Here is a 140,337-nt window from a genome sequence, read left to right on the forward strand (position 1 = left end):
TTTGCAAATCTCCATTCCTCCGGTACCACCCTTCTATCTAACGAAGGCTGGATAACAATGATTTATCTTTCCACCCTGGAGGCTTCCTGCCTCTATTCCTGATGAAGGGCTTTTGCCAGAAATGTTGATTTTCCTGCTCCTCAGATGCTGCCTGACCTGCCGTGCTTTTCCAGCACCACTCTGCTCTAAAAACTCTGGTTTCCAGCATCTACAGTCATCACTTTTGCTAACAACGATCAGAACCTCTGCGCCTTTGATCCTTACTTCTTTTCATACCCTTGAGTGCATTTTGTCCAGCCCTGGTGAAATATCAAATTTTAAGTAGAGCCAGCATATTTAGTAGTCACCTATTTTTAAACCCATCACATTTCTCAATTCCCTCCTTTGTCACTAAGATTAGAGTTTGCTCCTTGGTTAAAGCAGGTATAAAATATTAAGATCACAAGACATAGGCGCCGAAATTAGGCCATTCAGCCCATTGAACGGCAGAGCAGACTCAATCAAGACTGATACGTTTCTCAACCCATTCTCCTACTTTCTTCCTGTAACCCTTGATCCTCTTGAAACCAAGAACCTTTCTCTGTCTTAAATATACTCAAGGACCTGGCCTCCACAGCCTTCTGTGGCAATGAATTCCATAGATTCACTACTTTGGCTGAAGTTCTCTTTATCTCCATTCTAAAAAGGTCTTGCCTTCACACTCAGGCTCTCCTACCAATGGAGACATTTCCTCAATATCTACTCTATCCAGACCATTCAGTATTTTAAGTTTCAATTAGATCCCCACTCATCCTTCTAAACTCAGTTGCAAATGTGTTGCTGGTCAAAGCACAGCAGGCCAGGCAGCATCTCAGGAATAGAGAATTCGACGTTTCGAGCATAAGCCCTTCATCAGGAATGAGAGAGAGAGAGCCAAGCAGGCTAAGATAAAAGGTAGGGAGGAGGGACTAGGGGGAGGGGCGATGGAGGTGGGATAGGTGGAAGGAGGTCAAGGTGAGGGTGATAGGCCGGAGTGGGGTGGGGGCGGAGAGGTCAGGAAGAGGATTGCAGGTTAGGAGGGCGGTGCTGAGTTGAGGGAACCGACTGAGACAAGGTGGGGGGAGGGGAAATTAGGAAACTGGAGAAATCTGAATTCATACCTTGTGGTTGGAGGGTTCCCAGGCGGAAGATGAGGCGCTCCTCCTCCAGCCGTCGTGTTGTTGTGTTCTGCCGGTGGAGGAGTCCAAGGACCTGCATGTCCTCGGTGGAGTGGGAGGGAGAGTTAAAGTGTCCGTGGCATTACTTGTCAAAGACAGTATCACAGCAGTGGAATGGACGATGGAAGAGGACTTGCCATCTGAGGTAGTTTGGGCTGAGGTTAGAAATAGGAAAGGTGAGGTCACCCTGTTAGGTGTTTTCTACAGGCCTCCTAATAGTCCTAGAGAAGTAGAGGATAATATTGCGAGGATGATTCAGGAAAAGAGTGAAGGTAGCAGGGTGGTTGTTATGGGGGACTTTAACTTCCCAGATATTGACTGGGAGAGCTATAGCTCGAGTTCATTAGATGGGTCGGTGTTTGTACAATGTGTGCAGGAGGGTTTCCTGACACAATATGTCGACAGGCCAACAAGAGGGGAGGCTATATTGGATTTGGTTCTAGGTAATGAACCAGGCCAGGTGTTAGACTTGGAGGTAGGTGAGCACTTCGGGGACAGTGACCACAACTCGGTGACTTTTACTTTAGTGATGGAGAGGGATAATCGTGCGCCGCAGGGCAAGAGCTATAGCTGGGGGCAGGGAAATTATGATGCAGTGAGGCATGACTTAGGTTGTGTGGATTGGAAAAACAGGCTTCAAGAGAAGAACACTAATGAGATGTGGGGATTGTTCAAGGAGCAGCTACTGCGTGTCCTCGATAGGTATGTACCAGTCAGGCATGGTGTAAAGGGCCTTGTGAGGCAGCCGTGGTTTAGTAAGGAATTGGAGTCCCTTGTGAAAGGGAAGAAGGCGGCATATGTAAAGATGAGGCGTGAAGGTTCAGTAGGGGCGATTGAGAGTTATAAGGTAGCCAGGAAGGAGCTAAAGAGGGAGCTAAGAAAAGCGAGAAGGGGACATGAAAAGTCTTTAGCTGGTAGGATTAGGGAAAACCCAAAGGCTTTCTATAGGTATGTCAAGAATAAAAGGATGACTAGGGTAGGTATCGGTCCAGTCAAGGATAGTAGTGGGAAGTTGTGTGTGGAGGCGGAGGAGATTGGAGAGACATTAAATCAGTACTTTTCATCAGTATTCACTCAGGAACAGGACACTGTTGCTGATGTGAATATGGAATCACAAATAATTAGAATGGATGCCCTGGAAATATGCAGGGAAGAGGTTTTGGGAATATTGGAAAGGATGAATATAGATAAGTCTCCTGGGCCTGATGGCATTTACCCCAGGATCCTATGGGAAGCTAGGGAGGAGATAGCAGAGCCATTGGCCTGGATTTTTATGTCGTCATTGTCAACGGGAATAGTACCAGAGGACTGGAGGATAGCGAATGTGGTCCCATTGTTCAAGAAAGGGAGTAGGGATAGCCCTAGTAACTATAGGCCAGTGAGTCTGACTTCAGTGGTGGGCAAAGTCTTAGAGAGAATGGTAAGGGATAAGATTTATGAACATCTGGGTAGGAATAACGTGATCAGGGATAGCCAGCATGGTTTTGTGAAGGGCAGGTCGTGCCTCACAAACCTTATTGAGTTCTTTGAGAAGGTGACTAAGGAAGTGGATGAGGGTAAAGCAGTAGATGTTGTGTATATGGATTTTAGTAAGGCGTTCGATAAGGTTCCCCATGGTAGGCTAATGCTAAAACTTCGGAGGTATGGCATTGAGGATACATTAGAGGTTTGGATTAGGAATTGGCTGGCTGGAAGGAGACAGAGGGTAGTAGTTGATGGATTATGTTCATCTTGGAGCGCAGTTACTAGCGGTGTACCACAAGGATCTGTTTTGGGACCATTGCTTTTTGTTATCTTTATAAATGATCTAGAGGAAGGACTTGAAAGCTGGGTAAGCAAGTTTGCGGATGACACGAAAGTCGGTGGAGTTGTGGATAGTGAGGAAGGAAGTGGTAGGTTACAGCGGGATATAGATAAGTTGCAGAGCTGGGCGGAAATGTGGCAAATGGAATTCAATGTAGCTAAGTGCGAAGTCGTTCACTTTGGTAGGAATAACAAGATGATGGATTACTGGGCTAATGGTAGGCTACTTGGTAGTGTAGATGAGCAGAGGGATCTTGGTGTCTATGTACACAGATCTCTGAAAGTTGCCACCCAGGTAAATAGTGCTGTGAGGAAGGCATATGGTGTACTGGGCTTTATTGGCAGAGGAATTGAGTTCCGGAGTCCTGAGGTCATGTTGCAGTTGTATAAGACTCTGGTGAGGCCTCATCTGGAGTATTGTGTGCAGTTTTGGTCGCCATACTATAGGAAGGATGTGGAAGCTTTAGAACGAGTGCAGAGGAGGTTTACCAGGATGTTGCCTGGAATGGTAGGAAGATCGTATGAGGAAAGGCTGAGGCACTTGGGGCTGTTCTCATTGGAGAAGAGAAGGTTTAGGGGAGATCTGATAGAAGTGTATAAGATGATTAGGGGTTTAGATAGGGTCGACACTGAGAACCTTTTACCGCTAATGGAGTCAGGTGTTACTAGGGGACATAGCTTTAAATTAAGGGGTGGTAGGTATAGGACAGATGTTAGGGGTAGATTCTTCACACAGCGGGTTGTGAGTTCATGGAATGCCCTGCCCGTATCTGTGGTGAACTCTCCTTCTTTATGTTCATTTAAGCAGGCATTGGATAGGCATTTGGAAGTTATTGGGCTAGTATAGGTTAGGTAGGACTCGGTCGGCGCAACATCGAGGGCCGAAGGGCCTGTACTGCGCTGTATCCTTCTATGTTCTATGTTCTATGTTCTATGTTGAGCCACGGGGTGATTGGGTTGGTTGGTTCGGGCAGCCCGGAGGTGTTCTCTGAAGCGTTCCGCAAGTAAGCGGCCTGTCTCACCAATATAGAGGAGGCCACATCGGGTGCAGCGGATGCAATAGATGATGTGTGTGGAGGTACAGGTGAACTTGTGGCGGATATGGAAGGATCCCTTGGGGCCTTGGAGGGAAGTGAGTGTGGAGGTGTGGGCGCAAGTTTTACATTTCCTGCGGTTGCAGGGGAAGTTGCCGGGGGTGGAGGTTGGGTTGATGGGGGGTGTGGATCTGACGAGGCTGATAGGGGAGGGGAGGGAAATATATCCTTGGTGGTGGGGTCCGTTTGGAGGTGGCGGAAATGGCGGCGGATGATACGTTGTATGCGGAGGTTGGTGGGGTGGTAGGTGAGAACCAGTGGGGTTCTGTCTTGGTGGCGGTTGGAGGAGCGGGGCTCAAGGGCGGAGGAGCGGGAAGTGGAGGAGATGCGGTGGAGGGCATCGTCGATCACGTCTGGGGGGAATCTGCGGTCCTTGAAGAAGGAGGCCATCTGGGCTGTGCGGTGTTGGAATTGGTCCTCCTGGGAGCAGATGCGGCGGAGACTAAGGAATTGGGAATATGGGATGGAGTTTTTACAGGGGGCAGGGTGGGAGGTGGTGTAGTCCAGGTAGCTGTGGGAGTCAGTCGGTTTATAATAGATGTCTGTGTTGAGTCGGTCGCCCGAGATAGAAATGGAAAGGTCTAGGAAGGGGAGGGAGGAGTCTGAGACAGTCCAGGTGAATTTCAGGTCGGGATGGAAGGTGTTAGTAAAGTTGATGAACTGTTCAACCACCTCGTGGGAGCACGAGGCAGCGCCGATACAGTCATCGATGTAGCGGAGGAAAACGTGGGGGGTGGTGCCAGTGTAGTTGCGGAAGATGGACTGTTCCACATATCCTACGAAGAGGCAGGCATAGCTGGGGCCCATGCGGGTGCCCATGGCAACTCCTTTAGTTTGGAGGAAGTGGGAGGATTGAAAAGAGAAGTTATTCAGGGTGAGGACCAGTTCAGTCAGTCGAAGGAGGGTGTCAGTGGAAGGGTACTGGTTGGTGCGGCGGGAAAGGAAGAAGCGGAGGGCTTTGAGTCCTTCGTGATGGGGGATGGAGGTGTACAGGGACTGGATGTCCATAGTGAAAATAAGGCGTTGGGGACGGGCGGTGCGGGGTTGTGGGACTATGAGGTTGGAGGCGGTGGATGGGAGATCCCCTGAGGTGATGAGGTCCTGGATGGTCTGGGAGATGATGGTTTGGTGGTGGGAGGTGGGGTCGTGGTCAAGGGGGCGATAAGAGGAGGCGTCTGCGAGCTGGCGTTTGGCTTCAGCGGTATACAGGTCAGTGTAGATCCAGACTCCTCAAACGTTTTTCATGTGTTAAAGCTTTTCAAACCTGGGACCATTCTCGTGAACCTCCTCTGAAACGCTTCCTCAGTACATCCTTCCTGAGATATGGAGCCCAAAACTGCACACAACACTCTAAATGTGGTCCGACCAGAGCCTTATAGAGCCTCAGGAAGTACATCCCTGCTTTTATACTGAAGGCCCCTCAAATAAATGCCATCATTGCATTTGCCTTTCCTACACCGACTCAACTTGCAAGTTCACGGTGAGAAAATCTGGGACGAGAACTCCCAAGCCTCTTTTCTCCTCATTTAGAGGATAGTCCATGCCTCCAGCCTTCCTACCACAGTGCATGACCTCACACTTTCCCATGTTGTACTCCAGCTGCCACTTCTTTTCTCACTCTCCTAACCTGTCCAAATCTTTCTGCAGCCTCCCCACCTCAATGCTACCTGTCCCTCCACCTATATTTGTATCATCTGCAAACTTAGCCAGAATGCCCTCACAGTTCCTTCATCTAGATCATAAATGTATAAAGGTGAAAAGTTATGGTCCTAACACAGCCTTGCGGAACACCACTTGTCATCAGCTACCATCTGAAAAAGACCCTTTTATCCCTACTCGCTTCTTCTGTCCATGCTAGCACCTTGCCTCTAATACCATGGGCCCACATCTTACTCAGCAGCCTCCTGTGCGGCACCTTTCAAAGGCTTGTTCGAAGTCCAGGTAGATAACATTCATTAGCTCTCCTTGATCTAACCTTTTCATTACCTCCTCAAATAATTCTAGCAGATTTGTCAGACATGCCCCTTCATTGATGAAACCATGCTGACTTTGCCTTATTTTACCACACACTTCCAAGTATTCAGAAATCTCATCTTTCACAATGGAGTCCAGTATTTTATCCACAACCAAATTAGGCTAAATTGGTCTGTAATTTTCCGTCTTTTGCCTTACTCACTTTTTAAACAGAGATGTCACATTAGTGATTTTCCAGTCCTCAGCAACCTTCCCTGATTCTAACGATTCTTGAGAGATCACCGCTAACGCCTCCACTATTTCTTCAGCCATCTTCCTTAGAACTGTGGGGCGTAGTCCATCTGGTCCAGGTGATTTATCCACCTTCAGGCCACTCAGGTTTTCTTGCACCTTTTCCTTGGTGATGCCCACTATACTCAATCCTGTCCCCGTGCGGTTTTGACTTTTTGGGATATTACTTGTGTCTTCCACCGATGCAATGTAATTATTCAGTTCCTCAGCCATTTCCTTGTTCCCATTACTATCTTTAAAGCATCATTTCCTAGCAGTCCAATGTCCACTTTTGTCTCTCTTTTGCCCTTTATATATCTAAAGAAATTCGGTCTTCCTTTATGTTACTGGCTAGCTTAACCTCATTTAATCTTCTCTCTCCTTATTTCTTTTCTTGTTGCCCTCTGTTGGTCTTTGTAAGCTTCCCAATCCTCTGGTTTCCCACTTCTCTTTACCACATTATATGCTTTCTCTTTTGCTATTATGCTATCTCTGCCTTCCCTAGTCAGCGGTGGTTGCCTCATCCTCCCTGTACCATGCTTTTCTTCTTTGGGATGAATCTCTGCTGTGTCTCCTGAATTACTCCCAGAAACTCCTACCATTGCTGCTCCACTGTCTTTCCTGCTAAGCTCCTCTCCCAGTCAATTCTAGTCAGCTCCGCCCTCATTCTTCGTGGTTGCCTTTATTCAGCTGTAAAAAATGTTACCTCTGATTCTATCTTCTCCCTTTCAAACTGCAGAATAAATCAATGTTATAATCACTGTCTCCTAAGGGCTCCTTCACCTTCAGCTCCCTTATCAAATCTGCTTCATTGCCCAACACTAAATCCAGTATTGCCTGTCTCCTAGTGGGCACAACCACAAGCTGCTCCAAAAAGCCATCTCACAGACACTCCAAATTCCTTTCCTTGCAATCCACTACCAACCTGATTTCCCAGTCCACTGGCATATTGAAACCTCCCCTCACCCCCCCGCCAAAGATCACTGTAACTGTGCCTTTCCTACACATCCTTTCCATATCTTTGCATATTCTGTGCCCCAGCTCCTGACTACTGTTTGGAGGCCTGTACATAACTTCAACTATGGGTTTTTAAAACCTTTTGCGGTTCCTCAATTCTACCCACACAGATGCTACACCATCTGATCATATTTCATTTCTTGCTATTGACTTAACTTTGTTTCTTACTAATGAGGCAACCCCACCCCCTCTGCCAATCTGCCTATCTTTATGATAGGATGTGTACCCTTGAATATTCAGCTCCCAATCCTAATGCCCTGCAGCCACATCTCCATGATGCCCATCATCATAGCTGCCAATTTCAATGTGTGCCACAAGCTCATTTACCTTATTCCTTACATCACGTGCATTCAGATATAACAACTTCAGTCCTGTATTAACACCCCTCTTCTCATTGTCATTTGTTTGCCCAGCATGCTCGAAATTTAATTGCTAACCCTTTCCAATCACTGTCCTATTTGTGTCTGTGCTGGAGATTTTAATAACCTCTCCCGAGTGCTGTACTCTTACCTACTGTTTTAATTTGGGTTTTCTGACTTCCCCTATAATTGCCATTCCTGGGAAGAAAGATTGAAAAGGTTGGGCCTTTATCCATTGGCATTGAAAAGAATGAAAGGCGATATTATTGCTTTGCACATACATGGACAAGGGATGCTGAGATGTTTCCCCTTGTAGAACTAACTAAAACTAGGGGACACAGTTTAACAAGAGGTATCACTCTGAAGATAGGAAACATTTTTTTCCTGTCAGAGGGTTATTAGTCTGTGGAATTCTCTTGCCCATAAAATATTGGAGAGTGGGTCAATGAATTTATTCAAGACTGAGAAAGACTAGAAGTTGGCAAACGTGGTATCACTGTTTAAGAAGGGCTGTAAAGACAAGCCAGGGAACTATAGACCGGTGAGCCTGACCTCAGTAGTGGGCAAGTTGTTGGAGGGAATCCTGAGGGACAGGATGTACATGTATATGGAAAGGCAAGGACTGATTAGGGATAGTCAACATGGCTCTGTGCGTGAGAAATCATTTCTCACAAACTTGATTGAGTTTTTTGAAGAAGTAACAAAGACGATTGATGAGGGCAGAGCAGTAGATGTGATCTACATGGACTTCAGCAAGGCGTTCGACAAAGTTCCCCATGGGAGACTGGTTAGCAAGGTTAGATCTCATGGAATACAGGGAGAACTAGCCATTTGGATACAGAACTGGCTCAAAAGGTAGAAGACACAGGGTGGTGGTGGAGGGTTGCTTTTTAAGACTAGAGGCCTGTGACCAGTGGAGTGCCATAAGGATCGGTGCTGGGCCCTCTACTTTATGTCATTTACATAAATGATTTGTATGTGAGCACAAGTGATATAGTTAGTAAGTTTGCAGATGACACCAAAACTGGAGGTGTAGTGGACAACAAAGAGGATTACCTCAGATTACAACAAGATCTTGACCAGATGGGCCAATGGGCTGAGAAGTGTCAGATGGAGTTTAATTCAGATAAATGCGAGGTGTTGCATTTTGGGAAAGCAAATCTTAGCAGGATTTATACACTTAATGGCAAGGTCCTAAGAAGTGTTGCTGAACAAAGAGACCTTTGAGTGCAGGTTCATAGCTCCTTGAAAGTGGAGTCGCAGGTAGATAGGATGGTTAAGGCGGCGTTTGGTATGCTTTCTTTTATTGGTCAGAGTATTGAGTACAGGAGTTGGGAGGTCATGTTGCGGCTGTACAGGACATTGGTTAGGCCACTGTTGGAATACTGCATGCAATTCTGGTCTCCTTCCTATCAGAAAGATGTTGTGAAATGTGAAAGGGTTCAGAAAAGATTTACAAGGATGTTGCCAGGGTTGGAGGATCTGAGCTGCAGTGAGGGGCTGAACAGGCTGGGACTGTTTTCCCTGAAGCGTCGGAGGCTGAGGGGTGACCTTATAGAGATTTCCAAAATTATGAGGGGCATGGATAGGATTAATAGGCAAAGTCTTTTTCCTGGGGTCAGGGAGTCCCGAACTAGAGGGCATAGGTTTAGGGTGCGAGAGGAAAGATATAAGAGAGACCCAAGGGGCAACCTTTTCACAGAGGGTGGTACGTGTATGGAATGAGCTGCCAGAGGATGTGGTGGAGGCTGGTACAATTGCAACATTTAAGAGGCATTTGGATGGGTATATGAATAGGAAGGGTTTGGAGGGATATGGGCTGGGTGCTGGCAGGTGGGACTAGATTGGGTTGAGATATCTGGTCGGCATGGACAGGTTGGACTGAAGGGTCGGTTTCCATCCTGTACATCTCCATGACTCTGTGTTAGACTGAGTGTTTGATGGACAAATGAGTGAAAAGTTGTCAGAGGCAGACAGAAAACTGTGGTAAAGACCACCTGAAGAGCAATCTCAAAGCCTATCCCTAAGGAATATGTTTCCTGCTTCAATGCATAAAACCTCTTTAGACACCTAATTTGTTTCACTTTTACTACACATTCATATTTGTATGCATCTAACAGTTTGGAATTCGCTTTTACATTTCTTCTCACTCTCTTGTTTCCCACTTCCCACCCCACCATCCCAAATTCTTTTCAATATTCTGAATAGAATTATTCACCTGATATTATTTCCACTTCCTTTGATCCTGGATATTTGGCATCATCCAAGCAGCATTCATTTCTCTCACCTGGTCTTGACTGGACCTGACCTAGCTTCTCCTTAAAGGCAGCCCTTTATTCAATTACAGTTTTGCCTGCTAGCCACTGATTCTGATTTATCTAAGCCAGATCAGTTCACCCCAGTTAGTTATTCCTATGATGTTGTGCTCCTTGTCCTTCGCCATAGCTGACTTAAATATTATGAAACAATGATCATTGTCCTTCTACTGATATTGGATCTACTTGCACCAGCTGATTCTCAAGAAAAAGATTTTGCAATGTCACCACTCTCATTGGATTAGAAATATATTTACAGAGAAGTTCTCCTTAACACAGACAGTAAAGTCTCTGCCCTTTACAATCACTGACTCAGCCATGCCAGGATACTTAAAGCCTCCCATTATGAGTACTCTAATTTTTGCACATCTGTAATTTTGTCACAAATCACAGAATTCCTCCAAAGTGGAAGTAGGCCATTTGGCCCAGCAAATCCATACGGACTCTCTGAACAGCACCCACCAAACTCCTCCCAGACCCTCCCCACCCCATCTCATCTTATCCCTATAACCCTGTATTTCCCATGACTAACCCACCTAGCCTGTGCATCCCTAGACACTATGGGCAATTTAACATGGCCAATCCACCTAACCTGCACATCTTTGGACTGTTGGGGGAAACTCAAGATATAGGGAGAATGTGCAAACTCCACACTGAATCACCCAAGGCTGAAATTGAACCCAAGTTCCTGGAGCTGAGAGACAGCTATGCTATCTACTGAGCCACCTTGATGCACTATGCCAAAATGAGTCTCCTTACATTTTTCCCACTGTTTGAAGGCCTATATATTACATAAATGTAATAAGACCGTTTGATTTTAGATCTAACCCAAATAGTTTCCTTCCTTCACCCCTCTCATAATATCCGCTCTCAACAGCACTGCAATGCTTTCTTAAGCAATATTGCTCCCCCGACTCCTATAGTTTCTGAAAACCTTGCATCTTTGAATACTTAACATATTAAATTTTTATATACATTTACAGATTTCAAGGAATAAGACCTGGCAATATTTGATGTGATCTACCTGCATGCGTTTTCTATCTGCTAAAGAGATAGCACATGCGTGGTATTCTAAATACCATTTTCTAGTGTATTTTGAAAACTGGATAAGTACTGATCAGAATACAGTTCAGGGGAGGTTCATTAGATTGATCCCAGAGCTGAGGGGTTTGTTGCAAGAAGAAAGATTGAAGAGTTTGGGCCTACACTCTCTGGAATCTAAAAGAATGAGGGGAGATGAGTAAATTGAGGTATTCATGCTGATAAAAGATATAAATAAAATAGAAGTGGAGTGGATACTTTCTCTTGTGGGGCATTCTAGGATGTGATGTCATAGTTTTAGGATAAGGGATAGCAAATTTAAAACAGAGTGGAGGAGAAACTACTTCTCCCAAAGGCTGAGAGTCTGTGGAATGCACTACCCCGAAATGGATGCTGGGACAGTGGCTAAATTTGAGGGCGAGTTAGACAGATATTTTAATTGTTAATGGGTTGAATGGTTGTGGGGAGAAGGCAGGAAAATGGGGGTGAGAAGCATATCAGCCATAATCAAACGATGGAGCAGACTTGATGGGCGGAATCCCCTCCTATCTCTTAGGAACTTATGAACTAATTTACTCACTTTATAGACATTATGGGATTGCCTACTTAATCAGCCAGGAGAATGACTCAAGAGCTGAGAGCCATTTGAATTCGGATACATTCACATTTGCACAAATGACCAGTGTAGTGACTATTTTCTTTCCATCCTCACACTTTGTTTTTAAAACGTACTCTTTCATGGAGTTGAACGGCCATGAATTCCCATTTGTAACTGCATTTAACGGAGTGGTTTGCTCAGTCATTTCAGCAAGCAGTTAAGATTTAACAATGTTGCTGTGGGTCTGGAATTACACTTAGTCCAAACTAAGATGAATATTTCCTTCCCTAAAGAGGAATGGAATTAAATGGCATTTAATGGCAAACAATGCTAGTTCATGGTTCACCATTACGGAGATTAACTTAACATTCCAGATTTAATTGATGAACTGACCTCACACCTCTAAGAATGAATCTCTGCATTATTCAACCCTGTGACATTATTTTCAGGGAAGATATATAATGCTGTTAAAACGTGTAGCATGGAAATGTTTACAGTTTTAATAATTCATGTGAGTGCAAGTTTAATTAGAATGGCTAACCATTTGAGTACAGTTTTTACACAATTCAATAAAATGCTTCCCAATTTACTATAAAGTGCCATTTTTATTGACAAATATTGTTGTTTGAGTTAAAAATACGCACCAACAGAACGCTTAAAAGTGCAAGCGTGTCAGCTCATCAAACCTGGGTCATTCCTATTGAAAGCCGTCCACCATCAAACAATACCTGCACTAATCTTCAAAACAAAAAGGAGAAAGTCTCTTTCCTTAGTTCACACACTGTAGACAAAATGGTACATTTGCTAATTCACAGAACAATTGTCAATTCAGTTTTAATAACTTTTTTGCAACAAATGATTAAATTATACATTCAGTCCACATCATTTGCTTTGCAAAATCTTAAGAAAAAAAGCGTAAAAACAACCAGAATAGAACTCGTGCTACTGGTGATTTTTTTTTGTAAGAAGCCAAATCTATTTTACACATCACAAAGTGAGACTTTTTTTTTTGAAAAGAGCTAACCACATCCAGTAGCACAGGATGCCCACAGGCTTCACAAAAAGGGTACAAGTGCATGGACACAACAACATAAACCTGATATAGTGACATACACCAATTTGCACCAGTGCCTTAACAGTAACAGCTTACATGTATTTTATTTAAAGGCATAGGCATGTACAATCCATACACAACTATACAGGAGCACAACACAAAGAACTGATGTCCCAGCACAAAACTCAACTCCATTATTCGAATCACAGTGCTTTTCTTTTACCATCGACACCTCAGTAGATTAAACTTATATTTCTTAAATTAAGTTCATTATTTTCCCCCAGGCACTTTGAAACGGATCCTATTCCCCGAGAAGTGCATTTAGGGTGCAGTTTGCCTCAAAAGCACTTGGCCCGCTGTATAGTTTAGTCAGAAAATCATTAAGTGAGACTGAAATAAAAAAAAACCCTAAATCTACACAAGTAATTTTGAGAGTAGTTCTTCTTTGAAGTACCTGAAAGATTGTAAGAACTTGGCATTTTTTGTTTCACAACTTACTCCATGCAGCCCAAGCTGAAAATGGAATACTAACATGATTCTGAATTATGAAATGCAAAAAAAAAAGTGTTCTGATTAAAAGAATGAAACTAGTGAAGCATCATTCTCAGTGGAAGGTGTACTCCATTAGGCATAATATCCCAAAGCTAATGGGTTTGGGAATCAACATCACTCCCATTGCTCCAAATTTTCAATCTATACAATTCTTGGGCAGTGTTACAAGTTGACCTTTCTTCCTGTAAATGGTGATAAATCGTGTGCATTGCTTTGATTGGCCCCTTGGAGTGCTTAGTGGCTGAAAGGGTCACTACATGGCCAATTACATTGCATCTGCAAAATGGTTAATTAAGCTATTGGGTCAACAGCGATAGTCAAGACTATCCTTGAATCAAACTGAGCACCACAAGTGCACAACTCTAAGCAGCACTAAATTGTGAATCATATACTTCATAAACAAACTAGATTTTGTGTCATTGAGGAAATTTCAGATGAATACAGTACATAAAACTAGAAGAACAATTTACCGTAGTAAGCCTGAAAACCAGCAGAGAGTTTTCTCTACTAGGGACTGAAATAAATGCTGCAAGTCAGGGGAACGTCACAGTATGTTGTACACATTTTACCCGCAATGGTAACAGAATATTTGGAAAGCCAGTGCTTGCAAAGATCAAACCCCTATTCTTCAGAAGTAAACTCCTAGTTTACAAACCACATCGTGCAGTGAAGCAGCAAAATAAAAGCAAATTTTAAAAAGTGAACTAAAGAATAAACTTAAGAACAGAAACATAAGTAAAACTGTTTTTTTGCTTTTTGTACAAAAACTAGGAAGCCATAACAATTTACAACTCAGGAAGAACAGGTTGGATCAAAAGCAAAAACAGTGTCTTCCTTTAGCTGATTTTAAAAACTCAATTTCCCCCACAGACTGCTGTCAAATTGAACATGGTTAATGGTCAGGAGAACCAAGTATCACTTTAAAAAGGAGGACAAAACCAAAATTTACTTGACTGTGTTTCCACGATTGCAAATCCTTTGAAAATCTGTTTTAAACTTATCTAACCATTTTAACACGATCAAATCTACCGCTGCTCTTTGATACAAGTCAGTCAAAAGGGTACGCACCATCTGTTCAATCATTGTGCAAAGTGGGTGAATCTGTTGAGAAATATCAAAATTCCAATTTGAAACTCAGCATTAATCTTTCAGCCACCTCAGAATTATCAGGAGGAAGTGAATTCATAGCCACTTAAAACTAATTCTAAGGTTTGCAAGATTACTGGAATCTTTGAAAAAAGTAGGCAGAAGTGCTGAATAGTACAACAATGAAATATGCAGGATGACCCTGACACTTCCATGTTAGTACAAAATTAAACAAAGTCTGTTTGAAGTCAATTTTGAAACTTGAACTAATGGTGAAAAGGGACTGACACTCCTATTCACTCTCACCAATTACCAACCTATAACCCCAAGGACTGGCACTCCTACCCTTTCAAGTGCATTATTTAGATATCCTTATTATGCCAAGAAATTGTAATTGTATTCACTCTGTCACCTACCTGGAAACACCTATAGATCTCCAGATGTCTTAATGGAGAACGAATGCCCACAGCTGGTCACTGATTAGCATAGCAGGTTGGTTAAGTGTAGAAGGTTTTCTCAAAACACTACAAACGTCTGCAGAATACTCATTCTGGTGAACTGCCACTTAGTTCAAAACTTTAAACTGCCAGAATAATAGCAATGATTCCACTGGGATAAAAACTACAAGGCATCCTTATTAAACATGTAAAAGAGAAACACAGTTAAAGTAATATCTTCTACTGATGCAGCATGCACATTTTTACTGAACAAATTATCCACCCATGGCCAGTCATGCATTTGAGAAATTTGCTCCATCAACAGATATTTCAGTCATTTAAAAAAATATGCAGGAGCCCATTACCACAGCTCCCTTCAACTGTGTCCTTGGAAGTGATGTGAGAAAAACATACAACAGGGCGTTTAATTACTCAATGGCTTGATTACTGGCTGAGTGAATGACTATAGGAACCAATAAGCTGAAAGTGTCAATTTAAAGATATTCCTCAGTTTAAAACTAAATTAATTAAGTATCCACAGGAGTGTCAAGTGTAAGGACAGTTGGAATAAATTTGGCTTATACAGACTTGACCTGGAAAAGCAATCTAGCCATTACTTTGATTTTGAATGTGCCACTTCAACTTCCATCCCTGTGAAAATGGCATCACTCTGGTAAGTATTTTGAACAAAACAAAAACCAATATCCATACTTAAACTGGAAAGCAAGGTTTAACTGTCCCACAGAGCACCTATGGCAGAAACGTGACATAGATCTGTGAAGTTAATCACTGCACTTTGACAACTAGCAGAACTCACTGGCAGCAAAAAATTCTCTCTCAACTGACAGGCTTCCAGCAAGTCATTCTTGTTAATCACCATACCTTTAACATCACTGGCATTGACACTAAAAAGGGAGGAAACTGGCCACCCAAAAGAACTCACCAGCTAAAGAAAGACAATGCTTTTTAAAAAGAATCGGCCAATGCTGCCTTGATGTAAAACTCCTCACTTAGTTTCTGAATGCAGGGAGAGTCCCAATTGATGCCACAGTCACATCAGTAGTGGTTGATAAACATCAGCAAAGAAGGACAGGAGCTGTGCAAAAGGTGGGGATGGAGGAAAAAAAAAGGATGTTGATCGTTCCTCACACAGCGGTGCGTGTTGGAGTGCTGGGCTGGTTCAGCCCCATAATTTTACACAACCAGCCAGCGAAATCCACCTCCTCCTCTTCAGACCGCTTAATGAATGTGTGGCTCTGTAAAAGAGCAAGAAACAAGAGTTAACATTTTGTAGGGATGCAGCTGAATACCCAAGCTGTTCAGCAAGTCCTTCAAATGGTGTAGTTAGGTATCAAACAGAGATAGGAATGAAGAACAACATTTGTACTGACAGTCTTACCCACATTACAGAAATAAGATTACAGGACATAAGAGATGCATTAACTTTCCTTAATGACAGCTTTATTCTTTTGCAAAACCTTGGAAACATATAGTGTTGAATTGTAATTAGTTCAGTTGACCCCTGCTGCAATTTTACAATGAGAATTATAAACTCAGTATGCTACCTGGTGCACTTGATATTCTCAAACCTCAACACAGTCATTAGAGATTAAATAAACTTGGATTAAAAAAGTAATTTACTGTGTATCATCTGTCTAGCAAAAAACACATTCACATTCTGACAAATGCATTTTAAAACTTTTTAGTACACTTCCCTCTGCCAACGTAATTAACCAATAGCCATTGAAATTAAGGTTAACGTTCACTGAAGCCCTCAAATGGGAACAGTTACATTTCCAAACAACAGATACTTTAATTCCCATGGGGGAGTAAAATGTGTAAACAGATTTTCCTAAAATTAAGAAAAAGTGAAAATCAAGCCTTGGCATTTAACAATTTCACCTTCTGCCATGTACTTATGGATCACATAACCAATAAAATTGGGCGACAGCAAGGTAGCAGGATTATTTTTTTAAAAGCATTATGCCATTGTAGGCTAACCCAGATGTCATGCACCGAATGACAACGACCTGAAATATAGTCTGGGATTTCACCAATGCTAGTGCTCAGGGGAATGGAGGCCTAATATTCAAATGTATTTCGATTTGACTTCCATACTAGATGATTTACAAGTAAAAAGGAGGTGGCTTGCACATCTGATTACTTGTCATCGATGCAAGAATAAAACATTCTTTCACTGTTGAGTACCACATATCAAAATTAACAATGACACTTTTATTGACAATAATAAAAAGGATCAAGGATCTGGACAAACGGTTACCTGGCTCATTATGGACAGACAATTATATAAGTGCCCCACTTTTGCTGCAACCTCCTCATTCTTTGAGCAGTAACCCCCATCAATCAAAGAATGAGTCTGGGTCTGCTTGCCCAATGATGAAAATCCCTTGAAAGCCAAATCATTGGGTTCAGGCTACAACCATACATAAAATGAATGTTATATACACCATTAGGAGTACTGCAGATTTATTTTTACCCAGTCAAACAGCATTTTTAAAAATAAATCTCAGACCTTACAAAGAATTCTTGACTGGAACATTACTGAGACATAGCTGAAAGGAAGGTAAGCATCAAAACGATATTCCTGGTTACAGCGTTTTCAGAAGAGATGCTGGTTGGATGGCAGAAAGAAAGGAGGATGGCTGCAATATTGGTTAAAGAAACAGTTATTGGTGGAAAGGGATGCTGTGTCAGAGGATTATCAAATGAGATCAGTTACGCAGAAATGAAGCACAAAAAAGGGACAACCATACTACTAACACAGTACTACAGACCCCCAAACAATTAGATCGAAGAAATGGAGGATAAATCTCTGAGAAGGGCAAGAACAAGAGATGGTAATAGTCTGGGATTTCACCTATGCTAATACTAATTGAGATAGAATTAGTATGTTGTGGTTCTGTTCGCCGAGCTGGAAGTTTTTGCTGCAAACGTTTCGTTCCCTGGCTAGGGAACATCATCAGTGCTATTGGAGCCTCCTGTGAAGCGCTGCTTTGATGTTTCTTCCGGTATTTATAGTGGTTTGTTCTTGCCGCTTCTGGGTGTCAGTTTCAACTGTAGTAGTTTATATGTGGGGTCCAGGTCGATGTGTCTGTTGATGGATGTTCTTGCCGTTTCCGGGTGTCAGTTTCAGCTGTAGTGGTTTGTATACAGTGTCCAGGTCTATGTGTCTATTAATGGAGTTTGTGGATGAATGCCATGCCTCTAGGAATTCCCTGGCTGTTCTCTGTCTGGCTTGTCCTATGATGGTAGTGTTTTCCCAGTCAAATTCATGTTCCTGGTTGTCTGAGTGTATGGCTACTAGGGATAGCTGGTCGTGTCGTTTTGTGGCTAGCTGATGTTCATGGATGCGGATTGTTAGCTGTCTTCCTGTTTGTCCTATATAGTGTTTTGTGCAGTCCTTGCATGGTATTTTATAAACTACATTAGTTTGGCTCGTGCTGGCTATTGGGTCCTTTGTTCTAGTGAGTTGTTGTCTGAGTGTGGAAGTTGGCTTGTGTGCTGTTATGAGTCCTAAGGGTCGCAGTAGTCTGGCTGTCAGTTCTGAGACGCTCCTGACGTATGGTAGTGTGGCTAGTCCTTTTGGTTGTGGCATGTCCTCGTTCCGTGGTCTATCTCTTAGGCATCTGGTGATAAAGTTGCGTGGGTATCCGCTTTTGGCGAATACCTTGTATAGGTGTTCCTCTTCCTCTTTTCGCAGTTCTGGTGTACTGCAGTGTGTTGTGGCTCTTTTGAATAGTGTCCTGATGCAGCTTCGTTTGTGTGTGTTGGGGTGGTTACTTTCATAGTTTAGGACTTGGTCTGTGTGTGTTGGTTTCCTGTGTACCCTTGTACAGAGAAGAGGAAAAGGATAGCCAATTCCCATTCCTAGACGTGTTAGTAGAGAGAACACCCAACGGAGAATTCACCACAAGGGTACACAGGAAACCAACACACATAGACCAAGTCCTAAACTATGAAAGTAACCACCCCAACACACACAAACGAAGCTGCATCAGGACACTATTCAAAAGAGCCACAACACACTGCAGTACACCAGAACTGCGAAAAGAGGAAGAGGAACACCTATACAAGGTATTCGCCAAAAGCGGATACCCACGCAACTTTATCACCAGATGCCTAAGAGATAGACCACGGAACGAGGACATGCCACAACCAAAAGGACTAGCCACACTACCATACGTCAGGAGCGTCTCAGAACTGACAGCCAGACTACTGCGACCCTTAGGACTCATAACAGCACACAAGCCAACTTCCACACTCAGACAACAACTCACTAGAACAAAGGACCCAATAGCCAGCACGAGCCAAACTAATGTAGTTTATAAAATACCATGCAAGGACTGCACAAAACACTATATAGGACAAACAGGAAGACAGCTAACAATCCGCATCCATGAACATCAGCTAGCCACAAAACGACACGACCAGCTATCCCTAGTAGCCATACACTCAGACAACCAGGAACATGAATTTGACTGGGAAAACACTACCATCATAGGACAAGCCAGACAGAGAACAGCCAGGGAATTCCTAGAGGCATGGCATTCATCCACAAACTCCATTAATAGACACATAGACCTGGACACTGTATACAAACCACTACAGCTGAAACTGACACCCGGAAACGGCAAGAACATCCATCAACAGACACATCGACCTGGACCCCACATACAAACTACTACAGCTGAAACTGACACCCGGAAGCGGCAAGAACAAACCACTATAAATACCGGAAGAAACATCAAAGCAGCGCTTCACAGGAGGCTCCAATAGCACTGATGATGTTCCCTAGCCAGGGAACGAAACGTTTGCAGCAAAAACTTCCAGCTCGGCGAACAGAACCACAACAACGGACACCCGAGCTACAAATCTTCAACCAGACTTTATAGCATTAGTATGAAAGCATGGGAGCAGCATTTTAAAAATTCATTCAGGATTACTCTTTTTAAAAGCCAGAATACAGCAGGCTCAAGAAAGGGGACAGGTCTTGATTGAGTTCTTGGCAATTTCACAAAGTAGTTGGGGAAGGCTTTGATGAAAGTGGTCATAATTCAGCTGATTTGGAAGAGTTATGAAAAAGGACAAGGATAGAACAGGGATAAAAGTAGTCAATTAGGTTTTTAATTTTAGGAAGCTGAGTTGATAGAATTAAATTTGAATTAGGAACAAATACTGGAATGGGAATTCCACAATTTTGGAAGTGAGGTAATGCACTTTTGGGAAGACTAAAGGCATGAAATATTTACCAATAGTCTCTAAATACTTCAGAGACTGAAAGAACAAAAGGAACTTGGAAGTCCTACTTCAGGATTCTCTTAAGGTTAGCAAGTAGGTTCAGTTGGCAATATTAGCATTCATGTCAAGAGGGCTAGATACCATAGCAGGGGATGTATTACTGAATAAGGGCTGATGAAGGGCTTATGCTCGAAACGTCGAATTCTCTATTCCTGAGATGTTGCCTGGCCTGCTGTGCTTTGACCAGCAACATATTTGCAGATGTATTACTGAGGCTTTATAAGGCTCTTGTCAGACCGCATTTGAAATATTGTGAGCGGTTTTCGGCCCTGTATCGAAGAAAGGACATGCTGGCTTTTGAGGACATCCAGAAGATGTTCATAAGAAAGATCCTGGGAGGAGCTGGTCATAAGGAGGGGTTGAGGACTCTGGATCTATTCTCAATGGAGTGGAGGAGGATGAGGGGGATCTCATTGAAGCTTACAGCTCTCTCAATTGTGGCACTAGCCCTCAGATGCTAGTAAGGAAGATCTTGTAGGGTCGATGGGGCTGTTTCTGCCGTTCAGATACCTGCTGGTGTCAATGCCAGGTATCTGTCCGGTTTTATTTATTTGAGACTTTGTAGCAGATGGTAGGTCGTTTCAGAGAGTAGTTGAGTCTCATTCACATTGCTGTAGGTCTGGAGTTACATGTAGACCAGATCAGGTGAGGACTGCGAACTTCCTTCCCTGAAGGACATTAGTGAATCAGATGGGTTTTTCTGACACAATCAGCAATAGATTCGTGGTCATCAGTGGATTCTTAATTCCAGGTAATTTATTTTATTGAATTCAAATTGCACTATCTGCTGTGGCAAGATTCAAACCCAGATCCCCAGGAAGGTAGTTAAGCGTTTAGATTAATAGTTTTGCAATTGTAACATTAGACTATCACCTCCCCCTCATAAATATTATACATTGTAATTACATTACATTATCAAACATAAGGTCATGGGACACTAAATAGATTACTAGAGTTTTTGGTAACATGTTTTGAATCAAACTTACCCAAGATAAATGAATAGAACATTGCAGCAAGAAATCGACATAATTTTTCTACTCTGGCTGATCTTTCATAATTTAACAGAGATTCATAACCATTGTTGCAGGTAAGTTACATGTTTATCCTCAGTTTGTCAAATAATTAGGTAAAGATGGATCGATAACCAGTGACATTTTGAAGGTGAAAAACATTTCAAGAAACTCTCTATTCAGCTTTTACCAAAAGGAATGAAAAATAAATTACAGTGATTACTAACTTTGATACATATGATTCTTCAGAATTGAGGAATCAATCAATCAGAGTCAAAATATTAACTTTGCTTCTCGCCAAAGGTGATGCTGCCAGACCTGCTGTGTTTCTCCAGAATTTTCTGTTTTTATTTCAAGTTTCCAGCATTCACAGTATTTTACCTCTAATGCAATTATTTCTCTTTGTACCAAGGTTCCAGGCTAAACTCTGGACGTCAGCCAATAATACTGTATCCCACAGTATTCACTAAACATATGCTTCACTTACTGAAATAAAATGTTGCTTTTAATGCTATCACAATTCTAGTCAAGTGTCAAACAATGGACTAATTGAAGCATGTTTACCTGAGATTACTACGTCATTTACAGTTATAATGAGCTAGACTGGATAGAAGTTGCAACTTTGGTGTTAATTTGACCTTAGTAAATCTGAAAATGTGAGGTTTTCTAAAAAACATACCAACAGCACAGCAAACTCAACGAAGGGACAAGAAAGAACAAATCTCAATCAAAGCTATTACATTCTTTTAGTAGCCATAGGCTTCATTATGTTACAGTGAAACCCAAGAGAATTTCAGTCACATGGTGTATCAACCTCAACACAGAAACTCAAGTTAAACCTGAAAGCACAGAAAAAAAAGCAACCCCCAGTCAAATTATCAGATGCAATTCGATCATAAATTAAAAAGGATGCATTACATTTGAGTAATTTTTAACTGTTAGAACTGCACTTTTCTTAAGAGATTAGATTAGATTTCCTACAGTGTGGAAACAGGCTCTTTGGCCCAACAAGTCCCCACCGACCCTCCGAAGAGCAACCCACCCAGACCCATTCCCCTACATTTACCCCGACTAATGCACCTAACACTACGGGCAATTTAACATGACCAACTGTGGGAGGAAACCCATGCAGACACGGAGAGAACGTGCAAACTCCACACAGACAGTTGCCCGAGGCGGGAATTGAACCTGGGGCCTTGGTGCTGAGAGGCACCAGTGCTAACCACTGAGCCACCATGCTGCCACAAATTTTGAAATTTAAGAATTTAGCACGGTCACTGACTGCTCAGCATTAGAACAGCACCAAATGGATTTTAAAATGTGCTGATTAACTCTCCAAAATAGCCTGAGGCTTGTCAAAACAAAATGACCATCTGTTTGGTGATGTGGAAATCAGAAAAACCCAATAGGGAACCCAGGAGAAATATCTTCAGTCAGTGATTAAACTGTGAACTTTGCTGCCAGAGAATACAAGGTGTATTTAAGGGAAGCCAAAGGGTGGAGAGAATAGGAAAGATATGTTATAATCATTAGATAAAGTAGGGTATGGAGCACAAACACCTGTAAAGGTCATTCAGGCCAAATGACCCAATTCAAGATTGTAAATTCTATGCACTACAAGTCTGATTAATTGTGCAGAAGTGGGGAGCTTAAGTGCCATCTTAAGCAGAATAATTAGGTTGGCAAGAATGCCAGCTATTAAAATACTACAGAATAGATGCAAATCAAATAATTAAAGGCCTGATGGAACAATCTCACTCACCATAAGTAGTTTCAAGTCTGCTCTGTCAGCTGGATTCTTGAATAAGCTGCAGTTAAAAATTTTAATTAGTAAAACATTGCAGTAATTTACATTGATGTTGGTTTGACAACTTTCAGCGAGTTCTTCAGCTACATAGCTACATACATATTCATAGCCAATCGTTATCTTATGATATAACTACTGTATATTATATGTGGAATGCAACTAAAAAAAACAAAATCAATGTTACTTGTGCATAGCCTGGAACATCCTCACGTACACAGACCATTAATATTTCCAACAAGAGCAAATTCAGTGTTTAAAAATTCTACATCGTGACAAATCACACAAACATCATGACAAAAATATTTTCCATGAAGTTTGATTTTGAAAAAGTTTGACTCCCTGCAGACTGCAGGGATCAATAAGAGCCAGCCTTGTATGTATAACTTCCAGTTGAAAATGAAGTCTTAAAACCCAGCTGAAACACAGGCATTTCTGACACTAAAAAAAAGTATGATTAACAATAACTTGCATTTATACAGTGCCTCTGGCATAATAAAATATCCCAACGTATATCCTTTTACAAGAACAATCAACAGGTGGTGATTCATGCTGGAATACAGTTCACGGATGACACTGGTCTTTTAGCATCACCACTTCCTAACCACCCGACGTCTGGAGGACGAATGCTTTATCTTTCGCCTTGGGACCCTCCAACCCCACAGCATCAATGTGTATTTCAACAGTTTCCTCATTTCCCTCCCCCCACCACCTTATCCCAGTTCCGACCTTCTAACTCAGCACTGCCCTCATGAACTGTCCATCTTCCTTCCCACTGATCTGCTCCACCCTCCTCTCTCTGACCTATCACCATTACTCCCACCTCCAACTATCTTCCTCCCAGCCCCACCTCCCATCCATTTATCTCACCGCCCCCCTCAGCTCAGAGCCTCTTTCCTGATGAAGGGCTTTTGCCTGAAATGTTGATTCTCCTGCGCCTCCAATGCTGCCTAATCTACTGTGCTTTTCTAGCACCACACACTCAAGTCTGATCTTCAGCATTTGCAACCTTCACTTTCGCCTAGTCTTTTACCATAACCTTGTGTCTAGAAAACTACTTGCCAGGGCTTGTCCTAATGATACCTTCATTTTGTGAAAGGGTAACTCAAATAGAGATAAAAAAAACATGACCGATGACTGACCCCTATCTCCCTACTCTTGAGCTGGATAACTTTATGAAGCTTCACAAGGAACACTTTGCCACACTCACTGTTTAAAAAAGGAACTTAGGTCAGGTATCCTTGGTGGCAGCGGCATTGAACTCAAGCAAAGACTCCACATCTTCAGGAGAGGGGGATGGAGGTGGGAGGAGTGACATAATTATCAGTTATCTTCAGTATCTTACACAGATGCTAATTACAGGTCACAATGTAAGATACAAAAAAAGATGAAAACCAAGGTCAACTTTGCAAAAATGCCAGTGCACTTGGGATCTGGAATATATTGCTTTTTAATCTTGTATGCAGCTTTATTCACCCAGCACCATTGAGCAAGGATAAAAAGATGACCATGGCATCTAACCTGAACGCATTACAGAAATTAACAAATGCACATATTCAGACTTGGTACATTCATGACATTTCAGCTTGAAAATTTAAAACAGCATTGCAAATTTAAGTGAATGTGGGCTACAATGATCATAGTAAATAGGGGAAGAAAATAGTTAATTCCTTAAAAGTAATGTCCTTGAATTTATTTATTTATTTAGTTATTTTATGAGGAGAGGGAAGAGGAGATCTAGTCACAGCAGAAAACCAGATGGCAGTGGTTTATTCCAGATCAGGGTGATTATTTAACATTAGGAGATTCCTGTTTTGGATGAGGACTACCATCTTCAATTTTACCCCCAATAACGTTTTCTTATGTAGAATTTGGTCTAATAGAACGCTGTACATGTATGCATATAAATGGGTGATCGTCAAATTCTTGTAGAAAAACAAAGAAAATAATTAAATGTGGCCTTTGTTCTGGCTCAGTTTTCACTTTTCATTTCCTTGTGACATTTTTGTTCTCAAATATTTATCTATTCTCTTAAAAAATATCATTATTGACCACTTTTTCAGGGATTCTGAGTCTTAACAACCCCATTGTAAAAGCTTGTCGTTAATATCTCCCTTCAACTGCTGATAAATGTTTTGGTTACTTTAGTTACTGACCCAACCAAAGAAAAGTTATTCCCTGTTCATCTCAACAAAATTGTATAACAATTATGAGCATCAAAATTTGAACACTGAGCACATGGAATATACTGAATTTAATTAAATGGCTAACATTGTTGGAGTGTTGCAGAGAGCTGGGAATCAGCCTGATTAAATACTCCTGCCTGCCAGCAAACCAAACCACAATAATCAGGGTATCGGCCTTATTCATTCTCAAGCAGATTGTGTTTAACCAAACCTGACTCAAAAGACTAGATTTAACTACTACAAGGCATTGACATGTAAATTCAGAATGTAGAAGGTGCAAAATTAAAAACCCAAGAGGAGGATTACAATTAATTATTGAAATATAAACATAAAAGCAATACAATCAAGAGACCAGTGTAAACTACATATCCTCAGCACTGAGTGGCTTACAGATACATGGATGTAATTCAGTGCTATGTAGCATTAACAATGTGGGGACAAAAGGCTTCAGAAACTGTGTTCATGCAGCAGGGTGAATACAAGTACAAATTGCACTATCAGAGGGAGACTGCCTTTATGGCGCTCATTTTTAAAATGGCAGAAAATCTTATAGAAGACAAGATATTGGATCACCAAATGTTCATTGTATCAATTGCTTGCTTAAATAAAGGAGATAGTGAACAGGAAGAGATGTCTAGGTACTGACACCTTAAAATAGATCAAACCGAACTTAGTGAAAGCGCTGAGCACAAACGTGGATCATAAAGGAAGGAAGTGCTTTGTTCTATGAATTAGTCTATTGGATATTAAATAGTTTATGTTAAGATTGAAAGTGATTAGTCACACCGAAGGAAGCCTTCATCAGGTGTAATCTCTTGAAGATGCTGTTCAAGTGAATTGCTGCAATTAAGCTATTATGTAAACCGAAACATCCGGAGCTTCAGATTCGGATAGAAATGTCCTAAATCTTCAGAGATCTTAAATAGTAAAACAAATCCTTTCATACTTGGTTTCCTGATACGTGTTAGAGCTTGCAAAACATTTTGATTTCTACTAACAGCCTCAGCTTTAAGCCATAATGTTCAAAAGTCCTCCTGAAGTAATGTGCACTCAAGATCACTTGACATGTTAACTCACAAATGAAAAATGTAAAAATCGATAACAAGCCACAACTTTTAAAATTTTTTTTCACAAGTGTTTGTATTTCTGGCTAGAGCAGCAATTGTTGTCTTGCCATTGAGAACATCCAGATTCAGATGAATAGGCACTTCAACCCCTTAAGCGTGGTTTGTCATTTCATAATATTGTTTTGGATGTAACTTTGGCCTCTACTTTCCTGTCCACCTTCAATACTCTGACTCCCTTTTCTGTCAAGCAACGATCTATCTAATTTGGCCTTAAAAATATTCATTAACACTACAGCTCCCTATGGAACAGAATTTCACAGATAAAAGACTCACAGAGAAAAAGACAACTGCTCCATCATAGACTTAAACAGAAGGCTTCTTATCACAGAATGATTACAGTGCAGGCTTTGGTCCATTGTGCCTGCACTGGCTTTATTATCTGGAGGGCTGTTCTCTCATTAGAGAGACACTACTAGTGTTAATGCCCTTGTTAATACCGCGATTGAACTTGTCTCCTCCACATTTTAGGCAGTGCATTCCACACCCTAATCATGCACTGAGAGAAAAAGGTTTTTCTCACATCACTTTTCCTTCGTTTGCACATCATTTTAAATCTGTGCCCTCTTCCTGTTCTTTTACCAGTGGAAATAGCTTCACCTTATTTATTCTATCCAGCCCATTAATGATTTTGAAAATCTCAGATTGTCCTCTGTCCCAACTTCTTCAATCTATCCTTATAACCGATGTTTCTCATTCCTGGAACCAATCTAATATATCAATTCTGCACTCTCTGCAAACATTCATATCTTTCCTTATCATGTGGCATCTGCTGTACAACTCCAGCTGAGGTTAACAAGCATTTTGTACAAATTCAACAAACCAAGAACACGGTATAGAACATAGAACAATACAGCGCAGAACAGGCCCTTTGGCCCTCGCTGCAGCACTGACCTGTGAACTAATCTAAGCCCATTCCCCTACACTATCCCATCATCATCCATTATCAGTATACATGATTAATGCTCTCTCCACCTGTACCTTCAATGATCTGTGCACATATACACCCAGGTGGCTCTGCTCCTGCATTCCCTTTAGAATAGTACACCCTATTTTATGTGCTCTTTCTATGTTGTTCTGACCAAAGTTCATCACTTCATATTTCTCTGCATTGAACCTCACTCACCCACTCCAACTTGTCGATGTCCTTTTGCAGCTCCACACTGATCTCTGTTAAGTTTACAATTCTTTGAAGTTTCGTGTCATCTGCAGCGATTTGGCAATTGGTGTCTGCACACCATGACCCAGATCATAAATATGAAGCTGGAAAAGCAGGGGTCCCAAGACCAATCCCTGGAGAACTCCACCATAAACATTTTTCCAGTCCAAAAACCATCTCATAACCATTACTCTCTACTTTTTAATCACTTAACCAATTTTGTATCTACTTTGCCACTGTCCCTTTCATTTAATGACTTAAAAATATTCCTCAAGTCTGCAGTGTGGCATCGTATTGAATGCCTTCTGGAAATCCATGTGTACACAACATAAGCATTATTCTCACCAACCCTTCTGCTCCTGCTTCGATAAATTCAGAATTAAATACAATTTCCCCTTTAGAAATCCATAGTGATTCTTCCTAATCAACCCACTTTTTCCCTATGTGACTAATGCTTTAATCCCAAATAACTTCCCAAAAGTTTCCACAAACCAAAGTTAAACTCGCAGGTCTGTAATTGCCAAGGTTAGCCTTTTTTTGAACAAGTTGTAATGTTTGCAATTCTCCAGTCTTCTGGCACCTCCCAAGAATCCAGAGAAGACTGAAAGATTATGGTCAGTGTCTCCACAATTTCTACCCTCACCTCCTTCAAAATCCTCACATGCGTCACATCTGGTTGTAGTGCCTTGTTAACTACTAAGTGTCACCAATTTAAGATGTCCTCCTCATTGTGATCCTTTCCAGTGACAGGGATTTTTTTCTCTCTGACACCATGGCCTCGGCAGCATCCTTCCCTTCAGGAAAGGTATTTATTTACTATTTCAGCCATGCCCCCTGCTTCTGACTATCAATCTCCTTTTTGGTCTCTGATCCAGCTTGGATTCTTGCTGTCAAAAGTGGACAAGTTTGTATTTTTCCAGATGTACTGCATCTGCAAGCCAGTGGAAAAAATATTTAGTAATCATTGAATCCCTTCATCCTGCATTCCTTCATCCAAGTTACTGACATAGATATTTTAAATTATAGGGTCTCCAACATTCATCCCTATGGTACATCACTAGTTACAACTTTCCAACTAGAAAAGGGCCTGATTATTCCTATTTTCTGCTTCCTAATAATGAACCCCTCTATTCATGCTAATGTTACTTCTACTCTACCAGCTCTTATTACTTGCTGTAACTTTTAACAGGCATCGTTTGGAAATCCAAATACATGACATCAACAAGATTTCCACTAAAGTGTTTCTTGTCACTTTTTCAAAATAATCTAATAAATTAGTCAAATATGATCTCCCTCTCACAAAGCCAGGTTGAATCTGCCCAACTGCATTGAGATTTTCTAAGCACCCTGTTGGAACTTGCTCAATAAGCTAACATTTTTCCAGCCAGAAGTTGGGCTAACTGATCTGTGGTTTCCACCATTCTATTTTGCCCCTTTCTTGATCAAAGCAACTAGATTTGCTATGTCTCAATCTGATGAAACTCCTAAATAATTGTTTGCCAGTATAGAACTTGCACATTGTTAAGAAGAAAAACTCAGTTGAAGCTTTTTAATCTTGTACTCATCAGGACTGAAATCCACAAAACCAAACTCTGAAAGGGCACATCCATTTGTACATCTTGAGAAAAGACAGTACTGATTGCTTGGATCATGGCTGGCATGACAATGTTGGCAACTGTCAATCATAGCTAATTAAACTCAGCCCAGGCTTGCTCAGGCGTTTGCCAATGGGAACATAGCAGGGATTGGTGACCTCCATAACCCTTTCCTCAAATCAAAATAAAAGTATGAATTTCTTTTACCCACGAAGACCAGGCTCCAGTGTAACAGTATGCCGATGCTGCTCCTTTAACAACGTTAGGTTGTCCTTGGCTTATTTTTGAGAGTGGTTGCAAAAGCCAAAGATCTGATGTGACTGGTGTGAATGGTTTTAGGGCCAATTTGATTATATCTAACAGTTACTGCCTCAGGAAAAAGGCTTTCAAGTTTTAACAAAAACATGTGTTCAATGAAAGGAGAGTGGCTAGTTCTCCCAGCTTGGCGTTTCTCCGATTTTGTTTTAGCAAGCAGTCAGTGTAAGCTTCTGAATTTAAAGAAATAGCTACAAGTAGGTGGAGGTTCCATGATAAATCTCTCTGCCAGCTCTCTCTCCTGTGAGAACCTGTATATGATATTACCTTTTTGCTAAGGGGATGTTTATAGAGACTGTTGCACCATTAGATTGAGATAGCATCAATTGGGCTTTTAAATAGTTAATCTATTCTATATTCTGTTCTGTTTTGCTTGTGTTCCATTCGGTAATCTTGCAAATAACTTGTACTTTGTTTAAAACTAAGCCATTGGGCCAGCTACTTAAAACAAAGTTTGGGTCTGGGCTACTTTCTTGAAATATTTTGAGGTAGTCTGGCCTGGTCCATAACATGAGTACATTAGCTGCTACTGTGCACAAATGGATTTCACTGTGAGCCCAACTGCATTTTAAATTGGTTACCAGTGTAATACTTCAGAGTCAGGATTATTTATTTAGTCTATGCTGCCCAATAGGAGAACCAAATCTAATTCATGCTGAAGTTGTAAGCGTGAAACAAGGATAGGAGGGGGAAAATGCTGATGCCGTGCAGTAAGCCAGAGGGAAAAGTAAGGTCTGACAACTACCGTGGGACATCAAATATCCTTGCTGGACTGTTTATGAGAAGACCAGTGCTCTTACAGAGCATGTTGTCACTTACCATTTATTTACAAACTCTTGAAAGTCTTGTGTAAATACACCGATAGGGAGTTTAGGAGGCGGCTAAAAGGAAAAGTAACAAAATGGTCAGGAAATAATATGACTTTTCTCAGCACAATCTGCTGTCAGTTGGTCATATATCGGTTATATTTTTACACAACAGTTGATGTGAACCTTCTGGACAGCATCAGAAATTGGTATCATTTCAAGTCACACAGTCATAATTTGAAGTGATCATGTTTTCTCCTAAACACAACTGTTTTTAGACAACCAGCATGTGGATGGTGTAAACACTAACATTAGTATTCTGGCTGCAAATGATTTACTGAAATTCATCTTCCATTTATAAACTAAGGATGACATAAAAGAAACATCTTAAATAAATAAATCCTAGCTGTAAGAACTTGATAACTGGGTTATATTTTAGAATACAGAAAAGAGGGCGAGTTTCTCAAGTAAAAGTTTATTGCTATTCTTCGCAACATAGAGGCTATGCTACATACAAAGAAAATGCTAACTTGGCAACTGTACTTGGAGCGGAAACCCAAGTGGTATCGTCCTCCTGTTCTGATAATCTCAGGTTTTGCAGAGTGCAACATAATTCTTGATCAGTCAAAACTCCTCAACCTAGAAAACATGGGACCGCCACTTCCCCCAAAGCTCAACACTTCATGGCCATCACCTCTCTCTCTCAAGTACCAAGGACTTACCTGACCATTGCTTTGTCATATTGAAATGGCTGCTGCTCCTGATACAATCACTACTAAAATTCACGCTCTAAACATTTCATGACGACAGAATGAATGCAAATGTTTCTTATAAAAAACTAACCACAAATGAAGGGAGTAATCAGTTTCACTGGAACTAAATCTTCAAAAGGAATCTATCTAAACTTTAACTTGTTCGGTTATAGTCACAGTGAAGGCATGTGAACCAATCCACCAGCTTTTCCAGATGGTTTGTCTTATTCCCTGAGGGCAGTCAAAGCATTAGCTACAGCAGACACAAAGTTACCCACATCGCTTGAGCACTGAAGGCTTTTATCCTACAAGTAGGAAGAGTTGCAATTTTGGATAAGATTTGTAGCTCAGGTTGTACGTTAGCTTGCTGAGCTGGAAGGTTTGTTTTCAGACATTTTGTCACCATGCTAGTGAACATCATCAGTGAGTCTCCAAATGAAGCACCGTGTTCTGTCCCACTTTCTATTTGTGTGTCTTGGTCTGTTAAGGTGGGTGATATCATTTCCAGTTCTTTTTCTCAGAGGTTGGTAAATCGGGTCCAAACCCATAAGCTCTAATGTTCTAAAGATCTTTTGTCATTTACATAAATGATTTGGATGCGAGCATGAAAGAGGTACAGTTAGTAAGTTTGCAGATGACACCAAAATTGGAGGTGTAGTGGACAGCGAAGAGGGTAACCTCAGATTACAACAGAATCTGGACCAGATGGGTCAATGGGCTGAGAAGTGGCAGATGGAGGTTAATTCAGATAAATGTAAGATGCTCCATTTTAGGAAAGCAAATCTTAGCAGGATGCATACACTTAATGGTAAGGTCCTAGGGAGTGTTGCTGAACAAAGGGACCTAGGAGTTCACAAGTCCTTGAAAGTGGAGTCGCAGGTAGATAGGATAGTGAAGGCGGCGTTTGGTATGCTTTCCTTTATTGGTCAGAGTATTGAGTACAGGAGTTGGGAGGTCATGTTGTGGCTGTACAGGACATTGGTTAGGCCTCTGTTGGAATATTGCATGCAATTCTGGTCTCCTTCCTATCGGAAAGATGTTGTGAAATTTGAAAGGGTTCAGAAAAGATTTACAAGGATGTTGCCAGGGTTGGAGGATCTGAGCTACAGGGAAAGGCTGAACAGGCTGGGGCCGTTTTCCCTGGAGCCTTGGAGACTGAGGGGTGACCATATAGATGTTTACAAAATTGAGGGTTATGGATAGGATAAATAGACAAAGTCTTTTTCCTGGGGTTGGGAAGTCCAGAACTAGAGGGGCATAGGTTTAGGGTGAGAGGGGAAAGATATAAAAGAGACCTCAGGGACAACTTTTTCACACAGAGGGTGGTACGTGTTTGGAATGAGCTGCCAGAGGATGTGGAGGAGGCTGGTACAATTGCAACATTTAAGAGGCATTTTGATGGGTATATGAATAGGAAGGGTTTGGAGGGATATGGGCTGGGTGCTGGCAGGTGGGACTAGATTTGGTTGGGATACCTGTTCGGCATGGATGGGTTGGACCGAAGGGTCTGTTTCCATGCTGTACATCTCTATAACTCTATGAAGAAACACATTCTTGCAGAAAGAACAAAGAGACGTAATATAAACGGAAGGGTACAATTCTAAACAGGGTGTGGCACATAAATCCTGGCGTTTTAAGGGGCATTCGTGGTGCCAGGCCAAGTTGAGAAAAGTTGAAGGTAGACAGGTTCTTTTTAAATCAATGCACAGAATAAAGAAACAAGAATATGATGATGAACCTTTCTAAAACACTGGTTTACTGTGCTCAATTCTGATTTTAATGGTTAGGAAGCGTATGGTGGACTTTGAGAAGGTGCAGAATAAAAGAATGGTGACAGGGATGAGGGATTTTTTTAAATACACAGATATCTGTGGGGGGGGAATGAGGGACTTTTCAATTACAAAGATGGGAGAGAAGCTGCAGTTATTCTCCTTTGCACAGAGAAGGTCGAGGGGTGATTTTACAGAGGTGGTCAATATGAAAAATTTGAACAGTGTAGCTAAAGATAAACTGCTCCCTTTGGCAGGGGTCAGGAACAAAAAGACATAGATTAAAGACACAAGAACTAAAGGAGACTGGAAGAAAATCCTTTTGTGCAGTGAGTGGTTAGGATCTGATTGCACTGTCTGAATGTGTGTTGGAGGCAGTTATAACTATACCTTTTTGGAACTGAATTGGAGAAAGACTTCAGAATTACAGGGAAACAGAGTGAGCGGGGAGCTGAATTGCTCAGAGAGCCAGTGCGAACTCGACAGGCCAAATCGCTTCCATCTGTGCGTAAACTGTTCTATGATTCAAAGCTCATTTCCTGCAGCTAACCATATCAGACTTGGCAGTCCGTGGGAGGATTCCTGACTCAAACACTCTGCTAGTTTTGTGTGGCAACTCATTATTACAATTCCAGGAAAGAGGAAAGAGATTGGAAATACTAATTTCTCTCCAAAGTAAATTGCAGTGATGGGCCTGTAATTGCTCTACTTTCTAAGGGACTGCAGATAAAACAGGACAAAGGGATGCAGGAGTGTCTCCACTCTCTTTCTGGAGCTTTTTGCTGGCAGAATGGATGACCCCCAGGGACAAATGTGAGGAAAATTGACTTCAAAATCTCAAGGGGAATGTAATCCCCCATAATGCTTTTGGGAAAACTGAACACAGCAGCAGCTCTCCAGCCACTTCAATGTTACATTTCACTAATGTGCCGATTGGGACATTATGCTTCTCAACTAGAGCTCAGTTGAGTTGTTTCCCATGTCAATGGTGCTGAAAGATTTTGGTGAGAAGGTGAACAAAAAAAGGAATCCAAAGCCTAAAACTAATAAATATATCTCGGTTCAGAAAATTGACAGTTTTACCCAAAATTTCTTTGTACAAAAGCCTGATCAGCTTGCTTTTCAATTGTTAGTGCAATAATTAAAAGGTAACAATATAGTGGGGAATTTTGATTTCTGAATGCATAAAATATGAATTAATCGAGCTGAGAATGATTGAAGATATAGAACTAAGACAGCGTAAAACATTTTTAAAAAGTAACTAATCTTCATACATGCTTTGAATTATGCCACCAAACAGTTCTCCTTGTTAGTGATTTAATAAAGTGAGGCCCTTTCACGACAAATTCACACAAAGTAGGACAAACCTCATTAACAATGTAATCCAGAAGTTCGAAGATAGCCATGGCTGGCCGATTGTCCATCCCATGTCCTGCACAGTAGAAAAGCAACAAGTCAGCCGAAGTAATTATATCTCTGCTCCACACAACCAGATTACTGAATTATAGTTTTCAAGTTTATAACAGCTGCAAAGAGGATCTTTAGCCCATCCTGTTCATACCTGCCAAACATCCATTTTGTGCTAGCCTAATCTTCCAATACTTGGCCTATAGCTTTGTACGCTTGTCATTTCAATTGCTCATCTAAATTGTTCGTAAATGTCTTGAAGGTTCCTGCCTCTACCAACCTTGCAGGCAGTGAGTTCCAGTAACCTCTCGGTAAAAACATTTTTCCTCAAATTCTATTCTCAACCTAAGCCAGATACCTTAAAACTCCTGGTTATTAACTCCTCTAATAAGGGGCAAGTTTCTCCCCATCTAACCAGTCTATGCTCCTCAGAACTCTGGACTCCCTAACGGATCGCCCCCTCAATCTTCTCTACTCTAAAGGAAAACATGCTGCTGCCTGGGCTGGAGAGTTTCAGGCATGAAGCGAGATTGTTCAGACTGGAGTTGTTTTCTTCAGGGCCAAGGAGATTGAAAGGGGATATGTTTGAGATGTTTAAAATAATGAAGGACATAGATAGGGCAGACAGGAAGAAACATTTCCTCTTGATGGAGGGATTAGCGACAGGAGACAGATCTAAGGCAGACACTTTAGAGAAGATATGAGGAAAAACATTTTCACCGAGGGGGTGGTAGAACATGGAACTCCCTGTCCGTATTTCTCTCCAACAGCATCGCCACTTTAACACATCACCCAGTTTCCTGGCTAACATCCTGGCTCACAGCACCAGGGACCTGGGTTCAATTCCCACCTCAGGCGACTGACTGTGTGGAGTTTGCACGTTCTCCCAGTGTCTGTGTGGGTTTCCTCCGGGTGCTCCGGTTTCCTCCCACAGTCCAAAGATGTGCGGGTCAGGTGAATTGGCCATGCTAAATTGCCCGTAGTGTTAGGTAAGGGGTATATGTAGGGGTATGGGTGGGTTGCGCTTCGGTGGGTCAGTGTGGACTTGTTGGGCCGAAGGGCCTGTTTCCACACTGTGAGTAATCTAATCTCTGTCACAGGCTTTCTGCAGTGCTCCAGCAACACCTCATTTTCCACTTGGGGACTCTGCAGCCCTCTAGACTCAATATAGAGTTCAATAATATTAGGCTCTGAACTCCATATCCTAGACCCCCCTACCACACACAACAGGCCTTGTTATCACAGTCTGCCATTACACAGTACCTACTGTTAGCCAGTAACAGTCTCTATAAACAGCTATTCACCCTCCCAGCGAGATCATTATCAAACCCTTTGTCTGTCCAACTGTTCTTCTCTCTTTGGGCTCTATCTCAACCTTACTACCTATCACTACCTCACCCTACCTTCTGCACATAAACCAATATTTTCCTGACTACCAACAGTTCTGTGGAAATATCACTGGACCTGAAACATTAACTCTGATTTCTCTTCACAGATGCTGCCAGACCTGCTGAGCTTTTTCCAGCAACTTGTTTGTCACTGTCTGTATGGTTGGCAGAGACAGAAACCTTTGTAAAAATAACGTCATGCAGTCCTGCTGGACCATCCAGCTGCTCTCTCGTTAGGCAGAAAAGACTGGTGGTGGTTCCCATAGGGGAGGGGAGGGGAGGGGAGGGGAGAGGTTGAAAAGGAGAACCCTTTACAATAGCCTCAGCCAGTAAGGAATTTAACCCATGCTCTTAGAGTTATTCTGCATTACAACCAACCAACTGAGCTAACCTAGAATAGTTAGGTAGTGTCTTTGACAGGCATGGACACGGTGGGCCAAAGGTGCTTTATCTGTACCGCAGAACTCTATTTCGATCTCTTGTCTCTCTACATAGCAGCGCATGCCCTTCATGATAACATCAGCTGGTATGGGAATTGAATCCACTCAGTGGATCACTCTGCTGCCATCCAGCCAAATGACCTAACCTGGGAAATACAAAGTGTGGAAGGGTTAGAGGGTGTAGAATTCTTAATGTGTCCAGTGAGAGGACACCCAGAAGTGGATCATGAAAAGTACTATTCAGTTTGTGGGGAGAGGAGGAGGAGGACGACCAAGAAGAATGGGTGGCCAGTTGTCCGTAGTCATTCTGCAGTTGACTGACAACATGCTGGAGTTTGATGGTCGGTCATATTCACAATTATTACCTTCAATGTTGCCTCTAGTTTGCCTGAAACTCAGGTAAAAGTAACAAAAGGGTTATAGGAAGCTTACCCCTTTAAAACCAAAATTAACAAAAACCACATTCCTTTCATAAGCATCATGTCTTCTCTAGTCAGTTTGTTAGAATTCAGATCATTTGATCAAAAAGCTTAGCAAAACTGCTCTTTGAAAAGGGCCAGATTAGATCTTCCTCATCTTGAAAAGGAGCAATTTTCCAAGATATTTAATCATGGTATGCTAATTAGAAGGAAACAATTGTGTAGCTCATAATTTCTTCTAATACTTCATTTGCAAAATTACAACAGAAACCAACATACTAGCAATAGCATGCTGCAGAACAGCTTAGAATCTCTACAGTGTGGAAACAGGCCTTTCGGCCCAACAACTCCACACTGATCCTCCAAAGAATAACCTACCCAGACCCATTCCCTACTGCTCTACATTGAACCCAGACTAATACATTGAACAACACACCCCTGAACGCTATGGACAATTTTAACATGGCCAATTCACCTAATCTGCACACCTTTGGATTATGGGAGGAATCCGGAGCACCCAGAGGAAACCCATGCAGACATGGGGAGGATGTGCAAACTCCACACAGACAGACAGACAGTCACCTGAGGTGGAAATCAAATCTGGGTCCCTGGCGCTGTGAGGCAACAGTGCTAACCACAGAGCCACCATGCCATCCACTTCAAGTTTTAATCCTCAGCAGTTACAGGTCATTAATACATCCAGGAATATAAAACAGAGGTTTTGAAATAATCAGAAGTGGACTCAAAAATTTACTACACATTTAAAAAAATCTGACCTTACAGCTGGTAGACTGAAGGTGATTGTCTTAAATAATCACTGTAAACCTGTTAAAATAGCGTTAAATTACCAGTCCATGTGATCAGCAATGGTCATTGGGAAATCTCAGGCTTCCCAGAAACATCAGGCACAAATCAATTCTGGTGCATTGACCATAATCAAGGAACGGAGAAGCAAAGAAAACAAGCTATTAACATGACCTTTACTCAAGTTGGTCACCTCCTGCTTCAAAAAAAAGTCAGAAGCTTTTTTCTTTTAAAATAAACACAAAGGACGCTGTACTCTGGAATGCATTGCCCAAAAAAGGCAGCTGAAGCAGCAGCAACTTTCATAGTCAGAGATGCACAGCACAGAAACAGACCCTTCGGTCCGACTCATCCATACCCATCTGATATCCTAAATTAATCTTGCCAGCACTTGGCCCATATCTCTCTAAATCTTTCCTATTCATATAAACCATCCAGAAGCCTTTAAACAGCCTCCACTATTTCCTCTGGCAGCTCACCTTACACGTACCTTCCTTTACGTGAAAAAGTTGCCCCTTAGGTCCCTTTTAAAACTTTCTCCTTTCGGCCTAAACCTACACCATCTAGTTTTGGACTCTCCCACCCCAGGAAAAAGACCTTGTCTATTTATCCTATTATTGCCCCTCATGATTTCATAAATCTCTAAGGTCACCCCTCAGCCTCCGATGCTCCTGGGAAAATAACCCCAGCCTATTCAGCCACTCCCTTTAGCTCAAACCCTCCAACCCTGGCAACAACCTTATAAATCTTTTCTGAACCCTTTCAAGTTTCACAACATCCTTCTATAGCAGGGAGACCAGAATTGCTCTCAGTATTCCAAAATGTGGCCTAGCTTCAAAAAGAGAACAGGATAACTACTTGAGAGGATTTTGTTTATGACATTATAAAGAAAGAACAAGGATTAGAATACATTGAACGGCTCAACAAAAAAAGTCATACAAAGATATCAGGTCAAATAGATTCATTTTGCACTTAAACATGCCATGATGCTGACTCTTGATCCAATGGTATACAACAACAAAACTAACAGATTGTGGTATACAAGTTGACCTGGTGGAATACAGAACTACATTTTTGCAGACACAGTTACTCACCCCCACACCATCCTTTCAGCCATCACATGCATTAGTAGTCAGTGACTACCCACACTGCCAGCTCATTTTTATATTTTGCCAACCATTGTTTTTGGGAGGGATTTTGAGCCTTTAAAGGTGGATGTATAGAATCGTAGAAACCCTACAGTGTTGACTGACCCTCTGAAGAGCATCCCACCACATTCATGAAACCCCACCTAGCCTGCATAACCATGACACTGAGACAATTTAGCATGGCCTCCAGTGTGGCAACACATTACCCTGAGGAAGATCACACTATGCATGAAAATGACTCACTGACTCAAGAACCACAATGGGGTTGTGAGAGACAGTAGGAGGGGGGACACAAAACAATAGGGGAACACTCTTAACACCATTGCTAAGATGGGAGGAGAAGGAACTAAGATCCTCCAAGAAGCCATTAGAAGTTTCTAACTGCTGAACAATATGTTAAACACCCTATCACTAGGGTATCTAACAACTCTCGAGGAACCCATTAATCTTTGTCTGGAACCTGTGCCCTAAACCAGCTCAGCAAGAATCTTCCTAAATGTACGAAGGGAAGATACCCAATTGGCTTACAGATTGGTAGCTGTTTGCAGCTCCCTTTGTAAACAAAGATCACTGGGGACAGCTCCAACACCAGAGAGAACCTGCAATAATAAGGGCAGATCGGAGTATAGGAATTATCCTACTGCTACCAACCCCAAGAATCAATATCTTCACCCTGTTCTGGATCCTTCACAATATTGGCCACTTCCAGAAAGGGAGGTGGATAAAGACCTAGACAACCACCACTTGGGTGATCGAGTGAGAAGGGGGAAGTCGCAGTCACAGGAGTGGACCCCCACAAGTGTACAAATATCCAAGAAATAACAATATGTTCTCTCCCAAGCCTGAAGAGCCCAACATACATCTGTAGATTTAAAAGTGGGTGTTAACTGGTCTTAAACAAAACCAAAAGTTGCTGGAGAAGCTTCATAAGAGTCAGACTTGAAACGTTAATTTTACTTCTGACCCAGAGGTGCTGCCAGAGCTGCTGAGCTTCTCCAGAAATTTGTTTTTGTTTCAGCATCTCCAATATTTTTGTGATATTTTAGTAAACTGGTCTTACTCCATCTACTCAGAAGGCATTACCCACATAGCCCAAACTAAATCAGGATGTTGTGTTCCCTCATGACAAACATTTTACCAATTGCTCTTTACCCTCTCCTAATGTGCCGATTTACAACATGACTGCTCCCATCTCTGAATAGAGGAGGAAAGGAAGACAGTGCCCAAGAACCAAGTGTAACAAAATGTAAAACAATGAATGATACAGAGCCCCAGATACTACTACAGGGAAACTCTGAAGCCCTGCTGTTAGGTGCTGGCCCACAGCTTGCCTGGAATAGGGAGATAAAACCTTCATCAAAAGGGAATGGTCGTGTTGAGTCTATATCATATCAGAAATTCACTCATTTTGATTAAATGGCAGCAAAATCAGGGCAATGAGAGCACTCAAAATTGTCTTCTTTTAAAAGAAGGTATTTTTTTCCATGCAAACAGGCATTGCTTTGAAAAGGAAGAGCTGAAAATGTGTTGCTGGAAAAGCGCAGCAGGTCAGGCAGCATCCAAGGAACAGGAGATTCGACGTTTCGGGCATAAGCCCTTCTTCGGCTTATGCCCGAAACGTCGAATCTCCTGCTCCTTGGATGCTGCCTGACCTGCTGCGCTTTTCCAGCAACACATTTTCAGCTCTGATCTCCAGCATCTGCAGTCCTCACTTTCTCTTTGAAAAGGAAGAGCCAGGTTAGCTATCAGTTTTCTCCAGGCACTAGATTCAGATTGCCTGATGTCACTATTTATAAATTCCTGTAGTTTCACTGTTTGCCCAAAGAGGAAAAACAAAAACACATTTTCCATAATGACCATGCCTTTTTAAACTTTTTGCTGCCGTCACCAAGATTAAAAACAAAGATCAAGCACTGATTCCCACCCTAACCCAGTTAGTTTGTGCTAACTTGTGTCTGTAAAAACTCTGATCCCACCCTACCCACCACTGTGTAATAAGAACAACATAACGGTGTAAAGGGAACAGCATCTTGGGTATGAGTGGGGAAAGAGGGAGGCAACAAAAGAATCTGCTTCAGAGTGTTACTGGAGTCAGAGACTGAGCGCGAGAGAAAAACTTTATTCTACATAAATGCTTTTGTTAAAATAATCTTGGTACAGTATACAGGAATAAAGATCCTCAAATCACAAGACCCATCCACTGACAAATGTTCATTTTAAGGAATTATTTCTAATCACATGAGAACGTAGGGAGCATTAGCAGTTAAATCAAGCCAGAGACTTGAAAAATCATGGGAAAGGTTCAACAACTTTGAGGGACATGGGCCAAATGCAAGCAAGGTACAGCAGTTTAATTTGGGAAACGGGGCCACATGGATGAATTAGACCGAGGGGTCTGTTTCCATGCTGTATGACTCTAAACGGAGGATGAGGATCTCCACAACTAAGACGATCATGGGGCAAGCTGATGACAAAGCAAAACAAATTATAAACGAATGGCACAAAACAGAGAAGAGACTAATCAACATAACAAGGACATTGACACTAAACTTCGTGAAGGATTTCATGAGACCATAAATAGTTGATGATTAAAATGTTAATATCCAACCTGGGATAAGAACTGCCTTGCATGTTTTAGTCATCGTCCAAGTAATTTTAGTCATGAATTTTATAGTCTTGGTCATATGTTTGGCAAGCTGGAATGAGGAGGAGAAGGCAGAACATCAGGAAGATATAGTGTTTAAGGAGATGTAGAGTTTACTCAAAGGAAAAAGGGTTTGGAAAGGAGCAATGAATAAGCATAAGGATGGTGAAATTTGATGCCACATCTGAAGGCATTAGTCTGGCCACTTGGTCAAACGATGGGAAGGCACAAATGGCAAGAGAGAGAGAAAATAGGCTTAAATGGGCAAGCCGTTGGCCAAAAGGGGGACTGAAGTATGGCAAACCTGGGAAATTAGGGTAACGCTTTTGCTATATGCAAAGCCCATGGGAAACTGAGCACCACATTATGCAATATGTTGCTCAGCATAACCAGACTGTACTGTTAGCAGTTGTAAACATGTATAAAAGGGACTTGAGACTCAAAGTGATGAATTAGTTATAACCATAACTAAAATGCCCGCGTGACCACGAAGCTTCAGAGTTTGCAGAGATATGTCTCTGAACACTCTCCCAGCACATGCTTCAACAAACCAGCTACTGAACAATACTCATGGTACGATCTCTGAGAAGCAGTGCTGTCCCCCCAACAGACATATCGCTGATATCTATGGAAGGCAGATTGTGCTGAGAGATTTGTGGCAATTCTGTGTTCTCTCAGAATAAAATTCTTTAACACGCAGATGGATGCGCTCTGTTAAGAACAGTGTTCTGAACATTTAAGTAGAATGATGACATTTTCTGCTGAACAATGATAAAACTAGCTATTTTGTTCTTAGGAACCCTGTGCTTTGACCAGGAATTCTATACATAAAAGTAACAGAAGTGATAAGAATAACGTAATTTTATATCTGTTTTATTCCCTTGCCTAATTGACAATGCATCAAAGTATCTTACTGTTTGTAAGGCACTGGGGGAATAATGTGACATCAAACATGCTACAAAAGTGCAAATCTTTCTTTCACATGCCTGTAACCAGTAGTTTAAAAGTACAAAATGAAATAAGATGACCTCACAAAAGGAAGAACCTTTTTTAATGGGGTTCAATGCTGGAGATTCAACTTCAGTACAAATCAGGTGATTAGTTGCAGTGAGAAATAGAGATCTGAACACCTGGAGAGATAACCCCCACAATGCAGCAGCGAAGGATACAAATAACAAATTTTAAAAATTGGAAACAAGCCTTGACACGAAAGTCCTTGACTGAATTGCTCAATTTTGATAGAGAGAACTTTATCAATATAGATGTTAAATACTGCACTGTTGCAGAATGGTAGCTCCTGAAATGCTATAAAGCAACAAAAATTGGGAATGTCAGGCAGCAAGTTTGTGTACAGGTCTGGTTTTTCATTTCAGACATCAGCTCCAAATCAATAAAAGTTAAATAACATAACTGAATTTGGAAAAGGTCACTAACAACACTGCTACACATCAGTATCTGTGGAACTGCTCGACATATCCACCATAACTCTCCAGAAGAATGATCAAAGTTTTTAGAATAATGCTTTTCCCCTTGTTTCAATACACAAACCCTTTTTCAAGTGGACAAGCCATCATCTCCATCCAAAAGGCAGGTCACAGAATGGTTGTTGGACTTTTAGATGCAAGAATGGGAAATTCCAGACATTAACTTATGGTTTCCACTCATGCTTGCAGCAACAGTACCAAATGTGTAATGACCTGACTTTGGCCAATCTAACCTAATTTTGAGATCCTATAAAAAATTAATACACATACTTTGGAGTACACAGAGATACTCTTCAGTAAAGGTCACCACAACAGGTCAGAACATGGGAAAACTCAAGAAAGCCATCGAGTTAAGAGTAGAGTTATAGGGAGAACAGCTTTTAAATTAAAAATAGCAACGTGCATATAAAATATTTCCCAATTTTCCTTTGCCTTAGTAATCAGGAGGTTACATTGGAGCTAAATGGATTTGGTTGACCCCGAGAAACAAGCACTTCATGAAATGACAGCCTCAAACTCGAGTTCTTCCCAAGGGAAGTGACCCAGATTTTTTTTATTGAAAGTCAAAGGGTTAGAGGCAACAACCAATTGTAAATTGATGAACAGCGAGGGTTAAGTCCTACATAAAGTTGCTTCCTTTCAGAAACAATTGAGTATGACAAATGATCTAGTTGAGTGAAAGTAGCTAATTTTCAGTGGGATAAATTGAACAAATGGACAGTTTTTAAACTGCCCATTTTTAATGGAACCTGGAAGTATTTTTTGAAAATTGACATTGAGGTAACAATTTGATGAAAGAAAAGAGGCTGGATTAATTACACACTTTGAATTAAAAAGTGAGAGAAGTATAACATTAGCAACAAAGCGGTTTATTTCTTACCACTGATGGGGCGCCCTGGGGCTCTCGCCCTGGGTGAAGTGCTGTGCGATTCTCCTCCCGTTCCATCCATCAACGGGCATTGAAAGATGGCCTCCAGCTCCCTCCCATCAGGAGGGGGAATGGGATATCTACCAATTGCCAGCTCTACCAAGGAAAGCCCCATACTCCAGATATCAGACTGTACAGAATAATGGGTGCCTTGCAATCTCTCTGGCTGCCAGCAGACAAGGAAAAAAAAACATATCAGCAAATCGTATCATAAGTAAACAAATCAAACATTTCCCAAGTCATCATTTCAAATTTAATCTTCAAAGAAACTGATGCATGAGAAAAGATGCGAAATCCATTATGTACCAATCTAAGTAACAAATCAACTTTCATGTTGGGCAAGATGTTACCATAAGACTAAATTCAGGGATTGGTTAACTTCCTGACCATCTCCCTCAATGTGCAGGCTGGCAGGAAATGTGATTTAGGTAATAAAGACTGAATTCATCTGGCAGTGCAACATCATTAGACTAGTTCCTTTTCTCATTTGCGTTGCATAGCAACAAAAATCAACCAACTTAGGATTTGCTGTTAAATATTTCACCAACAAAATTCTAGTTTATTACAAAATTGTGTTTGCATTTATAAATAGCTTTCCTGAGGTTGGGGATGCCTAAAACTAGGTGTCACAGTTTAAAAATAAGGGATAAGCCATTGAGGACTGAGATAAGGAAAGATTTCTTCACTGAAGAGTTGTGAACCTGTGGAATTCTCTCCCACAGGGAGCTGTTGGGGCCAGTTCATTAGAAATATTCAAGAAGGAACTGGATGCGTCCCTTGCAGCTAAAAGGGATCAAGGAGAATGGAGAGAAAGCAGGAATGGGATACTGAGATCGTATGATCAGCCATGAGCATATTGAATAGTGGTGCAGATTTGAAAGGGCTGATTGGTTTCCTCTCATTCATTCTCTCCTCATTCCTGATGAAGGGCTCTGGCCCGAAACGTCGAATTTCCTGTTCCTTGGATGCTGCCTGACCTGCTGCGCTTTAACCAGGAACACATTTTCAGCTCTGACTGGTTTCCTCCTGCACCTGTTTTCTAGGTTTGTGAAACAAAAGCCAAAAAGTGATTCCTACGCAGATTTTGTACTTTTATGAATATTCAACATTAGCATTATTGCAGTTATTTAAAATAAAAACAAACTTGTACATACAACAGTATTTCTTCATTTTTAACAGGAAACCAAGGGAGAATGAATGTGATTAGTTTTGATCCATATCCCTGCTTGAATGGACCGTCATGTTGGAAATGCATGACAGCAAAATTAACTTTACACATGTTCCAAAAGTTACATAATAAAATTGTTCAAAATGCCTTGATTTGAATAATGTTTTCCTTCATCTACTCTATTAATCTGTAAAATCTAGTATCCTAAATCTCTTGATGAAGCCATTTTAAATTGTTTAAGAAACTGTGATCTTTCTACCTTATAGATCTGACTATAATAAACTTTTTGACTGACCACAACACTTAAATCGACAGTTTTTTTTAAACAATGCATCACACAAAGGGTCACATTAAACATTTTGTACCATTGTAGAGTTTGAACTATTTGTTAGGTCACATTGCTCATAAATTGCTATATTTTAATAGCAAAACAGCATAAAATTTACAAAAAGAACAAAGACTTACAGACATGTAAGAGCGAGTTCCCACAAAGGAGTTTGCCATTGAGTCAATCAGCTGACCACTTACTCCAAAATCACAGAGTTTTATCTCACCACGAGAATTTACCAAGATGTTAGATGGTTTCACATCTGAAAAAGAAGGCAACAGAACTGAATGAATATAGAATTGCTGCCATTTTGATACCTTTGCCATTTTTTTTTACATTATTTTTAATGAGACACAATGAGCTTAGATGTGCTTCAAAAAAAAACCCTATGGAACTCAGATTTGACAGTAGTTAAAAAGATGCCATAGCCCATCCTTTGTTTCAGTTGTTTTCAAACTGACTTTCTCACTTGTTAGCAGACTGATCACTGAGGCTTCCTTGAACTCAATTTTGAAGTTTATGGCATTTGCAAAACTGAAGTAACAGACAAAATGGCTGTCACCAGACCATTTGATCCAAACTCTTCAACACTGTTATAATGTGTAAAGCATCACGATTTGATACCCAACCTGAGCCATGAGATCTTCTGAGAAATAAAAATTAAAAGCTAAAACTCCTAGACTGAGAAGGGAGAAAAACATTAAGAGTTTACTCCCATCCTTAAAGATTGAAAATCTGTCCCAGAAAATGCATCAACAATCTTCATGTTATCCAACAAGGTGACAATTCCGACGTAGATTGATGGGGCTTTGCATGATGCTCAGACTTGTATAGTTCTGTCTGGGGGCTCTGCAGAAATTCTCAAAACTTTACTTTTTAAGGTCGTAATCTGTGTTCAGGTCTGGCTCCACTATTACTCGCTAACTCGAGCCTAGCCAATCTTCAAACAGAGTCATACAGCATGGAAACAGATCCTTCAGTCCAACCAGTCCACATCTAAATAGTAACTCACAAATGTGTTGATTCTGAGTCGTATTGCAGATGACTTCCACAAATTATCTACAGCCCATATTAAGTAAAATCTCTACTAACTTAAACTTTACTTTCTCTCGGTCCTTACCCTTTCATCTCTGACAACTATTAGTACTTCTGTATCTTCAAAAACCTCCTCCAGTTTTAAAGAAAGAGTCTATGTTGTCTATACAGAGTTGAAATTAGCATGACTAATTGAAAAGTGCACCCAAAAGCTTAAATCTCAACACAACCTTAAAAACAAAGCTGGAATACATTTAATATAAAAACAAATCATTCCCAGAAAGGTCCAGTAAGATGGTGGTCGAGTAGGGCTTTTGAGCTTGTGCGCTCTGTATGCTTTTCCTTTTTTAAAATCTCTTTTTATCTTGCATACCTCTTGGGAAAAATTCAGTCGCAGTGATGGCATTCATTGGTGGCAGTGACTGGGCCTAGGAGCACAGATTACAGCAGGTCCAGCGGGAGGAGTTTGTTTTCCTGGTGGCATCTGCATCCAGCGCAGACACATGGAGGCGGCAGTGGAAACAAGTCTGGGCCCAGTATGAGTTCCGGTGGCAACAGCAGCAAGTGCATCCGTGAGTTGGGCCTGAGGCAAATTCATGGCAGTGACAGAGTAGAATTTCCCAGCAGTACACAACAGCATCAGTGGCATTCACATTGGTAAGCATTCAGTGGTGAGGACATCAGTGAAGGAGAGTTGGCGCTGAGGACGGTGACTTTCATTCCAAAGGCAGCAGCATGGCAAAGGGGACTTGCGCCTGATTACCAGGCCCATGGTGGAACACTTCAAGACTAAAGTTGAACACTTTGCTTTATTTTTTCATTTTTCTGTCTGTAGATTCTTTTCTTTATTTTCATGTTTTAAGATGGTGCTGCAGAGTGCCAACACTATACAACACTTTGTTTTGTATGTAGGTTTGCTGCTGAGCTGAAAGGTTCATTTCCAGGCGTTTTGTTCACTTACTAGGTAACATCATCAGTGAGCCTCATGCGAAGCAATAATGAAAACTCCTGCTTTCTATTTATATGTTTGGGTTTCTTTGGGTTGGTGATGTCATTTCCTGTGGTGAAGTCACTTCCTGTTCCTTTTCTCAGGGGGTGTAGATGGGGTCTAACTCGATGTGTTTGTTGATAGAGTTCCAGTTGGAATGCCATGCTTCTAGGAATTCACGTGTGTGTCTTTGTTTGGCTTGTCCTAGGATGGAGGTGTTGTCCCAGTCGAAGTGGTGTCCTTCCTCACCCATATGTGATGACACTAGTGAGAGAGAGGGTCATGTCTTTTTGTGGCCAGTTGGTGAAGATGTTACCCAGTAAGGTAACAAAACTTCTGGAAATGAACCTTTCAGCTCAGATAATATGCTACTCCAGAACCTTTAAGCAAACCTACATCCAAAACCTCAACCTGAGCTACAAATCTTTTCAAAAACTCACTTTTCACAACATTTTGCAATAACATGCATGTGATAATAAATAAATCAAATCAAATAATTTATTGCAGTGGAATAGAAGTGGTGCAATTGTTAAGATATGGATTGGAAAGAAATGTAGGTCAGTAGGTTATTTGCAGTGACTCCTCATTAATGAAAATTAGCAGGTACACTTCTGTGTAAGCAAAACACGAAGCAGACAGCTTAACTTGAGTGCATAAATCCAAGCACGTACCATGGATTATACAACTAGACCTGTTGCACACAAACACCATAACAAAAAAATTGTAATTACTTGGAAAACAATGTAAAAATTCCAGGACCAAGAGCGCTATACTTCTCACACAATCAGTCGGTATAATCTTCTAATTGACAAATTTAGCTTACATTAAAGTGAATACATACTCAATTATATAGCATGGAAACAGACTCTTTGGCCCTAACAGTCCATGGCAAACATGCTTCGAGTAGAAAGGCAGTCATGTGGAGGTTGTATAGGAAACTGGTGAGGCCTCTTATGGAATATTGTGTCCAATTCTGGTCGTCCAGTTATAGGAAGGATATAATTACACTGGAGAGGGATCAGAAGAAATTTAAGAGGATGTTACCAGGTATGGAAGTTTGGAGTTATACAGAAAAGGTTGGGACATTTTTCACTGTAGTGTAGGAAGTTGAGGGGCAATCTGAAAAAAGTTTATAAAATAATGAAAGGTACAGATAGAATTAATGGTAGTTGTCCTTTCCCTAGAATGGGCATTTTTTTTAAGATGAGAGGAGAGAGAGATTTAAAAAAGACAGGAGGGGAAAATTATTTTACACAGAGGGTGGTTCATGTATGGAATGAACTTCCTGAGGTAGTGGTGATGTGGGTACAATTACAATGCTTAGTAGACCTTTGGATAGATAAATGAATAGGAAAGATTTGGAGGGATATGGGCCAGGAGCATGCAGGTGGACCTATCTTGTAGGCAAGATATCAGTGAATAGTTACAAGCAAAAATCCATCATTACACAGTCCTAAAGGAACGCCTAGCAATGACTTGCTTTAAACGTCCTTTCAATTTGTTCCATGAGGTTTTGTATTTATCTCATCTTGCTCCTCCCCACCACCAAAACAAGACAGTTTTCAAGATGTGACTGTCCTTCAATGAAACTTCAATTTCAGAGTAAGCCGATTAAAGTTTGGTGCAACACGTTTGCTTATTAAAGTCACTTCTGGTTACATCTGCAGAACACATTTAAGTACAAATAAAAGAACTGGAAGAACTTTTTTCAGAGCAGCGATAATAAACTACTCCAGAAGTGTGGTTTTAAAGCCTTTATTTTAGCACCTACTGGTTGCGTATAGGTGGTCTATTTCTTCAGCATCACAAAACAATTTATATTACAGTAGCCTATTGATTGAATAAATGGTCAACCAGTACTCATGTTAGAGGTTTACAGCACATGCTTTATGACATTGGTGCCACCTAGCAAGTTATTCAGAGAATCCCATTCTCCAGAGCTTCACCTGTCAAACACTATTTGTTTCCTTCAACAACAGTCTTCAGCCTCATTTTCTTGTACTTCAGTACTTCTGCCTCCTGCATCTTTTAAGCTGCATTAAACAGAGTTTTCCTTTTCTAACAAAATACAAACATCTAATATGCCCGTCCAAAAGGCAAAGTTGGCATTGTTGAAATCACTGAAAGCTGTAGTTATCATACGGTTGTGTGTTTTATTTAGTGAATCACAAAGAATAAAGACAACATTTATAACATACAATTTCTAGAGGTACTGTATAACTGTAAATTCCTATATAGTCTGTGTGTTCGAGTTCAAAGCCAAGTTACCACAAATAAACATATGAATGAAGGTAATGCATTTCATTTTATTATCTTCTCACCTCTGTGCATGATTTGATGCTTCTCTCTCAAATAGGCCAAACCCCTCAGGACCTGAAAAACAAGTGGAATTAAAAATGTACAATGAATACTAGTTAATGCACATTTAGATTTTCATCCCACAGATTAACCTAGCAGTGACATAATATTTTGCTTTCAGCAAGAAATTTTGACTGATTACAATTATGTAGCAGCAAAACCCCCAAAGTGCTTCACAAGTGTAAGGTGCTGATGCTAGGCAATGCATGTCATAAAAAATAAGAATGAGAACTAAAACAAAGAGCCTTCAATTTCTTTATAATTTCCACTTTGATTATCCATACCTTCATTGCTGGATATGGCTCATCAATTTTGCTCTTGGTAGTCAGGTGATAACAGAGGCCCATTAACAATAAAGTTTGGGAACTGGGAACATTTATTTTTATTTAAAACATTTAAGTCAGCTAACATAATTATATTCATTATTTACTGTTGGTATTTTCCATAAGTAATTATTTGCTTGCAAACAATAAGTTTCATAATTGCTGCATCTTGAAGTTAACATTCTGGAGTTACTTTCCTAAAATGAGAACATTAAATTACAAGTTATGTTCCCAACACCCCTGTATGAAGTTCTATGTGATTGTTTACCTACAAACCTTGGGGAATCCATTTATACATACAGGAATGTACACCAGTTCAGGTCATTGTGTCTATTCTGTATTTCACAGGTTATTTATTTTATCACAATGGAAATGTTTTCCAACTGTTACATAAAAGAGACAAATCCCAAATTAGAAATTTCAATAATTGAAGCATTACTGTCATAGAAGAAAATAAAAGGAATTTCCAGTTCCAGTAAAAAAAGAGGATCAGTGCCCAGAATAGTCAATTATTGGGGGCTCCTATGCTGCAGTGGGATTGTGTCTACCCAGAGTTCAAGACCCACCTGCTCCAGAAGTATGTCGTGACAAATCGATTTAAAATATTCAGTTAGTTAATTCACCTTCTAAAAAATGCTATTTTGAGACTTCCATTTATCCCCTTTACAGTCAGAAGCTGTGAACTTCAGGTACCGTAGTCAAAGTACTGAGGTTTGCAGAGAGGGTAAGATAACATTCAACATCAGGCACCCAACATATAATAAACTATAAAAAAATCTTGTAAAGCTGTAGAAGATACCAAATATATATGTTGAATGATAGCTTTTAAAAACTACGCTAGACATTATGATTGAAAATGTAGCCAGCATGGTGACACTGAGTGTAAACAGAACGGTTACTCACGCTGGATCAAATGCTGATTGCTCAGTTTGCAAATTACCAGGGACTGAAATAGCTAGTTGCAGGGGTAATGTTTAAAAGGAACTCTGTCTAGGTAATCCCTGGTGCCTCCTGGCTGACAGCTTCAAGTGATGGAAGTCATAAGTAGGCCATGTATTTATCCCCTCAGTTGGAGAGAAGGCTGACAAAGCAGACAAATAACTTAAAGAAGTTGGAACTTAGCAAAGAAACTAACTCAAATCGCTGTTTACATTCCTGCCCTCCCCCTTGTTTTTCTTTTCAATTACATTCTTGTCATTATCTACTGCTCAAAGAGTCAGGTTTTGCTAGTTTAAAAGTGATATTTGCCTTTCTCTGACATAAACTAACAACAAAATCTAAAATTAAAGATGCATAAAGGTAGTTATTTCATGGTGATTTAACATTTCACACTGGATTCCAACTTGCAACATGTTCAAATTGGTTTGGAAATTGAGACAACTGACTAAGAATTTCAGCATTCAAACGGAGTTGTGAAGTAAGATTTTGCCAGGCTACAGGTGAACCAAAAAAAAGTCACATTACTACAGTACAGCCTTAACATACTTGTCTTTAACATTAAGTGATTCTTAAGTTATGCTTCAGTGTTGACAAGCTATTTGATTGTAAGGGAACAATAACAGTACATCTGATCATCACAGAGTAGGCACAAGCTTGAACGTTCCCTGCAATCTTTGGTTACAAGTACAAATTCTGGATAACTCTATTCTCCGTTCCTCATCTAGAGACATGAGAACATGCAGTGGCCCTACTGAGACCACTAATTCAGGTCAAACTGAAGACTTTGTAATCCAGCTGACCGCGGATTATACTGGGCATCGTTGTTATTAGGGCAAAATTGGGGTAAACCCATCTCACTTAACCCTAGGAAATGTTTTAAAGGTGGAGCTTGTTTACATATGGATGTTTTGTAGGTAGGGGTAAGGCAAAAATGAGATTTTTTTTACAATAAGAAAATTCCAATCTCATCATCTTCAAGTGCAGGCAGATCTTCATCTGGGTGGGGAGTCAATACAACAAGAACAAACTTTAACCTTTCAGCCATGTTGTAATTAATTTAAAAAGTGATGAAGAATAGAACTGGAATTAAACTGTTTGCAGAAGGATAAGCAGTAAATCATCACACTCAGAGGTGGCCAGATATAGTCTGGATGCTCATCTATTACCGTCTTTAATTATTGCAATTTCTGAAAGTTAAGAAAAGCATTTTTGCAAGATAATAGAAAGGCAAGTTAAAGATTAGAACTAGATATTATGAAACATTCAATTTTTGTTTTCAAATTGGGTTTGCATTCATATTACATGTCTAATTCTGCATTTATTACACATACCGCTATGCTGACTTTTCCCAGGATTTCCTCTGGAATTCTACCAGCTTCCTTCAGGACTTGGTCTAGAGAGCCACCATCCTAAAAACAACAGGGAGAACTTGAATAATTTTGTGAAAAACCATACAGATTGAGATGATTTAGATGCAAGTTCTTTTGTCCAGCCTTAAATACTGCAGAACTGACAAAAATAGCAGACAACTGACTACATTTGGCTACAAAACTAAACAGCTCTACTATCATAGTACAACTGGCTTGAATAAAGCAGTGGATAGCTTTGGTCCTTCAGTTGCCTTACTGGCTCAAGGAGACCAATCTAATAATTAAAATTCTGTCAATCAGGCAGATACATTTGTACAACAGGTAACAAAGACCCAGAAGACTATGCCATTGCAACTCTTCAGCAATTTACAAACAGCACACAATGCTTCAAACTAAAAAAAAGTAATAATTTAAATTCATTTCAGCCAAATAAACCATTGAAAAAGGATACTGTAATGTAGACATTAAATAGACATAGCAAAAAATGAAAATTTATGCTCCTTAAACATGTGCAACGTATTTAAAAATAATGGGGAAACTAATTTATAAACGTTGAATTAAAATAAGAACAGGCTTCACACTATGAGGCAGCAATTTTATTTGCATTATCTACTCTTTTCCTAAGGTCATGCCTAACATCACAAAAGAGAAGTCTTCCAGTACTTATCCTAAATGTTCATGGCTCATGAGTGGTAGCCAAGAGTCGACACCAGGCCTTTGGTTGTTATCAACCTTGTCCTAGTGTATAAGTACAAAATTTTAAGTTTGTATCACAGAAAGCTATCGAAAACAGGGTCCGGGAACCCAGTTGTTTCCCACTCCATTCCTTGTCTGAAAGTTCCAACATCAATTTGATCTTGCAAGCTACCACCATCAGCCCCTAACATTTACCTTAAAATGCAAGGTCATCTAGAACACAAGACCAAGTTCTGGTTTCGACATAAAGCTCTTTTAACTTTAGACTTTTAAATAATCTAGAAGCTTGTAGATTTTGTACTTTTTTAAGTTTTCAAAATTTCCAATGTCCATTAATGCTGCTGCTTTTTAATATACAAAGTGCACCCTCTAGTGGTTTACAAATTGACAGTCAAAAGGGAGAATTCAGAAATATCTGCATTACTGTGCCAAATGTCAATTCCCAATTTTATCTTAGCGCAACGTATCAATACACAGCAAAATTTTCTGCTCTCAATTGACAAAACAAGAGTACCTAAACTGAGATTAATGACACAGCCAGATCCTTACACATTACGGATATATGTCATGACCTTGGGACTTCTTAAACCACTTTACAACCAATGAAGCAGCTTAAAGCAGATATGGCTGCAATGAAACATGGTCAGGAGAGCAGCAACATAACAACAGTAAGCTAGGCCCAAGAAGTATCCAAAACATTATTACAATTTTCCCAGGGAAATTCCCACAGTACTTTTGATTTGCTAATATTGAACTGGCCTTGAAAAAGTGAAATTGTTCTTCTTGAAAAAATGTCAACAAGATGGATGTCAACCAACCCCTTACCCTATGAATCAGAACAGGCCGCAGGAGACTTCTGGGGAAGTAAAGAAAACTCAAACGTGTCATGCATCAAAGCAGAAACGCAATCTCATGTGATAAAGACAACATCGATCTAACATTTCAAAATGTAACGATTTCACAGGCAGTGCTGTTACAGTGTATTTGATCTGATTTTTCAAAACAAAGAACGTTATGTGGGATCAAGAATGACTTTCTTGCAGATCAAATATCAAAGAACTCAAGGAGTGAAGAACAGAAACGAGGTTACTGCAAACATTTTTAAATTATCTAACAGATTTAGCCTAAACTCTTACAAAACAAAGTCTTTCACCAGTTAATATTTGGTCAGAAAGCAGTTCTCACATACTTTCTTCATGCATACAAACTGCACTATCAAATAGTATTTGCATAAATTACTTAAATGCAGCACAAGAGATGCTGATAACATGTTTTAAAAAAACATTAATTCTTTGCAGACATCCCCTTGCTCCTCCTCTTCCTAGTAATCTCCTGAAGGTTTTGGCTCGGGTCTCCTCAAGCTCTCACTCAGACATGCTCTGACAATTGGGGAATTCACACATTAAGCACCAACAGAATACAATAAAGGGTACTGAAACCTTGGGTGGGTGGGTTGGTATTGGTAAGGAAAGGATTGCTACCAAGCCAAATCCATCCTTATTTGGGATCCACAGAAATGCACTTTCCAGGCAAGCAGCACAGGATGGAAACAAGCAGCAGGAATCTGGAATGATATTTATTCTCTCAAGCCCTGGGAACTCTGACCAGGTGAAGTCCACGAATAAATTACAGGGGGACCAGGATCTCGCTTACCTGAATTACTCAGCTATGTGCAGTGAAGTACTGTCCAAATCAATAGTATGTTTAAAAATGTATAGTATTTATGCCATGGCTCCAAGTCTTCTTCTATCCTTAAATCTGTCTTTGTTATAACCCTCTATTCCTTTCGTCCTCATGTACTTAGCCTAGACTTGCCTGAGGAAGAAGCTGGATAATTACTACCACTCCTTGTTGTTGAGAGTTTTGTATTCTAATTACTGATTTCATGACAAACCTTCTGTCCTTGACTATTCCATGAGCTGTAGCTTTGAACCACACCACACAAATGGCCATACTCATCATCTTTGTTCTATTAAGCTCTATCATCCTATAGCTCCTTTAGAATGTGCTACCTAGAACTCATTCTCAGAGATATATGGCAGAGCAGGATATAGTTTTCCATAGATATTTGGCAGGTCTCATTTGATGCGCAAATGACAACTTGAACAGAATTCTGTCCTTAGTGATAGATTGTTACTGGGTTACAGGAACATAGCAACACGATCCCTGAATTCTCAAGATCGGGCTAGAATAGCTAAAGACTTGTGTTATGTATATCTCTTGATCAACTGGAATATTTAATCAGACAACATGCTCCTGATTCCAAAAGGTGCCAATTTGCTGTACATACAACAATTTATTAGATCAGGGAATGCTATCAATGCTTCATAACTGGAACTAATAGCTGATCAGGGAAGAAAATGAGAGAATTTTGTCAAAAATACAAGTACCGAAATTATAGTTAAGCATTGGAGGGAGATTTCCAAATATTACATGCCAAAACTAAAAGTCCTAACCCCAGGTGAAAGGAAAGGAAGTAGCCCAATGTCAGAGAATTTAAGGATTTATAAAAGGAAAGATAAAACTATAACCTACAATGCAGATAGAAGCCATATGGCCCACCAAATCAGCACCTTCCCTCCAAAGAGAATCCCATTACTTTTCGGCAGATCATTCCATACATGCAGCCCCTCAGTGTGAAAAAGTTGCCAATTAGGTACCTTTTAAATCTTTCCCTTCTCACCTTAAACCTTTGCCCTCTAGTTTTGGACTCCCCTTCCCTGGGCCATGACTATTCATCCTGCATTTGCTAGTAAATGCAACTAGCCTGCACATCTCTGGACACTATGTGGCAAATTAACACAACCAATCCACCTAACCTATACACCTTTAGTCTGTGGAAGAAACCTAGAGCAGCCAGTGAAAACCCAAGAGGACATGGGGAGAACATGTAAACTGCACACAGTCACCAGAGGCTGGAGTTGAACCTGGCTCCTTGGCACCTATGAGGCAGCATTGCAGACTATTGAGCCATCATGCCATCAAGTGTAAGAGCTAGTGTTAGTCAGTTAAGATCCAGAAGTCAGGTTTAATAGCTGGAGCTAAAGAGGAGTTGTCAAATGGGAAATAGGTAAGGAGAGGGACTGGAGCAATTATATCCAGAAAATAGAATCTCACCCAATCCCTAATTTCTTGTAAATAACATGTGACAACCATTCTGAAGTTGCAATAGAAATGCAAAATAAATACATGTCGCATAAGTTATATTTCTCAAAATACTAGCCAAGGTATGGCTGTATCACAGGCTTAATTCTTGGCATTGTATTTAGCCCATTTTTTAAGAGTAGTAGCACAAGTCTAACCAAAACAGTTTTCTTCAGATTTTTTGTCACATACTTTAGGTAGGCTCAGGCTTCAAGTTGTTCTAGTAAAAAATTTTTCTTTTAAAAAAAGGCTGAATCAAGCCTCAGATCTTTAAATAATAAGCAAAATGCGTCAATTAAGCAACACAAACTTCCTAAAAGTACTTCAGAAGTCTTGTCTACTCTGCTCCTAAGAACTAAACAAGGACAAATTTAACTGGAAAGCACTATTGTCCGAATCGGCTCAGCAGAGCATCAATTTGTCCATCCTCCAACTCCAATCATAGGGAAATGAGATACTCAGCAAAATAGCTAACGCTTTACAACCTTTCTGTATTAAAATCACTTGCAGGTTGAGTTTTTAAAAAATGTCATCTTGGACTAAATTCCTTCAAGATCCATATGGTCACTATCTTTAGATCTGTTTCGCAGGCACAACTTACAAGAAACAAACGACCCTTTTGAGACCTTAGAAACATATTTAGTTTCAAAGTTAAAAATCCATACAGCACAGCTTTTCACAGCTTGAAAAATGATTCAAAGACCAGGATAATTACAGATCCATGCTAAATTAGCCAAGTATAACCAGGTAAATGACAGAAGTGCTACTGTTTGCCAGACTCTCAATGTCTAGTGAGGAGCACGAGCCAAGATCTTCACTGTTCACCACTACGCAGAAGACCCTGATGAGAAAGCGTTGCATGTGTGAACACTGAGCGAAGACAGGTCAAATGTGATGCCTACAACTGAGGAGCCTTCATCCATACATCATCTAGACTCCCAGAAAAAGAATAAAAGCTTTCAAATGAACAAGATTATGCATGACCTTAGAATTTCTGAAGAAAGTGAAGTACTGGCAGGTTTGCATGTGCCATCTTTGTTTTGATTCTCACCCACTATGGAATATGGTACTATGGAATAAATTCAAAGACCACCAAACAAAAAAATTCTGCAGCAACTGAAGTTTAATTTATAGTATTTTTAAAAATTCTACTCGAATAAAATAAAAGTCAAATTTTCCAACCCATACATCAGATAGTTATGGAATTTAGTTGTCAATAACTTGCTGCTATATGAAGTGGTTCTAACAGGTCACATTGGTTTAAGAAGTAGTTTGATGCATACCCACGAGAAAAGAAATACAAGGATACAGGATAAAGTGCGAAGAGATCATTAGAATAGGATGTAGCCTGTTTGATGTCTGAATGTTGGTAATGACCAATTAGTCTGTTATTATGCTACAGATGTATACAGTTCCAGGTAGGGAAATTAGCTTAGAATTGAACATCACATCAAGTAAGGGCAGAACACAAAAACAGAATTCCCAAAAAATTCATAAGAATCCCTACAGTGCAGAAACAGGCCATTCAGCCCAACAAGTCCCCACTGACTCTCTGAAGAGTAAGCCACCCAGATGCATTTCCCTACTCCATTACTCTACACTTACCCCTGACTAATGCACTTAACATACACATCCCTGAACGCAGTGGGCAGTTTAGTATGGCCAATTCACATAACCTACACATTTTTGACTTGGAGGAGGGGGAGGGGGTTGGGGGGGAAGGTGGGGAGAACTGGAGCACCCAGATGAAACCCACACAGACACGGGGAGAATGTACAAACACAAACAATCACCTGAAACTGAAATCAAACTCAGCTGAATTGTACTCCAGCAAAATCTGCTACCTCATGGTCCAGGATATCCACCCATTACCATCAGGCCTGGAGATCAACCATGGTTCAATGAAGAGTGTAGTACCACATACTCAGGAGCAGGACTAGACATACCTGAAGATGAAGAGTTAACCTAGTGAAGCCAGGATTACTTGCATGCCAAACAGCAAAAGATATTCAGAGCTAAAATGAGTCCCCAATCAAACTGATCAGATCTAAGATTTGCAAGTCTTGCCACATTGAGTTGTGAATGGTAGTGGACAATTAAACAACTCATTAGAGGCAGTGGCTCCACAAATATTCCCATCCTCAATCGTAGAAGAGGTCAGTATATCAGTGCAAAAGGTAAGGCTGAAGCAATCGTAGCAATCTTCAGCCAGAAGTGCCAAGTGGATGATCCAACTTGGCCTCCTTCAGTGTTCCCCAGTATCACGTACCAGTCTTCCGCCAATTCAATTCACTTCATAGGACATCAGGAAACAGTTGGAGGCACTAGATACTGCAAAGATAACCATGACACATTCCAGCAATAGTACTGAAGACCTGTGCTCCAGAACATGCCACACACCTAGCCAACCTGTTCCAACAATTGGAACACTGGCATCTACCTGACAATGGTGGAAAATTGCCCAGGTATGTCCTGTATTTGAATGAATGTGGCATCAAGGAACGGGGGGGCAAACTCTCAGCTGGTTGTAATCACACCTTTTATACAGGAAGATGGCTGTGGATGTTGGGTCAGTCACCTCAGCTACAGGATATTTATGTAGGAGTTCAACAGAGTGGTATCCTATTCCCAACAATCTTCAGCTGCTTCATCGATGACCCTCCCTCCATCAGAAGGTCAGAAGTGGGGATATTTGCAACTCCTCAGATTTTGAAACAGTCCATGTTCAAAGGGAGCAAGATCTGGCCAATATTCAGGTTTGGATTGAAAAGTGGCAAGTAACATTCACGCCACACTAATGCCAATCTCCAGTAAAACCATTTGATATATACATACAAGACCCTAAGATATTTGAGCAGAACCAGGCCATTTAGCCTATTAAGTCTGCTCTGCCATTTGACCAAGGCTGACCGGTTTCTCAACCCCCTTTTTCTGTCTTCTCCCCACAACCCTTGATCCCCTTACTAATCAAGAACTTTTCAATGTCTGTCTTAAATACAATCAATGGCTGAGTCTCCACAGTCTTCTTTAGCAATGAGTTCCACAGAATCATCACCTGAAGAAATTCCTCCTCATCTCAGTTCTAAAGGGTCATTTCTTCACTCTGAGCCTGTTCTCTTGGATCCTAGTCTGTCCTAGTAGTGGAAACATCATCTACATTCAATCTATTCAGGCCTCTCAGTATTTTGAAAGTTTCAGTGAGATCAACCACCCCCCCCCCCCCCCCCCCCAATCATTCTAAACTTCATCAAATACAGACCCAGAGTCCTTGACTGTGCCTTATAAATCAAGTCCATCATCCCCAGGATCATTCTTATAAACCTTTCCTGAATTCCCTCCAATGCCAGCACATCTTTCTTTAGATATGGAGCCCAAAACTGTTTCTTATTGCGCGCAATCTAACCACCATCCTTTAAAATTCAATGGTGTCACCATCTCTGAATTCCCAACTTTTAACATCCTTGGAGATTACCATTGACTCAACTTGCCACATAAATACAGTGACTATAAAGCAGGTCAGAGGCTCAATAATGTGTTAAGTCACCACCTGACTCCCCAAAGCTTGTCCGCTATTTACAAGGCACAAATCTGAAGTGTGATGGAATATTTCCCACTTACCTGGGTGGGTGCAGCCCCAACACAAGAACATTGGATCCACAATCAGCTGATTGACAGGACTTAGAGGGTGATGACAGAGCAGTTTTTCCAACTGTATCCAGTGGGACCCCACAGGACAGTGGGGAATTTACACAGTTTGTGTAAATAAACCCTGCCACATTCAAGTCTAAGTTATCAGTAAGTTTGCAAATGATATAAAAATTGATGGGCTGGTAAATACTGAGGAAGACAGCCTGAGACTACAGAAAGATATAGGTGGGCTGGTCAAGTAGACTGATCAGTGACAGTTGAAATTCAATCTGGATAAATGAAGTGATGCAGTTGAGTAGGACGAAAAAGCAAGGGAATAGATGATGAGCAATAGGACCCCTGTGAAGCACTGAGAATCAAAAGTACCTTGGTAAGCATATACAGCTGTCCCTTAAGGTATCAGGACAGATGGATAAAGTGGTTACCAAGGCATATGGTATACTTCCATTTATTAGTCAAGGCAAAGAGTTTGAAAGCAGCTAAGTAATGGTGGAACTGTATAAAATGTTGGCTAAGTTACAGCTCTGGAATGCACATTATAGGAAGGATGTGATAACAGTGAAAAGAGTGCAGAGCAATCTATCAGGATGTTGCCTGAACTGGTGAGTTTTAGTTGTTATGAAGAGAGATTGGACAGATTGGGGCTGTTATCTGAGGAGCAGAGAAGATTGAGGGGGGGCATGACTGAGACGTATAAAATTATAGGGGCATTTATAGGGTACATAGGAAAGCACTTTCCCCTTGATGGAAGGATCAATGACTAGGGGCATACATTTAAGGAAGTGGCAGAAGGTTTAGAGGAAATGGAGAGAAAAAAAAATCTTTTTCACCTAGAGGCTGCTGGGAATCTTGAACGCACTGCATGTAAGGGTGGCAGAGGCAGAAACCTTCACAAGACTTTCATAGTTTTTTTTTAAGATCAGATTCCCTGCAGTGTGGAAACAAGTTCACACTGACCCTCCAAAGAGAAACCCACCCAGACCCATTTCCCTCTGGCTAATGCACCAAACACGCTGGGCCATTTTGCATGGCCAATTCACCAAACCTGCACATTTTTGGATTGTGGGAGGAAACTGGAGCACCCGGAGGAAACCCACGCAGACACGGGGAGAATGTGCAAACTCCACACAGACAGTCACCCGAGACTAGAATCGAACCTGGGACCCTGGTGCTGTGAGGCAACAGAACCAGCCACTGAGCCACTGTACCACTTTAGAGGTGCACTTGCAATGCCAAGGCATACAAGGCCGGGGGCCAAGTGTTGGAAATGGAATTATAATATTCAGTGGCTTTTAACTGGTATGTATGCGATGGGCTGAAGGGCCTCCTTCTTATCCCATAGATTCTACAACTATTACCCTAGGCAATTACTGTTGCAATTCATATAAAAATAATTGGAGAATTATCGTCTGGTAACTAGCTTTATTGGCTATTTTCCCTGCCCTCCAATGAATTAGAGTCATGTCAAGTTCCAATTAAAGTGGGGGAAAAAGTATGATAAATTTTGATTCTGAAGTACTAACAAACTGAAATACTGTCAGCTCCAGAAAGTGATGACTGGAATGCACCGCATGCATGGGGTCGCATTTTGTGCAAATGGCAAATCTGTTACCTTGTCCTGATATTATTCTTGGAGTGAATCAGTTACTTTGTATTTTACGCACCAGGAATTTGCTTGAATAATAAGCTGACAAGAATGTTCACATATGATGCTACATTTGTTTCATGCACTGCTCCATTATTCATCTTGGAAGTGAAGTATTTTTAAGTTTCAAACCTCAAGTTTCTCTTCTTGAACATCAGCACTTCACTGCAAATCAAGCTTTTGCAAAAAAAAAACAAATGAATCAGATTATATATTTGAGATCTATGGAGCAAAACATTGTTTTTGTGACAAAGTGCAAATGAAGCAAATAACATTGAAAATACTGATGCTGGTTAGATTGGATTTCCTACAGTGTGGAAACAGGCCCTTCGGCCCAACCATTCCACACCGACCCTACAAAGAGTAACCCACCCAGACCCATTACCCCTCTGACTGATGCACCTAACACTATGGGCAATTTAGCACGGACAATTCACCTGACCTGCAGAGTTTTGGACTGTGAGAGGAAACCAGAGCACCCGGAGGAAACCCACATAGACATAGGGATAATGTGTAAACTCCACACAGACAGTTGCCCGAGGCTGGAATTGAACCTGGGACCCTGAGGCAGCAGTGCTAACCACTGAGCCACCGTGCTGCCCCGTGGTCTTGTATTACAGACAATACTCAACAGAAATACAGAGCACGCTCCAGATATAATTACAGTACAACATACCAAACATTAACAGAGGTTTCACTTAACACAAGCTTCTCTAATGCAGACTGTTACTGCAATGTTACAAAGGTTACAATGTTACAAGCAGCCCTGTTGTACACACTAAGATGATTACACTCGCTAGGATAAAATAGATGTCAACCAGTGGCAATTTGGTCTGTCTGTTTCACTGTGAAACCATCTACAAATTTGATGCTTCACATTCTTATGGACATCTAGTCTGCAGCTTCCCAATACTGGAATGTTGGCAGAGTCTGGCATTAGTGTTGTTCCTTCCATATTTGTCCTTGTTTTCCTCTGCTTGATGAAAAGCAATGAGGGAGCACAGAAAAGCTCCACTAAAAATAAACTTGATTATACAGCTTTCTCCATCCCTCTTCTGGTGGGCAAATATCTACCCCCCCATACTGGAGATCAGATGCAGTACATGAAAAACTAGCTTGAATTTATACCCCCTCCCCTCCCCCAAACGTATGGCATGCGCTGCAGTAATCACCAGCATGGCCCTTGAGCAATATAGTGCAATGTTGCTTTGAACAGTCACTGCTGAGAATGTATTCTTATATATCAATTTTTACATGCCATCTTAGTTTTCCAAAATTGCAAATCAAAAGTCTGCGTAAAGAGGAAGGAAACCAAATGTAGAGACATGTTGTTTACCAAAAGTACTATACCAAATACTTACTGGATAATCATGTTATCCAGTACAACATTGCAAAACTCAAAACTTTTATTTGGTATTGAGCATTGCTCAGCATTTAAATATGTAGGTCTTAGGCACAATCTAGGTTCAGCATTTGTGTGCTGCACTTCAGAAGGGATTGCTTTCAGCTGACAAGTTCCATCTGCCCCCTCATGTGAATGCAAAGGTACATTTTGCAAAAACAAGGAGTTTCCTTATTGCGCTGACCACCATTTCTCTCCCAACAAATATCATTTTAAAAAGTGTTAATTAGTTATCTCATTTCTGTTTGTGGGTTCAAGATGTATGCAAATTTCTTGTGTTTCCTGATATCTCAATTGCTGTTCCACTTCAAAAGCATTTCACTGGCAAAGAAGCACTTTGCAAAATCATGATCTACAAACGCAAGTTTGTTCACTCTTAACATTGGACTTGTATTGTGGGAGAGGCCTAATAGTTGCCTCAGAAATCTGTCAGTATAAAAGGACATCAGGTGAACATCAATGCCATTTAAAAAGAAAATTGTTCTGAATGTGGCAAGTGTTTCCCTGTTTAACCGTGTAGAGCAGTAAAGGATGCAGGATACAGGTAGGCCCTGAATGACAGTGCAGGTAAATGCATCCTGCACTATGATACACCTCCAAGTTTGTGCTGAGTTAGATGGTATCATCACTAGTGTAATTAACCTTAGTGTCCTTATGGAGAGGTGGAAGTTGATAAGACTTGGTTGTACGGTCCTGATAATCAGCCCTGGACAACAAATCCAGGTGTGCATATATAAAAAAAACAGCACAGGATAACTCTTAAGAGAACCTGAGCAATTTTTAAACTATACTTGATCGTATGGATGACAGAGATGGAATGCAAAGATGGAGGAAGGAAGAGAAAGAAACATATGGATTTTGGATGGCATAAGACTGATGAACTAAAAAAGGTCTTTCCTTCTCCGGACTTTACATTTGAAGTTAGTGACTTCAGAACAGTATGCAGGAAAAACAAAATTAAACTAATTTATTCTGTATGGCTCCACAGACAAATACATGATATTGCTGGAGACAGACATGTGTCAAATCTTTTTATCTTTCACTCATTAGGATGAACACAAGAATGCCAATATTTCAAATAATCGCAATTTATTATGCGAGAAAAAAAAGGAGCAGAGAGTTGACTCTGATTGGCTGAGATTTTGCCAACTGGAAACATGGGGAGTTTTCAGTTTGTGAACCAAATGTTTCTCCTGCAGTACAATTAGTGTTTGTTTGAATGGTGATATTAATGTCTTTGATGGGTGCAAGATGTTTTGCAACATGTCCCACTTTTCAGCAATATTCAAGTTCTGCAAAATCTAGTGTCAGTAAATGCTTTATATATAAAATATACACATAAATGTTATATTCCAGTAGATGAGCTGCTTCTCTCAACTGTTACAGATCTGAATACTATCCCTTCAAAAACATATATTGACCCTTCACAATTTTAAGTGCAATCAAATTCAAGGAAGTCTCATGAAAGTTCGGTTGATCTCTAAGTTGGAAAGAAATCTTGCCAAATAACTTACATTATTTTAACTATAAAAAGGAGTTGCAGAAATCTTTGCATCCCTCCCCAACCTGAATAGCTCCTCCATTTCACATTGCCATTGACCTCAGCTCCCAATCCCTTCTTAAATATTCACCAGAGGGCAAGACAAACAGAATTCTTACAACAATAGCGAACAATGACTAAAATGAACCTAGTGCGGGTCAGTTTGACCAGAGACAACGCCTATGAGCACAGAGTTCCACATCCGCAAGTGACATCTGTAACTCTGGAAAACTGACTGACTTTCTGACCACCATCCACCTGGACTCAACCTTCTTCAGCTGCTTCATCAATGACCTTCCCTCCATTATAAGGAGGAAGTGGGGATGCTCACTGATGACTGCTCATTGTAGCACCATTTGTGACTCCTTAGATACTGGAGGCGGTCAATGTCCAAAGGCAGCAAAATTTGGACAAAATCCAGTTTTGGGGATTAATATGTAGTAGGTAACATTTGCGCCACACAAGTGCCGAGCAATGACCATCTCCAACAAGAGAGAATCTGATCATTGTTTCTTGACATTCAAAAGGCATTACCATATTGAACTGCCCAATATTAACATCACGGGGTTTACCATAGTCAATAACATGAAATGGACCAGCCATATAAATATGGTAGCTACAAGATCCGATCAGCAGCTAGGAATTGAACTCTTCTCCCAACATCCCAAAGCCTACCCACTATTTACAAGGCACATTTCAGGATGGAAGACTCTCCAATTGCTTGGATAGCTGCAGCTTCGACAACTTAAGCAACTTGATACTGTCCAGGTCAGAGCAGCCTGCTTGACTGCACATAACCAAAAATACTCACTCTCTCCACCACCACTCAGAGGAGTGTGTGCCATCTACAAAATGAAGTACAAAAATATACCAATGCTCCTTTGACAGCGCCTTCGAAACACATGAACGCTCACGTAGAGAACAAATGCAGCAAACACATGGGATCACCAGCCGCAAGTTCCCCTCTAAACCCTGACCATCCCAAGTTGGAAATATATTGTTGCTCCTTCAGTCTGTCTGTGTCAAAATGCTGGAACTCCCTAACAGAACATTGTGTCTTCCTATATCAAATGGACTGCAGTGGACAGTGGAGCAAGAAAGCAGTTCAACACCACTTTCAGCAGGGCAGTTAGAAATAGACAATAATTGTTGATCCAGCCTGTATGCCACATCCTATGAATGAATTCAAAAAAAACTTCTGCTTTTTTGTTTACTTTTACTGGCACATATCTGGAGTTGTAATTATCAAACATAGAAGAAAACCGTTAAGTGCTTACCAGTCAGCAATACTGTTAATGTAGAACAGCTAAGGAGCGTAATTATTGACAGCCACGTGATCACAACTGCCCAATGAGTTGCTGGAATGGCACATTTTAACTGGATTTTTATATATAAAGCATTAGCAGGCTAAGTTAGGGTGGGGGAAAAAACCTTTAGAAAGTAGGCTGTGTTTGATAAATTGTATTGGATGAATGCAGCTTCATTACCTTTGTGTTTGGAGGAAAATAGTTTTGTCCAAGAGAATTAGAATTGGTGAAAAAGGAGAAGAAAACCAGAAAAATAAAACTGTTACAGATTGAACAGTCACAATTTCTAGGTGATTTTTCATGCAAGAATTAGGCACACATTTTTTAAAAAAAATGCATACTTCACACTTAGATTCAGAGTGAAATTTTAAACAGAACTACAAAAACACTTTTCAAAAAAAATATACGAGCCAATTAGATACATTTTTCTCCAATCAGAAACCCCAAATGACACATGGCTGCAAAGGGTTTTTAACAGCTAAATCTGTAACATATACTGAATGATCCACGACCAGCACAGTACTGAGACCCATTAAAGAAAGTCATAATACGCACCATGTGTTCCATGCATATACTGATTTCCCCATCGCTGTAAAACGCTCCATAGAAGCCTACAATATATGGTGAATTACACTCATGTAATACTTGGAGTTCTCGGATGATTTGATTGCGTATAGCCGGCTTTATTTCTAAATGAATCAGCTGGAGAAAGAGGAGCAAAATCTTGGAGTTAGTCATCAACAAAGAATCTATTTGAACTTGCTACCTTAAACAAAAGGAAAACCTAGTTATGATGTCTTTCACTTTGAATTACGTAGGATTTTACACAACTCCAGCAAAAATGAAAAAATAGAACTACAATATATTCTAAGAATTCTATCAGTGCACCTAACAGACATCTACAATAATTCACTCAGGTGGGGTACAGAATTTCACATGTTGCCTTAAATCGGCTTCAGCATATAAATTAATGATGATGGAAAGTATGAATTAAACTACCTAGTTTTTAAACACAGATTTTACATAGAGACAGTATTCCTTTTATTTTTCCACACATGTTATGATACTAACTGGCCAAACAACCTTCATTTAGTTCAAAGTTAATTGAGTACGATAAGGCCTTTAAAAGTCCACTGACACAATTTTAGAAGCTTGTCATGCAGTTGCCTTTGAAGCTTACTTTTGCCAATTCTTTTAATATTCACATTTTCAACTAGAAAGGAGAGGGTAAAAACTCACTGTGCGACTGCGAGGGAATAAATTAAACTATGAAAATAGCTGCCAGCAGTAAAAGCCATTAAACTACCTCAAATCATTAAACACAGCATCTGTCCTAAGCCAGTTCCTCCAGTGATATCCATATTTCCCAATTAGCTGAAAAAGAGAAGCTTGCATTCTTGAAGCACTTTGTAGGACTACCCCAGACCCTCAATCAAGTACGTACTTCTGAGGTATAGTCACATTGCAATGTGGGAATTATGGTAGCCAATGTGCTTACAGCAAACTTTCACACACACGACTGACAATGACAAAGTAATTTGTTTATCTGATTTTTTTCAGGATAAACATTGCTCAGAGTACCAGGGATAATTATCTCTCTTCCCCTTTGCAATAGTATCATGGGATCTTTTATACCCACCTAAGAGGGCAGACAGCATATTGAATAAAAGCAAAATTCTGCAAATGCTGCAGATCTGAAATAAAATCTAAAAGTGCTAAACAGGGTTAATGTTTTGAATCCAATGGCACTTCTTCAGAACAAGTGACATCATTCTGGAATGACGATAATTTATCACAATCCTTAAACTGCTCAATGATTCTAGCTGTGAATTTTATGATTTATTATTAATTTGACTCCAATGTACCTGGCTTCTATATTACAAAATATGTAAGACAAATTAATTTCTGATTCTTGGATGCTACATGTCCACTTAAAGGCTAATTTTCTGAATTGATTTAGAATTTTCTTGGACTCTACACACAGTCAAAGCCAATTTGGACTTTCCAAGAAAAGCCAATTCCGAGGAGAAGCAAAGTTGCTAAATACTGGGGTATTTGCTACAACAAAAGGAACAGGTCCGCCAACTCCAACTTTGACCAAAATAAACTTACCTTTCTTGCCATAATAAGTCCTGATGGCTTATGACGCACTTTGGTAACAACACCACCGTTGCCAGCACCCAGCTCACATATTTTATCAAAATCGTCATCTTTCAGTTCCCCTACTTTGGCTTTCTGGGTAAGAAAGGCTTCAAGTCTCTTTTTCTGCTGTTCATCAAGCTCAAGTTCCTCCAACTTCTTTTGCAGGGCTTCTAGGTTAGCTCTAAAAACAAAAACAAACAAAAAAATACTCCTCAAAAGGTCTTGAGCAGAAACAAGGATCCTCTAAAATAAGCGATGGTGGACCTGTGCTCCACAAGCATACATTCCAACCTTATTCTGAACTTTGCCCCTTATCCTATTCATACTCTCCTGAATCAAGTCATGCTGCAGATAAGGTAGTTGGTTCTGCAGTATCGTGAACTTTATGACTTAATCTGGCCCAGGACCATTTGGTCTGTTCAGTCGTTTGCTTAATAGTGGGAAAAGCCTGTCACTTCTTTGACTAAGTTGAACCTCCAAAGTGGTCAGGAGCTGAAACTGATCCTTTCAGCCTCTTGCTCAGTCATAGACAGCGGTAGAAAAATATTAATTTATTTCAACCTTGAATTATTCAGAGACTTGAATATCACTGATTACTTAATTTGTAACTTGTACAATGCAGTTTGCAAAACCAATGTATTAAATTTAAATGCATTAAGAAATCCAGCATGCTTAAAAAAATGAAATACATAATATGATTAAAAATGAAATTCTATATACACATAGTGCTGAGGACCAAGAGCTGAGAAGTGGGATTAAACTGGATTGTTCTTTTTCAGTTGGCAGAAAGACGATGGGCCAAATGGTCTCCTTCATTCTGGTAAATTTTTATGATTTTATATGGCTTTTTATTCTTTCAATATCAACCCTCCATGACTCTAAAACTCCCAACTTACATAGAGACCACTCTTAATACGATATAACATGAAACCATGTTATCTCACCATTGCAGGCAGTGACAAGATACAGGAAATAACTCTTGCTCAATAGGGATAATGCACACAAACATGTTTTCCTCTTGAAAGAATTTTCTGGGTAAAGTGTTTTTACTCACTTTAAGATTTGAATTATGTAGTATTAATTTTAACAACTTTTTTAATCTTTTGCTTTTTTAAAAATCGTGCAAACATTTGTTTTACTTTTTTGATAAACATAATGGCAATTAGTATTTATAAAGTAAATAATTACTGACAAGGTTTTAAGAACCACAGTTCTACGGCTGTATTATGGTGATGATGAATGTATATTAACTTACAAGTGATGAAATGAAATAAGCAGCAAGGTCAAACCAGACTCGAACCTCACACCTTTAAGGCATTGTATGAGCTGAGAGGTCACTTTTGTTTTATAAAACTTCAGGTTATCTGGGAATGCGACTTGAAAGTAGTTCCGGGCTTTAAAATATTAATGAATCAAAACCTGCAATCTATTCTAAAAGATAGAAGACTTCACAGCAATCTACGTTTGTTCAATAAACCATATCAGTTGCATGACACTATAATCTTGCGTCTGATGATCCTGCCCCACTAGCTACCTGACGAAGCAGTGCTCCGAAAGCTAGTACTTCCAAATAAATCTGTTGGACTATAACCTGGTGTCGTGATTTTTAACTAAGTCATAAATACTGTGACATTAAAAATGCTAAAGAGAACATGATCTAAGATCTCTGTACTGGATCTGGTAACAACTTAGAGAAAAGGCCCAATGCCCAATCACACAAAATCTCAAAAGCATTTACAGCTAATGAAGGACTTGAAATAGTACTCGGTGTGATAATGCAGGAAGCAAGGCAGAAAAGCTGTGCCAAATAGCTCGCTCTCAAATTACAATATGATAATGACTAGATACTGTGGTGTTGGTCAAGGAAAAAACATTAGTCAGGATGTTGGGATAACTTCCCAGGTGTTCTTTGAAACAGCATCATCAGATCTTTTCCCTCCAGCTGAGGGCCTTTAGTTGATATTTTATTTAAAGGACACCACCCTGAGACAATTTTAGTCCTCCTCCTGTAATACACTGGAGCATACCTAGATTTGTGCACTCAGGTCCTGGAATTGGACTTGAATCATAGAATCCCTACAGTGTGGAAACAGGCCATTTGGTCCAACAAGTCCACACTGATGCCCCAAGAGTAACCCACCCACACCCATTCCCTACCCTATTACTCTGCATTTACCCCTGATTAATGTACCTAACGTACACAATCCTGAACACTATGGGCAATTTAGCATAGCCAATTCACCTTATCTGCACATCTTTGGATTGTGGGAGGAAACTCATGCAAATTCGGGGACAATGTGCGAACTCCACAGAGTTGCCGGAGGCTGGAACTGAACCTGGGTCCTAGTGCTGTGAGACAGTTGTGTTCACCACTTAGCTACCACGCCAGAATCTAGAATCTTCTTCAGAACAAATACTGCTACCAACTGAACTACAAAACAAAATATCAAATTATCAAACTAGTAGCTGGAAAAACATAGCTTGTGAACACATGAAAGAAATTATTCTGAACTGACATATTTGAAGTTCGATTTCAAAAAAAAGTGTGGAGATTTATTACTGAAGAACACCATCAGTCGAATTCGTGCCTTTGATTAAAGTAGATTTGCATGCACTCCATTGACCTCTTGTATTCCCCTTAAACTCAGAGCCCATTGGGGAGCTGTCATCCCAATCTGTTTGCTGTAATTGGATCTACCTTCGAGCAGGTTTAATCCAGCTCTAATTTCACTGTGGGCCTTAGATCAAAATTATCAGAAATTCGACACCAATTAGTAAGTGCATCCAAAGGCCAAAATGAACCTGTTGCAGGCATCGGACAAATTTACTGGCTTATTCTGTAATTCACTGCCCAAAAGGTCAACTGATGTCCATCGACCTCCTCATTCTGTTTATTCTTCCTAGAAAGATAAACATATTAATGAGAGATCCTTCACAAGACTTTTAGTACTTAGGTGACCTTTGCCTTGTGATAAATCTACTCAGAGATAATGGGCTAGATATTCAACTGTGCACTGTACAGAGTACCACAACCATCATCCATGAGAAAAATCTGACAAGTTCTGGCCTGTAAAGGTTGTAGGATTTAAACATCAGGTCTGGATGGGATCAGTTATCAGAGCATTAATCAGTGAATGGGATAAAAACAATGACTCCAGTGGTGCTGGAAGAGCAGAGCAGTTCAGGCAGCATCCAAGGAGCAGCAAAATCGACATTTCGGACAAAAGCCCTTCATCAGGAATAAAGGCAGTGAGCCCGACGCGTGGAGAGATAAGCTAGAGCTCCCCACCCCCACCCTCCTCTAGCTTCTCTCTCCACGCTTCAGACTCACTGCCTTTATTCCTGATGAAGGGCTTTTGCCCAAAACGTCGATTTCGCTGCACTTTGGATGCTGCCTGAACTGCTGTGCTCTTCCAGCACCACTGATCCATTAATCAGTGAATGAACTTTGCACTTTCATCCTTTTCAATGACTTTTCACTTTCATCCTGACATCTTTTTCAACTACCAAATGGGGTCTTTGATACAATGTGAAAGAAAGCAAAGCAATTAAGTTGCGTTCAAGTGCAGGAGCACTTGAAACCTTATTTTACAATTATTTAGAGCTGCTGCAAAAATAGACTACAACACAACAGGAAGCCAAGATGCTCATTTCAAAGAACCTCAGCAGGTCCAACAGCATCTGTGTTCAGAATTCAAAGGTAACTGTTCTGAAGAAGGGTCACTGGACCCGTAACATTAACTCTGATCCCTCCACAGATGCTGCCAGACCAGCAATTTCTGTTTTGCTTCTAATTTCCAGCATCTGCAGTTCTTTTAGTATTTTTGTTCATTTCAAAGTATTGGAATTTACCCATAATGCTACACTTTGTGTTAACTGGAAATTAATTACCGATCATGTTCGAAATGAACATTATGGATTGTCACCGAAAAAATGATTTGCTGACTTTTAAAAACCTCAAAGGCATTCTGAACTCTGAATAGATCATTCAATGAATTACTGTCTGAATCTCATGTCGTTTTTAAATTATCTGCTACCTGGCAATTGACAAGGATGGTAGAGTGAGCTGAATAGATAAAGCTTTAATGAAATGGTTTGCAAACAAAGTGTTCTTAAGGCTGCATTGGGATGAACACTGTTGGAGGGGTCCCAAAAAAGGAACCAGTATGATCTGGGAGATCGACTTCAAAAGCTGCACTTCTTGAGGCTGGGAAACAAGTCATCAATTAAGGCAGATTCATCTTTACTCGTTAGAGTACAGTTCTTCCTGTTCACAAGAGGAAGATCGGAATACAACAAAAACATTGAACAGCAGAGGCTGTACAATGGTTCTGTACCATCATTTTGTATATTTTGCACACTTTGGAGTAATCAGAGCAATTGGAGATAACAAGTTGGGTAAGTGATATAATTTTGAACAGTTTGAAAGGTAATTTCAAGAGCTATATAGTGGATATCAAGGGAGATCAGTGGCTGATTCACACTGATGTTGTAATTCAGAGGTCCATGTACAGAACTCACTGAAAACTAGCCCAAAAGTACAAAAGTGATAATGGCTAATGGAGCATTTGTTTTTATTTCAAAAATTAGATGACAATAGGGAGGCTGATCTTTTACAGATGTATAGAGCTGTAGTTATACACCACCAATTCTGTACTTCAGGCAGGATACACTGACTCATTTTGTTGGGGGGTACACTGCAGCACAGATTTGTTAAGATTGTACTGCACCTGAAAGGATTGAGAGACTATTGAATATATTAGGGGTATATTCTCTCAGTTAAAGGGTTTTCTAATTTGATTTAAGATGATTAAAAGGTTTCATAGGTTAAATGGAGAGAAGCCAATTTCTTTGATGTGGAAGTCCAGAACAAGGGGACATTATCCCAATTCTTAAACAATCTAGCTCTAATTTTATACTGGAAACTTCCTCACTGAGCAGATAGTGAAAATCTGGAACTTTTGATCTAAGAGAGAAACAACTGAAGCTGTGTCAATTTAAAGTTTCAAAAGTGGGATAGGCGCACCTTTGTTAGACAAGGTCATTAAAGGTTACAGTCCCAAGATGATCAGTACAAGGTCAGCACAGAGTCAAGACCATTTGTATGTTCCTACATTTGTGAGTATTATAGGGCTGGAGGAGGTTAAAAAGATGGGGGAAGCAGGAACATGCAGGGATTTAAATGCAAAGGCAAGAATTTTAAATTGGAGGCATAGGGTCAGGGAAGTCAGCTAGCCCAAATAACAGGTAAAACTGTGATGCAAGATAGGATACAACCAGCAGAGTTCTGGAAGAGCACAAGTTTACGGAGTGTGATTTCTGCTAAAATCTCAAACTGGGGCTTCTTTACTCACGAAATAGTGACTTTGGGGTGGCACAGTGGGTTAGCACTGCTGCCTCTCAGCATCAGGGACTTGGGTTTGATTCCCGCCTCAGAGCTTGCACATTCTGTGTGGGTTTCCTCTGGGTGCTCCTGTTTTCTCCCACAATCTAAAGATGTGCAGGTCAGGTGAATTGGTCATGCTAAACTGCCCATAGTGTTCGGTGCGTCAGTCAGGGGTACATATAAGGTAGGGGAATGGATCTGGGTGGGTTACTCTGCAGAGGGTAGGTTGGAGTTATTGGGTCAAAGGGCCTGTTTCCATTCTGTAGGGAATCTAATCTAATCTAATGCTTAGGTGTTTGTAGAAGGTCGGGTATGTTGACCTCTGGCAATAGAAATGAATGGAAACAAATCATTTGTGACAGAACTATCTGCCCGAATCTGAACTTGTCAAGTCTTTGGTATAGGGGTGTGCTGCTAATTTAAAAAGCAGTGGCAAGGGCGCAACAGTTGAGTCCAGATGAAAAAAGAACTTAAAAAGGTGTAAAATAAAGAGCAGTAACTATCGTGGGCCAGAGCCAAGTATTTGTCACTTTTGTGTCCTAACAGCAGAGATTAGGAGTACAAAGAACACGCTGGAGTGAAGGGCTATGACCCCAATAACCCTCAAAAACTCAACACCATTCAGAATAAAAAGAGACTAATTTGATCAGCATCCTCTCCACCAACCTAAACATTCATTCCCCTTATCACTGAAGCAGAGTAGCAGCAGTGTGTATGTATATAAAAGAGGATAACTTGCCAACCTCCTTTAACTGCAAGCAGAAGGCAGGCAAACCCCTCGAGTTAAGTAGTGGTCCGGATCTGGTTAGTAACCAGATGCAGGAGTGTGCAACTGCGAACCAGGCAGGTGAAACTTTCATCCTTTCCCATATCCAACAGGTATGAGGGTCTTGCTGAATCAGAAGGTAAAGTCCAAAGACGATAGGAGCATACTGACTAAAATACCACGGCATGAAGGCCATTCAAGTAAGATGGGATGTGGGAGAGTTTAAAACAAAAAGGATTTAGTAATGGTAAGTAACAGGATAGTCAAGATGATAAATAGTTTGCTACCACCACGCAGGGAATAGTTGTGTTACTTGCCTGATTTCATGTTTGAGTAGTTGTAGAAGAACTGAGCTGTATGTAGGAATACATAGCATAGGTATAACAAGAGATAAGAGATCTACTGAGAGACAGAGGGTTTAGAGTCTAAATTTGTAAGCAGAACCTCAAATGGTTCTAACTTCTGGAGTACAGGCAGTTCTCCTATAATGCTGTAGTTGCATTCCAGCAAAACCTGGCTTAATAGAAAATCACTTAATAGATATAAATGGGACCTAGAGGAAGAGTGGAGTTAGGGGCAGATCAGTTTAAATAAAAACACTCATGATCACTCAAAAATCACAGTCAAAGAAAATATACCTCTGTCTGAATGAGGGTTAAATCATTTTATTAATAAAAAGAAAAGAGTAATTTTAACATTACATTGAAAAAAAATGTTTTTAATGGAGGGACATCACCACCACCTTCAGGTGTAATTGTGGTTGCAAAAGTGGATGGTTGTTGTCGATTGTCTTCTGATGGTTTCTTAGGGGTTGGTTTAAAAAAAAAGACATGCAGGTTTTGCTGCTTTGCCCTTTTTCTTCTGTTCAGAGTGCCAGATGATATCTTACTGAACAAACTACGACCCTGCTGCATTCTGCATTGTAATTGTTGCCCTCCAAAGAGTTGTAACTCCCTTTCAATTTCCCTCGGGATAGAAGACAAAAGAGAAGTGAAAAGCTCTCGTGCTGCTGCACCCTGGACTTCATCGTTTTCATCTTTAGTTTCCGCTTTCCCCTCAGCAACAAGCTGTTGTAGATCAGCTATAGAGAGGTCTTCAAAGCCAACCTGCTTTGCAAAGGCAGCATAATGCTCTAGTTTTTGGGAGCTCCTGATTGTTCAAACCCTTTAAAATCTTGAAAAAAATTCAGGAGAAGCTGTCACCAAACTGTATGCAGGCAGTCCTTACTGACATAACCCCAGGCCTCCACACTAATGTCAATAGCATTCTTGATGTTAAAGCTCTTCCAAAATTTACTATTTCCAGTTCTCTGGGCTTGGATAAGTGGGGTGTGTTCTGGTCATGACAGTTGCTCGTTGCACAAAGGTAACTTGTGCATGGATTTCTTAACAGCTTGGTTTGGTGCTGAACTTCCACATTAAACACAACCCAAAACAGCCTTGAATGGATCTTGGAAGTAGTATAGTAGAGATCAATATGCAGCAAAACTTACAGAAGAACTACTTGCATTTTTACAGTTATAAACCTTGAATAGAGTCTAATTTTAAAGTGTTATGTCAAAATACAGGAAAATCTGTATACATATATACACTAGCTGGTACTATCTGCCAGTTCATTTCAATTTGCCAACCAATGGATTTGGGTTAGAAAAAATTAATTGGATTTTACAACTTCTATTTACCCTAAATTACACAAAAGTCATCCAATACCTCCCTCAGTCCCTACCAAATGATTCCTCATCTTGGCGATTTTCATTAGCATCGCAATGCACCTTTCCTACTCGTCACTCTTCCATCCTCCAATAAATGTTCCTACTCACCTTCTGTCCTCATCACGTGTTACCCCTTTATTTTTATTGTCTCATTAAAAGACATTTTATCAACTTCCTCACTGTGCATTTGCTCTAAATGTCCTCCAACCTCGCGTCCTTCTGCATTCATGACTAAATCCCTTCCTTCCTTAAGTTCTTTATAATTGCAGGCTGCCCATCTGTCATATTAGCTCCACATCAGTCAACCTCACCAAGTATCATCTTTCCTTCATCCCTAATGTATCTATTTTCAGTAAAATCACCCCATCTTAATTCCAGACAGTCCAAGGGCAGAAAGCCAATTGTATCACACAAATGGTTAGATCATACTGGACCCTTTTGAGTCTTGAGCTGCTCTGTCAAAGATCACCCATTTACAGTACTTTTCCTGAAACCCCTTCCCACTTCAAAGGGAAGGCGGCTGAAGAATGTTTTAAATCAGCACTACAATTGAGGAGAGCTGGCTTTGTTAACTTTTCGCACAATTCAGATGATTTAATAAGTGATTTCCATTGGCAGAATTGGTGATTGCAGTTTTGTAACCATGGACCGGTGGAGCATTGTTGGCATGATGTCTACAGAGAATGGGCAATGGGACATGGTGCTTGATTTGGCCCATCAATCATTGGGACTTACAGCATGCTATCTTGCAACAAACTGGCAATGGAACTCACATGTCACACTACTTATTTGTGTGGTAGGCAGACAGTAAATGTGGCTTGACAGAAACAAACCCACTTGTGAATTTACTACATAGTAGTAGCATGAGACAACTGGTTTCAATTTCTGTTCACATTTTTGAGATACCTTCCCTTTCCAGGATTATCTGAGATAGACTGAGTGCTTTCATGAGTTGTGATATACAGAGAGAGCAATCCTTTGATCATGGTACTTTATCTCACAGGATAGTTTTGATATCCCTCATCTCAGTGTCAAGCTTATGCTTGATCAGCATATTGACTATTTGCATCAGGCAAAAGTATTTGCACAAACAAAACAGCAGCAAGAAACCTACTTTCCTGATTTGTATCGCAGAGGATCAAAGTTTAAGTAATGAATATTGATGATATCACAGGGAACTAGCCAAAAAGAACTATGTGAGGAGCAGAATTATCTGCAAAATGCAATTAACCAGCAATTTGTCACTTTAACCATTTACATTAATTAAGCTTAACCATACATTTGCATTTCATTCTCCAAGCCAGCTCCCCTAAAAGAAATCATTAACAAACAGGTGTTGATTTAGTTATACAGCAATTTTTTTGAAATCCTGATAGCGACACTCCAAGCACACCATTTTACCCTGTTGCCTCTTTCACTTTATAGCAGCCAAATATTAGTTGATTTGTTGTTAAAAGTCACATGTTAATAGTCTACATTATACCATACAGTATTACATTGCTGGCAGCACAAGTTGATGATTTGTGTAAAATAAAAAAAGGTGAGATTATTTACTTTGGTAAAAGGAACAGATGGGCAAAGAGTATCTTAAATCGCAAGTAGTTGGAAAGTATAGATGTACAAAGGGACTCTGGGGTCCTTATCTATACGTCACTAAAGGCTAACATTCAGGTGCAACAAGCCATTGCAAAGAGTAAAGGGACGTTAGTCGTCACTGCAAAAGAATGAGTACAGTAGTGAAGTCTTGTTTCAACTGTACTGAAATTTGGTTGGATTACACCTGGAGTGCGCCAGGGTATTTTACACTTCCGTAGCGGCATGGTGGCTCAGTGGTTAGCACTGCTGCCTCAACAACAGGGTCCCAAGTTCGATTCCAGTCTCAGGCGACTGTGTGTGGAGTTTGCACATTCTCCCCGTGTCTGTGTGGGGTTCCTCCCAAAGTTCAAATATGTGCAGGTTAGGTGAATTGGCCATGCTAAATTGCCCATAGTGTTAGGTGCATTGATCAGAGGGAAATGGGTCTGGGTGGGTTACTCTTCAGAGGGTCGGTGTGGACTTGTTGGGCCAAAGGTCCTGTTTCCATACTGTAGAGACTCTAATCTCAATAAAAGGTATTATTTCCATAGAGGGAGGAACAGAAGTTCACCAGACTGGTTCCTGGGATGTTAGGATGGCCCCACAAAGAGGCAGGGCAAACTGGGCTTTTCTCTGGAGTTGAAAGAATGAGAGGTGATTTCATTGAAACTTACAAAATACTTAAGGGATAGATGCAGAAAAGAGGTTGCCCCTGATTGAACCCACTGATTCTAGACTACTCAATTTAAAAACAAGGGGAACGTCACTTACATGCAAGAGGAGGAGAATTTTTATTCCATTGTCAATTGATGGGAAATGCCATCTGGCTCACTACTGTCTTTGAGGGAAGGAAACTGCCATCCCTACCTGGTCTAGCCTACATGTGACTCCAGACCCACAGCAGCCAGGGGTAGGGGCAGCATGGCTGCTCAATAGTTAGCACTGCTGGTTCACAGCACCAGAAGGTTTGATTCCAGCTTCGGGCATCTGCCTGCGTGGAGTTTGCACATTCGCCCCTTGTCTGCAGGAGTTTCCTCTCAGCCCAAACACGCGTCAGTTAGGTGAACAGGCCATGCTAAATTGCCCATAAGTATTCGGGAATGTATACGTTAGATGCATTAGTCAGGGTAGTAGGGGAATGGGTCAGGATGGGATACTCTTCAGAGGGTCAGGTGAGGACTTGTTGGGCCAAATGGCCTAATTCCATACTGTAGGGATTCTATGATTCATTGTGCATTTTGGCACAAATGACCTAGGTAGAAATAGGGATTAGTCCCTCCAGAGTGATTATAGAGAGCCAGGAAAAAAAGTTTAAAAAAAAGGACCTCGTTGGTGATAGTCTCTGGATTACTTCCAGTGCCACGTGTTAGTGAGGGTAAGAACAGGAGGATAGGGCAGATGAATGTGCAGCTAAAGAATTGATGCAGGGGGCAGAGATTTAGATTTTTAGATCATTGGGATGGTTTCTGTGGCAGAGGTGACCTGCTCAAGAGGGACGGGTTTCACCTGAACTGAAATGGGTTAGTTTTGCTAGCGCTGCAAGGCAGGATTTAAACTAGGTTGGTGGGGTGGGGGCAGGGGGCGTGGGATAGTCAACAGCAGGGAGGCAAGTGAGAGACTAGGAGATGCAGTAATCAGAAATAGTAAATTGAAGAGCAAGGTCAGACTGGAACACAACAGGGAGTAAGGAATACCTGTTGGACTAAATTGCATTTATTTCAATGCAAGAGGCGGAGATGTAAGGGCAATGAACTCAGGGTGTGGATAGGTACACGGGACTGAGATATTATAGCCATTACAGAAACATGGCAGCTTAATATACCAGGGTACAGGTGCTTTAGGCAGGACAGAGGTGGTGGAATCCAGAGAGGGAAGATGCATTTGATTAAGAGAAGTATCGCAGCAGTAGTCCCATAGAGGACCAATGTGGACAGGTTTGTATAGAACTTAAGATGGGTGAGGTTCTCAATGAATATTTCTCCTGTGCTTACCATGGAGAAAGACATGAAGACTAGGGAAATGGGGGAATTTAGTGATGATATCTTGGGGACAGTCCATGTCACAGTAGAGGTGGTATTGGATGTATTAGAACGTATGAAGCTGGATAAATCTTCTAATCCTGACCAGATATATCCAATAACTCAAGGATCATCCAGTGAGACTTTGTGGGTGGAGCAAAGGAACAAGGAGGGGATAGTGACATTTTTGGGGTTGTACTATAAGTCCACAGGATTTAGAGGAACAAATATGCAGGGAGTCTGGGGAGACTTGCACGAGCAATAGAGTTGTCACAGTTGGTGATTTTAATTTTCTTAACATGACTGGGACTAACATAGTATTCAGGGCTTAGATGGGTTGGAATTTGTTAAGTGCATTAAGGAAGGTTTCCTCAAGCAGCATTTAAAGGGTCCTACTCGGTAAACAGGGCAGTGAGGAAGGCTTTTGGCAGACTGGCCTTCATCAGTCAGAACACTGAGTATAAAAGTTGGGAAGTTATGTTGCAGTTGTGCAGGACATTAGTGAGGCCGCACTTGGGAGTATTGTGTTCAGTTTTGGTCACCTTGCTGTAGGAAGGGCACTATTAAACTGGAAAGAGTACAGAAGAAATTTACAAGAATGTTACCAGGAATCAACGACCTGAATCACAGGGAGAGGTTGGACAAGCTAGGACTTTTTTCTTTACAGCATACGAGACTGAGGGGGGATCTTACAGAAGTGTATAAGATCATCAGGCACATGGATAGGGTGAATGCACTCTGTTTTTCCCAGGGTTGGAAAATTGAGGACTGTAGAGGGCACCAGTTTAAGCTTAGAGAGGAAAGAATAAAAGGAACCCTGAGGGGGAACATTTTTACAAAGGGGGTGGTACAAATATGGAATGAGCTGCCAGTGGAAGTGGTTGAGGTGGACACATTAACAACATTTAAAAGGCATTTGGACAAACACATGGATAGAAAAGAATTGAAGGATATGGGCCAAGTGCAGGGAAGTGGGTTTAGTGTTGATAAACATTTTGGTCAACATGTGCTGTAGGACTTTGTGACTCATGTCATTGACTCTGAATGCCCTCTAGGATGGGTAATAAACACCGGCCTTGCCAGGGCTGCCCTCGTACCATGGATGAATTAAGGAACTCAGAAGGTTGTGGACCTTTGAATTCTTCATCACAGAAAACAGCAGAAGCTATCTGAGTATGTTTTAAGGTAGAAATTGATTACAACTGGTCAACAGCATTATGAAGATTAAGTGGATAAAAAGACATTGATCTGGTCAATCAGCTTAGTTCAAATTGAATGAGACAGCAGGCTCAACAGACTGAATGGTCTACTCCTAGGTGCGCCTATACAGATTAGATACGATGGTATCCATACAGCCAATGTAAAATTTCAGCTTTTCAGCAATTGCTCATTGACCATAGGATCCCCAATTGGAATTTATGCTCGCTTATTTTAAAAAGTTATAAAGAATGAGCCCACAGTTACAGTCCAACAAAGTTTGAGAAAAGAGGAAAAGAGTTGAGAGAATCTATTTTTAATACTTAAAACAAACCTGTAGGATGTAGGAGAGAGAGGAATATTCGATGGGAAGGTGAAAGGCCTTGACTGCAACATAATGTGAATGGTTCCATGAGACCACGGCATGCAGAAAACATACAAAACTTGATGAAGTACAAAGAGCTCAGGATAGTTGCACAGGGAAACTAGTGGCTAAAAGAGAGAAGACTAACGTGAATTTCAACAAGTTTTCTTTCCCCTTTTCACTGGTGTTCAGGGAGTAGTTGATCACTCTTTCTGTAAGGGAGTATTCTTTAAATCCTGGATGGAATCTAATATTATTGAGCATTAACAGCTGTTGAATGAAAAGTAGAGGGATTCTAGCTTGCAGAACAGTATTCCCCACATGGTCAAATATATTGTATTGCTGTTTCTTTTGGTATTGCTGAATCATTCAGTACTTCTGAAAAGACACATTTTGTAGAAGTTTTTCATTTTGCACCCACCATGACAATAAAAACAAAATTAAGGGGAAAACCAACATTTTTGTTGCATGACAAGAAAATGCTGATTGGTTGGCAAGTACACACTGACTCTACATTTGCTGAATAATCCTGAAAGTACAAAGAATTGCACTGACAACAAATTTAGGGCTGTTAGTTGGACTCGCTGAGAGGAGCGCTTGTAACTTCCAGTACACACACGTATTAATATACAGGGCCCGAACATTGCAGACACAACGAACAGATACACGCATTATGCCTGCTTCTACTTCTGTAATCCAACATGGCGCCGGAACACAGCACCATTATCCACTTTTCACTATACCTTGGTACAAGTGACAAGATTAAATAAATTTAGCTCGAGAGAAAGGTGACAGCCATTCACTGGTTCATTGGTAGAAACGTCACCCTGAGCAATCAGAGCCCACTTGCCAATCACAAGACCAGAAGAAACAGGAACAGGAGCAGGACATTCTGCCTTTCAAGATTGCCTGCCATTTAATAGGATTACAGCTGATCACACAATGCTCACATTCACTTTCCTGCCTTTTACCCCATAACCTTTGACTCCCCTACCAATTAAAAATCTGCATTAGCCTTAAATATGCAAGAACTCTGCCCCCACAGTTCTATGCAGTAAAAAGTTCCAAAGACTCTCAACCCTTGAGAAGTCCCTACTCAACTCAGTCTTAAATTGGCACCCCCTAACCCAGACTACACCCTAAACTCTCCCATGATGTGAAACATCCTCTCAGTATTTACCTTATCAAGCCCCTTACAAATTTTATATGCCTCAATGAGATCACCTCTTGTTCTTCTAAATTCCAACTAGTAGAGTCCCAATCTGTTTAACTTTTGCTGATAAGACACTCCCTCCAAGGGACTCTTGTGGTAGTATTGCTACCTCTGGACAGGGAGGTTTGGGTTCAGGTCCCACCTGCTCCAGAAGTGCATAACAAAATCTGAACAGACTGATTAGAAAAACAGGTGAAAGTAAAATATTTCACAAAGACATTCCCTTCCAAATTAGGGATCATTCTAGCCAACCTTCTCTCCATTTAAATAATATATTTTATTAATAAAGGGGACCAAACTCTAGAAATGGACACACCAACAATTTGCACAGTAGCAGTAAGGTTTCCCTACTTTCATATTGCAATCCGCTTGATATATTCTATGGAACCTTTCTGATTACCTGCTACACCTGTGTACCAGCTTTCTGTGTTTTGACCACAATCAACAGACTCTGCTCATTTTTCACCCCCATTGTTATGAAATTGAAAGTGTGCACTTTGAGTGAATGCTCTTTTGCACTGAGAGCATACAAGCACCTGTCATATGACTAGCTGACAGTCTCAGTGTACTGGAAAATTGAAGATATATAACATTTGGCTGTGAAACAGAGAGCTTGAGTGTTGGTTGCTATTTTGACAACAATTTGAATTTAACCAGTTTAAATTATTCTCCAGGATACTAAAACCCAACTGATTTTGAATTTATTGATTTTGCAAACCTTGAACCAGTGAGACAATCCAATGTTAGGCGTATAAAGAAGTAGACATTTTGAAAGTTAGACAGAGTAAATTGCCATCAAGAGAGATTGCCATTCAAAACACTATCAAAAAGTACCTTTTCCATATGAAACACCTTTGCAGCAAAAGACCGAAGACGATCCAGGGAAATCGACAGCCAGAGGTAGACAGATTCTGACAACAACAGCCGCTTTGTGTGATTTGAATTTAAATTGATGTAACTTGGTTAATGTTCATTTTTAGAGTTAAAGAGTAAATTGCTTTTTTTTCTTTAAATTTGGGAGATCCCTGACCCTCATTCATTAAGAGATTACAAAGCAAGGTGAGGTTTTCTGGGTGTTTGATTTAATTAACAAAAGGGTTCACCGCCGTGTCGTAAAACCAAACATTGTTGCAAATTGAGTGCAACATCAAAAATTTCAACCAAATGCTCCTTTGTCAGCAATATCGTATATGTTAAAACTCCTTCCAACATAAGTACAGAAACAGATGTATTAAATTATGGAGTTTTAAATTTCAGGAAGCATCAGTAATTGATTGCATAAGAAATATATTATTAGACGGTAGGCCAGGGTAGGATACTAGTCGTTTCCACTCAGTAAACCGGTCCCATTTTGATAACTTCTTTATGATGGCATTGTTTACTGAAATAGGGACAACTCTGGTTCTATTTTCTGTTTCGGCAAAAGGATACTGCTGAAACTTAGGCCAGTTTTTTGACCTGCCAATAGTGTGGGCTGACAACTTTGTAGCCTAGAAAAAAGGACATTGTTTGTGGGCAAGTGTCAAATGCATTGATACATTTTAGTTGCCAATATGAAAAATACGATATTGCCATTGGAACAAGACAAGGTAACATCAGAATCTTAACACATCAAACTCTATTCACACAAGCAGAGTTTACAACCACTCAACTGTTCAAACCACAAGCTGCAGAAAAGCATTAAAATCTGCCAATCAAAATCTCCTCCTTACATATGTCATCAAACAAGTTGGTAAATACCACATTGAACTGGCTCAGACTATGTTTGTCAGTCAACATATTTGTCATTGGTCATTGCAAACAAGTCAAATGCTATTTCATGTCTTTCCTCCTTGGTTTTGTATTTGTACATTCTCTGCATTCTTCTGATTTTTTTACTACCTCTAACTTCCTTCAGCTCTACAGCTTCAGATTTCCATTCTCTCCCAATTCCAACCTCTTGGACATGCACAATTGCATTCGCTCCAGTATTCTGTCATGGCTTCAGTTATTTCAGTCTCAAGCTCTCGAACATTTCAGAAACTGTTCTGCTTCCCCATGTTTACTTTTTGTTGATCTTATGTGGTTTGATGACAGCTGTTGTCTGATTACAGAGCTGATCCTTTCGCTATTTCATAACATTAAAAGGCACTCTATAAACACAAAGTTTTTCTTGTGTAATAGGAGGTCAGTATACAGTAATAAATGTATGACGTCCACATGGGAAAGCCGAAGAGTAAGCTATGATGCAGGAGTGAACTTCAACAAAAAGCTTAACAAATCTGATCTCATTGAAAAATAATACAGCTATTATGAGAGATCAATGTGAAAAATTATAGTGAACTTCACATTTAAATTGTGTTAAACAATGACTTTTTTGGTAACATTTTGTGCCAGCTACAGTGATTTGATCAAATATTCTAAGCAGCAGCCAGGCATAAATTCTGGATTTTCTCAGATAGAGGCTGTTAGGAACTGGCAACTGAGTTGCACACACATCTCAGTTTGTTTGGTGCCTGGTTGGACAAATATAACCCTACAAAAGAAGAATTTAGAAGAAGCACTGATTTAAAACTGAGGGCAGCTGCCAAACCCGGTCTCAATTTACTACTGAAGTTTTGGCAATTTTTGAACGGTATGTTATGCACGTAAAAAACACTTAGCCTGGGTTAAAATTTTTAAATAACTCCCTTGTATCTACAATAAATTGCAAATAAAGTGGCTCCTTAAGTAAATGCAACGCTCAATGTGCCATTGAGTATGCTAGGGAAGCGGTGGTCTGCTCTAACTCAGCTGATCAACCTTGGCAACTGTAGGACCATCAGCTGAATTCATGATCTTGTAGGTTATAAAGGCAAAGGAATAAAACAAATCAACTTGACCCATCATTAGAGAATTCCATTTTGCAATGCCATTACAAAGTTTATGTGAGATGTTCGGTGATCACAGTAGGCACAGGTGCGATGTTTCCTTTGCGTTCAAATGTTAGCCAATAGACCCCTTGTCATCATGGTAGCCCACAAACCTACTAACACCAAGACCTCTAAATAAGAGAGGTGGGACATACCACCAGAGCTTCACCACAGACTGTCACTGATGATATTACCTCGTATAGTGACAAAACATCTGAAAACAAACAAATGGGCGGCACGGTGGCACAGTGGTTAGCACTGCTGCCTCTCAGCGCCGGAGACCCTGGTTCAATTCCCGCCTCAGGCGACTGTGTGGAGTTTGCACATTCTCCCCGTGTCTGCGTGGGTTTCCTCCGGATGCTCCGGTTTCCTCCCACAGTCCAAAGATGTGCGGGTCAGGTAAATTGGTCATGCTAAATTGCCCGTAGTGTTAGGTAAGGGGTAAATGTAGGGGTATGGGTGGGTTGCGCTTCGGCGGGTCGGTGTGGACTTGTTGGGCCGAAGGGCCTGTTTCCACACTAAGTCTAGTCTAATCTAATCTAATCTAAACCTTCAAGCCCAGCGAGCTGACTTACTTATATACTTAAGAACCTGTGCTACAAATCTTCTCAAAAATCATTAACCAACATTGAACAGCAGAAATCTCCGAGCTACTGGCGGGCAGCTGATCATCAAGAACTGTAGACCAGGACAAAAGTGAAAGAAACAAATTGCGAGCTGTTTCAATGTGAAGGTTTTTATATTCTTAGATTTTTGTCATTGTTCTGAAGTACCTTTGGCACACAAGGAGATTCACTACAAACAGTTTATGGTTTAATGAAAACCTGCTGCAGCTTATCACCATTTCAAATTAAATACAATAATCACATTCTAGTTAGTCATGGCTGTATGTAAAAGTTGTGGGTTTTCCAATCAAGCCCAATTTTTCAACTATTTTTCTCTTGCTCTTAAGAATCAAAGCAATGAATGAATCAAGACATGTAATCGTCATTTTCTTTTAACAGTGAGTTCATGATCATACTTTGTTTAGCCTTACGTAGAAAATCTTTCAATTGACCTGGAGAAGGCACAGACCAGACAGCATAAGTCAGAAATCTCAGATTGCTGAAAGACTACACTGTGGAATTAAAACATTTATGCACTGTCCAACTAGCTCCAGTAAGTGAAATCTGGCCAACAAAGACAGACTTCAAGTAGTGCCTTTATTCACCAGTCAAGCCTTCTGCATTGTGATCCATTTAACACCAGTCTGTTGCATTGTGAAAACAGCAGCACTTTTTTCCTTTGGAGATTCAAAAGGATCAAAATGAACTTTGTGCTGCTACTAACCATTAAGATTGGAAAGTGTGATGGTTTGCTGGTAACTTCAACATTTTAAAATTTTAGTGCACTGAAAAAGTAGCTAAGATGTTACTTTTATCTCAGTTTCAGCAGTCATACATCAGAATCAGAAGGTGTTCAAGTTTTAAAATCCACTCCCAGATAGTGCAGCACAACAGGTTGGCAGTACTGAGAGAATGCTGCACTGAGAGAGATGCTGGCTTTCAGATATATAAAAGATCACTCGAAATAAAAGGGCGTTCCCTCCACATTCTGCCACAGCCAGTATTACTAACACAGAATACCTGATCTGTATCACATGGCTGTTTGCACAGTACAATATATCTTCAACGTGACAACAATGAATAAACTTCAGATTTTAATTATGCTACAAAACACTCTGGGATGCCCTGAAAGGCACTGTCTAAAAGAAAGTCAGTCTTCTAGATTATCTTCTGAATTGAGGTTCAATATTTTGCATAGGGTGCAATGTGGAAGTCAAGGCATAGTTTTAAAATTTGCAGACAACACCAGGTAGGATGGAAAATATGTTGTGATGATGATTTAAACAGTTTGCAGAAGGATGCAGTTGGGCTAAATGGGTGACAAAAATCTGGTAGTTGGAATATACATCAGATAATGTGAAGTTGTTCACTTTGGCAGGACGAATGAAAAAGCAGAGTCACCAAAACAACGAACTGCAGAATTCAAAGTTGTGGGATTGGGGGGGTAGGTGTGCTGGTGACATGAGTAACAAAAAGTCCGAATGCAAATTCAGTGCAGAGTCAAGGCAGCTAGTGGAATGCCATTCTTTACAACTTGAACATAAAAGAAAGGATGTTATGTTACAGTTATACAGGACAATGGTGAGAAGTCTCAAATACAGTATATAGCTTTGGTCTCCCTTATTGGAAGAAGAAAGTTAAGTGTTGGAGGCAGTTACTAGAGGAGATAACTAGACTGACACCTTAAACAAATTGCATTGTCTATGAGGATAAGTTGGACTAGCTGGGTTTAGTTCCACTGAAGTATAGAAGAGTGAAGGGGAATTGGTTGAAATGTGTAAGATTGTGAAATTACTAGGATTCCCAAAAAGGTGAGTGTGTAAATTACGTTTTGTCTAGGGAGTCCAGGATTAGGGGCCAGTGTTCTAAAATTAGGATCACACTTGTTTTTTTTAAATTCAAAGGAATGTGGACTATGCTGGCTGGGTCAGCATTTACAGTCTGTCACTAATCTCCAGGAGAAAGTGACAGTGTGTTCTCTTCTTGAAACACTGTAGTCCTTGGGGTGTGGGAAAATGAGTGCTGTTGCAGACTGAGTTCCAGGATTTTGACTCAATATTGGTCAGGCAGAATTCAGAGAACAACCATGTTTTTTCTTGCCTCATCAGAACAGAGATTAAGAAAAGTTATCTTCTCTCAGAGAGTTGTACAACTTTGAACTCTGCTTCAAAAGGCACTGGAGTCATTGATTATTTCAAAGCAAAGGAAGATGGATTAGGCAATGGAGTTTAAGTTTACTAGGGATGTGAAATTTGAAACACAAACAGTTCAGCTGTGATCTTATTGAATAATGGAAGAGGCTCGAGGTGCCGAATGGCCTACCCTGTCCTAATTCACATGGAAAATTGAGGCAGCAGTAGACCATGAGACACTTTGAGCCTGCTCTGCCATTCACTATGATCGTTGCTGATCATTCAGCTCAATTCCCGTTCCTGCTTTTTCCTCATATCTTTTGATCCCTTTAACCCCAAGTGCTATATTCAATTCCTTCTTGAAATCAAAACATGTCTTGGCCTTTAATGCTTACGTTGGTAGCAAATTCCACAGGCACATCACTGAGTGAAGAAAGGATGGATCATTACTCCTAAAATTGCTCTACAGTTCAACTTCATCCAAAATCTGAAGTAAAATTACACGTTAGAGACTGTATTTCAAAAATTACTGAAAATGTTGAGAATCAGACCACCAGTAAGAAAACGATGTCAGGATGCAGAACTGCCAGCTCAGGTTATCAGTGTAATAAAACGTGAGAAAACTCTAAGATTAACATCTAAAATGAAGAGATTACTGTCAGGAACTATATGCAAGTTACTCTGGAAGAGATTCTGGGTCAAACAGAGTTAAAAAGTCACTGAAATGGACTCAAAGGACTTAATATGGTTTTGGATGAAACCTGATAAAACATCATCCTAATCTTGTGCCTTAGTTAAGAAGTTAAAGTATGTGTAGAATTCAAACAAATCTTCTCCTTAAATTGCGTATGCATTTAACACTCACCAACTAAGCAAAAAAGCAGCAAACGATGCACCATAATTAGAACATTGATGGACAATAATTTTGCTATTGCAGTTTGCCAATTTTAAAGTTTGATTACTTGATCACATAAAGTGACCGCAAGTGAAGAGATACAATGAGAAGCAAGCAAACTGGAGAAGTGTGAATGTTGCAATAAGTTTTGAAATTTTGTTAAAACAACTTGGGAAACATCTGAAAGAGGATGACGAGAATTAGCAAAAACATATACAACAGCAATTGCATCATCTACATATGTACCAATAATCTCGACAAGTATAAACAAAAATTCCTTTGCTGTAAAATAAACTCCAAAAAGTAATCAAGATCAATTCAATTATTTTCTAAAAAAATGATTTGAATCCATCTATGCAAATGTTACCACAAGCCACCAGAATAGGTAGGGCTTGATCCCAAACTTCTCACCCAGAGTCATAAGTTTCACAAGATCACAGCTTCCCAGAGGATTTCTATGCACAGATATCTCAGGTGGCCAATTCAAAAATCAAACAATAACCAGTGGGAAGTGACTGCTAACTTGGGAAAGAAAAAAAGAGACAAAACACATTGCACTGAAATATCAACTTGTGATCAGCTGAAGTAGGATTCAAACTCTGAATCATCAATTTAGACGTAAATTTGGTTTGGCACAGTGACAGTAGCAAAGTAGAAATAAATATAACTTGATGCTAGAAATATTCTGCTTTCCTTCTGAATGAATTAAATGATCAGCTGTCCTCCAAGTCCTCAAAGCTACATTTTTTAAATGTCAGATTGCATACGACCGTCAATAGGCTGTTCAATCACTGGAGCATCACATCTCACTCAACCTCTGCACACCTAAACTGGAATTAATGCAAAGAATTGACAAGCAGCAACTTAGTTCTTTTTGTATTCTTCACGTAGAGTCATGAAAGATAATAGCAGGACCTTTTAGGCATCTTTTCAGATGAGCTTAATAAACACAAATCAAGTCTCAAATGTAGGCTTTTCCAGGCCGTGACAGCTCAATGCATTGACACAAAGAGCAAATGATTAGCTGGCTCATTAAGCCCACAGAATTATATTTACAGACCTATTTATCAATATTTTAATGTAACGTTTTTCAGGGGAATATGCAATTTCCATTTAATTACTTTGCATTCAATGCTGCTGTAATGTTTTGAGCAAAATACACATTCTATATTTTCAGTTTTTCCCCCTATTATTATATCCTTATTATTCTGAAAACCCCAAACAATTTGAGTCTCTTATCCCTTGGAGTGGGGCTAATGTCCAATCGCGCGCCATACAATACTGACCTAGGTTAATTTGAGATTCCCTGAGACAGATTAGGGAATTGGAAGAGGACTGGACAAACCAAGCATTACTTAAGAAGCAAAATTTTAATTGGAGGCAAGGCATTGGGAAATCCCTAAGAGAGAATGCAAGAAGCAGCTTGACGTTGCCAGGCCCACACCCGGGCCGTTACTCACTCGGCGTTGTCCTCCCTGGTTGGAGACGCTCCTTCGCCGACGGTGGTTGTGATGGTGAGAGCGGGCAGCACCGCTTTCCGTTTAGCGAACATCTTCAATCCGCCCCCCACCCTCTCCACCACCAACGCGGTGGCCGAGCGGCTCCTAGCCTGGCTGAATCGCTGCCCTGTCTTAACAGCCCCTCCCGTCAAGGCTTTCCCCTTTTCCACATTTGAATCTGACTGGCGGCGGCGACCCTTCCGAGAGTCCAAGGGAAGGTCACGAACAGCCACAACTGCTTCCGGGTGGAAAGGAAAACCGAGCGCCCGCGAGTTCCTCAGGGAGGTCAGGGGGCGGGGCCGGGTTACAAAGGGAGGTTGGGGCGGGGTCTGGTTGATGAGGGAGTTCGGTGCGGGTTGCGGAGGGAGATTAGGGGCGGGGCCTAATTACGATGGGCAGTCGGGCGCCCCGGATGTTGAGTGTGTTCAGGGCGGGTTGTCAGGGGCGGGACCTGGTTGCTAAGGGGGATCAAGGTCTAGTGACCGTGGTAGATCAGGAGGCGTGGTTTGGTTGCTCAGGGAGATCAGGGTCAGGGCCTAGTTACTAAGGGAGATAAAGCTTGATTGCCAAAGCACGGAATTGTTGCTTCACAGAACGAGGCTATTCGACCCATATTCTTGTATTGGCTCATTATATGAATGCTATTATCTTGTGCCAAACTCCTGCTTTCCCTCCATCCATGTACATTATTTCTATCCAACCAAGAATCTAATTGCTTCTTGAATGCACATATTGAACCTGCGCTCACCACATTTCCAGACAGTGCATTCCACATCCTAACTATTTGCTGAATGAAAAAGTTTTATTTCTTTACAAGTGGGAATAGCTTCTCCCTATCTACTCTACCCAGCCTGCTCTTAAGTTTGAAAATACCTACTAGTTCTCTTTGGTGGTGACAACCATAAGATAGATGTTTTCATCTCCATCTCGGGCTTTCTTAAAAAGTGAATATGCTTGGGAATTCTTCTTTTGGGAAGTTATCTGACTGGAGTCAACGTGACAGTAAGTGACAACATTATGCAAAATTGATTTAAATTCTTCAATGAAATAAAGGTGTGGAGTATTATGCACATCTCTGTCAGTTTCCTTGGAGGGCCATTGAATAATACAAGAGGAATGAGTCTGGTAAATGCAAGTGCAAGCATGGCTTATCTTCTGCCTAGATTTCATTTTGTAACCACCCTCCCATTATTCCTTGAGCTCCTGAGGGATCAGCAATATATGACAGTCTTGAATATACCCTAAATGATGGCGTATTTCAGAAAGCAAAATCTGCAGCATAGATAGTCAAGGTCTTTTCCCCAAGGTAATGGAATCCAAAACTAGGGGAGCATAAATTTAAGGTGAGAGGAGAAAGATATAAAAGAGACTTGAGGGGCAACGTTTTCACACAGAGGATAGTGAATGTATGGCATGAGCTGCCGGAGGAGTTGGTGAAAGCTGGTACAATTACAACATTTAAAAAGTACTTGGATGGATATGTAAATAGGAAGAGCTTGGAAGGAGATGGGTTGAATGCTGGCAAATTGAACTAGATCTGTTTAGATATCTGGTCAGTGTTGGACTGAAGGATCTGATTCCATGCTGTATAACTCTGACTCTGACTAGCTATGACCTCTCTCCATAGAGAACAGTGCCACCTTGTTCAATCTATCCTCATAACTCATGTTCTTCAAACCTGGAACCATTCTTGTAACCTGCTTCCACATTGTCTCTAATCACATCTTCCTTTGTGGCACCCAGATTGATACAGGTCCAACAACTGTCTTATACAAGTTCAGCATCACCTCCTTGCTCCTGTATTCTGTGACCCTATTTATAAAGCCGAAAATACAATACACTTTACTTACTGCTCTCTCTCTCTATCTGCCCTGCCATCTTCAATGTTCTGTGCATGTATACACATTGGTTGCTCTACTCTTTCACCCCCATTAGAATGAAACCTGCAAGACATTGCAAGGATTGGGGCTTAGAAAGAACAGGAGTCTGGCATGAGGTAATGATGCTGGTTGCTAAGAGAGATCAAAGGCAGGCCTAGTTGCTAAGGGAGACCGGAGCAGGTTTGACTCTATCTCTCTGGCATTCTCTCTCTGCTGGGAATGTCTTGAGCACTTGGCTGGCATCCAGCTGAGAGTGGTTCATGGCATCACCTTCTGCCATTCCCTCTGACTCTGTATGTCAGAATGTATGCAGAATACTGTTGCAGACAATAAGATACTCTGTAGGTGTCTGTCCTATAAGTGGACCCCACTTACTGTATGAACTGGGAGATCATAGCAATATGAAGCCCTAATGTCAGTCAATCTGACCATTTCTATGGCTTTATCTCCTCGTCACCAGAGGATAAACCAGGGAGGTCAGGAACCAAGCTGTTTAGGAAGTGGCAGAATAGGCTGGGGCTGTTCTCCATGGAGGATTGGAGGCTGAGGGGTGACCTTGTAAAGGTTTATAAAATCATGTGGGGCATGGATCGAGTGAATAGTCAAGGTCTACTTCCCAGGGTAGGGAAGTCCAAAACTCGAAGCCAGATGTTGAAGGTGAGAGGGGAAATACTTAAAAGGGACCGAAGGGACAACGTTTCATGGAGAGGGTGAGGAATCATAGAGTCCTACAGCACGGAGACAAGCCATTTGACGCAAATTGGTCCATGCCAACCAAAATGCCCATCCAAACTGACCCTATATTCCTGCACTTAGCCCATGTCCTTCTAATCCTTTGCTATCCATGTATTTGTCTAAATGCCTTTTAAATGGTGTTAATGTACCCGCCTCAACGACTTCCACTGGCAGCTCATTCCAATTGTGTACCACCCTCTGTGTAAAAAAAGATTGCCCCTCAGGTTCCCTTTTATTCTTTTCCCTCTAACCTTAAACTATTGCCCTCTAGTCCTCGATTCCCCAACCCTCAGGAAAAGACTGAGTGCATTCACCCTATCCATGCCTCTCATGATCTTATACACTTCTATAAGATCCCCCCTCAGTCTCCTATACTCTAAAGAAAAAAAGTCCTAGCTTGTCCAGCCTCTCCCTATAACTCAGATTATTGAGTCCTGGCAGCATCCTTGTAAATTTCTTCTGCACTTTTTGTCAGTTTAATAACATCCTTCCTATAGCAAGGTGACCAAAACTGAACACAATACTCCAAGTGCAGCCTCACTAACGTTCTGTACAATTGCAACATAAATTTCCAACTTTGATCCTCAGTGCCCCAACTGATGAACACCAGTGCGCCAAAGCCTTCCTCACTGCTCTGTCTACCTGTGACTGCACTTTCAGAGAACTGTGCATCTGAAATCCGATGTCCCTCTGTTCTACGACACTCCTTAGGACCCTACCATTCACCATGAAACTCCTACCTTGATTTGACTTTCCAAAATGCAAGACCTCACAGTTATCTATATTAATCATAATTTGCTATTTTCCCCAGCTGATCAAAGTCCTACTACAATTTTTGATAACTTTCCTTCACTATCCATGAAACTACCTATTTTAGAGTCATCTGCAAACTTACTAATTGTGCCTTGTACATTCTCATCCGAATCATTGAAATAGATAACAGACAGTAACAGGCCCAGCACTGACCCCTGAGGCACTCCACTAGTCACAGGCCTCCAGTCTGACAAGCATCCTTCCACTATTACCCTCTGCTTCATGTGCAGGCCTGGTGGATTATTCATGGAAAATGCGGGGTTACAGGAATGGAGTGATGTGGTGCGTCTAAGTGGAATGCTCTTCAAGGGTCAATGTGGATTTGATGGGCCAAATGGCCTCCTTCCACACTGTAGGGATTCTATGATTCTCTGCTCTTGATCTGCCTCTGTGCTGAGCTCCCGAGGTGCTCTTGCTGTTCCCCTAATTATTTCTCTGTGATCTCCTTTCTCCATGCTCCTGTTCTACCCAGGCTCTTTCTGTCTCTGTACTCCTGTTCCCCACAACATTCCCCTCCATATTTCTGCCGTAAAGTGTGTTTCCCTTATGCTCCCATTGTTTTCATTGTTCTCATGATCCAGCTTTGCCCACACAAAGATTGTGGTTTGGTAAGAAAACACACCGTCTCAACTTACCATTTCGTTTGAAAACATTATTAAAGCACTCTGACGCAACACTCTGATATGATGTGAATTATATAAAATTATCAGTTATGTGATGAGTCTGTGATGACTAATCATTTTGAAAACGAAACAGATTTAAAATCTATGGCTCTACCACTAACTTTTACAATCTCAAAATCATCTGAATGGATCTACCCGCAATCAAGATCCTTCTGTTCTGGGCATCACTGGACTGTCCTTTCAGCCATTATGTCCCAGCTCCCATGAGCCCTGCAGGATACCAGGATGCTTTCAGTTGACATCGTGGACATGTGAAGTCCAGTTAGTCACGCCACTGGCAGTTATTTCCCATTCTTACTCATAAGCTATCCTTCCATTCTTGTGTACACGCTTTGAAAGTCAGGATCCTTATTCACGCTTAAAGAATGAAGAAGACTATTCATCACTTATGCAGACTGTAATCAAGTTGGGCCCTGTCGATACTGACCTCCCCTGCCACTTCCATCTGGGCTTTCTTTGCCAGAGGGGACATTGCTTCTTGCATCCTGGCATTTGGTGAGAGTTGGGAGGTGGGGCATATTGTGAGTTAAACCATGGGGCTGTCACTGATCATGCCTCTGCCATTGCTGTTGATTAGATGGTTTGGTTGCCTTTCTTTAAACCCTTACAATGTATGAAGATTGATCCTTAAGCGACCAGTGAGTTTGATTGTTTCAGGAGGATGGGGACTGACACAAACTGTGTTGCCCTTCGACTGCATCTGATCTTCAGTGCCTGCCCTTGGACTGCACACTACCATTCTCCTCCACATGCTTCTCCAAGATGTACCTTGGGCTACACTCTTCGCTGTGTGTTCACGTTCACTGCTGGCATTCACTTAGCACGGCTGCTGTCCTCTCAGCAGCTTCTGCCTGTGTGCTAGTCCGTCACCGCCAATCTGGGCTTACATTCACTGGGAATTCTGTAGGTTAATCGTAAATTAACCAGCCAATGTAGGGCCATGGGCCTCATGCACCTTAAAATCCAGCCTCATTTTGTAGCTGAAGTTTTTATTTGCTTATTTCAATTTTGGATTTGTCTTCTTATTGGGCACTATGCCGAAATAGTGTCATACTCAGACAGGTTAATCATAAACAACGGAGTCTTACGTTTACAGTCCCTATGCTGATTTTATTGAGCTGGTTTTTGAACTTTGGACTTTGTGCTTCCAACACTTCCAACACTGAGTTCTGCTCCTCCTGGCCTTTCAAAGGGTAAATAGAAACTTAACCATTTGCATTCTCTTGTACCTTTCCTCTGTAGTGTTGCATGATTTAGATCTGCCAGGCTTGGTTCACTGCTGTTCAACTACGAGAGGTATCATAGGCACATCTATCATCCACAATCGCTATTCATTCTCTTCCAGAACATAATTGTACACCACAGGCTGCGGCAGGACCTGACTGGAGAAGGGGCACTCTGTGATATCACTCCCCTTGAGGAGATTGTTCAGACTTAAACAGGACAGAAATGGCAGACATTGTGGTTGCAGGCAGAGCAGGGAACGTATTGCTAATGTTGTCCACGTAGTCTCTTCCACTTCATTACAAATGCCTAATTCCTGATCCTCTATTCCTCACCCTGTTCTCTCGTTTAAGTTTGATAGAGTCTGAACACATAGATGCTCCTGTGTTGACTACACTGCACTCAAGGTTTTCCAGTTTTAACACTGTAAATTCCCTGAAGAAAGGTCCATCTTGTTTTCCCTAAGTTCTCTTCCTAACCAACTTTCCTCTCTTTGAAAGAATTGAATGAGCAGGAATCTTTAATGTGAACCCTCCCTCAACTCATCCAGAGGAGGAAATGAAGAATGGGACTTTATTGAACGCAACCAGTGTTGTTGGAACCAGCTCAAATATACTCTCACTGGATGCCAGTTCCGTACAAATAAGGAACAAGAGGTGGCCACTTGACCCTGTGAGCACACTCCCCCATTCAATAAGACCGTGGCAGATGTGATTTTATTCTTGCATATCTCTGATAATCTGTCATAGAGCCATAGAGAAGTACGGCACGGAAACAGACCCTTCGGTCCAACTCGTCCATGCCGACCAGATATCCCAACCCAATCTAGTCCCACCTGCCACCACCCGGCCCATATCCATCCAAACCCTTCCTATTCATATACCCATCCAGATACGTTTTAAATGTTGCAATTGTACGAACCTCCACCACTTCCTCTGGCAGCTCATTCCATACAGGTACCACCCTCTGAGTGAAAATGTTGCCTCTTATATCTTTCCCCTCTCAGCCTAAACCTATGTACTCTAATTCTGGACTCCCCCACCCCAGGGAATAGACTTTGTCATTATATCTTACCTATGCCCCTCACGATTTTATAAACCTCTATAAGGTCACCCCTCAACCTCCGACGCTCCAGGGAAAACAGCCCTAGCCTATTTAACCTCTCCCTATCGTTCAAATCCTCCAACCTTCTGAACCCTTTCAAGTTTCACAACATCTTTACAATAGGAAGGAGACTAGAATTGCACGCAATATTCCAACAGTGGCCTAACCAATGTCCTGTATAGTCACAACATGACCTCCCAACTCTGGTGCTCAATACTCTGACCAATGAAGGAAAACATACCTAATGCCTTCTTCACTATCCTATCTACCTGCGACTCTCCTTTCAAAGAGCTAAGAACCTGCATTTCAAGATCTCTTTGTTCAGCAACACTCCCTAGGACCTTACCCTTAAGTGTATAAGTCCTGCTAAAATTTGCTTTCCCAAAATGCAGCATCTCACATTTATCTAAATTAAACTCCATCTGCCACTTCTCAGCCTATTGGCCCATCTGATTAAGATACCTTTGTAATCTGAGGTAACCTTCTTCGCTGTCCACTACACCTCCAATTTTGGTGTCATCAGCAAACTTACTAACTGCATCTCTTATGCTCACATCCAGATCATTTATATAAATGATGAAAAGTAGTAGACCCTGCACCAATCCTTGTGGCTTTCCACTGGTTACAGGCCTCCAGTCTGAAAAACAACCCTCCACTATCACACCATGTCTTCTACCTTTGAGCCAGTTCTATATTCAAATGGCTAGTTCTCCCTGTATTCCATGAGATAAAACCTTGCTAATCAGTCTTCCATGGGGAACCTTGTCGAAAGCCTTACTGAGCCTCATGCACCTTAAAATCCAGCCTCATTTTGTTGCTGCAGTTTTTATTTGCTTATTTCAATTTTGGATTTGTCTTCTTATTGGGCACTATGCCTAAATAATGTCATACTCAGATAGGTTAATCATAAACATTGGAGTCTTACGTTTACAGTCCCTATGCTGATTTTATTGAAGTCCATATAGATTACATCTACCGCTCTGTCCTCATCAGTCCTCTTTGTTACTTCTTCAAAAAGCTCAATCAAGTTCATGGGACATGATTTCCCATGCATAAAGCCATGTTGACTATCCCTAATCAGTCCTTGCCTTTCCAAATGCATGTACATCCTGTCCCTCAGGATTCCCTCCACCAACTTGCCCGCTAACAACGTCAGGCTCACTGGTCTATAGTTCCCTGGCTTGTCATTCCCACTCTTCTTAAACAGTGGCACCACGTTTGCCAACCTCCAGTCTTCTGGCACCTCACCTGTGACTATCGATGATACAAATAGCTCAGTAGGAGGCCCAGCATCATTTCCCTAACTTCCCACAGAGTTGTAGGGTACACCAGATCAGGTCCTGGGGATTTATCCACTTTTATGCATTTCAAGACATCCAGCACTTCCTCCTCTGTAATATGGACATTTTTCAAGATGTCACCATCTATTTCCCTACATTCTATATCTTCCATGTCCTTTTCTATAGTAATGCTGTTACAAAATACTCATTTAGTATCTGCCCCATCTCTTGTGGCTCCTTGCTGATCTTTGAGGGGTCCTATTCTCTCCCTCATTACCCTTTTGTCCTTAGTGTTTTGTAAAAACCCTGTCATCCCAGTAGAAGTCAGGAATCTAACTCTGCCTTAAAAATGTTAATGATTCTGCATCCACTGCCTTTTGAGGAAGGGAATTCCAAAGACTTACAATGCTCAGAGAGAAAAAGGTGTTTTCCAATTTCTACTTTAAATGGGTGGTACCTTATTTTTAAATTATGATCTCTAGTTCTAGATTCTTCCACAAGAAGAAACATTCACCTGATCAAGTCCCTCAGGACCATAAATGTCTCAATTTAATTACCTCTGACTCTTCAAAACTTTGAAGGATACTGACCTATCTCGTCCAGCCTTTTCTCATAAGGTATTTCAGGTATTGGTCTAGTAAATTTTATCTAATCGGCTGCTTCCAATATATTCTCATCCTCCTATAAATATGGTGAGCAATCCTATTCACAGTAAAGTTGGTTTTGATATAACGCGATAGTTGCGTTCTTGTGGAATCTTGTGTTATAAGAAAATAGCACAATAGTGGCGCAATTCAAACTAATGGGGCCGGAACAGCATTATAGCCAACGATATAAGGAAAGTTCGTGTTCTACAAATAACCGTCAAAATTCTTCAATTGTGTTAAAGCCAATTTGCTTTGAAGAAAAATATGTTTTGGCAGAACCAATTGGACTTCAGATGTGGTCTCACTAGTGTTCTATATAACTGAAGTATAACCTCCCACCCTTGCATTGAATTCCCTTCATAACAAACTATAACATTTTATTAGCTTTCCTGAGTATTTACTGTGTCTGCATATTAATCTTTTGCGATTTTGATTGGATTTATTATTGTCATATGCACCTCGGTCCAGTAAAAAGTTTTGTTTCCCTTGCAGTACAGGCACATCATACCGTTCAAAGTGCATAAGGGTAATAGAACAGAGGGAGAAATATGATGTTACAGCTGCAGAGAAGGTGCACAAAAAGCAAGATCAACATTAACTTTGAAATTTGAGAGGCCCATTCAGAAGTATAATAACACCAGGGAAGAAGCTGTTCTTGAACCTGTTTGTACATGTGTTTAAGATTTAATATCTTCTGCCTGATGGAAGAGGTTGGATGAGATTATAACCGGGGTGAGTGGGAGCTTTGATGATGTTGGCTGCCTTTCTGAGGCAGCGAGAAATATAAATAAAATCAATGGAGGGAAGGTTGGCTTGTGTGATAGACGGGGCTGTGTTCACAACTGTTTGTAGTTTCTTATGGTCCTGGGCAGATCATAGAGTCATAGAGATGTACAGCATGGAAACAGACCCTTCGGTCCAACCTGTCCATGCCTACCAGATATTCCAACCCAATCTAGTCCCACCTGCCAGCACCCGGCCCATATCCCTCTAAACCCTTCTTATTCATATACCTACCCAAATGTCTCTTAAATGTTGCAATTGTACCAGCCTTCACCACTTCCTCTGGCAGCTCATTCCATACACGTTTCACCCTCTGCCCCTCTTTCCCCTCTCAGCCTAAACCTATGCACTCTATTTCTGGACTCCCCGACCCCAGGGAAAAGACTTTGCCTATTTTTTATATCCATGCCCCTCATAATTTTGTAAACCTCTATAAGGTCACCCCTCAGCCTCCGACGCTCCAGGGAAAAATAGCCCCAGCCTGTTCAGCCTCTCCCTATAGCTCAAATCCTCCAACCCCGGCAACATCTGTGTAAATCTTTTCTGAACCCTTTCATGTTTCACAACATCTTTCCGATAGGAAGGAGACCAGAATTGCATGCTATATTCCAACAGTGGCCTAACGAATGTCCTGTACAGCCACAACATGACCTCCCAACTCCTGTACTCAATACTCTGACCAATAAAGGAAAGCATACCAAATGCCTTCTTCACTATCCTACCTACCTGTGACTCCTCTTTCAAGGAGCTATGAACCTGCACTCCAAGGTCTCTTTGTTCAGCAACACTACCTAGGACCTTACCATTAAGTGTATAAGTCCTGCTAAGATTTGCTTTCCCAAAATGCAGCACCTCTGAATTGAACTCCATCTGCCACTTCTCAGCCCATTGGCCCATGTGGTCCAGATCATGTTGTAATCTGAGGTAACCCTCTTCGCTGTTCACTACACCTCCAATTTTCGTGTCAGTTGCCATACCAAGCCGTGATGCATCCAGATAGAATGCTTTCTATGGTGCATCTATAAAAATTGGTTACTTGCATCCTGTCCAACAAAGACCAACACAAAATACTGTTCAATTCACTATGATCACTTTATCCTTCATTCTTAATTTCACAGAATCATTTTCTACAGGACTGACACTTACTTTACTAACTCTTCCTTTTTAAATATCTGAAGAAACTTTCCCTATTTTTATATTTTTGGCTAACTTTCACTTGTACTTTAACTTTTCCCTCCTTATTAATCTTTTAGTAACTCTTTTTAAAAATATTCTGTTCAAACTTCTGACTTGCCACCTATCTTTGCAGAATTATATGTCTTCTCTTTGAGTTGGATGCTTTTGTTAACCTTTTTGGTTAAGCACAGATGGTGGATATGTCATTTAGAAATTTTCTTGTTTGTTGGAATGTACCTATTCTGCGCTTACTGGAATATACCTTTACGTGGGTTCACTCATGCATTGCTATTGACCTATCCCTTAATCTAAATTGCCAGTTCGTTAGCTCTGTTTTCATGCCCTCATAATTGCTCTTCTTCACATTCAAAATAGTAGTCATCTCTCTCTTAAACTGCTTGTAAAATTCAATTATATTATGAGTGCTGCTACCCAGGGGCACTTTTGCTATGATATTAATAATTAATCTTATCTTTTCGGTCAAACCAGATTGAGTATAGCCTGATTTGTGAAGTAACACATTGGTCTAAGAAACTGTCCTGAAAACATTAAATAAATTCTTCAACTAGACTACTTTGCCAAATGATGTTTGCACACTATTTATAGGTTAAAATTCCCTTAATAATTGCTTACCCATTTGACAAGCTCCCATTATTTCTTCCTTGATAACCTATCCTACCATGTGGTTATTGTACACAACTCCCACAAGTGACCTTGTGCCTATGTCATTTATCCAGACTCTTCTGAAATACCAGAGGCTGGTATCCTATCACCAAGTCACCCTTTATTTACATTTGGAAAGTGCTTGACCCTGATTCAGCTCCCTCAGTGCCAACTTTCAGAATGAACAGGATGTCTGACAATCCTGCTGTTATCTGTCAGCCAGGGATCTCATTTATTCCAAATTAACAGCGCCAAAGAGAGAACTCATATTCTATGAGATCCCCCCAGCTGACCTTGTTACAATCATGGTACTTCTGTATCCTGGTTTCCTGAATTAAGGCCATCCCTCCCTATTGTGCTAATATCATCTTTAGTTAACAGATCCACTCCTCCACCTTTTCCTAGCTTCATGTCCTTCCTAAATGTCACATTCACTTCAATATTCAGTTTTTAATCTACATCATGCTACAGCCATATCCTATCTGTGGCCACTACATCATATTTACATTTGTCAATTTGTAATGCTACTCCTCTATTTTGTTTGGAATGCCTCAGGCAACTGTCTGTGTGGAGTTTGCACATTCTCCCCATGTCTGCGTGGGTTTCCTCCAGGTGTTCCGGTTTCCTCCCACAGTCCAGAAATGTGCAGGTTAGGTGAATTGGCCATGCTAAATTGCCTGTAGTGTTAGGTGAAGGGGTAAATGTAGGGGAATGTGTCTGGGTGGGTTGCTCTTCGGAGGGTCGGTGTGGACTTGTTGGGCCGAAGGGCCTGTTTCCACACTGTAAGTAATCTAAACTAATCTTTTTTTTAAGATATTTTTATTAGAAATTTAACATTTTTACAAGTTTACGAAAATAAACAAAACTCTCAAATACAAACATTGATGTACAATTAAATCAAACATACAATAGTCAAAATTTAACAAAGGAAAGAAACAAAAACCAAAATAAAATAAAAAAACAAAATTCAACTTTCTACTAATCTAACCTATAACTAACCAGAGTGTATACTTAAGTCTCTTACATGTTCGGAATGTATTAACATCAAATGTAATAAAACCCGTATTCGTGCGGGATTCCTCTACCAAGGGGCCCCGGAGCAGCCAGGTTTGTAATCTTCACTAAATAAAGGCCCTTGTTAGGATGGCCGAAATATCTGCATTTATGTAATTCAAAAAGGGCTGCCATATTTTATAAAATAATTCGGTCTTTTGGTGCACCATATTTGTAAGGAAGTCAAGGGGAATACATTCCATCATTAACCTGTACCAATTTGAAAGTCCAGGGAGGCCCTCAGCCACCCAGTTCACCAAAATATTTTTCCTTGCACAGAAAGAGAGAATAGAAAATAGTCTCTTCCCATGCATATCCAGAGAGGAAAAGTTCGAAAAGCCCAAAAGGAGAGATACAGGGTCCACTCTAATTTCCGTTCCTAAAATTTCTGTCAGGGTACTTGCTACTTTAGTCCAATATCTATGGATCTTATGACAAGTCCATAGGCAATGTACAAGAGTGCCCACCTCTATTTTGCATTTGGGACACATTGGAGATGCTCCTGCCTTAAATTTTGCCAATCGAGCCGGTGCTATATGGGCCCTATGAAGTATCTTCAGCTGGATAGCCTGGGTTCTGTTACAGATAGTAATTCTTCTAGCATTTTCCCAAATATCATTCCACGTTTCTATAGAGATTTCTAGTCCCAAATCCTGATCCCATGTTTTAAGCAGATTGTCCATATCTCCCGACACTTCATCATGTAGTAAATGATAAATAGTACTGACGGAGGATACCCCCACTGGTCGTAGGACATTACATTCTCTATCTGATTTATAAAGACTATCTATTAACGTAGTCTTCTTCTGTATATAATCTCGAATTTGGAAGTATCGAAAGAGGTCTCCATTAGGTAATCCGAATTTCGGACGCAGCTGTTCAAAGGACATCAGGACCCCATCTTTAAATAGGTTCCCTAAACATGAGATACCCCTGGATCTCCAGAGTTTAAAAATGGCATCTGTAAACCCCAGTTGGAATCCCCATGCCCCTACTATCGGTGCATGGGGGGATGTTTTATGTAAATTACCCTCATTTTGCCGCATTATATTCCAGGCCCTAATTGTGTTTAGTATTATGGGGTTTTTACAGAGATCTGTAATGATTTTCCTCTTGTCTGAAAATAAGAGGTTAATAAGTGGGTATTTTACTTGAGAGGCCTCGATGTCCAGCCAGATTGATTGTGGATCAGACAAGACCCAATCAGCTATGTAACTTAATAGGGAACTTAACTGATATTTCCTAAAGTCTGGGAAGTCCAGTCCTCCCCTTGCCTGTGGAAGCTTAATGAGGGGCCGTCTATGATTCCAGATAAAGGAACCCAGCCAGCCATATAATTTACGTAGAGCTATCCTCGGCAGCATCACCGGGAGCATTCTCATAGGGTATAGGAGACGGGGCAGAACATTCATTTTAATTAGTGCTATTCTACCCAACCAGGAAATTGGAAGGTCTCCCCATCGCTGGAGGTCCTGCCTTATCCTTTCCAGTAATTGCACAAAATTAGCCTTATACAACTGACCAAATACTGGAGTAATAAAAATACCTAAATATATGAAGCCCTCCAGGGACCAACGAAAGGGAAAAAGGGATCCGTCCACTAACTGGGGTCCCATAACCAGGCCACCCATTAGCATAGCCTCCGATTTTGAAAAATTAATTTTATAGCCTGAGAATGCACTAAATGTATTAATAACTTGAATTAGACGAGGTACGGACATCAGAGGATTATTGAGGAATAAAAGAACATCATCTGCATAAAGGGTAATTTTGTGTTTACCTGTACCAATCCTCGGGGCTGTTATATTAGGATCAGTCCGTATAGCTTCTGCTAGTGGTTCAATTATTAGCGTAAATAACAATGGTGAGAGAGGACATCCTTGACTGCAGCCCCTACCCACACTGAAGCTATCCGAACCTAATCCATTGGTAACCACAACTGCTTTGGGATCACTATACAATGTTGAGACCCATTTGGTAAACACCTGTCCAAGGCCAAACCTTTCCAATGTGTAAAACAAATATGACCATTCAACCCTATCGAATGCCTTTTCCATGTCTAATGAAACTACTACTCCTGGTATCTTCCCCTGATGACAGGCTTGGATCATATTCAAAACCCTTCTAATATTATTGGATGATCTACGGCCCTTAATAAATCCCGTCTGATCCTCCTTTATAATATATGGCAGTACCCTTTCTAGTCTCAGTGCTAACATTTTAGAGAGGATTTTAAAATCTACATTTAGCAAGGATATTGGTCTATATGATGTACAGTCTTCTGGATCTTTTCCTTTTTTAAGGATAAGAGAGATATTTGCCTCTTTCAGCGAAGGCGGGAGACAGCCCTGACTATATGCATAGTTATACATGTCCATAAGTGGATCAGCCAATATTTCTGTAAATTCTTTATAGAATTCAGCTTGAAAACCATCTGGGCCCGGTGCCTTTCCGCTCTGGAGTTGCCTAATTGCATCAAGTATTTCTTGGACTGTTAGAGGAGCATTTAGGGCCGACACCTGTTCTGGAGTCAAGCCCGGAAAGGTCAAATTTTTTAAAAAAGACTGCATCCTCCTAGTCCTATCTTCACAATCCTGCGATTTATATAACTCAGAATAAAATTCTCTAAAGATCGCATTAATCTTTTTATGATCATGAGTCAAGGTACCTGTACTTTCCTTGATAGTCGTAATAGTCTGAGGGGCCTTCTTTTTCTTTGCAAGAAATGCTAAGTATCTACCCGGTTTGTCGCCATATTCATATAACCTTTGTTTTGCAAATAATATTTCCCTCTTAGCCGTTTGAGTAAGCATAGTGTTCAGAGCTGTCCTAAGAGCCGTAATCCTTTGCAATTTTATAATAGAAGGTCTAGCAGCATATGCTGTTTCAGCTGCTTTTAAGTGAGCTTCGAGCAGACGCTGTTGCTCTCCCTTCAGTTTTTTCTGGGTCGCTGAGTAGGAGATGATCAAACCTCGTGCATAAGCTTTGATGGTCTCCCACATCATTGATGGGTTGCTAGCCGTACGTGAATTAATTTCTAAAAAAGTTTTAAATTCTTGGGAGAAGTACTTTACAAATTTACTATCTTTTATCAGGAAGGGGTCCATACGCCAATGCCGAGCGGATGTCCCATTGTTCCTTGCCTTAGTTTCCATATATACAGCGGCGTGGTCAGAAATTGCTATAGTACCTATTTTACAGGATAATATGGAATTTTAAACATTGATGGGGCAAAAAACATATCAATTCTTGTATGACATTTATGTGGATTAGAGTAGAAAGAAAAATCTCTACCCTGTGGATGAAGACATCTCCATACATCTACCAATCCTAATTCTTTATTCAGATCCGCCAATTGTCTAGATCTGGGAGATACTCCGGCAGCACTCTTGGGAATCCTATCTATTTCCGGATCCATAATACAATTAAAGTCTCCCCCTATAATTGTATGACGGGCACCAAAGGCCATCAATTTTGAAAAAGCTTCCGTTATAAATTTAGAGGGGTGTGCCGGGGGGCAGTACAAATTTAGAATCCCATATTCCTCTCCATTTATGAGGGCTTTAATCAAAATATATCGTCCAGATTCATCTTTTATCTGATTTAGAATTTTGAAAGGGAAATTCTTCCGAACAAGAATAACAACTCCCCTGCTTTTTGAGCTAAAAGAAGAGAAAAAGGCCTGATCAAATCCACCCTGCCGTAATTTTAAGTGTTCTTTATCCGACAGGTGTGTCTCCTGTAGGAGAGCTATATCAACTCTTTCTTTCTTAAGATTTGATAATATTTTCTTCCTTTTAACTGGCGAATTACTCCCCTTGACATTCCAGGTGCACCACTTAACCAACTGATCAACCATAATCATCTGGGCAGATCCGAGACCCCCCGGGAGGGGAAACCCCATCTGGAACATCTCGAGCATGGAGCATATAAAATTTACAAAAATAAAGGCTCTCTAATACACTCACAACAATATAATATAAAACTATTTCTAAATAAAAAAAAACGTATCTAAATGGAGATTTTCCCCCTTGTTCCCAGGGAGCGTCACTTCCTCTCCGAAAGTCCATCTTATCCTCTCCCAACCAATGCCCCACCCTTGACCCAGGTGCTCCTCAATAAAATGAGGAGAATTCAAATATAATACAAAGCTAGAGTTAACAGTGAGCACCCTACCCCCCGCCCACACCAACACCTGGATATATTTGGGAATGTTAATACCATATATAAATATATAACAATAAAATTACAATCTCAACAAGTAATAATTAGATATAATAATACAAAATAACAGGGGAAAAACAACCCCGCTCCTAAAGACAGAGGTAGAATAGAATAAGGTAACCACCTCCCCCCACCAACATTAACCAATCGCCTCAACATATAAATACACACATACATACCCACATATATACATAAGGTAATAAAAAAAACCCAAGCCGGGGTGGGGGGGGGAGAAAATCAAATCCCTCTCCCCGCCCCCCATGATAATATTAAACAATGAGGTAAAAAAAAGAGAGAGAAAAAAAAGGGGGGATATAGACCAAAGTGGGGGGAAAGGCAAACCAACATCCACAATCTCTTACAGTTTATTTAAGAGAGTCCAAGAATTCCTTAGCCTTCTCTGGTGAACCGAAGTTATATATGGATCCTTCATGGTTAAAGTGTAGCGTCGCTGGGTAGCGTAAGGAGTACTGAGTATTTAAGTCCCTTAAACGCTTCTTCACCTCATCGAATGCCTTCCTCTTTCGGACCAGAGCTAGGGAAAAGTCCCGAAATAGCATGATCTTGGATCCTTTATAGATCATGGCTTGGGGATCTTTTCCAAGATTTCTTGAGGCTTCTAGGAGCATCTGCCTCTCCCTATAGCTCTGCAGCTGGAACAGAACCGGGCATGGGTGCTGGTTTGAGCCGGGCCCACGTATTGCGACCCGGTAGGCCCATTTCACCCTTACCTGGCCTGATCCAGCATGCAGATTCAAAAGCTGTGGCAGCCACTGCTCCAGAAATGCTGTAAGCTGGCCTTCCTCTTCCCATTCGGGAAGGCCCAGCAACGGAATATTTTTTCGACGACCTCGATTATCGAGGTCGTCAATATGATTTTCTAAGGCCCGGACCTGATCCGTGGCCGATTGAGCTGCAGTCTTGGAGGTCGTGGCCTTTAACTCCGCCCCTCCGACTCGGCGCTCGAGTTCCTGGATGTCTCGGCCGTGCTTCTGCAGCGCGGCTGAGAGTGATTCCCAGCGATTTTGGGACTCCTCGATAAAGGCATCGATCTTCGCGTCCAGCTTGGTAATCATTTCCACAAGGCTCGTTACCGTCGGTGAGTCCCCCGGGGCGGCTGTGGACGCCTCTGCTGCAGCTGAAGAGGGAGAGGGTGGGGGAGGGGGTCCTGCTTGTTGAGAGCTGTGGGTTCCCTTCCCTTTGGCCATTTTTACTAAATATTAAACTATTTAAATGTAATACTAAGCAACTATTTAAAGTTAACAGCTATTATGAATGATTTGGTGAGTGTAGTGGGGGTGGGTGACCCACTTTACCCAAGTCTTGGGAAGAGCACTATAGACTCAGACTTGCTGGGTCGCCGCCATCTTGGATTCCCCAATCTAAACTAATCTAATCATGTCTGTTCAAATAATGCCCTAAGTTTTGTTTGTAACCTCTGGCCTTATCTGTTGATCTGCTCTTTACTCTGTATTCTCTGTTTGTTGCAGGAACAGTGTCAATCCCTTGGTATGTTGTCCCCTACTGCCACTACATTACATTTGACTCTTCCCACTTTAGTGGCCAACTGTGCCATGTGCCATGGTAATTTTGTTCATCCAACCCATGACTCCCTGCTCCCTTCCAGACAAGCTGAGAGAACCTCAAAACTGTTGGACTATCACTGAGGCTGACACTCCTGCAAAGCTCTCCTCTAGGTTCCCTTACTTGCCTCGCTAGCAGAAACACACCTCTGACCATGACCAAAGACCATATGCCAATATCATTTATGAAGAGATGTAAGTGCCATCTGGTACAAAGAAGCCAGGGAACATTCCCCAAACTGATTCATCACAGTGTCTGTAGTTTAGCCTACAGCTCAGAAACTCTAGACTGAAGCTGCTCAAGTGTGAAACACATTCTGTAGATATGTTTGCCCTGGAGCATAATGGTTTCCTTGAGATTCTGCATCTTCAGGGACTGTACCTCAGTGAGAGTCTGCACTTTAGGAACATTCCCCCAGTGAAAAGCAGAACCTTCCTTCTCAACCTCTTCTCGTGAAAAAATCCCTCCATATCTAGGATCAAGCCTGTGAACATTCTTTGAACTATCTCCAATGCCAGAATAATTCTCCTTCTTTAAGGGAAACAAAACTGGTCACAGTAGTTTACATATGACAAGCGCTTTGTTTAGTTTTAGGAACACGCCCTTATTTGTATACTCCATTCCCTTTGAAATAAAGACCAACATTCCAATTGTCTTCTCTATTATTTAAGCCACTATGCCACCCCTACAATATTTGTATCTACAATCTTTATATCGACTTCCTTTAATATCCTCAGGTGCAACCCATCTGTTTGTTTTTTTGCTTTAGTGACAGTTACTGTATTTATTTCCTTTCCACTTTTGACCATTTTTGGTATTCTCTTAGGCTGCCATTTATGATTCTCCATTATTATTTCACTCGCTTCATTTTTCAAAGGTCCTATGTTCACTTTAGCTTCTCTCTTTTTATAAAAGTACAGAAGCTCTTAGTCTCTGATTTTATACTGCTTGCTATTTTACCCTCACAGTTAATTTTCTTTACATTCTTGGTGATCATTTATTGCCTTTTAAGATTTCCTGATCCTCTGGTTTACCACTGATCTTTGACACATTCTAAGTGCTTTCTTTCACTTTGATAGTATCCTTAACTTCCTTGGTTAATAATGATTGGTTTATCACTTTCCCAGAATCCTTCTCCCTTGATGAATTATATCTTTGTTGTGCATTGTGAGCTATTATCTTGGATATCTGCCATTTTTCCACCAATGTTTTTGCTGTGAAATTTCTTTCCCAGTCTATTCCAGCCATCTGTGTTCCCATTCCTTTGCAATTATCCTGATTATGTTTTGGACAATTATATCCAATTCAAGTTTTACTCTCAAATTGTATCTTTGGGGATCTTTTACTTTGAAATCATTTATTGAATTTGCCACATTAAATATATCCTATCCAAAGTAGCCTGATCGCTGGTTGGGTCAATTAGATATTGTTCTAGAAACCTGTCCCTCATGAGTACCTCTGCCAGTCTGATTTTCCCAATTTGTATGGGGATTGAAGTCAACCACGATAATATATTGCCTTTTTACATGCTCTCTTTATCTCCTATTTATTCTTTGTCCTACAGTGTTGCTACTTTTAGGAGGCTTGTACACTACTCCCCTGTACTATCTTCTTCCCTTTATTATTTCCAACCTCCATCCATATCGATTTTACATCTTCTGATTCAAGATTGTTTCTTGCTGTCACACTTATTCAATCTATTCCAACAAAACTACCCCGCCACCCTTCCCTTCCTGCCTGTCCTTTAGAAAATAAGATTAGATTAGATTCCCTACATTGTGGAAATAGGACCTTTGGCCCAACCAGTCCACACTGACCCTCCACAGAGTAACCCACACCCCTCTGACTAATGCACCTAACACTATGGGCAAGTTAGCATGGCCAATTCACCTGACCTGAACATCTTTGGGAGGAAACTCACACAGACACTGGGAGAATGTGCAAACTCCACACAGTCGCACAAGGCTGGAGTTGAACCTGGGACCCTGGTGCTGTGAGGCAGCAGTGCTAACCACTGAGCTACTGTGATTTGAGATCAAGATGCCTCCTGAGACATTGATGTTTAGTTATATCTAGGAACCTGAACTTTTGCCTACATTGCATTTATGGTCTCCTGCAAGCTGCATGTCTCTGTTTATCGGCTCTCTTTGAAGCAGGAGGCCTGTGAGGAGAAGTTTTCTGCTGGTGCTCCTGCTGGTTATCTTGGCCCTCCTCTCTAGTCCAAAGTAAAATAGATAAAGCAGAACACATGATGCTCTGAATGCCCTCAGTGACAAGTGATGATCAGGTCCACAGGTGGTTGTCTGGGTGGAGTTTGCACATTATCCCCGTCACTGAGTGGGTTTCTTTCCACAGTCCAAAGATGTGCAGATTAGGTGATTGGCCATGTTAAATTGCCCACAGTGTTTAAGGATGTGTAGATTAGGTGAATTAGCCATGGGAAATGCAGGGTTATAGGGGTGGGGTAGAGGCTGCTGTTCGAAAGGTTGGTGTGGACTCAATGGGCTGAGTGGCCTGTTTCCACACTTGTAGGGATTCTGTGATCCTAAAAAACTCAGAAAAAAATACTGTGAGCACAAACCTATCACAAAATTAGGCAAGGCAGCAAGTTGCGAAGCCTTAGTATTCAGGGGGATTTATGCCTGTTATTCCTTCAGCTCTGTTGACTCTTTTCTCCTGCTTTTCTTAGTGAGTTACAGGACAGTACCTTAAGCCAATTCGATTTACTCCACGTGATATCAAGAAACGGTTGGAGGCACTGGAAACTGCAAAGGGTACGGGCCCTGACCACATTCCAGGAACAGTACTGAAGATTTATATTTCAGAACTTGCTGCACCTCTATTCAAACTGTTCCAGAACAGTTATAACATTGGCATCTACCTGACAAAATGGAGAATTGTCCAGGTATATTCTGTACTCAAAAAGGCAGATTCAAGCTGGCTAATTAGTCTACCTTCAGTCATTAGTAAAATGGTGGAAGGTGTCATCACAGTGCTATCAAGCAGCACCTGCTCAGCATAACCTGCTTAGTGACACTCAGTTTGTGTTCCACCAGGGACACTCAGTTCCTGACCTCACTATAGCCTTGACTCAAACATGGACAAAAGAGCTGAATTCCAGAGGTGAGGTGAGAGTGACTGCCCTTGACATCAAGGCCACGTTTGACTGAGTGTGGTATCAAGCAGCTCCAGCAAAAGTTGAGTTAATTGGTGTGGGATATAGGTAAAGTAGTGTTACTTCTGCAATTATAATTACTTATACAAGGTAAATGAACTCATACCAGTGTGTAATTGTTTCAGCCAAGAGCTGAGTCAACAAGAATGGAAACTATGTGGAGGAAATGCATAATTGTTTTTTTGTATTAGCTAAAATTGTGTGCAAGAATGAAACGGGACTGCAAAACAATGGAAGATATTACAGGCGATGTGGTGTCAGTAGTGGAAGGACTGAATGTTTGTAGATGTAGTCCAGTCGAGTTGCTGCTATGTCCTGTGTGGTGTACAGTGGTAACCATCCAGGTAGGTGGGGAGTCAGGGGGTAACTTACATTCTGCAGAATTGCTAGTCTGTGACTTGCTCTTATAGTCACTGTATTTATATGGTGAATCCAGTTCAATTTCTGGTCAATAGCAACCCCCAAGGTGTTGATAGTTTGGAATTCAGTAACATTGAATATCGAGAGACAATGGTGAGCTAATGTCTTGTGATCATTGCCTCTTATTTGAAGGACAAGGATAATGACAACACCATCACCTGCAAGTTCCCCTCGAAGCCATACAACATGCTTGGAAATATGTTGCTGCTCTTTCACTGTCATTGGGTCAAAATTCTGGAATTGCCCCCAAAACAGCATTGTTGGTCTACCTATAGCACATGGATTACTGAAGGCCAAGAAGGAGCTCACCACCACTTTCTCAAGGCAACTAGGGATTGGGACTAAATGCTGGTCCAGACAACGATCTCATGTCTCATGAATTGATTTTTCAAATAGGCTGGTAACCCAAACAGAATCCAAGAATTTTCTTCCTACTAGCACTGTATGGGTACTCATGTATCTGTACCTGTACAGCTCAGTGTGTGCTATTTTGAGATGAACAAGTCACCTGAATTATAGACTATGAAAGAAGATTTATTACCTATTATCGTCCTTCATCAGTAAATGAGAATTATCAGTAAACAAACCTAATAAAAACCAAGCTAATAAAACATGTCTGTGTGCTGCAGTAGTGATGCAACATTTAAGTGACTAATGAAACATGCATTTTCTTCGGTAAGTTGAAATCATGGTTTAAAGTTCATCTCACATTAGTGCCGTACTTTGATTTAAGACCAGTAAAAGTACAACTGAGGGACACCCCCTTTTCTCCTCCCTCATTTATTGCAGGACTTCCAATTCAGTCAGCCTGTTCTGGCACTCTTTTCCATTCTTTGTTAACAGCCGGTTCACAACCAATCAGATGGACAACCGATGGTGCAACAACTGAAGTCACTTTTGCTTTGTTCGACTTCAACCTGGCCACAGATCGAATCAGAGAAAGAGAGAGGGTGTACCAGTGAGTGAATGAGAGTGAAACATTCCCAAGACACAGGAAAATGGAAGGAAAAGGATTTTCGCCAAAATTTCAGGATATGACGCTGGTCACAGGGAAGGTATGTATATTTCAAGTTAAATAATGTTTTTCCATAAATAATCTGCTTTGGAATTTACTTATCAGCTTTGTTTAAACATGGAGTTCTGAAACAGGACAAAGTTCAGACAGAGCTTCAAGTATTGGCTGAGTTTGTGGATGTTATAGTATTTCAGAGCACATTCTGGTTTGCAGATTCCCTGTTAAAAAACGCATGTAACGCCTTTCAAAATTTCAGCAAATCACAAAGTTTTGTAAATGGGATATATATTGAAATTCATTCATTATCAAGAAAGGCAGCAGCAAATTATTGTATAGGAAGCTCGCAAAAACAACACCGCAATAATGGTCAGATAGTCTATGTTAGTGATATTGTTTGAGCGGTGAATATTGACCAGGGAGAGTTCCGTTGCGACTCTCTCAATAAAGTCATGAGATCATTTACACCCAGCTGACAGAGGAGATGGACTCTCAGTTTAATTCTCCCCCGAAAGACAGCCCTCCTTCAGTGTTATATGGCAATGCCAGCCTAAAGTCACTTGTCCAAGACTCTATTTTGGAACGTAAACCCATAACGTTTTTTTTATCAGAGGTTAGTGTGCTATATATCAGTTAATGCAATTATCTTTAACCATCAGCAATGTGATGTTATAGTGGGAATACAGCGAAGTGACCCTAGTTTATTTTTTGAAACAGGGAAATTCAGAAATGAGAGTCTGACATCATGACAGGCAGTGGTTAAAATGGTAGCGAGCCACTATATGGTCATTGCCAACACATTTGGGCATCCCGCCATTTTAGCTTTTCTATTTCTGGTGTGGGTAAGGGCCCCACCACACTTCAGTGGTGGTTCAATAATATTTTAAAATTGTCTAATAATATAATTCTGACACAGATACAATTTTAACCCCAGACTTACAAGTTGAAGCCAGAGAGAGCCCAGAAACGTAAATATTGAATACATTGTTTTGAAGGTTTACTTGTGGGAGAAATGGAGCTGGAGTATTCCCCCAGTCCCAACAAACAATCCTGAAACCTCTTGCAGTTTAATGAGATTCATATAATTGATCACATGATTCTTATATGAGAAAGAGAAGACATCAGTCTAGTATCAGCATCTGAAGACAGAAGTCTTAAGACACTACACGAGAGTTATATTCAATAATAGAAGATGTACAGGTATAAATAAATCATAGAATCCCTAAAGTGTGGAAACAGGCCCTTTAGCCCAACATGTTCACACTGATCCTCTAAAGAGTAATCCACCCCATCCTAAACTTACTCCTGAGTAATGCACCTAACCTACACATCTCTGAACACTATGAGCAATTTAGCAAGGCCAATTCACCTAAACTGCACATGTTTGGATTGTGGGAAGAAACTTACGTAGACATGGGGAGAGCGTGCAAACTCCTCACAGACAGTCACCCAAGATTAGAATCGACTCTGGGTCTCTGGCATTGTGAGGCAGCAGTGTTATCCACTAAGCCACTGTGCTGCCCCATATATAAGTTCATAAGGGGGTGAAGAGCCTTATTTAGAGATAAGGAGTGAGCAACCTCAGGCTAGAGTGGATGCGCAGTCACTGACAGCCTGAGATACTCCAACTTTCAATGCAGGTAGCTGCATTGGCTTAAAGAAACAAGAAAAAGCATGGAGTTCACTCAAGAATAAATTTCAAGGGTAGGAGCTGCAGTTAAAACAGGGTCCAAGGGACTGACTTGAAAAACAAACAGTCCAAAGGGATGAACCTTCAAAAGCTTTGATGGAGCAGCTGGGTAACAAGTGGAAGACTCCACTTGGGCGGCACGGTGGCACAGTGGTTAGTACTGCTGCCGCACAGCGCCTGAGACCCGGGTTCAATTCCCGACTCAGGCGACTGACTGTGTGGAGTTTGCACGTTCTCCCCGTGTCTGCGTGGGTTTCCTGCGGGTGCTCCAGTTTCCTCCCACAGTCCAACGATGTGCGGGTCAGGTGAATTGGCCATGCTAAATTGCCTGTAGTGTTAGGTAAGGAGTAAATGTATGGGTGGGTTGCGCTTCGGCGGGTCGGTGTGGACTTGTTGGGCCGAAGGGCCTGTTTCCACACTGTAAGTAATCTAATCTAAAAAAAAGCAGGTCAAACTCTTGGACGGCTTTGAGAAAAAAACTAAAAAAGAGAAGACTCTATACGCATGGAAAAGGCATTGGAAAAGTTCAATTAATGGGGTACAGAAGGAGAACACTGAAGGATGGGAAGAAATGAACCTTGGAAGTCTTTGAAGTGTGGCCCTAAACCAGCTATACACTGGAGAAGAACAACATAGGATTGGAAAACTTTGACAGTACGCAGGAAAAGCCCAATTATTCACCCAGGTTAGAAAGGCACAATCGTCATTTTTGTGTGCTGAGGGTCCAATAGCTGATGTTATTCTGCCAGGACAAAGCATGAGAGAAAATACTACAGAGTACATTGATAAAAACGTAGGTGTAGGATGAGAGGGAAAAAATTTAAAAGGGACAAACGGGGCAGAGGGTGGGGCATGTATAGAATGAGTTGCCAGAGGAAATGGTGGAGGCTGGTACAATTGCAATGTTTAAAAGACATCTGGATGGGTGAATAAGTAGGAAGGGTTTAAAGGGATATGGGCCAAATTCTGGCAAATAGGACTAGATTAATTTAGGATATCTGGTCGGCATAAGTGGGTTGGACTGAAGGGTCTGTTTCCTTACTGTATATCTCCATGATGCTATGTACAAACGAAATTTACTGCTAGAATGGGTGAGATTTAATCAGAGATCTCAACATTTGTGGAATCATTGGAAGCTTTTTTAGTGGATTTATTTATCAAACAGGATGTTGCAGGTACAGAGCTATGAAGGATGAATTAATTGGACACAATATAATTGTCATTGTAAGGGATGAAGGAAGTTATCAGACTTTTTCAATACAAGGCCAAGTTACCTTGGGAACATTGGCCATGCAGGCCGAAATCAGGATCTTAAATTGTACACCACTGCGGGGAAACACCCTGGATTCTTCTGATATAGTCGGATGGATTGGCCCCAAATTGGTGCTGCTACCCTACTGGAAGACCACCCACATGCCAAAAGATCACATAACTGCCAGATCCCACAGGTGGCATCCAGTTTTGTGAAAAACTTGCTTGTGGCTAATTTTGATTCTAACTCTAAACCTAATTCTAACCCTCAGGATATCTGTCGGACTTTCGTTGAGAGACAAACTGGGATGAATTCCCCTTCTTAGTCCTTTGTTTAACACAGTAAGGTGCACACACAATCTCCATTTATCTTGGGAAAGGTTACCAGCCCGGATCACCACTGTGTTAGCTCCACTGGTAACATGATGTTATTATCAATCATGTTGTGTAATGGAAATGTTATTCTTTTCCTTCAAAGAATGAGGAATTTTCCTGGGAGTTAATGCCAATGGTTTTAACCTCTTCTTGGAATGTAATGGGATAATTCTGCTTCAACTTTTGAATAGTTTTAGAAATTCTTCTTTATTCTTCTCTCATCTTAATTCTGAAATAACATATCCACTCTTTTTAAGAGACTGAGATGTATATAAACTTTACTATTAACTGAGGGGGTGGCACAGTAGCTCAGTGGTTAGCACACATGCCTCACAGCGCCTGGGACCTGGATTCGATTGCACCCTTGGGTGATTGTGTGGAGTTTGCACATTCTTCCCTTGTCTGCGTGCGTTTTCTCTGGGTGCTTGTTTTCCTCCCACAGTCCAAAAATGTGCCAAGCTAGGTTGCCCATTGCACTCAGGGATGTACAGGCTGAATGGATTAGCCATGGAAGCGCAGGGTGACAGGGTCTGGGTGGTCTGCCCTTGGGAGGGTTGATGTGGGCTAGATGGGACAAATGGTCTGCTTCCACCCTGTAGGGAATCTCTGCTTCAGTGAAAGAGGTTATCTGCTTCCTCAGACTATGTAATGTTTCACTGACATTTTCACCCTCACTTTGGGCTGACCATTTGCAGTGATTTGTACACATACCTGAAGACCTGTGTTTCCTAGACTTTGGAGATTTATGGTAGCTGATCTGATTCTCATAAACTTGAATTACAGCAAGCTGTCTGTTGGTATTGAAATAGATGCTTATGTGTAAAATTTATATTTTTTTCAAAGCCTTGTACATTTGGGCTTATGGTCTGGAATCAGTTTTTAAGCTGTTTGCCCTCAGCTGAAAGTATTGTCTTTACCTTTTGTTCTGTTTTTTTAACTGCTTAAATTGTTTCGTGTGTTGCATGACTTCCACTTCTTGTTTTATTGTTGCAGAATGTTAGCTTTGTTTTTGAGATGGTGAAATGCTGTTTTTTTTAATAACTTTTGCACAATTTTCTGAAGCGTCCCAACTGGGCACATTTATAGTTCTTAGCTCCCTCTGCAGGACATTTGTTGCATTTGTTATTCTGTTTGAATCCAAGGAGAATGTAAGCATTGTGAAAGACAAAAGAACTGCTGAAGCTGGGATCTGAAATACACAGGCAGGAGGTTGGACGAACACAGCAAGCCAGGTAGCAGCAGGAGGTGGTGAAGTTGATGTTTCAGGTGTAACCCTCCTTCAGGACTGCAGGTGGGTGGGGGGGAGCTGCAGATAAGGGCAGTGAAGGAGGCAGGTGGTGAAGTGGGGATAGGTGAAGACAGGTAAAGGGTACGACCTGGTTAGTCAATGGGAGGAATGAATCCAGTTGGTAGCAAGGAGCAGAGGAAGGGAGGGGGCGGGGCTAGGATGGGAGTCGGGGGATGGGGAGGGAGGTTATTTGAAATTGGAGAACACAATGTTGAGTCCTCCAGGCTGCAGCCTGCCCAGGCGGAAGATGAGGCGTTGTTCCTCCAGATTGCATTGTGGTTCATTTTGGCAATGCAGGAGGCCAAGGATGGTCATGTCAGAAAGGGAATGGTTGGGGGAAATGAAATGGGCGGCGACTGGGAGGTCCAGTCAACCCCTGCGGACCCAGCTGTGATGCTCGATGAACTGTTCCCTAAGATTACATTCGGTCTCCCCAATGTAGAGAAGACCACACCTAATGCAGTAAACTGGTTGGAAGGGAGGCAGGTGGACCTCTGTCTCATCTGGAAGGATTGTTTGAGGCCTGGATGGAGGTGAGGGGGGTGGTGTACCAACAGGTATTACATCTTTTCTGGTTGCAGGGGAAGGTACCTGGGAGTTGCGGGGTGGGGGGTGGGGGGGTTTCATGGGAAGAGTGGCGCAAACCAAGGACTGTCAAAGGGAACGTACTTTGCAGAAGGCATAGAGGGGTGGGCGCTCTTGGTGGTGGGGTGTAGTTAGAGTTGGCGGAAGTGTTTAAGGATGATGCGTTGGATGTGGAGACTGGTGGGGTGGTAGATGAGGACCGGGGAACTCTGTCTTTATTGCGTTGGTGGGGGGGGAGTGGGGGTTTGGGGGTTTGGTTAGAGCAGTGAATGGAGGCAGTGCAGTGAAGGTCTGTCTGGATGACTGGGGAAGAAAAGCATGTCGTTCAAGATAAGTGGGCATCTGGGAAGGTCATGAGTGGAATGTCTGCTCATCCGAGCAGATGCGGTGGAGGCAGAGGAATTGGGAGAATGGGATGCTACTAGTTGGGAGGAGGTGTAGTCTAGGTAGCTATAGGAGTCTGTAGGTTTGTAATAAACATCCATCTGGAGACTGTCATCGGAGATGGAAATGGTGAGGTTAAGAAAGGGGAGGGAGGTATCCAAGGTGGACCAAGTGAATTTGAAGGCAGGGTGAAAATTGTGGGCAAAGTCGATGAACTGCTCCAGTTCAGCAGTGAAAAGCATCAAACTGCATACAATGCTCCTTACTAATGGTAACTTCAACGGGAAAATTCATATTTTCCTTATCGAGTCTTAAAGTAGAGAACTTTTGAAAAGAAAGGTCAATAGTACAATTGGAGACAGGAACAAATTGCAACTTTTGAAAGGATAAAGGAGAAGCTATTTCTGCTGATATTTTAACACGTTGCAATCCAGATTTATTTACTGTGAGTGCATCATCCTCAGGAATAGGAGCAGTATTCATTCAAGTATAAGTTAATGGAACATTTTGCTTTGAAAACTGTAATAACTCAAGGAGTGTGACTGGAAAGGAATGTCATTTATTGTTTAACACCAAAAACTACTTAGGGCAGACATAGGCCAGTTCTGCAGACCCATCCCTGGGGTCTGCTTCATATTTTTAACTTTTTTTTCATATCCAGAAGTGCGTATCACACACAACCGAAAATTTGTCCAGCACCAAATCACTTTGACTCTTTTTAAAACTACTAACCACCACCACCGGTATTGTCCATGCAGCCAATTAGGTATTTACATGAAAAGCCCATTAAAGCTAAAATAAACCATCAAAAGTGAGGGAGAGGTAAAGGGAAGGAGCAAAATCAAAATGGAGTTGTATGAGGACATAAAGCACTGTACCTCCTGTGGGGCCTACCTCTCTCTAAAGGCATGAAGTGTCTTGGTGGAGATCAGGTGCTCCCTCCCCAAAGACACCCAGGCGTTGATGTAACCACAGAAAAGGGGCAGGTAGTCAGCAGAAATGACCCCCTCCATAGCCCACTGCCTGGATCTGTCAATAGCAAACTTGGCCAGGCCCAGGAGTAGATCCATTGACTTGCCCACACTGGGTGCCCAAAGATCAGAAGCACAGGGCTGAAATGGCTGGGTCGGCCTGAGAGTTTTTTATTCCTGTATGGGATATGGGATTAATGGGCAAGGCCTGTATTTGCCCTTGAACAGATTGGCTCTCCAGGTCATTTCAGAAGGCAGTGAAGAACTGCTTACATTGCTGTAGGTCTGGAATGCATGTGGAAGTCAGACCAGGTAGATACAGCAGACTTCCTTCCCTCAATGACATTACTGAATCAGACAGGCATTTACAGCAATTGGCAGTGATTGCTGTCTGGCCTTCTTCTGATTCCAGACATTTATTAAATTCAAATTTCACCATCTGCTATGGTGGGATGAGAACTCCTGTCTCCCAGACATTAGCCTGGATCCCTGCTTGCTAGTCTCGTGACATTAACCCTATACCACTGCATCACCTTGCATCTACTTTATTCTCTTTTGTACTTTTTTACGCACAATTGAATGATTTTCTTCCCATCATCAAATCACCACGACTATTCTTCTGTTTTAAGCTATTAACCAGCACCAGTAAACTCCTTCCCTGCCCCCTTTGTAGCCAACAAGATATTAAGGGCAATACAAACTATCAAAAGTGAGGGAGAAGTGGAGGGGGCTAAATTACAATAGACAGAGTCTGCTTTATGAAGGGCTGAGGTCATGAATTCTAGCTGGGCAGGCCATTGCCTTTTACGAAGGGAACTCATTCTCAATGAGCTCCAGATGGAGATAAATTTGTGATTCCCCATGGGCCTAGTTGGGGACCCTCCAAGTCCAAGGTTCCCCCTTGATCCTGTGATGATGGGGCCTCCTGCATCATTTTGCGCATGGTCCCTTTCCTGTTGCCTTCCAGATTTGGTTGAATGCTGTATAATAAATAGGACAAATGTCTCTTCTGTGAAGACTGGTGAAGAGTCACTGCAAGGGGCTCACCCTCAGTGATTTGTCCATCAAAACTGTCACCTCTGTGGAGCATTTCTGTTGGAGATGGTCAATATTTTTTCTTTGTTTTTTAACAATCTTCTTCCTGGTTTTGACCATGTCTGATACTGATTCCTTTTTTTTTTAAGGATAAGTTCCAGAATCCTCGCACTGCTGTCACCAAAGTTCCTTATGTAACTCCTTGTTATAAGCTTTGAGAGTTAAAAGAAACTTCAACCCCGTGTGGTCCCCGGAGTCAGAGCCTCTTTTTCTGGCTTTCACCTTCTCTTTGATGCCCTTTGGTAATCCATCCTTGTCAATTCTGTACCTAAGGTATATTACCTCATTTACCTGGAACACATTTTTCTTTTTATAGCTCTTTGTCAGCCTCAGAAAAATGCCATAAGGCCTCTTCCAAATTCTCCACGTGTCCTTTGCAATAGCTCCTGATATTACAGTGTCATCCAGAAAGACTGCCATTGTGGGCACTCCTTGAAGGATGTTCTCTGTTTTCCATTACCTTTTGAAAGATGGTGCAAGTCATTGATATCCCAAAGGGCAAGCAGTGTACTCATACAGTCCTTTGTGTGTATTTAGAGTAACATACTTCCTGGATGACTTGTCAAGCTCCAGTTAGAGGTAGGTATTGCTCATATTCAATCTGGAAAATATGTGACCCCCCACCTTCCCAGCCAGCTCTTAATTCAAGTCTTTTACATGTGGCACAGGGTATCTGTCTAAGTGGGAAACTCTGTAGATGATCAACGCACAATCCCCACAGAGAGGGACTGAGTTGTCAGGTTTTACTACTGGCGTGTCCCATTTAGCAAATTGCACTGGGCATTTGACGTTCAGTTCATTTAGATGTTCCAATTTGGCCTCTACTTTGGCACGTGGGAGTAGGTGAGCAGGCTGGTTCAGTTCTTTGATTGGAAAGCTGTGAAAACCAAAGTTATCCTTTTACACAATAATCCCTTCTTTGCTTTTCTGAATCTTCAACTTATCTAGAGTACTGCACTCCACCCAACACCTGGATAGAGGAAAGGCATATATTTATACAGCACCTTAATATCCAAAAAAACCCTCTGTTTCACATTTAATCAATTTCTTTCATGTGCAGTGGCTGATGTTACTGAGGTACACACAGGTACCCATACTCTACAGAGCAAAATCCCAAAAGCTGCAAATAAATGTGCTTTCTAAGGTTTTGATTGAGGGTGGACTTCTGAACACCTTCTACTTTTCAGAAAGTCTCAATGCTCCTTTCATATCTGGTGAAGCTCTCCTGGAATGATTTGCACTCCTGAAAATACCAAAAAGAAGCTTGACTGATAGATAATTCGCTCTTTCCCCCAGTCCCACTCTCTGGAGCACATTCACCCTTTTCTCTAATTCATTGTACCCCTGAACAGAACAACCTTCTTTATAGTTTGGTTTTTTGGAAAAAAAATATACGTAAGTTGAAACACGATGCAGTAAATATTGCACACTTGAGGGAATAGGGAACGATGAACCTCTGGTTGCTGTATCTGTCCCCCACTGGATTTCCTCACCTCATGACTAGATCTGGCCATTATCACTTGCAGTTTGCAGGACCTTACAGCACCTAAATTGGCTTTAAAAGTATGTCATTGGCTGTGATTTGCTTTGTGTTGATCAGAGGAGATGAAAGGCACTATATAAATGTTCTTTTATTTAGCTTTATCTATGTCTTTCTGTCATTGCCCCTTCTCCATGGTTCCATACAGTGTAGCAATAGGCCTTACAGTCACAGAGATCGACAACACAGAAATTTGCGCATCATCCCATCATGTCCGTGCCAGTTATAAACAGCCATTTAACTATTCTAAATCCATATTCCAGCTCTTGGCCCATACCTTTGTGTGCCTTGGCATTGCAAGTGCACATCTAAATCCTTCTTAAATATTATGAAGGTTTCTGCCTCCTCCACCACCCTTACAGGCAATGAGTTCCAGATTCACACCAGCCTCTGGGTGCAAAACGTTTTCCTCACATCTCCCCGAAATCTCTTATCCCTTACCTTAAATCATTGGTTCTTCAATGGGAACAGTTTCTTCCTGTCTGCATGATTTATGTCCCAGATAATTTAGTACATCTCAATTCTGGCCCCTCTCAATCTTATACTCTTTCAATCTCCTCTGCTTTATGGAAAACCACCCCAGTCTACCCAATCTCTCCTTGTAATTGAAACGCTTCAGCCCAGGTAACATCCTGGTAACTCTCCTTTGACCCTCTCCAGTGCTATCACATCCCTCATATAAGGTGAATTGTAAAATTGAACATGATATTCTAGTTGTAGCCTAACCAATGTATTATATAGTTCCAGCTTAGCCTGCCTGCTCTTAAACACCATGTCTTGGCTAATACATGCCATATATCTTAACCACTTTATCTACCTGTATTTATACCTTATGGGTCTGGTATACATGCACACCAAGGTCCCTCTTATCTTTGCTGCTTCTCAAGATATTATATTAATTCCAAATCTAACCTTTTTTTTTAAACCAAAGGCTGCTTTGTAAGTAGTTTCTGATTCATGAAATTCTGACTTACGAATACTCATTTTTACAAATGAAATCTCATAAAGAGGGGTACTAATATTACTTTTAAATATCTGACATGCAAACATTTCCTAGTATTTATGAATGATGATTTTATATTGTCTTGCATTATATTCAGACTTGCATACAAATCAACTTGCAAATGTGCTCAAGAATGGAACCTGTTCTCAAACCATGGATCGCCTGCAGGTTTTTTTAGGTGTTAGTTTCAAAATTTGAGGTTGAGATTTTGTTTAGGAATCTTAATCAGAATGCTATTGACTAGCTGGATATTGGTTAGTTGAATAGTATGCTACCCTGTTACAATATATAGGCACTTGCAAGTGTTCGATAGTGAAATTGCAGCCTGGCAGATATAAATTGAAAAGTCAGCTGGCTTTCAGCTACCATTTGAGTGTGGATTTTGTATTTAAAATTTCTTATCTTGTAGGTGATTTTCATTACTATTTTTGATTCCATGTTTTCTTTATCAGTTCCTTGAACTTTTCACTAATTTAGAACTAACAAAAATAATTAGTTTTATTCCTGGAGTGATAATAGTGAAAGATATCACTTATGAGTGTTGTAAAAACCATGTTTGCTATGTAATGTACCATCAGCACTTACTGCAGCAAACACTCTCTCATGTTGTTTTGTAAGGTTTACATGTCATGCTTAATCATATCAAAACTTATTTTAATGATTCACTAATTAATTCAAATGTTTGTGAGTTGCTTCTATATATCTTTGAGGTTTGATTAGATTAAATTCCTCTACAGTGTGGAAATAGACCCTTCGGCCCAACCTGTCCACACCGACCCTCCGAAGAGTAGCCCACCCAGACCCATTTCCCTCTGACTAATGCACCTAACACTATGGGCAATTTAGCATGGCCAACTCACCTGACCTCCACATCCTTGGATTGTGGGAGGAAACCGGAGCACCCGGAGAAAACCCACGCAGACATTGGGAGAATGTGCAAACTCCACACAGACAGTCGCCCAAAGCTGGAATCGAACCTGGGCCCACTTAACATACATTTGATCTGTAGCTCTGACCCACTCATCCATTTTCTTTTACAGTGTGGAATATACCATTCGGTGTAATAAAATTTATGTCCTATCAATAGCCATAATAAGGCATTCAATCTAAATTATATGAGCTGGGGTTTTGTTGAAGCAAGGCTGCACCTCTTTCCCGATGGGCAGTTTAAATTAGGCAACAAATCAGACAGATGACTACTGCACAGTGCTGTGATGTAGGTCAGCAGGCAGGCACCAGTCACATTGAGGTATTAACATAGCAAAGCAAGAAGTTAAAAGAGCTTCACTTTTAAGTTAAAATTTCAGATAGTGAAATAAATGTATTACTGCATTAAGATGGGACTAAAATGGAGACATATGGCTCTTTAAAAGAATAAAAAATATTTTAAGTATATGTGGTAATTTTATTAGCAGCATGACACTCCATGAAAGTAAAATAGGCATCTTGGTTTAGCTGTAATTGTGAAGTTGCTAACTGTTAAAAGTTACATCTCATTCGATAAGTGCAAATTCTTTGCAGTGAGGCAAAAAGTGCAGGTGTAGGATTCTTGTTGATTCATGAACAAAAAATTGTAGATTGCAATCTGTCGGTGCATAAGAACATAAGACCCAGGAGCAGGAGTAGATCATCTGGCCTCTTGAGCCTGCTCCGCCTTTCAATAAGATCATGGCTGATCTTTGTTGTGGACTCAGATCCACATATCCTGCTCACCCACCATAACCCTTAATTCCTTTACTGATCAAAAATCTGTCTTTGCCTCAAAAACATTCAAAGAAGTAACCTCAACTGCTTCACTGGGCAGAGAATTCCACAGATTCACAACTCTCTGGGTGAAGAAATTCCTCCTCAACTTAGTCATAACTCTGTTCCCACTTATTTTGAGGCTATACTCCCTATTCTAGTTTCACCTGTCAGTGGAAACAATCACCCTGCTTCTATCTTATCTGTTCCCTTCATAATTTTGTATGTTTCTACATGATATCCCTTCATTCTTCTAAGTTCCAATGAGTAAAGTCCCAGTCTACTCAATGTCTCCTCATTAGCCAACCCTTTCAACTCCAGAATCAACCTAATGAAACTCTTCTGCACCCCCTCCAGTGCCAATACATCCTTTCTCAAGGGTACCTCTATAATGTATCCTATAGAGCAGCAAAAATTTCTGGATTTCTGTGTTATTCTGCACATGTCCAAACTCCTGCAATTGCTTTATGTTTCTATGGAATGATGACTGTGACACTAAGAGTCACATAACAACTATTGCAGGAGGTTGGAATGTGTAAAAAATGATATCACTCTGAGATCAGCAAAACTCAGAAATACAGGTCATAGTAGAAAGAGGAGAGGTATTCAAAGGGAGAGGTCTTAGACACTACATTAGAGAGCTGTATTTAATAACTTGTATAGGTGTAAGTAAAGAATGTTACAGTGAGCAGAGTGAGATAGCCTTACTGCAGTGTATGGACAAGCAAGAATGCTAAAGCAGTGGAAAAGCCAATTGAAGCCAACAACCTCTTACAGTGCAGACTGAATGTGTACATACCGAAAGCCCAGCAATCCTAAGAAGTTTCTAAGTATGCGAGTGGTGAGGTCTGCATCAAGCATATAATAAAGCATGTGACAGCAAGGGAACTCTCCACAGCCACAGTGTGAAGTCAGATATCAGCCCAAAAGATGCAGCTGCAATGTGGGAAGACTCCAAAGGCTAGGAAAGATCCTTTATAAGGTTTTAAAAGTGTAACAAAGTGAGAAGCCTCTGAAGGGTGGGAAGGAACACTGGAAGACTTTGAAGCCAAAACCATACATTGGGAAGACCCTGGAGAACAAGTACTGTTAATTGGAAGACTTTGAGTAATAGAAGGAACAAATCTAAGCTCTCACCCTGGTCAGTGTAATGTGGCAGTTGATTGGGATGGGATCTCTATTGTAGACTTTGCTATTGTAGAATGACCACAAAGAGGCCAGAAGTGGGATCTCTGGATCAACAATTCCAGAGCTGCAGAACTACATCAGGGTTACATGGGAAACAATAGCAACATCAAGGCAGTACATTCTCACATGATATAGGTCCAATAGCAGGTGGTGTTCTGATAAGACTAAACATGAAAGAGAATACTACAGATTTTGAGTCATTAAGTAGTTCCACATATACATTAGCCCAAAACAAAGGGCAAAGTTCAGTTGATTTTTAGCAGAAGAGCAAATAGAAAGAAGGAGATATCTTAAACAGAATTGTACCAATTTATACAATGTCATGGCAATGAACCTTGAAAGAGGAGTTAATTAGAAATTGCAATGCAATAGCTTTCAGGGACAACAAATTGTCATGTTTTCTGTATTCAAATGAGGACCTCATTTCGGATCCAATATGTTACTGAGGCAGAGATCGGGGCCAGATATTGGCCATTTCAACAAGGAAATACTCTAACATGGTCTGATGCAAAACCATAAATTGCTGGAAATAGTCAGCAGGTCTGGCAGCAGTTCTAGAGAGAAAGCAGAGTGAACATTTTGGTTCCAGTGACCCTTCTTCGGAACGGTCATGATCTGATAATTAGGGCACAAGATGGCACTGTTACCTTCCTTAAAACTCATCAATGCACCAATAGAATGAGAAACAGCAGAATTGTTCATAAAGGTTTGGAGGGATATGGTCCAGGAGCAGGCAGGTGGGACTAGTTCAGTTTGGGATTATTGTCAGCACGGACTGGTTAGACCAAAGGGTCTGTTTCTTTGCTGTATGACTGTATGACTCTATATCGGCATGATCAAGGAATGGGTCAAAACAACACCTCAAATGCAATGAGTGCCCAGCAAGATGGTGCTGAATGCTATCAATATGGGAAAGTGGGATTCTTCAATGAAATACGACAAAGGAGCACTTCCATCACTGTTGAAACAGAGGAAACGACTTACCAAAGAGAAGTTTCCAGATCATCGAAAATAATATGGGAGAGAAAACTGTCCAAGAAATTAAAGATGAAGAACGGAAAGTTAAATCAATGTTCCTAGGCAAGGTCAAAAAACGTTAACGGAGATTCTGGATCATCATAAATAATTACAAAAGTTTGAAACAGAATTTAAACTTGATTAAGACATGGCTGTTTCAATACTGGCTAATGGCTTACCATAAGATCATAGAAATAGAGCGCAATTAGGCCATTCAGTGCATCATTCAATCATGTCTGATATGTTTCTCAACCCCATTGTCCTGCCACCTCCCCATAACCATCGATATCCTTTACGAATCAAGAAGCTGTCTATCTCTATCTTAAATAATCTGAGTGACTCAACCTCCTCAACCTTCTGTGGCAATGAGTTCAACAGAGTCACCACTCTCTGGCTCAAGATATTCCTCCTTATCTCAGTTCTAAAGGGTTGTCCCTTCACTCTCAATTAGTGGTACTGGAAGAGCACAGCAGTTCAGGCAGCATCCAAAGTGCAGCGAAATCGACGTTTCGGGCAAAAGCCCTTATTCCTGATGAAGGACTTTTGCCCGAAATGTCGATTTCGCTGCACTTTGGATGCTGCCTGAACTGCTGTGCTCTTCCAGCACCACTGATCCAGAATCTGGTTTCCAACATCTGCAGTCATTGTTTTTACCTTCACTCTCAAGCTGTGCCCCCAGGTCCTAGACTAACCTACTCGTGAAAACATCTTCTCCACATCCACTCTATCCAGGCCTTTCAGTATTTTGTAAGTTTCAATCAGATCCTTCTTTCTAAACTTCATCCAGTGCAGACCCAATGTCCTCAATTGCTCTTCATATGGTAAACACTTGATCCCAGGGATCATTCTTGTGAATCTCCTTTGGACCTTCTCCAAAACATATCCTTAGATTCCTTAGATACAGGGCCCAAAACTGCTCACAATACAGGTATTCCAAATGTGGTCTGATCAGAGCCTTATACAGTGTCAGCAGTACATTCCTGGTCTTGTATTCTAGCTTTCCTGAATTAGATGCTAACATTGTATTTGCCTTCCTAACTGAAAACTGAACCTACGTGTTAACATTAAAGGAATTCTGAAATAAGACTCCCAAGTCTCTTTGTATTTCAGATTTCCACAGTCTTTCCCCATTTAGAAAATAGTTTGTGCCTCTGTTCTTCCTACCAAACCTCACACTTTCCCACATCGTAGTCCATCTGTTACTTCGTTGCCCACTCTTCTAGTCTGTCCAAGTCCTGCTGCAGCTTCCCCACTTCCTGAACACTACCTGTCCCTCCACCTATCTTTGTGTCATCTGCAAACTTAACAACAATGTCTGCCATTCCTGACCGTTAATGTATAATGTGAATAGTTGTGGTCCCAACACTAACCACTGTGGAACTCCACTAATAACTAATCTTGAAAAAGACTCCTTCATCCTGACTCTCTGTCTTCTGCCAGTCAGCTAATCCTCTTTCACACCAGTACCTTGTCCCTCACACCATGAGCTCTTAACTTATTTCGCAGTCTCTTGTGCAGCATCTTGTTAAAGGCCTCCTGGAAATCCAAATAGAATCACATATACAGGCCCTCATAAAATCCTTCCAGTGTGGAAACAGGCCCTTCGGCCCAACATTGACCCTCTGAAGACTAACCCACCCAGACCCATTCCTCTAACTGATGTTTACCCCTGGCTAATGCACCTAGCCTACACATCCCTGAACACTATGGGTAATTTCACATGGCAAATCCATCTAACCTGTACATCTTTGGATTGTGGGAGGAAATCGGAGCACCTGGCAGAAACCCACACAGGCACGGGAAGAACATGTTAACTCCACACAGACAGTCGCCTGAGGCTGGAATCGAACCTGGGACCCTGGCACTAAGGCAACAGTGCTAACCACTGAGCCACTATGCTCTCCTTTGTCTAACTTAGTCATTATCTTCTCAAAGAATTCCAACAAACTTGTCAGGCATAACCACCCCTTGATGAAGCCATGCTGACTCAGCCCTATTTTACCATGCACTTCCAAGTATTCTGCAATCTCTCCCTTGATAATGGATTCTGAAATCCTACCAATGACCAAGGTCAGGCAAACTTGCCTATAATTTCCAAATTTCTCCCTCCCTTCTTAAATAGGAATGTTGTATTTGCCATTTTCTACACCATTGGGACCCTCAAAAACTCCAGTGATTCTTAAAGGATCACCACAAATGCCTCCACAATCTCCTCAGCTATCTCCTTCAGAAATATGGGGTGTAGTCCATCTGGTCTGAGTGATTGATCCACTTCAGATCTTATGCTTCTCCAGCACCTTCTCCAAGGGCTGGCCACAGCAATCACTTTTGCCCCTGATTTTCTTGATGTTCTGGGATGCTGCTGATATCTTGCATTGTGAAAATCGATGCAAAGTTTAGTTCCTCTACCAATTCTCTGTTCTCCAACCTCATTTTCCAATGGTCCAATGTCCACTCTTGTCTCTTTCTTATGTTATATAAAGCTGACAAATGCTTGTAATCTTTTTTATTACTTGCTTGCTTACCCTCATATTTTATCTTCTCCCCCTTATTACTTTTGTAGTTGTCCTTTGCTGGTTTTTAAAGGCTTTCCAGTCTTCTGACTTCTCGTTATCTTCACCACATGATATGATTTTTCTTTTGCTTTTCTGCTGCCCCTCACTTCTGTTGTCAGCCATAGTCACTTCATTCTCCCATTAATATGTTTCCTCATTTTTGGGGGTGGGTTTCTGCTGTGGCTCCTGACTTACCCTAAAACCCCTGCCATTGTTGCTCTACAAACTTCTCTGCTGGGCTCCCCTTCCAATCAACTCTGGCTAGCATTTTCCTCAACTCTTTATCATTACCTTTATTCATTGTTAATACCTTTACATCTGATTCAATCTTCTCTCGCTCAAACTGCAAGGGTGCATTCTATCATTTGATGGTCACTGCCCCCTAGGGGTTGCTTCACCTTAAGCAGGAAATTTGCCAGCCTTATCCATCTGGATTATGTGTGATACCAGACTCACAGGTGTCTGGTTGCCCCTTAACACCTGTCTGGATAATTAGGAATGAACAACAAATCCTGGCCTGGCCAGTGATGCCCACATCCCATGACTGAATTCAGTAAACTATATATATTCTTTCCTGCGCTTTCCAGTATGTTGTAGGAAGGGAAAGGTTATGTAGATAGGAAAGAGCTGCGTGTTCATTTTTACTGAGTGAAGTGATTCTCCCTTTCCTAAACTTTGCTCCTAATGCCCTTTGATGATTCAATAGGTGAATGCTGTGGTACTGAGTCATATGGAGAGATACCCAAGGCAGGGCAGGGCTGTGAGAGCAATAAATACTGCTTCAGTAATCTCTGCTGCTAATACTCATATATGGATATAGCGAAAGAATCTTTTCAGATATTTGCCAGATGAATGAGTTCAGAAATGAGAAATGGTTTTACCCAGTGAACCACTAACATTTAGAAAGCACTGTGTGAAATAATGGTGGGAACAGATTCACTTCGATTAACAACTTTTAAAACAAGAACTTCAAAAAGAAAAGTTTCAGAACTTTGGGGAAACAGTAGGGATTGAGACTAAATGGGTAGTTCTTTCAAAGCACTGACGCAGGCAAGATGGGTTGAATGACCTCCTATGATGTGTATTTCTAGGATTAAGTAACAGAATTAAGCTTGTCCATAATGTTACCTGTGGTGTGTCACTCTGGCAATGCACTTTGTCAAAGCTAATCTTTGGACAACAGGCTATTGTCTAAGATGACCATCAATATCTCTGAGTTATTGATTTTAACTATGCCCTAGAAGAAGGTAACAATGATGTGTACTGTACTCCTGTGAAACCCAACATTGGTTTAGATGAATGTAATCACTCTTGAAGTTATTAAATTTGTAGAAAATAATACAGAGCATCAAAGTGGCATTTCTGCATAGTGTAGTCATTTGTTGTGACTTAAGGTGACTTGTGTACATTCAGATCTGGGTTTTAAAGGTTTTCCGCGTGATATACTAAATGACTGATCTGAAAGTATGTTTATTTTCTTTGTAAAACCTTGTACTCTTAGTCTCTCAACATAAAAAGAGTCTCCTATTGACAGGGGCTCAATGAAAAGTGAAGTCAATGAAAATAGAAACAGTGGGAGATATGAACCATGTGATTTGCTAGTAATTCCTGCCCAAGTATTCAAAACCGAAACTTTTCCCACTTTTGTAAACCCCTACCAAAAAGATTTGGTTGCTGTATCAAGTAGGACGGTATGGTGACTCAATGGTTAGCACTGCAGCCTCACAGCACCAGAGTCCCAGGTTCGTGTCCAGCCTCGGGTGACTGTCTGTGTGGAGTTTGTACATTCTCCCCGTGTCTGTGTGGGTTTCCTCTGGGTGCTCGGGTGCACTTCCAAAGATGTGCAGATCAGGTGAATTGGCCATGCTAAATTGCCCATAGTGTTAGGTGCATTAGTCAGAGGGAAATGGGTCTGGATGGGTTAATCTTCGGAGGGTCGGTGTGGGCTTGTTGGGCTAAAGGGCCTGTCTCCACACTGTAGGGAATCTAATCTAAACTCTCAACATTATAATGTAATTGCACAATTTCATTAATGTAATTATGTAATTTATTAAAGTTATTTAATGAATGTTAGTCAACAGAACTATGAAATGTTTCCTGTAGCTTGTGCATACTGCTATGTGATGGGTGTTACTTGCATGGGGTTGTCACCCATACCTTTGAGATATTATGTAGAAATGGACTTCAATCAACTTTACAAGTCCAAGTCCAAACAACATCCACAGAGAGGGAACACGCTATCTTCGATATAATTGTTTGTTCACAATTTTTTTATCATTAGTTCTTAGGTCCACTGTTAGCTAAGATTAGTCACCAGGAAATTGCACCACCATCTCTGCTCATATTGAGTTAGAAATTAGGACAGACAGCAATTGGAGGACCCAGGCATGAGTCAATATTTAACTGACATACCCTGGAATCTGAACCAAATTTCCTGGGCTCTCAGAATTTTGGGTTTTTTTTAGAACAGTGCCAACATTTAGAGTCACATAGGTGTACAACATGGAAACAGACTCTTCAGTCCAACTCATCCATGCCAGTCAGATATCCTGAATTAATCTAGTCCCATTTGCCAGCACTTGGCCCATATCCCTCTAAGCCTTTCCTATTCATATACCCATCATATTCATATTCCTATTCATATACCTATCGTCTTTTAAATGTTGTGATTGTACCAGGCTTCACCACTTCTTCTGGCAGCTCATTCTATATACACACCACCTTCTGTGTGAAAAAGTTGCCCCTTGGATTCCTTTTAAATCTTCACTCTCACCCTTAACCTATGCCCTCTAGTTCTGGACTCTCTCACCTCAGGGAAAATGCCTTGTCTATTTACCCTCTCCATGCACCTCATGATTTTATAAAGGTCACCCCTCAGCCTCCGACACTCCAGGGAAAACAACCCCAGTCTATTCAGCCTCTCCCTATAGTTCAAACCCTTCAACCCTGGCAACATCCTTGTAAATCTATTATGAACCCTTTCAAGTTTCACAATATCCTTCCTATAGAAGGGAGACCAGAATTGCACACAATATTCCAAAAGTGGCGTAACTAATGTTCTGTACAGCCACAACATGACCTCCCAATTCCTTTACTCAATGCTCGGACCAATAAAATAAAGAATACCAAATGCCTTCTTCATTATCCTATCTACCTTCTTCAAAAAACTCAATCAAGTTAGTGAGACATGATTTTCACAAAGCAATGTTGACTATCCCTATTCAGTCCTTGCGTTTACAAGTACGTGTAAATCCTACTCTTCAGGATTCCCTCCAACAACTTTCCCACCACTGATGACAGGATCACTGGTCAATAGTTCCCTGGTCTTTCCTTACCACCCTTCTTAAACAGTGGCACCACGTTAGCCAACCTGAAGTCTTCCGGCACCTCACCTGTGACTATTGATGATACAAATATCTCAACAAGGGGCCTAGCAATGACTTCCATAGCTTCCTACAGAGTTCTTGGCTACACCTGATCACGTCCCTGGGATTTATCACCCTTTATGTGTTTCAAGACTTCCAGCACCTCCTCCTCAGTAATATGGATATTTTTCAAGATGTCACCATCTATTTCCCCACATTCTATATTTTCCATGCCCTTCTCCATGGTAAACAATGATGCAAAAATCCCATTTTGTGTCCCCCCCATCTCCTGCGGTTCCACACATAGGCTGTCTTGCTGATCTCTGAGGGGCTGTATTCTCTCCCTAGTTCCCATTTTGCCTTTAATGTATTTATAAAATCATTTTAGATTCTCTTTAACCCTATTTACCCAAGCTATCTCAAGTCCCCTTTATGCCCTCCTGATTTCTCGCTTAAGTATACTCCTACTGGCCTTATACTCTTCTAAGGATGCACTCGATCTTTGCTATCTGTACCTGACACACGCTTCCTTCTTTTTCTTGACCAAAACCGCAATCCTCTAGTCACCCAACATTCCCTACACACCAGCCTTTCTTTCCACCCTAGCAGGAACACACTATCTCTGGAATCTTGTTATCTCATTTTTGAAGGCTTCATGCAAACATCCGCCCCCAATCAACTTTTGAAAGTTCTTGCCTAATACCAATGTTCTTGGCCTTCCTCCAATGTGGCACTTTAACTTTTAGATCTGGTCTATCCTTTTCTATCACTATTTTAAAACTAATAAAATTATGGTCACTGGTCCCAAAGTGCTCCCCCACTGACACCTCAGTCACCTGCCCTGCATTACTTCCCAAGAGTAGGTCAAGTTTTGCACCTTCTCTATTAGGTACATTCACATACTGAATCAGCAAATGTTCTTGTACACACTAAACAAATTCCTCTCCATCTAAACCCTTAATACTATGGCAGTCACAATCTGTGTTTGGACCCCACCAGAACCCCCCTATTATTCTTACAGATAACTGAAATCTCCTTACAAATCTGTTTCTCAATTTCCTGCTGATGACTGGGATGTCTATAGTACAATCCCGATAAGGTGATCATCCCTTTCTTATTTCTTAGTTCCACCCAAGTAACTTCCCTGGATGTATTCCCAGGAATATCCTCCCTAAATACAGCCGCAATGTTATCCCTTATCAAAAACACCACTCCCCCTCCTCTCCTCCTTTTCTATCCTTCCTGTAGCATTTGTATCCTGGAACATTAAGCTGCCCGTCCTGTCCATCCCTGAGCCACATCTCCGTAATTGCTGTGCTATACCAGTCCCATGTTCCTAACCATGCCCTGAGTTCATCTGCCATCCCTGTTAGGCCTCTTGGATTGAAATAAATGCAGTTTAATTTATCAGTCCTACCTCGTTCTTTGCTTTGTCCCTGCCTGACCTGACTCTTTGACTTGTTCCTTTTCTCAACTGTGCCATGTTCAGACTGATCTCTTTCATCACTATTTCCCTGGGTTCCCATCCCCCCCACCTTATTAGTTTAAATCCTCCCAAGCAGCTCTCACCATGGGTGGCCTGGTGGCACAGTGGTGAGCACTGCTGCATTCATAGTGCCAGAGACCAGGGTTCAATTCCCACCTCAGGTAACTGTGTGGAGTTTGCACATTCTCCCCATGTCTGCGTGGGTTTCCTCCCACAGTCCAAAAATGTGCAGGTTAGGTGAATTGGCCATGCTAAATTGCCCGTAGTGTTAGGTGCAGGGGTAAATGTAGGGGAATGGGTCTGGGTGGGTTGCTCTTCGGAGGGTAGGTGTGGACTTGTTGGGCCAAAGGGCCTGTTTCCACACTGTAAGTAATTAAGTAATCCCTATCTAATCTCCCCACCAGTACATTAGTCCCCTTCCAATTCAGGTGCAATCTGTTCTTCTTATACAGGTCACTTCCCTCCCAGAAGAGATTCGAATGATCCAAAAATGTGAACCCTTCTCCCCTGCTGCTCAGCCACACATTCATCTGCTCTATCCTCCTATTCCTGCCCTCATTACCTTGCAGCATTGAGAGTAGTCCAGATATTACTACCCTCGAGGACCTCCTTTTTAAATTTCTGCCAAACTTCCTATATTCCCCCTTCAGAATCTCATCCTTTTCCCTTTCTGTGTCATTAGTTCCAATGTGTACAACGATCTCCTGCTGATCCCTCTAACCTTTGAGAATATTCTGCACTCTCTCCTTGATCCTGGCACTAGGGATTCAACACACTATTCTGATTTTCACTGTCGGCCACAGAAAAGTCTGTCTGTGTCTCTGATTAAAGAGTCCCCAATCACAATTGATTGCTTGGAATCTGACCCTTGTTACATTAGAGCCAGTCTTATTGGCAGAAACTTGGCTGTTCATGTTACAACCTCCTAAGGGTCCGTCACCCTCTAGTTTTCAAAACAGCATACTTGTTTGAGATGGGGATAGCTACAGGATACTCCTGCACTACCTGCCTCTCTCTCCTACCTGTCCTGGAGGTAGTTCATCTATCTGATTATATCTGCAGTTTTTCTCCCTTCCTAATTCTGCCATCCATCACATCCCCTATCTTGCGTAAGTGCCTCATTGCATCTAACTGCCGCTCCGACTGATCCATGCAAATTGATTGGATTTACAAACAAAGACATTTCCTGGAATGTAATCCTCAGTAACATGGAACTTTCCCTAAACTCCCAGATCCGACAGGAAGAGCACATCACTCTACTAAAGGTCACCTTTGTACCTTAACAATCTACAGACCCAGAAAATAGCACCGTCTTCCTGCTCTAAGAAGCACTGCTCTAGGCTAACTTCATACAAATGTTTTATATTTTTAAAATTTAATCAAGAGACAGATCTCAATAAACATGTAATTAAAAAAGAATCCACTCTAGTTACTTTTATAGATTTACAAAAATTAAATAGAACAGTAAGTTACACTTAAAGACTATTCACTAATCTGCTCCCAATCAGTGAGCCCTCCCACACAGGTTCCTCCAAGATCAGCTATGAATTTCGTTGTTTGCTAATTTTTCTTAGATGCACTCAATATCTAGAGATACCTCCGCAATTAATTCTGATATAATTTTTTGTCTGGAATAAATTACACCAACTTGTATTCACTGATGCTCAGACCATAAATATTTCTGTTATTTCCAAGGCGTAATTTAATTTGAATGAAAACAAAATATTTTGGAGAAAGAATTCAATAGCATCTGTGTGGAGAGTGAAAAACAGTCAATGGCTCAACTGTGCGACTTTCCAACTGGGAAGAGTTAAGGATGTAATGACTCGGAGAAAAGGATGGGTGGGACAAAAACAAATAGCTGTGATAGGCTGAAAGACAGGCGAGAGTGAATGATAGAAAGTTTAGTCTTCCAAGGCCAAAAGAAATGGAGATTATAGTGATTGGAATGAGGTCAGCCAGGTGGACTTCATATAGTATGAGCTCTCTGACTGGGGCTGTTAACCTGGTCCAGTCAGAGAATCCAGACTAACTGATATAAGCAGGGGTGTCAGGGGTTCTGTTCACTCTGGGAGTAAGCTGGATCAGTGTCATGTACTATCCATGTGTAAGTAAAACGTGACTTGATGATGGGATGCTGGCCTTTGTGGAGTTATTTCAGAGATGAGGCAGGAAAAGATGTGTCTAAAGCAGGCAGGCAGCGAGCTGAAAGCAAAGAAAAGGGAACAAAAATGGGGACAAAGTTGACATGATGAATTTTCTAAACTCAGTGTCGATTCTGGGAGGCTGTAAGATGCCTAATTGAAAGACGAGGTGTGGTTCCTAAAGTCAATTTTAATCTTTTAAGTTTCTTCCACAAAAGTGTCACATTGGACTCCAAACACTAACTCCATTTCTCCCTGCCAAACCTGCTGAGCTCTTCTGTCAATTTCTGTTTTTGTTTCACATTTCCAGGAATTTTGCTTTCAATGTTTTAACTTCTGTTTGGCCGCCGCTGATCTTTTGTATCGACAGCCGTGACATAATCTCTGTTATAACCTCAAAATAACCGTTCTTTACAGACCAGATTGTAGAGTGTTGAGAATGTGGGATTTACTGCCGCGAAGCAGATGGTATGAATGCATGAAAGGGAAAGAGTGAGAGAGATGGGAATAAATGGCAATGACACATTGGAAGCAAGAAGGAAATTAGAGTGGGAGGATGTGCAAGTGGATGGGCGATAAACTGTAGATTCTGTCTCTGTTAATTCCATAGCCTTTAATGTGGGTGTGCTATACAATGGAGTGTCCAGTGGCGGTCAGGTACTCAGTCAAAAAGTGCAAAAGGAAATTGATGCTACAAATAAATGAAGGCAATCAAATCCATTGTAATGAAATGAGAATGAATTTTGCAAAACAAATATGAGTACTTTTCATTTGTATGAAAGAATGAAAATGCTGGAAGGTCTCTGGTGACATTGCGCTGACACTATTATTGAGGATATTATTTCACTGCTAGGTTACAGCTGTAGGTAACTTGATTTTAAATCCCACAATGTGGGGAATTATAATTGTGTTTATTGTAAGACGTTAAGAGAGGTAACAGTGCCAACACTCGAGCAGACAGGAATGTAGAGATTCTTGTAATCTTGTTCTTTAATTTTGGGGTAGAAATAGCTGATGTTGTCATTTCTGTGATACCTACAATTTTCATTTCTCACACAGAGATAGGTATAGAAAGAGATGTGTAGATACAGAAATACTTATCTCCCGTCCCCTGAGTGGCGATGTTAGTTTTAGTTGTCCATTTTTCTTTGACTGGAGATCCATCCTCCTGGATCTTCACTCATGTCTTCGCTTCTTCATTAGTGCAACCTCCACCCTGAAGACATCGGCGACCGGAACACTGGTTAATGCACAGTTTATCTGTGAGATGAGCTAAGTGCAAAGCAATCTGAAAGTTATGTGTTTCATAACTTCAAGGTGTCCAAGATGTTTTTCAGCTAACTGAGTACTTCTGCAGTATTGTAGTCACTGTTGTAATATAGGAATCAACCGGTTTGTGCACAGGAAGGCCCCACAAAGATCAGTCGTTCTGATTCAATGGAATTGGATGAGGGTTCAATGTTGGTTGTGATAGAGGGAAGACTGTTTTTCAAAGTAGTGTCACAGAGTCTTATAGCAGAGAGGGCAGCTGGGGCAGTTTAACATTTTATTGGAAAATCAGTGTCTCTGACAGTGTAGCACTCCCTTACTGCTACTGTTCTACAGTGTCAATGTAGAGTCCTGGAACTGGACTTGACGCCATGATTTTTGACTCGGAGCTGAGACTGCTAACATGATCGATCTAATCTACTCTACAATGGTTTACACATGCAAACGAAAACACTTATTTCAGTTTTCAAATGGTACAGTGCAGTCTATTTTGAAATCTCATGTTCACTGTTCACCTCTTCTGGCTAGAAACCTCAATGGAGAGTCTTCCCCCATATTCATTGACTCCATGATTTCTTGATGTCATACTCTGGTCAAATGTGGCTTTCATGTCAAGTGCAGCCACTATCGTCTCACCTCTGGAATTCAGCCCTTGTGCCTAAATTTGGACCAAGACTTAATGTGGTCATGAGCTCGTGGCCTTGGCAGGTCAATGAGCTGGTTATTGGTGAGTAAGTGCCACTTGATGGCACTATTGATGACACCTTCCATCACCATGCTGATGACTTAGAGTAAACTGCTGGAGCAACATTGGCTGGGTTGGATTTGTTCTGGTTTTTGGGGACAGGATGTAGCTGGGTAATTTTCCACATTGTCAGGGAGGTGCCAGTGTTGTAGATATATGGGAACAGCTTGGCTAGAGGTGTGGCTAGTTCTGGAGCCTAGGCTTTCAGAGCAATTACTGGAATGTTGTCAGGGACCCAGTATCCAGTGCTTCCAAATGCTTCTTGATATCATTCAGAGTGAATCGAATTGGCTGAAGACTGGTATCTGTGATGTTGGGGATCACTGAAAGAGGCTGAATGGATCATCCACTTGGCACTTCTGGCTGAAGATTGTTGCAAATGCTTCAGACATACCTTTTGCATTGATGTGCTGGGCTCTTCCATTATTGAAAATGGGGATATTTATGGAGCCGTCCCCTCCAACAAGTTGTTTATATATCCACCAACATTCAAAACTGGCTGCATCATGTCTGTAGAGTTTAGATCAGGGCCATTGTTGGTCGAATTGTTTAACTCTGTCTGTCAAATGGTGCTTACATTGTTTAATATGCAGTGGTCCGATGTTTTAGCTTCACCAGATTGACACCTCAATTTTGGGTGCAGCTGCTGCTGCTTCTGGCATGTCCTCATGCACTCCCCATTGAACCAGCGTGGATCCCCTGGCTTGATGATAATGGTTGAGTGGGGGATATGCTGGGCCATGAGGTTGCAGATTGTGCTGGAGTACAATTCTACTGCTGTTAATGGTCCATAGCGCCTCACGGATGCCCAGCCTTCAGTTGCTAGATCTGTTTGAAGTCTGTCGCTTTAACAGTGATTGTGCTACACAACACGTTTTAAGGTGTCCTCAGTAGGTAGCCACAAGAGCTATGTGGTGGTCATGTTATGGGCGGCACGGTGGCTCAGTGGTTAGCACTGCTGTGTCACAGCCTTGGGGACCTGGTTCATTTCAGCCTCAGGCGACTGTCTGTGTGGAGTTTGCACATTCTCCCTGTATCTGCGTGGGTTTCCTCCGGGTGCTCCGGTTTCCTCCACAGTCCAAAAATGTGCAGGTCAGGAGAATTGGCCATGTTAAATTGTCCATAGTGTTAAGTGCACAAGTTAGGGATAAATGTAGGGGAATGGGTCTGGGTGGGTTACTCTTTGGAGAATTGGTGTGGACTTGTCGGGCCGAATGGCCTGTTTCCATACTGTAGGGAATCTAATCTAATCCTTACAAATACTGTATTAGATAGATGCATCTGTAGCTGGCACGTTGGTGAGGATGAGGTCAAGTATTTTTTTCCTTGTGTTGGTTCCCTCACCACCTGCTGCAGTCCCAGTTTAGCAGCTATGTCCTTTAGGACCTGGCCATTTTGATCAGTCATGCTGCTGCCGAGTCGCTGTTGGTGGTGGACGCTGAAATCTCCCCTCAGAGTACGCTCTGCACTCTTGTCACTCCCAGTGCTACTTCCAAGTACTGTTCAACATGGAATAGTACTGATCCATCAGCCAAGAGAGGATAGTGCATAGTGATCAGCAGGAGGTTTCCTTGTCCATGTTTAACCTGATGCCATGAGACATCCTGGGAACTGGAGTCAGTGTTGAGGACTCCCAGAGCAGCTCCCTCAGTGTATTTAACTGTGCCGCCATCTTTGCTGGGTCCGTCCTACCAGTGGGACAGGATATACTCAGGATTGGTGATGAGAATGCTATGGCTATCTGAATGTAGCTATGACAGGCTCGTGCTTGACTACTTTGTGGGGCAGTTCTCTCAGTTTTGACACAAGCCCCTTGATGCTAGTAAGGAGGACTTTGCAGAGTTGACAAGACTGGGTTTGCTGTGTTTGTTTTCAGTCCCTAGATTGATGATGACTGTCTAGTTTCATTCCTTAATGCCATTTCTGTAGAGGTTTGATACAACAGAGTGGTTTGCTACGTCACTAAGAAGATAGTTAAGAGTCATCCACATTTGCTGTGGATCTGTAAACCACACCAATGTTAAGAGTGGCAGATGTCCTTCCCTAAAGGTCATTAATGAATGAGATTAGTTTTTAACAACAATTGACAATGGTTCATGGTCACCTTTTACAGGTTTATTAATCAAAATTTGAATTCTACCAACTGCAATGGGGTTTTGAAGATATACAATGTTTTGCCATCCAGGGATCTCTTAAATATATAATTTCCAAGACTGACAATCTTCTGAGTGAAGAATTTTCTCATCCTGATCCTAAAATGTCAACGCCTTATCCAGAGTCGCTCACCCATACTCCACCTGGTTGAGCTTGTCCTCACTTTGAACAGCTTTAACTCATCTCATCTCCTCCAGGTCAAAAGTGGGGCTAGAGGTACCTGCCTAGGTACCAGAATTCTGCAAACAATTCTGGTCACCCTTCTATAAGAAAAGTGTTTTTAAACTTGAGAGAGTGCAGAAAAGATTTACAAGGATGTTCCCTGGATTGGAGGGTTTCAGTTGTGGGGAAAGGCTGAATAGGCTGGGGCCTTTTTCCCTTGAGCGTCAGAGGTTGAGGGGTGACTTTATTGAGGTTTATACAATCATGAGGGGCATAGGTAGGACAAACA

The 140,337-nt window shown here is 41.1% G+C and overlaps 1 protein-coding gene across 1 annotated transcript; it reads right to left on the bottom strand.

Moving 5' to 3' along the window:
• Positions 1 to 12,252: 12,252 nt before the first annotated feature.
• Positions 12,253 to 89,852, bottom strand: map2k2a (mitogen-activated protein kinase kinase 2a). The gene is made up of 11 exons (XM_060846299.1): positions 89,544 to 89,852; positions 67,301 to 67,511; positions 65,744 to 65,890; positions 51,768 to 51,845; positions 49,138 to 49,189; positions 44,931 to 45,055; positions 43,250 to 43,463; positions 34,003 to 34,067; positions 30,128 to 30,189; positions 22,888 to 22,933; positions 12,253 to 16,052 (listed from the first exon to the last, which is right to left on the bottom strand). Exons 1-11 carry the CDS (start codon positions 89,633 to 89,635, stop codon positions 15,942 to 15,944), a joined length of 1,203 nt encoding a protein of 400 aa, XP_060702282.1. The 5' UTR covers positions 89,636 to 89,852; the 3' UTR covers positions 12,253 to 15,941.
• Positions 89,853 to 140,337: the final 50,485 nt, after the last annotated feature.

This window comes from Hemiscyllium ocellatum, chromosome 28 (genome assembly GCF_020745735.1).
Source record: "Hemiscyllium ocellatum isolate sHemOce1 chromosome 28, sHemOce1.pat.X.cur, whole genome shotgun sequence".
Classification (NCBI taxonomy): Eukaryota; Metazoa; Chordata; class Chondrichthyes; order Orectolobiformes; family Hemiscylliidae; genus Hemiscyllium; species Hemiscyllium ocellatum.

Excerpts from the sequence above, each read along its gene's own strand:
- map2k2a (XM_060846299.1), bottom strand. The coding sequence starts at position 89,635 with ATGTTCGCTAAACGGAAAGCGGTGCTGCCCGCTCTCACCATCACAACC. Across the intron at positions 43,464-44,930 it reads GAACTCGCTCTTACATGTCT|CCAGAGAGATTGCAAGGCAC; the intron begins GTAAGTCTTTGT and ends GTCTGCTGGCAG. Across the intron at positions 34,068-43,249 it reads CCCAGGGCGCCCCATCAGTG|GACATGGGATGGACAATCGG; the intron begins GTAAGAAATAAA and ends TCTACTGTGCAG.